The sequence below is a fragment of the Thunnus albacares genome, chromosome 16, assembly GCF_914725855.1.
Source record: "Thunnus albacares chromosome 16, fThuAlb1.1, whole genome shotgun sequence".
NCBI classification, from domain to species: Eukaryota; Metazoa; Chordata; class Actinopteri; order Scombriformes; family Scombridae; genus Thunnus; species Thunnus albacares.
In genome coordinates, this window is record NC_058121.1 from 8,924,146 (window position 1) to 9,068,324 (window position 144,179).

The 144,179-nt window shown below is 40.6% G+C and overlaps 7 protein-coding genes across 16 annotated transcripts; 4 read left to right on the top strand and 3 right to left on the bottom strand.

Moving 5' to 3' along the window:
* The first annotated feature begins 1,282 nt into the window (after positions 1 to 1,282).
* On the top strand, positions 1,283 to 21,517 carry syt14b (synaptotagmin XIVb). Of its 8 annotated transcripts, none has more exons than XM_044376935.1 (11): positions 4,784 to 4,913; positions 5,698 to 5,745; positions 9,954 to 10,021; positions 11,439 to 12,446; positions 12,693 to 12,830; positions 13,786 to 14,045; positions 14,955 to 15,392; positions 16,205 to 16,385; positions 16,768 to 16,824; positions 17,495 to 17,778; positions 17,931 to 21,517. In XM_044376935.1, exons 4-11 carry the CDS (start codon positions 11,495 to 11,497, stop codon positions 18,024 to 18,026), a joined length of 2,406 nt encoding a protein of 801 aa, XP_044232870.1. In that variant the 5' UTR covers positions 4,784 to 4,913; positions 5,698 to 5,745; positions 9,954 to 10,021; positions 11,439 to 11,494; the 3' UTR covers positions 18,027 to 21,517. The 8 variants fall into 8 exon arrangements, with proteins under 8 accessions (XP_044232877.1, XP_044232870.1, XP_044232875.1 ...); XM_044376934.1 differs by lacking the exon at positions 4,784 to 4,913 and adding an exon at positions 5,066 to 5,097; XM_044376936.1 differs by lacking the exon at positions 4,784 to 4,913 and adding an exon at positions 5,066 to 5,097 and having other exon boundaries at positions 18,619 to 21,517.
* extl3 (exostosin-like glycosyltransferase 3) lies at positions 19,551 to 49,684 on the bottom strand. 2 transcript variants are annotated; one of them, XM_044376932.1, is made up of 6 exons: positions 49,476 to 49,684; positions 25,587 to 28,229; positions 24,705 to 24,832; positions 23,292 to 23,436; positions 23,048 to 23,176; positions 19,551 to 22,331 (listed from the first exon to the last, which is right to left on the bottom strand). In XM_044376932.1, the coding sequence occupies exons 2-6, from the start codon at positions 27,723 to 27,725 to the stop codon at positions 22,122 to 22,124; spliced, it is 2,751 nt and encodes a 916-aa protein (XP_044232867.1). In that variant the 5' UTR covers positions 27,726 to 28,229; positions 49,476 to 49,684; the 3' UTR covers positions 19,551 to 22,121. The 2 variants fall into 2 exon arrangements, with proteins under 2 accessions (XP_044232867.1, XP_044232868.1); XM_044376933.1 differs by lacking the exon at positions 49,476 to 49,684 and adding an exon at positions 30,259 to 30,352.
* A 2,197-nt stretch (positions 49,685 to 51,881) lies between these two features.
* riox1 (ribosomal oxygenase 1) lies at positions 51,882 to 57,073 on the top strand. The gene is made up of 15 exons (XM_044377092.1): positions 51,882 to 52,028; positions 52,204 to 52,356; positions 52,525 to 52,673; positions 53,191 to 53,290; positions 53,420 to 53,533; positions 53,958 to 54,064; positions 54,160 to 54,267; positions 54,517 to 54,551; positions 54,734 to 54,912; positions 55,612 to 55,716; positions 55,827 to 55,968; positions 56,117 to 56,237; positions 56,424 to 56,523; positions 56,608 to 56,694; positions 56,817 to 57,073. The coding sequence occupies exons 1-15, from the start codon at positions 51,942 to 51,944 to the stop codon at positions 56,874 to 56,876; spliced, it is 1,647 nt and encodes a 548-aa protein (XP_044233027.1). The 5' UTR covers positions 51,882 to 51,941; the 3' UTR covers positions 56,877 to 57,073.
* Positions 57,074 to 57,121: 48 nt separating this feature from the next.
* On the bottom strand, positions 57,122 to 59,689 carry LOC122999822 (NADH dehydrogenase [ubiquinone] 1 beta subcomplex subunit 1-like). The gene is made up of 3 exons (XM_044377094.1): positions 59,602 to 59,689; positions 57,841 to 57,985; positions 57,122 to 57,301 (listed from the first exon to the last, which is right to left on the bottom strand). Exons 2-3 carry the CDS (start codon positions 57,978 to 57,980, stop codon positions 57,265 to 57,267), a joined length of 177 nt encoding a protein of 58 aa, XP_044233029.1. The 5' UTR covers positions 57,981 to 57,985; positions 59,602 to 59,689; the 3' UTR covers positions 57,122 to 57,264.
* Positions 59,690 to 59,866: 177 nt separating this feature from the next.
* On the top strand, positions 59,867 to 68,956 carry cpsf2 (cleavage and polyadenylation specific factor 2). The gene is made up of 15 exons (XM_044377091.1): positions 59,867 to 60,011; positions 60,437 to 60,602; positions 60,698 to 60,857; positions 61,779 to 61,884; positions 61,965 to 62,094; positions 62,189 to 62,304; positions 62,733 to 62,920; positions 63,069 to 63,359; positions 63,543 to 63,643; positions 63,980 to 64,183; positions 64,310 to 64,462; positions 65,316 to 65,538; positions 65,865 to 66,179; positions 66,858 to 66,992; positions 68,464 to 68,956. The coding sequence occupies exons 2-15, from the start codon at positions 60,454 to 60,456 to the stop codon at positions 68,554 to 68,556; spliced, it is 2,364 nt and encodes a 787-aa protein (XP_044233026.1). The 5' UTR covers positions 59,867 to 60,011; positions 60,437 to 60,453; the 3' UTR covers positions 68,557 to 68,956.
* Positions 68,957 to 79,875: 10,919 nt separating this feature from the next.
* Positions 79,876 to 115,987, top strand: slc24a4b (solute carrier family 24 member 4b). Of its 2 annotated transcripts, none has more exons than XM_044377296.1 (17): positions 79,876 to 81,301; positions 86,682 to 86,786; positions 97,970 to 98,046; positions 100,881 to 100,955; positions 101,050 to 101,134; positions 101,230 to 101,333; positions 101,654 to 101,728; positions 101,849 to 101,874; positions 102,481 to 102,534; positions 105,052 to 105,143; positions 107,995 to 108,164; positions 108,352 to 108,487; positions 109,793 to 109,959; positions 110,620 to 110,734; positions 111,250 to 111,362; positions 111,527 to 111,592; positions 112,511 to 115,987. In XM_044377296.1, exons 1-17 carry the CDS (start codon positions 81,145 to 81,147, stop codon positions 112,658 to 112,660), a joined length of 1,767 nt encoding a protein of 588 aa, XP_044233231.1. In that variant the 5' UTR covers positions 79,876 to 81,144; the 3' UTR covers positions 112,661 to 115,987. The 2 variants fall into 2 exon arrangements, with proteins under 2 accessions (XP_044233231.1, XP_044233229.1); XM_044377294.1 differs by having other exon boundaries at positions 79,881 to 81,301; positions 108,346 to 108,487.
* A 21,341-nt stretch (positions 115,988 to 137,328) lies between these two features.
* On the bottom strand, positions 137,329 to 140,615 carry tmem121ab (transmembrane protein 121Ab). The gene has a single exon (XM_044377455.1). It carries the CDS (start codon positions 139,428 to 139,430, stop codon positions 138,486 to 138,488), a length of 945 nt encoding a protein of 314 aa, XP_044233390.1. The 5' UTR covers positions 139,431 to 140,615; the 3' UTR covers positions 137,329 to 138,485.
* Positions 140,616 to 144,179: the final 3,564 nt, after the last annotated feature.

Below are 144,179 nucleotides of genomic sequence, written 5' to 3' on the forward strand. Positions count from 1 at the left end.
AAAAATATTTTGTCTCATGTCCAGACTTAATGATAACTGTTTTCTGATCACAAGAAAACAATGTTTGTAGTGAACACAACTCTGTTATGATCAGGTCTCTTTTACTGCACATATACTACACACTTTAGATGTTTTATGTTTTGTGTCCTATGTTTTATTCATTTATTTATTTATTTTTGTGACCTGGTCCTGTGAGGAGCGACATCTCATTCTGCCGTATGAGTAAATTTATATATATGTGGTTGGAATGACAATTAAATAAGCTTGAACTTGAATTAATTTGTACTTCTTCTCTGTAATCCTGCTCCAGGTTTGCTGTTTATCAGCTTGTTGATTAAACCCACATTTACAGTAGGAATATGCACCCTGTAAACATAATACTTACAGAAATAATAAATAAATTTAAAACTAGATTTTGACTCCAAGTCCTTCTTCAAGACAGGCCCTCCAGATTAGGTAAAAACAAAGGGTAACCCTTAGGCCTTCATCAGTGTAAAATGTGCTTTAGAAGTGCATATTTTCATAAAAACATTTAGCATTAAACTTGATAGGCTACCACAGACTTGCTACACAGTGAATTTGGGACCTTTGAGACCCCTAACGGTCTGGTGCCCTTGTCTGCAAATCCAGTTTTGGATCAGAGAGGTCACATTTAAGATTATATAGACATAAAACCCCATTCAAGTAAATCTTGGGAATAAAAGTGGGAATAAAAATTGATTTAGACATGAACTGTCATTCTGTAGAACAAACAGAATTGCCACCACATCTTTTTCAAATGTTCAGAAAGGCAGAATTGATCATATTTGATGCATCTTTGGAAAAAAGCATTAAACCGTCAGACCTGTGCACCCCACTAGATTTATGTAAAGCATAAAGTATCCACAAATCTGTCACAGTCCTTTCACAGTGTTTGTGTGCCTTTATCTCTTTCTCATCCATACGAATATCGCATAGAACTTATTGAAAATTTATATATAAGATATTGCATAATACATTCACAGATGAATGACATGATAAACAAAGACGTGTCTTTATTATTATGTTGCCTCAACTACCACGTGGGAATGAACTGTACACTTGTGCATTTTTATATAAATGTTTACTTTCATGATTTTAAAAATCGTCAGTATCTAATAGGTCTATAGTGCACACATAACAAATGCTTACACAATCACTTTTTTGTCTGTCTCTCTCTCTCTCTTTCTCTCTCTCTCTCTCTCTCTCTCTCTCTCACACACACACACACACACACACACACACACACACACACACACCGTCCACCGGCACATGAATGACCTCCCTCCTCCATCACACCCCCCCCAGAGTTGGTAGAGTCCGGGACGGAGCATCATGGCGATAGACGGTAAGTACTCGCTCTCAGGTGTCCTGCGGTGACTCGTGTGAAACTTTGCTCGGGACAGAATAAGAAACGCCGTTTAAAAGTCACATGTATATATTCAACGAGCATGTTATCGTTTTATCCGGTGTGTTTTTTTAAACCACACCGTGAGTACCGCAGTGCTCCGGGGCTGATGCTGGAGCGCGGACAGCCGCACTGATGCGGGAATGTTGTGATCCCTTCATGGGATGCGTGCGTGCTGAAGTGGTGCTGAAGTGGACAGCGACGTGGACAGTCCCGGTGCTTTTAATCGGCCGAGTCACTTTTGAAGACATTAGTAAAATAACTGTCTGAGACACACCTGTGACCATATGTACCGTAGCGATGGATATTTTTTCACTTTAACCGAAAATCACGCGCTTCTACTCGCGTATCACATGGCAACCACTTTGTTTTGCGACAGTTAAAGAACTACATTAGTTGGCGGATGAATATAGTGTCATATTATCAATCAACTGTTCAATTGTTTACTCCGTGGCTGCGTATAAAGAATATAACAGCCTACATGCCGATGGAGGAGTGTCTCTTTAAGGTTTTAGTGAAAGTGACCGGAACACATCACCGAGAGGCATGCTGGCAAGAGTCGGCGCGTGCATTGCCACCCTGTCCCGTAATGGACAAGAATCCTTACTGTGTCACGTGCAGCCATGCGTGCATACGGCTGATACACGGTGACACTTGAGAGGAAGCACGGTTTCATAAAGACATAGCAGCAGCGGTGCCTCGCGATAGGCACCGGTGGTACAGAGGATGAAAATGGAAATATCATGTTCGTAAAACTGAATTGTCTCCATACAATCTATCTTAAATGTGAACGCTGTCGACCTATTGGCTTGCCACAGCAATGTTGCACTTCATAAAGAGGGACTAAATATGATTTTATTGTTATCTTTCATTAAAGGGGCACTCCACCATTTTTTTTTTTTTTTTACATATAATGCCAGCTTTCTAAAGTCTGAGAAAGTAACTCTGATAATGTCATAAGGGTTATCTGGAGACTTCAAATATTTGAGAGCAAAACTTGATTTAATAACAGGCAGAGGAGGTATCTGAAGGGTGATTTTAAGTTGTGCAATGGGAATTGTAGGATCCAGCATTTTTGGAACTTGACCAAAACTACAGGGATCAAAAGTCAGGATATGTTAGCCTCTTCTGCTCCGATTTTGACTCTGTTTTCATCTTTTAATTTCTCTATTTATATTTAAATTACTGGATTACACCTTTAAATTTGTATTTCGACCAGTCAAAATGTAATGAGAGAATTTTTCAATGAAAGTTTTAACTAATTGTAAGTGCTTTGTGGATAGATGTGACTCCTGGTGACCTATTAAATGTCAAAAGGGCTTAATTTACTGTAATGGTGTTGCACTTTGTAATGGGACATAATCAAATTTGTTTTTTTTTTTATCATTGAATAAGTAGAAAGTAAATGACAAGATTCACATCAGGTCATGTCAGACTACATTTTCCTCTAAACCAATCTGTTATATGGCTTCTTCTTATAACTGACCTTTTTCACAGCAGACATTCTGACTTCTCATAGTAGGAAACGCACAGGTTGTACTAAAACATTAACAATGCCTCCGTTCTGTTCAACTGCCCCAGTGAGTCATTACAGTGAGCCAGCATACAGAACACCGAGACCCTGAAACTCAAGCAGCTAAATGGAATTTATTCAGCCATCGTTCTTTTTATTATTAACACCTGTGCTTTTCCTAATGCAATATGCCAAAATTGCTGCAGTTTTCCCTGAGCTGTGAACATGGGATGTTTTATCACATTTTTACGTATAAAATAAAAACAGAAAAAGTAAAACAAAACAGAAAAAAACATTAAGAAAAACAAACATACAGGAAAAAGGAAAGTATTTTCATATCTGATCATTATCATTTTACCATAACATTTTCCATTTGGAGTTTATCAAATCCACTGCCGTAACAACAACATAGCTATGTTTTTTGTATCGCATGAAAATATCTATATAAAATTGACTTGACTACTGTCCAAGGTTACCTGCAATTATAAGAAAAGGAGTGTTTAGTGTATTGCCGATTGTTACATTTTGGCAAGCTTTTTGTCTCTGCGTGAATGGCCAGAAGAGAGTTTCCCTATTAAGTGAATTGGTCCAGAGAGCGTCTGTCTGCCTGTCTGCCTGTCTGACAGAAGAAAAGTCAGCCTCAGTGTTTTCTCTTTGTTCTGGCTTTGAGTCATCGCCTCAGACCACTTCCAGCGTCCAATCCTTGATGCGAGGGCAGTGATACGATACTAGTCCATATAGAATCTGTTCATATTTTACTAGGAAAGTTCTGCAGGAGTGAAATATTCAGGATAAGTGGTACAGGTTTAAAAGATTCTGCCACCATCTTTCCCCCAAATTCTCCTACTTAGACTGGCACACAGCCAAGATCTGCTCCTGTCATGCTCTCAACTGGAGACACCTGAATTATTAATACCGAAGTGTTGAGCCAAGAGAGATAATGTGTAAGTGCGTAAGCCTGTGAGTGTGTGAATCTGTGTGAGAGTGATACAAGTGTCATTATACCTAATTACCTTAAGCCTCAGAGGGATTATAGAAACTGATGGTAATAACCACCAGGTAATGTAATGTCATATAATAAAATGTCACAGTAAATGAATGGAAAGAGTAAGACCTTAAACAAAAGATCACATTATTGATGATAATTGGGTGACATGTGCCTTTAACTGATGATACAATCATGTCAACAAGGTTGCCGCAGATACTAATAAGACACCTGTAACCAGGGCTGTGACTATGAATGAGGACACAGAATTTGGTGGTTTTAGCCACATGGACAGAATTCATATTCTTATATATTTAATACTTAACCATGGCGGGCGTTTCTAAAGTTTGATTTCACCATTTTCAGACTCTTTACAATACATTTGACTACTATTAGGCCAATAAATAATAAGTAGATAAAGGATTCAGTATTTTCTCACCAGAGTATCAGCTTGTATCACCTCAGTGTTTCAAAAATACTGACTGTAACAAATTTAGCTCTTATTTCAAAACTTATAAAAGATGCACTGAAGTAATAGGGTTAAGGTTAACCATAACCCTAACCCTAATCACTGCATTTTATATGTATAATTTATTATAGTAATGTACTTTAGTACTATTTTGACCTGTATAAAGAAAGATGTTTACATTTTTAAAAAAAAGTTTAATTGTAATGACAGTTACTGCTGCTATAGATATGGTTAAAGATGATCTACACAGTAAAGTTCGTCTTTATTGAAGGATACTTAAATGTCTGAATGTGCACAGTACTTTTAAGCAATAGTTGGACATTTTGGGAAATACACTTATCCACCTTTTTGCCAACAGTTAGATGTGAAGACTGATATCATATCTGGAGCCTGTTTCACCAAATTTGCAACATGCAAGCTGCAACTTGCAACATGAGATAATTTCTACCAGTGTTCATATTGACATGTTTAACTAATGCAAGAAGACTGTAGGACTCACAAATGTATCTGCAATTTGCAGGTAACAATCATTTGTGAAACAGGGCACTGGCATCATTTCCAACCTGTGTGCAAACAGTGCTCGTAAATCTCTTTTATGAAACGTGCCCCTGTCCGTTAAAGCTGGAGCCAGCAGCTGGTTAGCTTAGCTTAGTTTAGCTTAAAGACTGGTAATGGGGAACCAGCTAGCCTGGCTCTGTCCAAAGGTAAATATCTGCCTAGCACCAACAATAAAGCTCATTAATTAAAACGTCCAAATATTTTGGCTTGTAACCCCCATTAAAACAACAACTTGTGATTTTTATGCTTTGTTTTTCTACATATTAAACAAATGAGATATAACGTGTTAATTAATGAGCTCTACAGGTGCTGGTAGCTTGATTTTGTTACCTTTAGACGGATCCATGCTAGCTGTTTCCAGTCTTTATGCTATGCTAACCATCTCTTGGCTCCAGCTTTATATTTACCTTATAGACATGAATATTAACCTAACCTTCTCATCTGCAGTAACTCACGGCAACAAAGTGAATAAGCATATTTCTTGAAATATCAAAGTATTCCTTCAAGCCAGTCCCCTTGACCTTGTATTCACAGATATTCTACACACTCTGGTCCACTAATGTCAGTTTTTTAGTATTAACCATTTGATTTTTCTTTTGTTTGATCTAGTTCATCAGTTTCATGCATGCTGGCATGAACATCTGCCAGCTCTGCAAACCTGAAGCCTGAGCATATGTTTCTACAGTACATGGAATCATATTTTAACCCCTTGACTACCATCTTTTCATCTCTCTGTCTTTTCCCAGGAGGGGGGAGGAACTGTGGTGTTCATGAGCTCATCTGTGCCAGAAGAAGTAAGGCCATGTTAACAACCATGCATGTCTCTTCATTTCTCTGCATAAGCATAAGAGTGCATTTTTGAGTGTGTGTTTGTTTGTTTTCAGCTTGTTTGGCTGCATGTCTACTTTCTCCACCACATCATTTTAAAAGTACAAGGATTACTATCTCCAAATATTTAGCAGAAGCACTCCACCTGCATTTTTACCATGACATGTCTGCTGAAGTTTGGTTTATAGAGAGTGTCTCTATATAGACTACAGAAAACATAGTGTCTGTGTTTAAATTATGCATGGCATATCAAGTTTTAGTTCACTTCAGCAAAAGAAGGCAGCTGTGTGTTCATGATTTATTCATCGTGGAGGTTTTGTTTCGTATCAGAGGTCCATGTGTAAGCAACATTTCCAGATTGCCCACCTACTTTTTAAACAAGCGTGCCCTATAAACGACAGCAGAGTTAAGTATGCACTGGCCTAAAAACCTAAAAATGTGATAAGTCACCGCATGAATAAATGAATGAAGATGATAATTCTCAATGAGGAAGTTAATCTCCATCTGTGTCCCCGTTTAGTTGGAAACATGACAGAATCATTTGTTTCCCTTGTTTTTATTTGACAAAAAAATTTAGTTGAAATTAGCACATGTTTCTCTGAGGCTATTATTCATTTGTGGTTTTCACATTGAATGGTTGAAAGCGTCTTCATGTTTTTTGGAGTCATTACCTTAGGGGGAAAAAAAGCAGATTGAGTCCTTAGGCTCAGTTCAGAGTCCCGAGTTCAGCCTCAAGTCACATGCAGTAAAAAACAGATTTAATCAGAAATTTTTTCTTGTTTATTCTGTTCAGACACACAAGTTGTACATGCACACTCAGAGAGGGTGGGATAGGGTGAAAGAGGAGGGGAGTTATTAAGGCAGAGAAAGAGAGAAGGAAGAGACAGAAAAGGAAAAAAATCTACTTTAATCTGCTCTACTGTTAATAGAAATATCAGACTCTCCTGTGAATGATGGGTATAAAAAATAACTGATAGCCGGGTGAGCTGTTTCGAATGCTGGCTTGCCACCGCTCCACTTTCCAGTGTACATTGACGGAGGGATCAGGTTACCTCAGGTGTCTAAATTATTCAGCTGTTGTTGACATTTACAGAGCAGGGCCATGTATGAAGTGTCATCACAGGCCGGGGCACAGGGCCATAAGCTGTTCATTTCGACAGACGGCTGATGTGCCTGTGGCTGCAGAGGTCGTTCTGGCTCAATAAACAGAACTGTCAGCAGTTGGAGTTGATGCGTAACCCTGGCTGGTGCTGGACTGGACTAAGAGTAAAGGATTTATTACATGTCGGATTACTTCAGAGCAGGACAACTTTGTTTTTTCCTCTTCTTAGATCATTAACTATCTATAGCAGCAGAAGTACTGTTAGTGATTTTTGGGAACAGCTGGCTTTAAAGAGGATATTTATGTAGAGAAGGTAAGCCTCTGCCGCTACATATCTCTCTCCTGCTTCTCTTGCTATTCTTGGGAATTTAGCATTCATCATTTTGGCAGTCTGCAGCAGGCAGCAGCACTAGTTGTCAGCTGCAGTGGTCTCTGCCTGTTGCTATGGTGAAACAAGTCTGTCTATAGAAAGTTCAGTCTGTAGTCAGGAGGTTAGGGAAAGTATGCATCCATCTTTCTCTCTTCCTTATCTCATTTATATTCTCAGGGAGATATCACATTGTTAAGTAGCGGCTGCTGATGGTTGAAATGAGCACCTGCTACAAACCACATGCTACTACATTTGGGCTGTGTCTGCTTCATCAGACACATTTGCCTGTACTGCACCACCATGTAATTTATTTATTTCATTTATGTAACCGGAAAAGCTACACTGAGATTAAAAAATATTTTTCCAGACTGTTTTGGTCAAGATCAAAAGCTAAAACAACAGAATTAGACAAAAGTGCAATTATAAATTCATGAATAAATTGCCATGGTAATTGCCATGGTTATATCATAAAATATCACATCATTAAAAAGGGCCTAATGTCGCACTTTAAAGCTGCACTAATCAATATTTTTATATTAACAATGGATCAAATGAATATGTGTATAGTGACAGGGTCGCACATAGTCAGAGAATTATCACATGACTCTGTGTTCCCTTCAGCTCTACAGAGCATTTTAGCATCTTTCAGCTCATTGTCTTGATTTTACGGCATGTAATTTCAACTTAAGGTCTTCAGTGAGCGTCGGTCAGGGCTAAAGACTAAAAGTTTGAAAGTGAAAAAAGTTAGTTTGTGGAGTTAGAATGAAGTGAGGTTACCAGACTTATTTAGCTTGCTCCTCATATCTGCTTAAGGCAAGCGACTCGAGGCTACGTTAGCTGTTACATTAGCATAACACACCCAAATCTCTGACTGAACTGTTGGTGGTTGAGTTGCATTTTGGGTAATATAAGCACCAGAATTTTATTATGTCATAAAAAGATGATATTTCTGTCCATCGTGAGTCTGACAGTGTTATAGGAGTGCAATGCTAAATCAGTGAAGCACTCACTAATGTGCACACTCATGGTAAATTCACAGAGGTGATTTTAATTATTTTGGCCTATTAAACTTCCTCACCGGACTGTGTGGACGTGTACAGTATCTCCCAGACATTCCTGACGTCACATAATTACTATCATAGCTCCACACAGCTTCAACCTGAGCAGAGGTCTAATTAGTAAGAGTATGTGAAAACATCTGAGTGGTGCGCTTAAGGGTGTGTTCACGTCATGTCGTCCAAACCGTAATTACGAGCAGCCGAGTGGGAAAAGCTGTTCACGTCAACCTCCGACCTATAATTCTGACTTGGAGATATCAGGAATTTCTGTTGGCTATGATACGTGCATCTTGGCAGAAACACTTCTGGAAGTGTCAATAAAACAGATGTCAAAATGTCTCCAAAAGGACCATTATCAACAGTTCAAGTTCATTAATCCTGATATATACACAAGTACACAAACAGAATTGAAAATAGACTGAAATGGTTTAGACAGTGTTCACACCTGCTTTTTTAGTTCAACACAGCCAGAAAAATGGCTAAATGAGGCTACTTTGTCATTTAATAACTTAAGATTATTGGGTATGACACCTCACAGTGTGGGCAACGTAAACAAATCTGTAACCACACAATTTACACACTGATTGTATGTTGAGTGTATGTAACAGTCCTGACTAGTTACTATGGGAACAACTCTCATTCTTCCCATTCTGCTGACATGGCATGAACACTCGCAAGTTGTAAACATGGGAATCTTTCCCATCCATCCCATATGATGTGAACGCAACAAAAGCCTATAAGACTGGTGTCACTCATAAAAATACTAAGGGATTAATTTTTGAACGCACACACAGTTCTGGGATCAAAAACTTTTATGGGTGTATTATGTGCCTCGAGTACTTGAACTGAAAATGCAGTCATATCACCAAACCTCACTTACAGTATGCTTCATTTTACAAGCTGCCCTTTCCATTGAAGCAAAGGCCTCAGGGCAAAATACAGTTAATGCTTCGTTGTCCACAGACTTCCCCTTTTCTTCAGTTATTGTGGTGTGTGTGTTATAACCTATTAAGTGCAGACTCAGTGTGGTTTTGCTGAGTTTACTGAGTCTTCGTTCAGTTAGATACAGTCCCTTTGAGGCTCTCATAAAAATAGCACATCTGCAGCACTGGGCTGCATGGTTACATGCAGTACGGTTGGCCTACATACAGTGCTGTAGATTGTATCTGTTGTGCCTTTGAAGTGGAAAAACCACTGACTGTTTTTAAGTACAATAGCTAATGCTCCACTGACAAAGCAACATTTGAAGAGTTTCATTCCCAAAATAAGAAGCCTATCATCAAATGAAATTATTTGTGGTATCAAAGTAGGGTTGTTTACAGACTCAAAATCATTCAGTTGAAAATAGTGTGGACACATCTGGGTTTCATATTCATAGCCTTACAGACATTTTGTCAAATATTAAGCAATTTGGTTTTGAAATGAAGCTGTTACATACCATCATTATAAGTATTACTCATGTTCTTCTATGTTTTAATTTTGGTTTTCTCTTTCTCTGTTGTCTTTCTTTCCTTTTCCTTCCCCGTATCCCCTCTTCCCTCCTTTATTTCTGTTTTTCTCCCCAGTCTCTCCTGAGCTTCTGGGTGTCCTGTCTTCCATTGCAGCCTTCATGGCGTTGATGGCTCTGTTTTTTCTTTACCTCAGCAACAAACTGTCAGTGGAGAGTCCTGACGATCTGTCACATCTCAGTGGCTATAAGAACAGCCAGCCAGGTAAAAAAAAAACCACACACACACTCACAGTTTTATCACAGCAGCTGCATTTACATACAGTACAGACATTTGGATAATTGGATCTGTTGTGGTTTTACAATAACACTCTGGAACTATAAAAAAGTCAGACATCTGCCTTGATTGAAACCATCCTAAAAAGACAAAAACAAAAACAAAACAAAACTCATCTTACAGTTGCACCTTCTGTAAAAATGCTGGTCTTGTAGTCTTAAACAGATTAGCAGATTATTGGAGACATACTAACAAATAGGATAATACCACTTCAGTATCAAGATTCCACATCTTATAAGCACAAAATGACATAAGACTAAAGGCATAAGTATGCTTCCGACAAACTAGGTCGAACGACGTGTGGTCCAGTAACAGAAGGTCTAATTGCAAATGTGTTTATACCTTTTCTGATTGGCCGCACTCGAAAAAGTCTGTCGGTTTAGTGCCCCACTGCTCCCTCAAAAACTGTTAATGGATGAATTGGTGAATCACAATTAGTTATATGTACAAAAGGTAATATAAGTAGTTGTATGAAGAATATATAAAGAGAATTTTAAAGAGAGGTTCAAACACTGACTACTTTCACACCTCTGCACACCTGGTAAGTGAGTGGGGTTATAAGATTGTTTTGTACAAAAGTAAAACTGTGAAGCACTTTCTTTGAACCATACTGAGGCTTTAAATGATACGGCTGGCATTATCTTCCGTTTTTTCTCAATGTCAATATCACTTAAAAAAAACCAGCAGACTCTCTGACTTCCCCAGCCTGTCTGTGCCACTCAACTCGAGCTCATTTGTTCCTACTGAAGACATAAATCTTTATAAAGGGGTCCCAATCTTTAAAAAAGGTTCAGTGATTGCCTAAAACAGCTGAGCACTGTAGTCCTTAGGGAATGTTATATAAACAGGAGTAAATAGTTATTTGGTGAATTAATACACATTTGGTGCTCTAGTGAGTATTTACAGCAGCAGGACTGTGTATATGGGTTTCACTCAAAATAGACTTCAGTGCCCATGTTCACAGTAATGAATGCAACAGCGTGGCTCACTGATGTGTTTTTGACAGAGGAAGAGAAGGAATAAACTGTGTCAGGCTTTGGCTACGTAGACAATACTTGTTAATAGGGTCAATTCAACTTCTGGGATTAGTTGAGCATGAAAATATAGAATATCATCAGACTTATATGATCCATGTAACACCTTTAAAGCTATATAAAATTAATATTATGCATATAATCGTGGTCACTTTTTAAACCTGTATTTAAACCCGTGAGGGGGGAACCTTGTTACAAGACGTGTATTATAATCCTTATCATACCCATATTTGTGTGTATGTAAATTTTGGTCTCAGCACACACTGTGACGCTGGCACCACACCCTACTAACAACCACATGTCCGTGACAGTGCCTCTGATGAGCTAATCTAGTGGTCGGCGTGGTAACGGGATCCCCGGCTGAGAGATGGCCTTCTTCAAAAGCTTCCAGCAGAACCTACCATCTGTCAACATTTCCTCCCTCTTGGACACGGTCAGCAGCCGCGTGGATGACCTGGCCAATGCTGTCAGTGATGTCACTTATGCTGTCAGTGACCAGCTGACTGAGGGGGTCACCACTATCATCCATAAGGTTCAAGAGGAGGAAGATGGGGAGAACGCCAGCGGCCAGGAGTCCGGTCAGACTGCCACAGCGCACGAAGGGAAGGCCAGCAATAAAAGCATGTGGCAAATGACTAGAGACTCAGAAACAGGCAATACAGGCTCCAAAAACAACCAAACCAGTGATACAACAGAGGCAGAGTACAGTCAAAGTCAGCTGGAGTGGGAATGGAGGGACGGATGCTGGCGAGTTAAAAAGACAGAGGCTGAGATAGCAGAGGAAGAAAAGAGGAAGAAAGAGGAAAAAGAGATGCAGGAGAAGAGAGAGCTGAGGAGAAAAGAAAAGAGGGAGAAGCAGCTGGAGAAAGAAGCCAAGAAAAACAAAGAGGAATACCAAGAGGGAAAAGAAGAGACCAAAGAAGAAGAAACTGATATTTTAGAGAAAACTGACGACACAAGCTCAAAAGACAGAAAAGTAAGTGACAGTGGAGACCCATCCACTGGTCAGCAGAAAAGTAACGAATGCGATGAACCTCCTCAGTCACCTGGTACTGAAACTGAATTATTATCAAAACAGAAAAAGCAAAAGGATGAGGAAGGAGAAGAGGAAGAGAGGAAGAACAGCCTCGAGAGAGACGGAGATGATGAGGAAGAGATTGAGCTTTCTAGATCTACCTCAAAAAGAAAAAAGAAAAAGTCAGACAAGAAGAAGGAGAAAGGTGCAAAGGAAGGCTCAAAGAAATCCAAAAAAGCCTCGGATGTGGAGAAAAAGAAGGATAAAGGCAAGAAGAGCAAGAAGAAAAAGAAAGGCAACCAAGGTTAGAGGATGTGCTGCTTCCTTTTCACCACAACTCTTTAGATTTCTTCTGCTTGTCTCGTTTTTCAAACTCTTCGCTTCTCAGAAACTTTACATTCTTACCCTTAAATTCACCTTGCTGGAGTGTTGTGTGCAGGTTTCAGTGGCTTCTTGACTCTCGGGATCCTTGCTTTTCTTTTAAACACTTCACATATTATGGTTTAATGAGATAAATGTGTGAACTAGAGTGTTCGTGTGTTCTGTCCAGAGGGAGTTTTATCAGACAGCGAGGAGGACAGAGGCCCCGAGGCAGCGGCACAGCAGAACACAACCTCAGCGTGGAGCAGCAAACGCAAACAGTCCACTGAGCAGGGAGGATACAGCAGTGAGGCCTCCAGTGAACGGGGTGAGTGTGTCCACGCATTCTGTACTCATGTTTGGCTTTCAGTCATGTATTCACATCATTTACTTCAGTAATAATACTTAGTTACATCTAAAAGCTCTCCATACAAAATTTGATGTCACTAAATCTTACACACCGGTCCTTTAACTGTCTCAATTGAGCCCTCATATCACTTTATAGTCATTTTGTCTCCTGTTGGGAGTTTCTAGTGTGTTTGCTTTTATTTCAATCTCTAAAACACTTGATTTCCAGCCCCCCAAAATTTCCCTTTAAAGTAATAGTTTGACGTTTGGGGATTCAATTTCTTGGCGATAGTTAAATGAGTAGATTCATACCTTTCTCTTCTTTGAAAATACATATTAAGATGAATTAAATATGAAGCTACAACCAGCAGCTGGTTAGCTTAGCTCAGCACTAAGACTGGAAACAAGGGAAAACAGTTAGCTTTGGCTCTGTCCAAAAGTAACAACATTCACCCACCAGTACCTCTAAAACTCATTTATTAACAAATTATATCTTGTTTGTTTAATTTGTATAAAAACCAAATTGTAAGAATGACTAATTGTAGTTTTACAGTGGGTTACCTTGGTACAAGTAACCTTGTTTACTGTAAACTGAAATGAACAGTATCTGCTTGGAAAAATCATTTGGATGTATTGGCATGTAAAATATGGGTGAAAATGTGTTTAAGCTAATCTACTTCTTTGAAAAATCTACATATTTTATTGTGAAATACAGTAAAAAAAAAAAAAAAAAAGATAAGCTAAAAAAAACATGGGTGTGAAAAGATGGACTAATTTGTGGGTCCGTCACAGTTTGAGGTCAGCTTGACTCCATGGTAGACTGTATGTTGCATACCAAATGAGTATCTCTGCAAAGCACAGTATGTCTCCAGTAACACTCCCTCCATATCACATTACTGGTTCTTTATCTGTCTCTGTCCCTGCTGTGAAAGCAGCCAACAGCATCCAGAGGATAAAGAAGGAGTCTTCCCTCAATGAGCTCCAGCCTCCTCCGTACCAGGACGAGGGCTCAGCTGCATGCGCATCCTCTCGCTCTCGTTCGGAGCGTGGGGTTAGGAGGGGGTCGTCCCCACAGCGCTGCGACAGCCCCCACTGCTCCAGTGAGCCCAGTGTGGACCAAGACACTGAGAGCTACCTCAACAAGGGCTGTGAGGAGGACATACCCAGTGATAGCACTGCGGTGCTGGGACCAGAGGTGAGAGGAAAGTTACTGTGTGTTCCCCTTTTGTGTCTTCAAGCAGTATATAACAGAGTCAGCAGAATATTTTTATACTTTTTAGTTCACATTGTACATAATATAAAAAGTCAAACTCTTGACAGGATAATTATGACAACACAAACTTTGTATTAATATTACAGTGTTTTTAATCAGACATTCATATGAGATCACTACTGTAATTAGTTAACTGTAAAAATGTTACTTCAGTTACAGTGTCAGTTACAGTCACCTCACCTTAAGGAGACAGGACAGGGTGACCTGGTGGTTGTAATTTATTTAAGAGGAAAACAAATCTTCCACTGGTCCTGCAGATTTTCTTAATACTTAGGCTGACTCAGCTCCCAGAAATATAGTACATAAAATTATATTTGTTTATTTTTCAATAACAAACCTCAGAATTTACTTGTGACTATTTGAAATATTAGAAAACTGAAGAAAATCTGATGGAAAAAAACATGTATAAATACTATTTGCAGCTTGATGCTCTGTAGTTTAATAATTTATTATTTAAACAATTAATTTGAGGGATATTCAGCCACTTAGTTAGATTCTTCCCAGTTTTTTTTTTGTTTTCTACCACCACAAGCATTTTCTGGACTGACTGTGTCACTTGAGGACATTGTTTATTGTAAACTGCAGTGAACAGCCTACAGAAATACAAGATCATTTGGGTGCATTAGAATATTAAATAATATAAAATAAAATTTGTTTAAATTTACTTATCTTAAAAAAAAAGACAAGGTAAGACAGTTAAGTGTTAGAAAGTAAGTAAAGTAAGTGGTGTAGTTTAACTTAATACAAAGGCTGATAGCATCATTATTTACTGTATATTTATCTGATATTATGTGAATTATTATCTTGATATTTTCTTGTTTTTTCGCTCAGGATGGTTCTGGTCCTCACCTCCCTACAGCCTACGAGCCAGAGCCACTTGCCAAATACGGCACGTTGGATGTCGCCTTCGAGTACGACTCTGGTGAGCAGTGGTTGGCCGTCACGGTCACTGCAGCAACAGACATCCCCGCTCTCAAACAGACAGGGAACATCTCGTGGCAGGTCCACCTGGTCCTGCTGCCCACAAAGAAGCAACGGGCCAAGACCGGCGTCCAGAGGGGTCCGTGTCCTGTCTTCACGGAAACATTCAAGTTTTCCAGGGTGGAACAGGACGCCCTTGGAGACTACGCTGTTCGTTTCCGCCTGTACAGCATCAGGCGGATGAAAAAAGAGAAGGTCCTGGGAGAGAAGGTGTTCTACCTGACTAAGCTCAACCTGCAGGGCAAGATCGCTCTACCTGTCACCCTGGAGCCTGGCTCTGAACTTACAGTGAGAACACTTTGTGAATTTTTATCTCACACTGTGCACTATTTTGTCTGAAGCAATGGGATGTCGAATTGCAATGAACATATCATCTGTAGAATTGCAAATTAATAAGGGCTGTAACTAACTAATTATTTTGTTGATCTATAGATTGATTGTTGGTCTATAAAACATCAGAAAACAGAGAAAGAGTCCTAGAGTCCAAGGTGATGTCCAACCAACAGTCCAAAGCCCAACAATATTCAATTTACTATCATGTAAGACAAGAAAATGCTGCAAATTCTCATATTTGAGAAGCTGGAGCCAACAAATATTTGTCATTTTTACTTGAGAAATAGGTTAACAATCAATAAATTATTAAAATTGTTGCTGATTAAGTTATTTCATTGTTTTCCTGTAGGGAACAGGAACATCTCAACCCAATTTCATAACAATTCATCCAATAGTTGTAGATATATTTACTAAAAAACAAAAATGCCAATCTCATGGTAGCACTAGAGTGAAAGTCAGGGGATCACAAAAGTCATTAGGATTGATCCTCTGAGGACCATGAATGTCTGTCAAAAATTTCATGGCAATCTGTTCAATAGTTGTTGAGATATCTCAGTTTGGATCAAAGTGCTGGATCGACCAACAAAAAACATTTTTATGTCATTTGGTGGCCAAAAAATGCCTTGGAACACCTTCTCTTTAGGTTATGACTCTAAACCAAAGAAGATTTTCATCCAACATTTTCATACATGCTGTAAAAATCCTTCTGTTGCTTCTTTATTCTCTCTCATTTGAGTAACTCCCCCTTGTGTGTTTCATCTTTCCAGGGTTGCGGCTCTCTGGTAAGTGTGTCTCGCAGTGCAGGAGCTGTGTCCTATCGGTCTACCGAAGACTCGTCAACACCAGAGATCCTCCTGGGTCTCATATACAACTCTGCCACGGGACGATTATCTGCTGAGGTTATCCAGGGAAGCCACTTCAAAACCACAGCATCTGATAAACCCGTCAGTAAGTATAAAAAGCTGGCATGTTATGTTTCATTCTTGAGGTTTCATGCCAGAGGTGAGGTGCTGAGTGATGCTATAAATTATCTGTTCAGTGAAAAAAAGGTGCTGGTAGACCAAAAATTTGTTTTGGCAAAGCAGATGGGCAACACTCCCAGTGGCATGTAACAAAAACAAATTGTGCATCATTACATTTAAACGTTTCCTGGCAACAGGACCGACTTTTTAATCACTGATGTGATGAAAGGTATAATGCTGTTTGTTAGGTTTCCCATGAAAGCTGACCTGGTATGTATCACAGTCTCTCAATATTTTCTGACTGCTACCTCTCTTTCTTCTTTCCAACCTTGTGTGCTGTGGGGTGTGTGTGTGTGTGTGTGTCACAGATGGTCTGTTTTGTTGTATAAAACACTTTGTAGGGGGACAGCTTTATATCATGAGAGGTAAGACAGCAGCATATTACTTGTAATGTTTTGATTTGTATAATTGTGTTAGATATATTTTAATTATGTGTTTTGTTTTACTTTTGAAAGTCTTAGTCCAAAATATCTCATATATTGATAATTGGAGACGCTAGCTTAACTTAGCATAAAGACTGGAAACAGAGGGAAACAGCTAGCCTGGCTCTGTTCAAGTAAAAAAAAAAATCAGTGCCTCTAGTTAAAGTGCAATATCTTGTTATTTAATCTGTACAAATCAAAGTGTAAAATCTTCAGTAGAAAGTATTTCCAATGAAAACAGTGAGGGCTTTGCATTATCCTGAGTAACGAGGACACTAATTCTGGAAAGATCTATTTCTGTTGAATGTCATTTTTCATGTTGTAAGCATCACGAATGAATCAGGGAATGCAGAGAGACCGATATCTCAAAACATGGGCAAATAAAACAAAAATGTCATGGTTAGATAGAGAGATAGAGTTTCTTCATACTTTGATTTGGCTGCCTCGGTTTAAATTATTCTTTGATTAGCACACAAAAATGAAAATGTCTGAGGTGATGGGCCTTGAGTACACCTATTTAAAACCTCTAATGCACAGTATGTAACATTGGTCGCAATACTCATATCCTTCCACTTGATGGCACTCTCTCACCGCTCTCCCATCCCTCCTCCAGATACCTACGTGAAGCTGACCATGCTGGACTCCAAGGGGAAGGAGATGTCCAAGTGTAAGACAGCCGTGTGCCGCGGCCAGCCCAACCCCACCTACAAGGAGACCTTCGTGTTCCAGGTGGCGCTGTTCCAGCTGTCCGAGGTGTCACTGGTGGTGTCGGTGTTCTGCCGCCGGAGCAGCATGAGGCCCAGGGAGAAGCTGGGCTGGGTCTCCCTGGGCCTCAACAGCACCAGCGAAGAGCAGCAGGCCCACTGGACGGAGATGAAAGAGGCGGAGGGACAGCAGGTCTGCCACTGGCACACACTCACCGACACATAGGAGGAAGATTTAGAAAGACTTAGTTACCTACAGTTACATTCCCCGGACATTCAGAGTTTTAAGGGAGCAGGAGGGCCCCCTTGTGAGATGATGTATGTGTGTGTGTGTGTTGGATGCAGGTGTGGGTTCACTGCCATAGACTGCATGAATACCCTTTACTTGGTGGAGGTGCTAAAGCTCCGTCACTGACAGAGAAAAAGGCAACGGCAGGCTGAAAATAATGAAATTACAACAACTGAAGCAACCGAGAACAGAAGGAAACAGTTAGATTTGTTTTCCAGTGATTACGCCTACAGCAACACATGCATGTACAGTAACTGTTTACAATGTGAAGAGACTTCCATGTTGCATATTATGAAAGATTTTCTGTCTCTGAATCTTGGACCAAAGAGCTCGGTCCAGGACTAGCAGACTCCTCCTTGTTTCTTCTGGGCTTCCCTGGATTTCAGCTGCCACCAGCATACCAGACATTTCTCTATGCGTCATAGCCATTGACAAAAGAGAATGCAACGAAAAAGACTGTTAAAAAAAGGGCCTACAACATGCTGCAACTATGCTTACGAGCTATGCTTTGTACAGTTTGTTTACATGCACATAACATTATGCAAGTTCCATTCATCGGTGCCCCCTTTAATGTTTGTTTTTTTTTTGATTATCAGTCAAATGGTTTACCAGTTTTTTGGGTGTCTCTGTTACACAAAGAGAATCTTTTTTTTTTTTTTTTATTGTGGTGTTACATAACTCAGTACACTATGCATCTGACGCCACTTTAAACGAGAGGAATGAAACTGTTTTGTGCTCTTACAGAATTGGACACCGCTCTCTGCATGCCACTGGTATCAAAGAGCAGCTTCCTTTCCTGTGTAATACAGACTGAGCCTGTTTCACCATTCAGCCTTCTGACAACTCAGCCATGTTCATTCATGTAGAAACACGGTGCTTCCCGCTGAGGAGGAATATGCAAAAGCCTGCGCAGTCCAATAAACCCCGGCTGTTTCTCTGAGGCAGTGCCGACGCCAGCCTCGGCTGCGTTTGCTGTGAGGGGAGTTGGAGTGGCGAAATGAAATTGCAGGAAATAAAGGTCAAATCATATTTTCTCATTACAAGTGAATGGAAAGTATATTATTAAAGACTAAAATAAATAAAAGACATCCTCTGAGAAAACTGATTACACCTGCGCTGTCTTCATCTGGAACAAAGCCAATTTTTAAACCCCAATCAGAAAATCTAAGAGTCAAGAAAAATCCCCGATGAATACTGAAGACTTCACAGCCACACCCATGTTTCAGTAAACAGAAAGAAACTCTCTCCCCTCTCTCTTTCTGGCTGAAGAGAGACAACAAGGGGTGTGGGACACATTTTGTATTTCTCCTCTTCCCAGTGACGTCAGAGCTGAATCTCTCATCTGGGTTAGCTTCAGTTCTCCTGCATGTGATCCTGGGAACCAATTTCTTTTAAAGCAGAAACGTATTCATTAAAATGATTATTTCACAGGATGTAATGAAAACCAGATGTCTAGTGTTCCTGCCAGATAAGCAATTTGCTTTTGATTGCAGAAAAGGGAGTAACAGCCACTAGGAGTGCTTTCATTACAAGTTTGGCATGTTCTTTGTTATAACCAGCATTTATATATGTGGTGCTATGAATTGCAACCTGTACGTCAAAGTTATGTTTCATTGTTAATTTGAAAGTTTTGAAACAATGCTCTTAAAAAGGTAATGAAGACATGAGTCAGATAATGTTTTTAACAATGTTGAGAGTTTTTATTTCCATTCATCTGGCCTTCAATGGTATTGTCTGATGCTGTCATCAGTCAAGTACAGCGCAAGCAGCGTTGCAGGTGGCTGGAGCCTCGCCCACAGTTGAGGATCTGACCCGGGAGCGCATACTTTCACAACTCCTTTCACCTCACAGAAAAGACTGCAGCCTTCCAAAAATGTTCCTGTTCTGAGCCACGGAAAACCAGCTGTGCCACAGATCCTAGAGGGGGGTGGGGTGGGGGAAGGGGATGGGGGTGTGATCAGGGACTGGAGGAACGGGAGGTTTTTAACTTCCAAAATACCAGCTTACCCAATCTGTGCCCTGAGGACAGGCTTAGAGTCAGACAGGTAATTATGAGGCCCCTGGAGCTCCAATAAAAGTGTTGAGATGTAAGTGAGGGCTAAGGAGCCAGACTGGTGCAGAAACACCAAGTATAAATGTGGGATTTTTTTAAAACCCATGTTGCTATTTCACACCAGTGTAATTAGAAATCTGGCTCCCTCTTGAATGCACATGTCGATTTAAACATTTCTATACTTCACTGGAGAAGTGAGAACGCAGCAGCAGCAGCAGCCACCTGGAGCAGGTTGGGGTAAATGTTACAGAAGCTCAACTTATGACATTCTAGTTACAGGTTGACCTTTCTAATAACTAGGACATCTTGGTCGCTATAAAAACACATATGTCTGCCTCAGTGCTGCTCTCGGGTCAGTAAAATCCCCCTTCAAGCATTCAGTGGCACAAGCTAGTTTTCATGGAAATAAGCTGTCGGCTCCATCAGGTTGGGACCTCTTTGCAATCAGAGATAATAAACTACAATGTCCTGTCATTTTATTGCATGTGTCATCAGTTTAAAAAATCTTTTTTTAATAATATATTCAATAAATATACAGGAACCATGGACTTAATGAGAGTTTTTGTTTCATAAAAGCATCCTCATAGTTAAACATCATTTGGGAAAAATGTCCTAGCATTATCCTACTATCTTTTTTCAGGGGAACTTTTTTTGTTTCTTAGGTGGATCTTTTGTTCAGATTACAGGAATTAAGTTTAACAAGGTCAAATACAGGACTTTGGAATTATAATACATGATGAGTTGGGCTCCAATGGATTGACTCCTGGTAAAGTACCATGCAGAATGGATGTAACAGACTGCATCTCTTTAACAAGCCTTCGCATTGTTCACCCTGCAAATGATGCTGCAAAGCAGCAGACATCGTACCTATTTGGCAAACATTCATCAAGCAATGGTAAAAAAAAACAAAAAAAAACAAAGTGAAACCAATATGGCGACACTGTAAAGTGACGTTTCTGTTTGAGGTGGCAAAGTTCTGTACAGAAGGGTCACATGAACGTAGCGGGACATTATTTAATACTTATGCTCCAAAGCCAGAAGTGGCCATATATTAAACCTACATTTTTAACCAGAGTCCTAATAGTATGCTCAACTTTACTGGAGACTTTCTGCATGATTACAACCTCAATGAGACATCGAAACCCAATTTTTGTCATTTTTGGCAGCTTGTTGCACTTCAGTAAGGGACATTGTAACCATTGATTGGTAGATATTATTACACTTAAACATGACTACTTCGACTTCTGACCAATTTTACAAACATTAGTAAACACCCTATAGCATAAAAAACAGGCCTTTTTAAACACTCCAAGAGTGCTGCGCCTGTAAGCATAACAAAATGACACAATGGTGGCTGGTTTTCATGACAAATTTGAGGCATTATGGTGACTGTTGAAGTGAATTCCTTCTTGACCACGTAACTTAACATGATTGGGCCAACCTGTTTTACTCTTCAGTCGAGGTTCTGTCTTGTTCTCCGACTAAGTAGTCTGTGTCTGATCTCCCACAGGCAGAGGTTCTGAAAAATGTTCATCCCACATAGATTTACACATTTAAACGACATAATTAAAAAAAAAAAAAAAGATTGTTCAATAAAATATTTCTGACCATCAGTGCTTCTCTCACATACATGTACAAGAAGTACAGTTTGTAACTGTAAAACGGGGGGAAAAAAGCGCAGTAGCAACCATGTGCCACTTCTGCTCTCGCAGTTTGACATCAGTCTGTCAGTGAATCAGTAACTGATCGCTCCGTTGTCAGGTAGAGTTTATCCTGGGAGAGTTTCTGTACACTGTGTACAACCACCCTCTTTCCTCAGGAGGCCGTTAAAGAGGTGCAAATAACATCTGTAGTGGTTGATGATGGCGCATGATTAGAGAACATGAAAAAAGGGGGAAGTGACATCCACCAAAAAGGCTTATTTTGTTGGCAGTGGTCCCTTTTTAGCTCTTCAAACTTCCAGTAGAGTTGTGGATCAGACCACCAGCCACAAACAGCTTTTAAGGGTAACTTGTCTTTCCCCTCTGGGCAAAATCCTAACCCCCAAACTTTTCTTCTGTGCGTTTATCTGGCAGTCCATCCATCCATCCACCCATCTTCATCACTGCTCGCAGTGTTTTCTTTAAATACAGCCGGTCCTTCAAATCTACTCTGCTTTTGGCTCTGGGTCTTTGCTGGGTCACTCAGCCCGATGCTAGATGAACTTGAAGCACTTGGTCTTATCGTGGGGCAAACGAGTCTTAAACAGTACCGAGTCCACACGGAACTGTGTGTAGAGCAGTGGCATGTAACCATACACCTTGACGAAGAAGTTGATGCACTTGTGGCGCTCGTGGAAATGCGAGTCATCATGTGAAAGGGCCTGAGGGCAGCCGGGACAGCGGAAAGTCCAACGAGATGTTACCTAAGATAGAGATAGAGAGAGAAACAGAGAGAGAGAGAGAGAGAGATAGAGAGTCTGATATATACTTTGAAATAAAAATAGCACAATGCTCCAAAAGTTTGTTTCAAGAATGAAGAATTTCAGCTTACAGAAGTTTTAAAACAGAGTTTGAAAGCTGTCAATTCAGCGTCAGTGAAGCATGAAGCAATGCAATTTATTTTCCGTTTTATTTGTCTTATTTGGACAAAAAGAAAAATATAGTCTTTCATCATTTAGGACTCCACATTAAAAACTTGGCCCAAATTCATTATTCACAAGGTTTATTCCTAGCAGCGAATTGCTGTCATGCAACACACTCCATCAAAGCCGTCCTTAATTCCCCTCTGAAACACCCCTGAATATTAACACCCCACTAAATCAAAAAGAACTTAAACTGCGAGCTGCAATGACATTTCTGTTCTAACTGCTTCCCCGGCTTGATTGCTATAATTATTCGTCTAGCCATAAATATGCGCTCCGGTAATAAATGTCCTTCCAATAAAAATCCAGGAGAAAAATCGGGCATAACGCACCAATTCGATCTTGTGTTTTGATTTATCATTTGTGTGGAATATTGGATATGTCACTTTGAGTAATGGCAGGGCTAAGTGGGCAGAAATATAAATACACAGGGCCTGTGGGAGATACGAAGCTCACTGATGCTGAGCACAGCCGGACTGTGCGCTCCCCTCACTGACCTTGATGGGTGGTTTGCGGGTGATGTGAGAGACCAGGAAGTTCATGGCGATGTCCTCGCAGTTTATATACTCGTCCACCATGTCCCTGATGGCCTGGGGCATCACGTAGGAGTACAAGTAGGCGTAGTACTACAAGAACACACAAGGGGAGCGTGAGAATGAGGCAGCAAAAAGATGCATATGGCTGGTTGTGGTTGTTTTTTTCTTTTTTTTTTTTTTTTCTAAGAGGATTTCAGGGTCCGACCTTGTGGAAGAAAGCAGCTCCTGTCAGGACCATGGAGAGCTCACAGGAGTAGTTGGAGTTGTAGAGCCAGGACTGATGGTTGACGTCCCACGCATGATACCTCCCAGGGAAACCCACGATGCGATCTCTGGCCTCCCGCCACACTCTGTGAGACGACACCGAACAGAGAAAGTCAATTAATTCAGACTGACTAAACCAAATTGAAAAGTGGATTATAGATTGCTTTTTTAAAATTGTGGTTATTTGTTACTTTTTATGGTAATTAGTTTTGATTCCAAGTGTCTGTCTGTGCACACGCAACCAATTTGTGTCCAATCCACTGACCAATTTTCTCTTGGGACTAATTAGGCAAGTATTCTGTCATACTTAACTGTTTTTTAGACATTTAAAAAACAAAATCTGATATTAGGCGAAGGGTAGATACTCATATTTACACATACAGTTGTCTTGGCACTGCAAGAACATCTTGGAGGGGGGAATAAAAAAAAAGGTGTGAGATACCTGGAATTCTTACCACAGAAACAGAGGAGCCAAGAAATCTCAACCAGTAATCTAACCGCCTCAAATGAGCACATGTGACGAGACCACTTCACAGTCAGATGCTACATAATTTCCCTCTTAGGCGAGAGTGGAGGTGAGGAAACATTCCCAGGTAATTCGGGGTGGGGGGTGGGGGGGGGGCTGGGGGTTTGAAATAATTCGGGACAAATTGCCCCGTACACACACTCTCACTGCCAATTTTTTTGCCTGTCTGGACAAGCTGCTACAGCACTGGGTTGTAGACGTGTCTGGGGAAAAAAAGGGGGTGGGGGTGTACAATAATAATTTAACACTTATCATTTAATTGGTTTAAACATGGTCTTCAATTTGAACTTATTTAAGTATAGTGTGAGCAAATTAATCATAAATACAGGATGTTGACCACATGTTTGCCTTTTATTTCCTCTAGATCAGTATGTGGTGGTTGGTTCAGTTTCTCTGTCTGATTTCAGGAATGTGATGCTTCTGCATTTTTTCGGGACAATTTCATGTCTCATGGGAGACGAGGCTTTCCTTTAATTTCCTGCATTTTTGTGTTCAGCTTCACTTTCTTCACAGCTCTTCTGAGAAAAAAACAATTATAGGTTGCAACTTATCTTCATTATCAATGATCTATGCATTCTTTTCAATTAATGATTAAATTGCCTAGCCAGTACGATACAATATTTAGTCTTTGTCTGTTGATCAGTGAAAAAAGCCACATTAAATCCACTTTGATTTAATGTTGTAAGACAATAAAACCCTCCAAGGTAGGTACAAGCATTTCCTATCAAACAACATCTGAACACAAACAATTGCAACTATATTTAACAGTTTGTTTCTCTGGTAAATATGAATCCCCTGAGCCTCATGCATCCTGTCACTGCTACTGACCTGAACCCAAACATGATCTCGTCGTGGCGGAGATGGGCGTCATCATCGATCGAAAGTATGGCCTCGGTTTCAACTGCATCCCAAGGGAGGAAGCGGTTGTTGAGGCTGTTCTTCTCTGTGCGGACCACCTGCAGGGATGAGATTAGACTTTGCTTAGCAACAGCAATTCTGACTGGCATTTTGGGAATAGAAGAACTTTTGAAGAGGCATATAATTAGTAAAGGCAATTCTGGTTGTAATACTATATTTTTAGAGTGATTTAGAGTGATGCTTTGATCTCAGCAATTCTACTTCACGAATTTTGGAACCATCGCTACTCCTGAAACTGTATGACTGTACTTCATATACTGTATGTTTAATTGTTATACATTACCAAAGTGGCATACATACAAACTCCTACAATCTAATAACACCTATGACTCAGCTAGCAATGACAAAAACACAGAGTCCATTTCTTCAGTTCTTCTCACAGCTCACCACTCGTCCACAAAGTTTCTGTCACAAACTAATGGTGTGAATGAATATTTTATTTTTCCAGCCTAATTCAGAAGCACAAATTTTATTATTCATGGACGTCAGACTTCTATAAATCCTTTTAGTGGAGCTGCTGGTAATTTGTATGGAGTCCTGCAGAGTTTCAAAGAGAGCACTGATCCAAACAGCTCAATGTAATGTACTTAAGCAAACTTTGCGCCACCTCTCATACATTAGAAAAGTTACTTTACTGCATTTGAGAGAGAGACAGGATGAGATGATGAAGTATTCCTTATTCCTTATTGAACACATTAACTAAATGGATGTCTACATTTGTTGAATTAGAGGATTAATCTACTCTGATTCTCTTGGGTTCTCGTAAAATTAATTTTCTGCAGGAGCACTCACAACAATGGGCAGACCGATGTCTGGCCACAGCAGGTCATCTGAAGGTGGCTTGGGTGAATTCCACACCACCACTACCTTGTTGAGGTACGGCAGTCCATTTAACCTCTCAAGCGAGTTCATCAGCACTTCTTCCCTCTCATATGTCAGCATGACCACGGTGAACTGCTCTCTGGGCACGTTTCCTCCCAGAGCTGCCTGGAACTCCTTCCCTGAGCCTCCCGTACCTCCACCGATAGGCCTGAAACCAGTACCTGAACCAAGGAATTTGGCTTCAGAGGGCAGAACAGGGTCTAGAGGGGTGTGTGGAAACAGATGGAAAGGTCCTGGAGCACGGTTCCATGTTCTGTAGGTGTCTGCAGCTGTGTATGTAAAGTTGCGGAGAAAGCGTGGAGAGGCGTAGGGGGGCTCTGTCTCAACAGGACCCAAATCAAGATCGCCATTGTCCGCCAGGTTGGCGTCAGTTCCTGCTAGCTTCCCTGCTTTGTGAGGAATCTCTTGTGCGGGCTCTTCTTTGATGGGTGCAGCAGGAACCTGGATGCTGGTCCGGATGCTGGCCAGGATAGTATTAAGAACGTTCTCTGACGTGGAGAAGTACGTCTCCCATAGAAAGCGGCCCTGCCGCCTCATAGCTAACATGTCATTGTCTGATAGGCTGCGCAGCAAGAAGTGTAGCTCTGTCACACGAGGCTTGGGGACTATAATGGCAGCTTCACTCCATCGAATAAACTGGTGGTATGGTAGTCTGGAGTGGTCCCCTAGCACGACTGGGATGGCCCCTACCTCTAGGGCCTCAAAGAGCCTCATTCCACAGCCTGCTGAGGCCACCAGCTGCCCATCCCCTGGAGCAATCACCAAGGCAAAAGTAGAAGCCTTGAGCACCTCCAGCCTGTCCTCCCTTTCTCCACAAAGAGCCCACTCAGTCGGCAAACTAGGCTGCGGGTTCTTGCAGGTGAACTCCACCAGCACCTGATCCAAGTGGCTGTCCTGCACTGCCTTTAAGGTGCCAATAATGCGATCATCGTAGTCGGCTGGTGGATCTCCTTCCATCTCCTCCTCAAATGATTGAGGGGGGGTCTCCTGCAAGCTGCTCCTCAGTGACTCCACCCTCTCCCCCTGGAAGGTGAAGAGGTATTTCCTCTTCACAGGAACCTGAGGGGGCACTTCCAAAAAGTTGGGTTCAGAGAGGGCGTGGACCAGTGGGGACACCACCAAGTCAAAGCCTTCGCGGTACTGCTGCTCCAAGAAGGTGGACTGTGCGACTGCTGCTCGTCCTGTGCTCACATTATACAGGAAGTTCTGTGTCATAGACTTTCTAGAGAGATGCACGAGCGCATGGTTGTGTCCATCAGATCTCCAGTAAGGAAGAGCTTTTAGTTGCTTCTCCAGCTCTGAAGGAGATGGTGGTGGGGAGGAGGGGGACTCCTGTAGCTCCCCTACCAGTACCAGATACAGACAGGCAATGCTGGGGTTATCAGTTATATAAATGTTGCTCTTAACTGATGCTGCAAAAGCCTGCTTTACAAGTGGGTCAAGATATTCCCCCCACGGATAGGAGCCTGTGTCGTAGACATAAACAGGAAACCCAGAAGTAAGAGGACAGCGAGCATAGTCGAAGCAGGAGCGCAGGCGGCAGGAGCGCGCAGATTTGGGTGGTGGCAGGCCAGGGTCCTCCTTGTCTGGCAGCAACCTGACAGGCAAAGACAGCTTGGGCTGGTTCTGGGCCATCAGTTCTTTATAGGAATGCTCTGTCTGGCTGATAACATTCTTCAGCTGAAGCAGATCCTGCTTGGCACTGTCAATGCTACGCTTGCAGGCCTCGATGCGCAGGTTGAGTCGGGCGATCTCCCCGTTGAGCTCCTGCCTCTTGGCCTCCAGCTGCAGCAGCTCCTCGCTGACCGACTCACGGATACGGCACAGATCCTGCACATGTTTGGCCTCGCACAATTCGCCGCCGGGCCGCGGCCCAAAGATGCGCTTATCAGGACCCCCAGCTTCATCAATGGTAGTGAGGTAGTAGTGGGCAATGAGTGGGAAGAAGACCAGTATGAAGAAGAGCATGAAACTGAGCCACGTGAGACGCACACGCCGTAACACCCATGGCTGTCCACCGGCACCCACTCCACCACCGTTACGCTGCATTGTTGACTTTCTCAGTCTGCTCCTCGCCCCACCAAGGAACCGTTGCTATGGGGATCAGCAGCAGCCATGGTACGACCTTGTCAGCAAGGCAGAAGGGTGGATACTAAATCATCAAAGCTGGAGTGTAGCTCTGTCCTTCTGTAAAGGTCATCTGAGGCTGTTTATCTCCTCTTCAGGGTCCTGTGGGTATTGGCTCGGGATTCAGCCTCACCTGTATTCTAATATGTAATCTGATGCGTCATAGCCAACACAACCTAATGCCATTTCTATTGTGAGGTGCAGCGGTTCTTCTTCTCCAAATCTATGTCAGAAAACAGTCCCGCATCTGGGGAGGGGTGCCCCTCGACGGGTGATGAAGGGAGGGCATGGCTGCTCACAGATCAGTGAGATAGCTGGGTGGGCCAGTTTCTTCTATGTTGGATGTACCCATTTTCTGACCCCTCATAGGGAATTCCTCTAAAGATGGGGCCTCCGAAACCTCCTCCTCCTTCTCAATACAGTGACCTAGGAGAGAGGATAACAGAAAAAAAAGAATAGATGAGTGACAATGGTTAATTTGTAGAAAAATCTAAGTGAGAACTCTTTAACTAAAAGAAAACACGATTTACATAGTTTTTGGTCTTGGGATGGTCTTGTTTGTCATTACAGAGACACAATAGGTGAAGAGCTGCAGGGCCCCAAGGTAAGTAACGCATTAACTTATATTCATAAATTGTCTTCCCACTATCGGTCACTGCAAATGTTTCTTTTAAAGCAAGACTCTGCAGCTCATTTTTCACTCAGAAGCCTGCATTCTGTGCATGACTGCCTTCTCCAGGAAAAACAATCCTCGGTGTGCTTCAGAATACCAGGGGGGGTTTCTATTTCTTTCAATTTCCTCTCTTTCCAAGACACATTGGATGAGCACAAAACAGGGGAGAGCCATCACTAGTGAACGACACACAGTAGGCAAGCTAACGCCAACAGCACCCTCCAGCAAATATCATTAAAGTCCTTTTCCCGACCTCATCACTGACTCAAATTACTGAGCATCCCTGATAATGGTCCATCTCAGAAAATGATGTGGAATTATCTCCACTAGTCCAGAAGAGAAAAAGGGCGATGGAAACCAACTCTACTCATCAGTCTTATTTCAGTTTTCAACATGTTCCAGTGGTAGTGCGCTTTGAGAATATAATGGCTCATGTTTCTTCTTCTCATAAGCTTTAATCCACGTTTTTTCTCCCAGTATAAATTCAATACCTTAATTCAGGGTATCTGAAGTGATCTGATACCAGTGCTCTCCTTATCCCAAATTTCAAAGCTGTATACAACGCGGTGTAGGTTTCATTTGGGTCATCTTTATGTATGGTGCAGGAACATGAGGCCACACGTTACTGTGGTGCTAAAGAACTGACAGTAAATCATGACTCAGTGAAGGTAACTAATAGCAGAAACATTGAATTTTATAAAGAAATCAACAAAGAAACTGTATATATTGGGGATTGTCCTGTCTGTCTGGCAGACACCTGATCTGCTAAAATGATCAGCATCAGCACAGATACCTTTCCAGTGGATCAGATCGGTGCATTCCTACTTCAAATCCAAACAAATTCCTACTTTGATCAATGCAATTAGGCCTGCAACTAATGATTATTTTCATCAGCGACTAATCTGTCAATTATTTTCTTGATTATTTGATTAGTTGTTTGGTCTATAAAATGCTGATGTAACCTAAAATGTTGTTTTGGTTTGTTTACTATCATAGAAGACTAAAGAAACCAGAATATATTCACATTTAAGAAGCTGGGAGCAGAGAATTTGGGCATTTTTTCTTAAAAGATGACACTGATTAATTGTTGCAGCTCTAAAAGCAAGAAAAACCTAAAACACATCTTACTCTTCAGCTCACTTTCACCCTGTCAGGAACTGTAGTGTCAGCAAACACTAAGAATGTGATTATGTAGGACGTCAGGAGCTGTATTTTCAGTATGCAGATAGCTCTAAGCTAAAATCCACTGTAAAACTGGAGGTTACAGTACCTCCCCTTAAGCAGGTGTAAACATCTCTAAAGATTCTTACATCATGAGCATAATGTCACTTCGGTACAGATTGCTTTCTTTCCTCGAGCAACAGTTGGATTCCTGAGCTTTAGCTACATCACACTACAACACAAGGCCAGAGGATGTTCACAGATAGGCAAAGTACCAAACAGTTCTTATCAAATACATTACTGAACTCACAACAGCAAGAGCGAGCCTTGATAAAGCTGTTCAGTTCAGACTGACACAGTCGGTGAGACCAGAGGCGAGCTGGAATGCGGATTGTGTTTACCTTTTACCAACATAACATCTCCTTTTGATAAGCTAGAAATCCTCTGTCTTGATAAAGATGTTATTCCCCAGGCTACTGGTGAATTCAAACCTCTGTAGGTGTGTAGCTTTCATTACTATCTAGTTAGACTCCAGCCTTGAGAGATATCATCTTAAAAACAAACACAGGAGGGAAAAAAAGCCAGCTTTTCATTCTGTCTATATCGAGTAATCATTTCTACCTGCTGTCTCCATGTGACTGGCATTTCTGATATGTAGAGATTACTGCTCAGTCCCTAGAAGACCATCTTGTAATACGGCTGCTTTGTTTGTGTGCTGCCTGACAGGGAGAAGAATGAGGAAAGGCTGTAACAGCAGTCACATGACATGCACATGATTTCATCTTGCCTAAAACTACCAACATCCTGCTGGTTATTTTCAATTAATCGAGAAAATAACAACAGAATTTGAAAAATGCAAACATGTAATTTCCCCAGAGCCTGAGGACAAAACAAGGAACGCTACATTTCTTGTTTTGTCCAACCAACCCTCCAAAACCCAAAGGTAGTCCGTTTTACTATCACATGAAACAAAGAAAAGCAGAGAATTCTCACATTTTGAGGAGAAATCAGCGAATTAGAGCTGCCACTAACAATTACTTCCATTATCGATAAATCCGCTGATTCTTTTCTCGATTAATCGTTCTGAACAATGCCTGTTATAATTTCTTACAGCTCATGTTTCGTCCGATCAACAGTCAAAAATCCAAAGATATTCTGTTTACTGTCATGTTTGACACGGAAAAGTTTCACATCCTCAAATTTGAGAAGCTGAAAAGAAAAGAAAACTATCAATCGATTGTCAAAATAGTTGGCGATTAATTAACTGACGATTTACTTCACTAATTAATTGACTAATTGTTGCAGCTCTACAGCGAAGGCTTGACATTTCTGCTCCTAAAATGATTAATAATCAACTCTCAAAGCAGCTGGATGGACAGCAACTCCTTGTCCATCACCTGACTGATTAATCACTGCCACTCTAGTGTACAATATAAGATTGTCTTCAACATTATAGATCTGAATTTGACGTTAATATTGATCTGAATTTCAAAAGATTTGTTCCTACACAACATCTCATCTTTAAACATATTGCCTTCTGGTTTTCATCCTCGATCACAATAAGCCTTGTCTAATAGAACTGTATTATCCCGCAGCAGTAAGCACGAGGCCACCTGCCACCCTGATACTTCCATCTTTACAAATACTACAGCCACCTGGCTGATTTGAATGCATCATTATACAGTAATGGATGTGTATTATTGTCCACAAAAGGCTACTGCCTCCCTGAGTTCAGCTGCAGCCACAGTTAAATAAGGAAACAGAGCAACTCAGGTTAACTTTAGACACGATGCTCTGATCCTACATGATAACTTCAGGCCAGTGGTTTCTGTTGGAATGGAGGAAGGTACATGCACAGTAAAAACTCCCGGGACATATGACCCTGTGACTGCTGACCCCCATCCTGCTGCTCAGTGATGTGCCTGAGGTGCAGAGTGACCGAGAGGCAACTATCACAACAGTCTGATTAATTGCTGCATGACTGCAGTGTCACAGGGGTAATGGCAGACAGATGTTGGCAAACGCTGTCGGTCAGCCTAATCTGGAGCCAAAAAACATGCTGGTTTAAAGCTCTGCTCTTGGCTTCTTCTGGAAAACGTGCACAGATAGGAGCAAAATCTCAATCTCTTCAGTTGTAGCTCTCTAATCTGCAGAAGGTCTTCTCTTCGCTACAGCCGGTTTCATCGGGATGCTGTCTGCGTGGAAAACACAAAGGGAAACATTGATCGCTCTGGACTTACTTTGTGGGGATCGATGATAATGCTGTCATTACCTACCACTGAGCTGCGCGGCGGTTTGGTAATAAGCACCTATGAGACTGATGCTGTAGCCGTTTGCGCTTATATGCATTAGTCAGCCATGGCACAGGTGTAAGGGTATTTATTTGCACTCAGAGAGAGATGCCCGTCCTTGCCTTCACCTTATACAGTGTAGCCTGATGATACACTATTACATGAAGCCACTGAGCACTTGTCACTGCATGGCTGAAGGGACCAAGCATCATATTATAATTAATTTGATAGATTTTGCTATTATAAAACAAGCAGAAACAGAAATTCTTCTTCATATTCTGATGCAAGTTGATGGTACTGGGAATGATTCCTACTTATGAGCAATCTGTGTGCATTACAGAATAAATATTCCATTACTCACATTGAAAATCAATACAAATTTGATATAGAATCCAGCCCTATTTCAGACTGCAAAATCCTGCAACACTTTCAAATGAAGTGCTCTGTAGTCTTCTCAGAGGAGAGGAGAAGCTGGAGCACAGCCGCCTAGCTGATGACCCAGATAAAAAACCCTTTTGCTCCACATGGTGAGCACTGAGCTAACAATGACTTAGTCAGCAAATTACTGGTCAGGCCCTATGAATAACGCAGGCTGCATTAGTCTAGCAGTCTGTTTTTTGATTTAGGAGGTACATAAACTGACGAGCTGCGTCGAATTAAGATTTAGAACGCAGACTTCACTATCAATAAGGATCAAATTGGTAGTTTGGGCCAAGTCAAAAGTGTCAAAAGAATGTTTGTACTCGAGAGATGCATCCTGAAGTGATTAAAACCAAACAGGTCTGGGCATAATGTTTTCATCTGAAGTGAAAAGAATAACAGCAGCAGGTGCTGAGCTCTCAGAGCCTGAATGCAGAAATGGGGGCGCTGCTTCCAAGTTCCTTGTATAAATGTTTGAACAGTCTCTGTGCACACTGGCGGTGCTTTCTGAGACGATCCTGAAAATTCTTCTTATGAAAGAACAGGAAGCATTAACACAACTGAAATGTAACAGGTTTTAACTTGACCACAATAATGTTAACTCAAGGTTACCGTTTAATGGGGGTGGGGGGGGTGGGGGGGGTGATGGGGAAAGGCAGCAGGAGCAGCGAGTGAATGAGTGAACATTGTGGAGGAATGACATATCCTGCAACAAACTTGATTGTGAGGGTGTTTGGCATTTTTCTGCCTGCCTCTGAGGCGTCTGACTGAGCTTTTGACAGATATCAAGATGAACTGAGGGATTTGAGGGGCCAACAGAAAGATCACACAGCTTGTATTTTTAATAAGGCCCCGGGTAGCAAGGCTCCAAGAGGTAGCGACTGCAAGTCTGAAATATCAAGAAGACAGATCTTTGATTTTTCCTTTAATGTCTCAAGAAGAAAAAAAAAAAAAACAAAAAAAAAAAACAGCTAACTTCTTAAGATAAGAATGACATTGATTTTCCACCCTCTCTTCCACTGCTTTATGCATGACTCACAGCTAAAATCAATCTGAAAATAAATAATAAACAAACACTATAATCAAGGAATCTCTAATTTGTCAGACTCCGTGATCAATTTATCCGGTTTGTAGTTCTGGTCACAAGTGCAAAACACACAGTCTTCATTCTGCTTAAAAGGCAAATAACTATTTTCTTCATGTATCTGTTACACACAGACATAGCTGTGCCCTTTATCTGCCACAATGTACTGTATATTCAAACCACAAAAGGTCTGCAAGAAAACTGCCCAAGGACAAAAGAGGTGTTACATTAATACTCGAGTGTTTCTCTACTGTCAGCCACTTAGCGCTTCCACTGCAGCAGCGGGGAGGGTTTACATGTACCGCAGGGCTGGGACTACTTATCATAAACACGCTGAAATCAATAAAGATAAATAACTTACTGGGTTTTTTTCTCCTCATAAATAAATGTTCTGCATACATATTAAATGACAGTAGGTGCTGAGAGCATTGAGTTTTTTTTTACCTTTTCTTATGGATTTTCTTAGCTGGTCAGTTGATGTGAACTAGGAAACTAATTTTTTTTTAATCTGTCAGAAAAGCAATAAAGCCTTAGCGTAAACTGAAGTATGCTGTGTAAGTGGTGTAAAAGCAGCTTACTGCAGCAGAGAGCAAAGGCCTCTAGAGGTGATGCTGCTTCTGCACTTCAGAAAATCATCCCCGCCTGCCTGCTGGGACTCCCAAGTTCCTCTGATGCATTTCTCTCCTTAAGGGGCTTTGGCTCATTGTGCTCGCAGACTGCCCTTCCCATAATTAATTGTGATTTCATGGAAGAGATCGAGGTAGGGCATTCCCTGTGGAGGTGCGGGGTAAAAAAAAAAAAAAAAAAAAAAAAAAAAAAAGAAAGAAAGAAAAAGTTGGGGGCAGCTGCAGGGAGAGGGGAGCAGCTGTTGAAGCCATGCATCACAGCTCATCTGCAGACGGCTGACTGAGCCATCTCAAGGACCTTTTTCACGGCTAAACTACCGAATGGACTGTAGGGCTGTGTAAGTATGTAAGTAAGTAACTTTATTTATATGGCACCGTTCCAGAACGGAGACGTTACAACAAAGTGCATCGCAGAAGGAAATAAATCACAAACATGCCTACGGACAGAAAACACAATAAAAACATAATAAATAGAAAACAGACAAATTACATAAAGGCCGAGTCCAAACAAACGGGTCTGGAGCTGCTTTTAAAAGTTGTCCGCAGATCTTAAGACCGAAGAAGGACAGTTCCTAAATGTGTACTTCAAGAAATAAGCTGAGTGCTTCATGAAGCAAAACAACTCATGTGATATAATTAAGTGAGGAATCAATTAGTCAATAACTTGATCAGTCATTTGGCAGAAGATTTAATCAGAAAATGAATCAACAACAATTATCAAACTCACGTTATCAAATGTGAATTTCTACTTCAATTTTTTCTTTTAATGTAACTTTCTTTTGGGTTTTGTTGGGGTTCATTTACTGGTATTGATTATATATAGTTTCATGTTTTCATATTTTCGTTGCTATTTTCTGTCATTAAGTATTGAGCACATGGAGCTGCATACGGCTGAGATATAGTGTGATTAAAGCGTGTGTTTAAATCACTCGTCTGTATGTGATATTTGACCCTGATAAAAACCAATGTGCAGCTGATAAATGTTGATCTTGTTTTTAAATCATGGAGCCACTATAATAAAGGCTTTTTACATTTAATACCTTCATGAATCTGTGTGTCTTTTAGGTTTTTTTTTAACCTCTTGCTTGTGGACACAACAAATGTGTTATTGAGTTGGAAATAAACACTTTTCAAGAGGTCATCCTGGGTTCCAGTAAAGTTTAACAGGCATTTTTAAGTATTTCCTTATTTTGTAGCCAAAGTGAGTTAAGACGATGGTTTCAGAATCCTGGATAAGCCCTTGTCCCAGTTTTGAGAAACCTGAAGAGTTAAGAAGCTATTAAGTACTTAAACTGAAACCGGGATAGTGTGGCATGCAAACCCCTTATCCAAGTTTCTGATCATGTGCACAGGTGTGTCAACAAACCAGTTATGTACTAGTTAGTGAGTAAAATCGATAAAAAAAACAAAAAGATAGACGATGTAGTGATGAACAACACACTTGGATGACCAGTAATGCAGAAAATAAGCTGTATTGTGACTTTCGTCTTCCATTACTGGTGATCAGATGGAAAAGCCAAATCCAGCAGAGCATTAAATCCGACACAGTCCACACAGAAACCAAACTGGGTTCATCCTCGACTGCTGAGGTAAGTCAGTCGGTACAGAAATGACAGAGAGAGGAGAAAGACATGTTTGCGATGATACAGAAAACTGGAAATCTACTGAAATCTTACAAACATACTAACAGCTATGTTTCCAATGTTCCATGTAAACATCATGTCCCCAATAAGATCAAAACCAGGATACTAGTGTGCATATAAATATATTCAAAGATGACTTTTTAAAATAACTGTAATTGGCTGACAAATCAAGGTACTTAATCACATCGGTTTATGTCATCATATTGTCCAACCCTAATGTAGTTTATTGAAAATCAAGTACTTAACCATGTAAGCCTAATTAAAGAGGTTTTGTTAAGTCAGGTTTTAATGGCCGTATCATTTAAACACCAGCATGTATCAGCACTGAAAACTTTCCACCGATGCTCTCTGCTGCTCTCCTTTTATTACCTTATAACGCTGACGAGATGACAACGAGGCCGTTATGAACATCAGGAGTATCGGTGCGATGATGACCCAGCATGAGCAATCAAGATCACCCTCCATGTGGACCACCTCCCACTCAGTACAAAATATATGAGCGTGATGACCTTTATATCTGTGTGCGCATTAAAAAAAATGGAGAGACGATAGAGAGAGAGAGAGAGACGACAACAAGCGGAAGCAGACAGAAAACCCACCCTCGACTGTCTCGTCGTCTGTCAAGTAAACGTCACACGCGGCTCGTCTTAGTGATGCACATTTTGAAATTTGCTGGATACTGTTTTGGACAGGCAGAGAGAGAGAGAGAGAGAGAGAGAGATGCAGATAAACAGAGAGAGAGAGAGAGACAAAGAGAGATAACCGGGGTGGAGGGAGGGAGAGAGGGCGAGAGGAAGGAATGAGTTCATAATGACAGATGGGCCTGGGTGTCTTCCAACTTCCAAAGCTCCCGCAACGTGACAAAGATTACACAGGAGAGTAATTCAAAAATAAGGTGCTCACGTCCTTTAAAAGACAATCAAGTGTAAAACAAATCAAATGTATTCAAATAAGACTTGGGAGTATCTCAAAAAAAAAAAAAAAAACTTCACCGCATCTGTCGATCCAATCTGTCAACATCTGCGGTGAGAAGATGTGTTTGTGAAAGCTGGGAGAGTGATAAACAACAACAACAACAACAACAACAACATGCATCGCAGTGTGGCTTTGCAGCAGCTAGCGCTAATCTGTCAGTGAAGCCTCTGCTGTAAAACTGCTGTGGCACGAGCTTCCCCGTAGGGCTGAGGCGAGGAGAGACTTTCACTGTGTCGGTGAGAATTGAGAATGTGACAGCCAATTAGAGTCGGAGCAGACAAACAGACACGCAGGACTGCCCAATTTTTTTTTTTTTTTTTTTCGGCACACAACAGCTCGCACATTTTTTATAATGAGCTTCAACCTCCAAAAATCCTCTAAAGGGACACTTTGACATTTTTAATTTTTTAACTTGGCTTTTTCTTTGCCAGAAACTCACACAGCGGGAGAAAAAAAAAAAAAAATTAATTACTGTGTATATCCTTCGGTGTCCCCAAAAAATGGTGAGTTAGCATTGTTACTTTGCTGCTCTGTAAAAACAAAAAGGACAGAGCGAGATGAGACCTCGCAGCAGGTTTTGCATCGTTCTTTATATGACGGTTCCACTGCTATCAGTTTCCGAAGGTCAATATCTTTGATTTAGGACTGAATCTTTTTGCAATGATTTACTTCACAGTCAAAACTTCCTTCATGTAAAAACATCACATAAATCGAGTCTTTCTCTCAGAATCATAGGACTGAAATAGTTTCGGTTATCAACTGAATCTGCGTTGTTGAAATACAGATGAGATGAGTCATTCAGTGAGTGGACTCCAAATAAATGACTAATTGTTCTTGATGTGGTGAGAAAAGAAACATTTGGCCATTTTTCTTGTACATTTCTTCTGGAGCCGAGTCCTGAACAGGCCTGGTTATACATTAACTTGACTTATTTATGAGGTGGATTATTAATAGAGTTGTGAAGTGGGAGAAGCTATTTTTAAATCATCAGAACAAAAAGATAACAACTGCGTGTGAAAATATCTGGTTCTCTGAAGAAAAGTTGAAGGTACGAGACTGTGTTCATAAAGATTTTTTTTTTGGGGGGGGGGGGGGGTTAATTAAGACTCCCATGGTGCATTTCAGGCAAGAAAAAGCCAAGTTTCAAATTCAGTCATGTGCGCCGCTAACAGCTGGTGGAAGGTTAAGATTACAGTGTTGAGAAAAGTGATTTCATAATCTGCAGCGTGAGTCACTTTTGAGTGATTTTATCGGTTATGGCGTCGTGTTTTGTTTGGAACTTCAGTGATGAAGCGTTTTATCATTACAGCTCTGATTCATGCCTCTTCTCCATGGCAACGGCAGCGGAGGCTCATGGGTACTGTAATATTCTCGGCTGTTCGCCATGCCAAAATCATGGACAAAATGCAATTTCTCAGAAACAAAGTTGAAATGATTGAAACTGGTGGTTATAATCTATTCATACAGGATTGTGACATCATCAGAGAGAGTCATGACTTTCTATGTTTAGTTAAAAGAGAAGAAAATATTAACATGGTCCTTAGTCCAGACCTGCCAACCCTGGATGGATTTTTTGAGTAACACTCCCATGACCTAGATATATCAGATGCAAATGGTGTTCTTTTGAAATTTCCTGGAGTCGGCAAAGTTATAGACTACAGTGCCAACACACACACACACACACACACACACACGCATAGACACACCTAGCAGGCCACAGGCCCACTCTGTCTTTTATACACACACACACCCCCTGGTAACTCTCTAAGTAACGTTATTTCTGTGGCACATTAACTCACTTTTTTTCTTTCATGCCACTGCTCCTCTCATTACGGTTACGGGTTTGGCTGCAATAATTATTATGAATACACACTACGAACAGTCACGTTTTACAACCTGCGACATACGGACAAAATATCCTAATGTTACTTTGCCACCTTAAATGCCCGGTGAACAAGCAAGCTAGCCTGCAATTTTCATAACGTTAGGCTAACGTTATTAATGTTAAATATTTTCCCAAGATTGGTAGGTCTGCGTTAACTTCACTCAATTCACAATTTCAACTTTCCACATCCACCCTAGTCTGTTTACGTTTGCAAAGGAGTTAAAAGAACCGTCCTCACTTGAAATAGTCAGCCGGAGTGAAGAGGGGCAACGAGAGGGATAAAATCAGTGTCATGTTGCTGTCGATTTGCCGTCTCTTGAAATGACATTACGCATTTGTCAATCATGGATGTATAAAGAGAACTGGATACAGCGTCGGAGGCGGGGCCCCGTTCATTCCTATGAAAGTTGCTCAGTGGCGCATGAAGCCAAAAAAGTTCCGACTTCCGGGTATAAAATCCCGGATCTTCCGGGATCATTGGGCCCATAGAGCAAGCACACTAATGACTTTCAGTTTACTTCCGGTTTAGCCCTCTGGCTAACTTGAGGCTACAAGCTGCTGCCCCCTAGCTGTTAGACTTGAGTACTGCACATGGACGTATGAATTGAACACACAGGCGTCGCCAGCTTTTTGCGTAGTTTAGAGTGACATATCGTACCAGCGTACTTTGATGTCAAAATGCGTACCCGCTACGCAAAATGCATCCAGGTTGGCAGGTCTGTTAGTCCACTGACATGCAATATGAAACGTAACTCTCAAGAGCAGAGTGGAGGAAAAGAAGGGAGAAAATTAAATCTGGAGAAATAAGAGTCAAACTATAATTTGCACTTATCTAATTTGTGGTCACAAACATTATGCTGCCATCATATTTGCGTCTGCGCGTGTTGTTGACGTGTCGCAGTTTGCTTTCTGATACTGCAAATAAATTAGCCGAGCCAGCTTCCTTGATTAGTCTACAAAGTCGGTGCTGAGGAGCTTCCTGAATTAATCAGCCGTGCTGGAGCTGACACTGTTGATGGATCTGAGAAGAAACTACAATAACATGTAGCCACAGATTATAACACCGTTAAGAAAATATTGAGCAACATTTAGTTTTGGGATGGAGGAAAAAAATCACCTGGGAACCTACAGAAAAATGCTCCAGGACCATTTATGGTCACTTTGTACTGAGTCAAAGGTTCAAACTGCGGCTTGTCTTAACTAGACTTGTCCAGTCTTGTTTCTTTGCAGAGTGTAAAAACCTTTGAAATAGCAACTGGGTTAACAGCTGCTTTACACAGGGTGAAGAAAGCTCAATTTATACATTTTTTCAGACTGACGCATTCACAGCTTTTTTTAATAAAATCTGATCCTCAATCCTATCATATCACTGATGAGCAGCAATGTGCAAAACTAACACATTTCTGGAAACCAAAACGTGAAGGGTTTGGAAGTTCAAACAAGCTTCTCATCCACTAAGTAACATGTCCTGTGACACGTGTCGCATGGGACGCGCCGACTATATTGTCCTGTCCTGTTTTCAGAGGGAGTTTTTGTGCTTGAATGCCTGCAATTGGTATTTGACCCATTCATTACCAAAAATCTAATTATAGGCAGTCGCATGGTATTCATTTAACCGTTTGTGACTGCATAATTACTTTAGGCAGAGATGAAACAGGAGAAAAAGGAGTCTGAGGCTACGAGAAAGCTCAAAACATGCCTGTCATGCACCGTCCAACCTGAGGCAATCAAAACGGAAACAAAAGCAGCTTCATTTCACTGTTTCCATACAGTATATACACGACTTTACCTCCCCCCTTCACTTAAATGCCTTGTAAATCCTTTTAAATAACCCTTTCATATGTTCCATTGTTATATCTGATATTTCCAGGTTCTCCTCCACAGTGAAAACATTCTTTTACTCATTTTGTAGCCACTTTCTTCCATGATTCCCCCACTTGGGTCACTTGTTTCTTTACAATGTGAGAAATGTTGCGATGATAAGCCTCATTTTTCCTACCAGGTGCATGTCAGATAAGTCTTGCTGCAGCTACACAGAGTTAAATTTAAGTCCGTTCCTCCCATTAATCAAGAGCTTGGGACATTTGCGCCAAATGTCATGATTTTGAAGGGTAAGGCCAAACTTAATGAGTGGCCCGGGCTGTAATCATGCTTTATCTGGAGCAAAGTGAATCGAGCAGTCAAAACTGTGAGCACTTCCAACAGTTTGTCCGAGACAGGAAGAGGAACGGGGGCAGGAAAAGAATGAAGAGTCTTTTTGTATTACAGAGTGGACGCTTGCTTCAGTGATTTAATACATGTCAAGTTCCCCCGCGGCAGAGCCTCTCGTGTGTCAAAAGAAACCTCTTTTTTTTCTCTCTCTCTCTCTCTCACTGTAGTAACGTCAAAAGCTGAAGGCACAAGCGTCCACTAGACCCTGACTGTCTATATGTAGTATGTAGTATATGGAGAGTACATGTGAAGTGGAAAAAAAATCAAGGATGTCACAACTGAACATCAGCCAGAACTCGAAAACCACTTTCGCTACACGCATTAAATCCTCAGAGTTGTCCCACGGCCAAAACAATCCTTTTACGATAACCGCCGGGACATGAAGTTATTTAAAGCGCTGATTCTGAAATGCTTTCATGTCATGGACCCCCAACTATGAACACATTAGTCCACCGTGGACAGATAACTTTATTCCGGGGGAACCCCATGCGGTAGTGAACAACCGTCTCCGTATGAAAGACACTGGCGACGCTGGTGACGCTGAAGCCTTTGATGACAACAGCTGCTGTCACCTGTGATCACACACACACACACACACACTCGCGCTTTGTGTGATTTCTCATTAATAAAATGCCAAATGAAATAAATGTTTGGAGGCCTTTCTCACAGCAGACATTCCTGCTTGTCAAACACAGGTGTAAAGAGGTAATATTAATGATGTCCCACTTATGTGTAAGGGCCCCGGTATTGTGTATACTGGCTCACATGGATCATCAATAACGTTATAAGTTACACCTGTGCTTATGCTGGAATGCCTATTCAAACATCTACTGTGAAAAAAAGGCTTATTTTGTGCAGAAACCCACACGAGCACACCCGGCTGGTCTGCAGGTCCGGCTCCCCGACTCTCTCGACTACTCGAGTTTGAACATTTTCACGGTACAGTGTGACATCTACCTCTCACGGGAAGGATACTCCCCCCCCCCCCCCCAAAAAAAATAATAAATTATGTGTGCCTTTCTCCTCTGTCTGCCCTCAAAAAGCTGCAAACAGCTGTGCATTCAGAATAGTCCACAAACGCAATAAATATTTGCTTTGACGACTGAATCTAATTGTGAGGTCTCTGCCAATTCCCTCTCCCAGCATCAACAGCACTCTCTGCCAGCCCTGCAATATCAACATTTTGGCTAAATCCATAAATAGGACTAGTTTGTAAGCCATGATAATCACATAGAAAAATAGCCTATGTCTGGCTAAAACTCAAAAGTGATTCAAATCCACTGAGTACTGTCCTCGTTCCATTAAAAAAAAAAAAAAAAGACTAATTTAAACGTATAACCCTTTGATGCTGTTTGCATAAATATCTTAAAAGGCATTTCCATTCTAGATATGAAGCTGTTTGAAAAGACTGACTATGACAGTGAGTTTCAAACTAAAAATGACTGGCTCTATATAAACATGTAGTTAACACTCTGAGACTGTAAACACAGCTGTCATGTCAAGACAATAATGTCAGTTAAGTCAGTTTTGGTTCTTTTTTTTGGCATATTGCACTAAACAGTATTGTTTCTATCATTAATGGCTGCTACTAAATTATTGACATTATCTTATTCATTAACAGATTAGTTTTTCAATGAGTCTATTAATCGTTTAGTCTGTGAAATAGTGTGAAAATAGTTTTAAAAAAAAAACGCTCCCGGAGACAGAAGTTGACATCTTCAAATGTCTTGTGTTGTCTGTCTAATGTTCAGTGATTAAAACAGAGAGCAGCAGCGGAGCCTCACATGAGAATGTCGGGTGTTTTTACTTGATAAATAACTTCGACGGTTACGAAAAAGCTTAATAAGGATAGAGCTGCAACGATTGGTCGATCGACAGAAAATTAACTTGTTAACTATTTTGATAATCGATTAATCGTTTTGAGTAACTAATTGCTAAAATTCTCTCGTTCCTGCTTCTTAAATGTGAATATTTCCTGGTTTCTTGTGGACTGTTAGTTGGGACAAAACAAGACATTTTAGGTTTTATCTTGGGCTTTGAGGAACATCGATTGACATTTCTCATAATTTTTTGACATTTTAAAGACCAACTAATCGATTAACCAAGAAAATAATTGACCGATTAATCAATTATGAAAACAATCGTTAGTTGCAGCCCTAATTAGGAATCAGCTAAATTGTTGGCGACTAATTTTCTATTGATCAACAAATCGATTTATTGTTTTAGGTCTCCTTTCATTAAGTTGTATTAATAAAATCCTTCCTCCTTTTGCTTTCTCCGGCGAATATCTGAGGGAGGAGACAGTTAGTGGGTAACACAGTGAAATTAACACACAAGCCCTGAAATCCTGCCCTCCTAACAAATAAATCCTCTTGTTATCTTGCCATGGCAGTGGCAGCGGCGGCGCTTGCTGTGGCCTCCAGAGAGCTCTTCCTCTTCCCCCTCCTGCGCAGGCTGGCGTAGACCATAACAGATTGACTCAGCCTGACAACAGCTGCCAGAACCCTGAAGCCTCGTCCTCCAGACACTGATGGATTGTGGGAGGGGAGCCAGGGTGATTAGCCCCTTGACATGGGAGAATTATTGCTGTATACCACCCCAAAAGAGATTGCACCTGAGTGTCAATGTAGGCATTCATACTACCTTAACTCATGCTGTTAATGCCTATTGGACTTTACAAATGTACCGGCCTTTAACTCGGTATGTCAATAACTACAAGTGGCAGGATTGTGCGAGGGTATTGATCCATCTCTGCACTATCTAGAGGGAAAATTAAATCAGGAGCCGCACTCTTTTTTTTATATGCCACCATGTTCTGTTCTGCGATTTGTTGAACAGAAAGTCCTGACGATGAAATATTCACTCTTGCCTCGCAACAAAGAGTTTATTTTTAACCACTTTGGTCACACAAGGCACTTACCTTGAGCTTGACAGTGTCATTGACGAACTAAGGTGCACAGCTGGTCGAAGCAAACGGTGCTTCTGGATGAGGAAATACTTCTACATCTTGGAAAATGAATTAGCTGAGAGATCATACTGCTTGACTAGCAGTCATGGCTCAGAGAGCTGCTGTTTGCTTACTTTAACCAAAAGAAAAACTAGTCCTGCAATCTCTTTCTTTTCTCAGCGTTTCTCCTCTCACACAGCTACAAGCTGCTGCATCTGTTCTTGTCAGAATTTTTATTCATGCCATTTATCTCTGTAGCCTACTACAAAAAAAAAACCATTCTGCTCTTATTCAATAAACATACAGAACAAGCTGTCCTAGGTTAATGTAGCCTAACTTCTCCTGCCTCTTAAAGCAGATGTTCATTACAGTAGAGGAGCTCGCTGCATACCAGCCAACACTCAGCTATTCAAGGAGAGCTAAACCTCTGCGCTGACTCAGACGAGAGCGGGACAGTTTGACAGAATGCGAGTCGAGAGGCTGCGGCTCCATTTGGTGATTCACACAGACCCTCATTACAAGTAGATGGCAGGGTATTCCCTAACATTATAAAGACTTAGACGCAGCGCCTACGCGTTTATTCACAGCGCCTCAGCTGAATGAACAGAAAGATAACTATGCTGAGAGTCTCTCTGCCGCGTTTCGGTGTCATTTGTGGCGCTGCTTCTGTCCTCTGCTCTGTGTCCGGGTTTCACCGAGGGCGGGGCTCAGCTGTTCCACACACACACACACACACACACAAACACAAACACATACAGCGGTGGAGATAGTGAACCAGGTGAAGTGAAAGACAAAGTTTTACTTGAGGCGACGAAAACTCGGCCTGCGATAAAAGCTAATAAGAGTAATCTATCAAAACACCTGTTCAAACAGCAGAAACATGTAGAAAATGATATTTCCATCTGCTTTCTCCGCAGTTTCCCGGCATGTTTTACACAACTACAGCGCACCCGGCAAGAAAATTTGATGCTATTTGAGTGAAAACTATGCATTTTCACATATTTCTGGACTATTATCATTACAATATTTAGTTTAAGTGCTATAGCCTGAAGTAATCCTTTACATTTTTGTGAGTGATTGCACCGATAAGCGCCACATAACATCAGTAAGACAAGGCTTATAGTGAGGGGATTTGAACTATGATTTGCTCATCCTGCCAAGCCTCACTGTTCAACATCACAGCTAAACTCCCTCACTCACTCACTGCCTGTGACTTCTTTATCAGACTACAATCACAAATCATGGCTGCAATAAGGAAGTGTATTCCATTCCTGATATAAGCCCTTTTCCACTGTAGTGATTATGGAGCGCTGTCAAACCACATCCCAGCCACAAAACATCCCAGCCCGAAGGTTCAGCATAAAGCTCTTCAAACTGTCTGTTCTGCAGCAGAGCAGAGACCTACATGAGAAAGGAATTTTTGGGCGGAGCTAGTTGCTTTACAGCACCCCATTGGCCGACCAAGGTGCCCTGACTGTCCTTCACAATACAGCTGTTTTTTCTGACACATATTTACACTTACGTAATAAAACAAACTTGCACTACATTATTTTTAACAAGCAACAAAAACAGTCAGGTCGACTGTTAACCATACTGGGTTGACACTACTATTAAGTGGGCATATACTGGTGCCCTCCAACAGTTACCTTTGACAACAGATGGAACGAGTGTGTACTTTGATCATATTTAGCTTAAAAGTACATAAAGTTTCTGACCTTCAGTCGCGCTATGGAGCAGTTTTTTTGCAGGCAGACGAGGACACATGACGCCATAAACAGTTCCGCCAACGTTTTCACACTATAACACAGACCTACAGGTGGCTGTGATGCACCAATACATGCAGAGAAGAAGAAGAAGACTGCAAGCTAGTAAACAAACATGGATGTAAACAACGCAGGATTCAGAATACTAAAAAGAAAATCAGCTTTGCAAAATGTTTTATGAGGAAGGAAATCCGTTCAACAGGTCTGTTACACCTTTAGGCGAATAACACTTAATGAAAACATAACTTTTGTTTGTTTACAACAAAACTCCACAGAGGCCACCTTTAAAGTTCCACTGGCTATTCCCACAATAGACCTTTTTCACAGCAGACAATGTCACCGGCGTGAGTCACTGAGATAATCGAATGGAGAAGAGCATCATTAATTTTATTCGTAACCTGTGCCTTTCCTGCAACAAACAGTCGAGATGTCTTCAAAATGTAAGATTGTATTCTTCATGAGTTATAGGCCAAGCAGACATTTAGTGGCATTTTGTCAGATGACGGCTTAGACCTCGTGAACATATTAGACGGAGAACAGGTGAAACTAACAACATTAATAATGGCTGCACTTCATATAAGTGGCTCAGTAAGCCATGCCACTGAGACAGCGTGCACAATACCAGGTCTGTGGAATACAACCGTTATTAATGACATTACTTATGTCTGTCTTTTTCCTGCCATGATATGTCAAAATGTCATGTGAAAAGGGTTTTGTCATTGAGTCAGAAGAGTCTACAAACTTTAAGACAAATTCATATCACACGGGAGCAAGTAACAAGATGTAACATGAACTTCTGTCAGTGCAATGACTTTGTTCGCTGCCAGATCTTCAAACTGTGCACTCCTTGTTTTTTTTTGTGTTATGATTCCTGAAAAACTAGACCCCATCAATGGTTTATCAACTGTACTAACGACATACACTGTTAAATTTTCAGGTATGTGCAGATCACATGTTTTCATTTCAAATCAAACCTCTTTCAAAAAATTTGAATTCCCAATTATCAACATCTACGTCTGGCTAAAATATTCTAACCATATTAATTATGCCACTACAAGAGCCTCTACACATAAAAATTCAGCAAATTGCAGCATCAGGCAGGTGTCCAAGTGTTTAATAAGGGCACATTTGCAATTACAAAATCATCAAAAATGCTGATGTTGTCGTTATTCGGAATTGTGACAGCTGTTGATTGCTTTGAGACCACGAGAAAAAAAATCATTCAAAGACCGTGTGGCAATCACGACTTCATGAGAAAAAGATCAATATCCTCGTCCACAGAGGAATACACGCTGCCCCTCTCAGTCCATATTAATGCATGTTGTGGTCCAACACAAGCATAGCAGAGGGGGAGTTCAAATCATACAAACAGCTACTTGGTGTTTTCTTCTTATATTAACGAGATGGCTGAAGATAAAATCTATATCAGCATCTTAGTTTTATTGACCTCTATTGATATTTGTTCTAACAGAGTTTGTGTTTCATTATAACAAGCTTTTTACAAACAGAACAATCAAATTTTAATCTTGACTAGATGAGGGCGCTAGATGAAAAGTCAGGATAGTTATTGCATTTCATCTTCTGGAGAATGTCTGCAAGTACCAAATCTCACAGCAATCCATCCAATAGTTGTTGAGATATTTCAATGAGGAGCTAAAAAGTCAACCTGATGATGTTGCTAGAGGAAAAGTCAGAGAATCACCATCGTTTTTTGAATGTATCCCCTAAGTAACTTGAATACAGGTCATACATTTCATGGTTAATCCATAAAATAGATGTTGAGATATTTCAGTCTGGATCAAAGCGATGGACCAACCGACCGACTGACCGACCAACACAGCCACCCCTAAAGCCATGCTGGGAGTATTGCTTCAAAACAAACAGTCAGCTAGTAGTTTAGTAGAATTTTTTACATGCATTCAGAGACTGTGGGATTGACCAGGCACAGTGAAAGGCAACTGATCTACAAAAACTACCATCTACATCTCTGTCTGAGGTCAAATCAGCCCAACGTTTCCAGCAAACGCTCAGATAACTCACCATTTAATGACATATATAACTATTAATTGATGAATACTGGAAGAAACATACAAACCAGACCCCGGTATAAAAATCTAAATACTTTAACACTTGCACTTTTGCTGCCTATATCCTGTACATCATGTGAATATTCTGCATTCATACAACCAGGACACTGCATATGTACAGTTCATGCTCCGCAACATTGTCTTCCCATCAAACTGTGGTTTCAATGATCTTTGACATATCTTCAACTCGTTCACTAGGATTCGTAAAACCATCTTCCTGTCGAGTAAAAAATGTTAACAGAAGGGTTTTATTATTGTCTCAAAGGCATTCTCTAATGATGCATGCAAGCCCTTACAGCCACAAATGAACTGACCACACAGCTTTGAGCCAACAACTCTGGCACGGTAGCTATTACGTGATTAACGCTGGGCTTAGAAATCACAGTGAAAAGTGATTTACTGGTAACTGAAACATGTTTTAAAGAGCAATGCCCCTGGCAGTAACCTCAGCGTTCCCACAAACATCGTAGGCCCAGTTTTATTAGTGGATACTTGGGTATATTTCTAAAAACTACAAGGGAGCAGCTCCCCTCCTCCTCACATTCTCAGTGTAGAGGAGACTGCTAAGCTCCTCTGTCCCATCAGTCATTGGCTGTTTACCACATTGCAAATTACACAACATCTGCACTCAGTTGCCAGTTTATTAGGAACACCTACTGAAAACTAATGCAGTCTAATATAACGGCCCTGCAATCAATCCTGCCTCTGTGAAGGTTATAATGTTTAGTTACTGTTGAAACTGTTTTAGAAAGGTGTTGATTCACCTTACCATTATCCTGCAGGCTGTTTGTGCTGCAGTTGAATTACATTGCCTTGTACTGAGAGGCATTTCTAATATTTAATCTACCCTCCAACTGTATTATTGGGATTGCCAACAGAGTTTAATCGATGGTGAGTTTAGTCAAAAGAGACATAAAACCTGTAGCAACTTATTAGCATGACATTTTAAACAATATTAGAGGGAATCAATACAGGAAGGATACTGCAGGATGGAGTGAAACAGTCTCAGGAGTAAAATCAATGGTTCTTACCAACAATAACTGCTGATCTCCTCTGAATCTCATAGCAAAGAAATTATTTTATATTACTTTTAATGCCGTCATGCTCCATGGCAAAGGTACAGCATGACTGACAGAGCAAGACTGCAAACGTGTTATTCATTTATGAGAGGTAGTTAAGCCCTGAACCTTATCTGAACAAAACAAACAGAGCTTCATTTTCCAAATCTTTAGTTTTATTATCGGACCTCCATAGAAATATCAGCGATAACTGTTTAAATGCATTAAGGTGTATATGATGGCTAATGCGATGCAGAAACAATCGTCGGTGTATAAACAAGAAGATTATAATGGATTTGTTAATCAGCATGAATCATTCTTGTATGTATGCTGGCCAGTAAACAGGTCAGCACTAAATTGACAGTTTTTTAAATGGACTTTGGCGTGACATTACAGTCGCTCTAAAAAGAGCGGCACGTTTTGGGGGCTGTGAGTTTGATAATCAAACGGGGGCCCGAATATTAAAATATATTGATAACCACAACAGTTTTGGACAAGCTCTTGCAATATATGCAGACTACACCGGCTTGGTTGACGTGTGCCTCAGCGGACATCAAAGCAAAACAGACTCACGACTTGCAGCGGCTACAGAAAACGAGTCAAAGTCTTTACAAAAACTACCACCCTTTTACATTTGGATCAGGTAGAAACCCCGCAGAAAAGACACAATGCGAAAGAAAGGACATGTGGCTATTGTATTAAAGATGGACTAGCAGGGGGAAAGACACAAGGGGCCATATATCTCATCTGGCCAATTAGCTAGCCTGCTTAGCCAGCAGTGGCCACAACAAAATGAATTTGCTATCTACTCCACTGGCGGACCAATGTTAGCTTCAGCAGCTACTCACCCAGTGGAAAGAGTCCAGGATGTCCTGAAAAAAACGGAGTCACAGCCGCCTAGCAGGTTTGTCAAACCGTAAAAACCTCGTTGTGCAGAAATTTCACGACTACAGACTCCGGACAAGCCTGCGGTGTCGCTGCGTTTTCATTTCGCACCGCTCACGGTACCATTAAAAGCTGCATTGTTGGAGCGACAGGACGCTGCAAAGCATTGTGGGAAACAGTGTTGATTAACGGAGTTATTCGACAACGGGAAAGATTGGTGAAAAGCTCCGCCTAGTGGTCAGTATGGGTACTACAAAGTGACACATTTAAAGGACAGGTTCACTATTTTTTAAATCTGTCTTAAAATAACAGTCAGGTGCCCATATAAACACTGAAATAGGTTTCCTCGCTGTAATCATTCCTCCTATTCATACTGGCTATTAAAAGATCCAATTCAATCCACAGTGTGTCCACACAGTCATTTTGTGCAAAAATGCATTTAAAAGTTGATGTGAAACTTATATGAGGCTTCAGCAGTCTGAGTTGGTCATATTAAGTGGATATCTGCCACATTTACAGTCTTTTTAGCATCAAATTCCCTCTTTGTGTTTCCTCAGACAGTGTTTCCCTGTTGAGCTGTGGTGGAAGTATAGTAACAAAAAGAGGGACTTCGGCACTAAAAAGACTGTAATGTTGAAAGATATCTATTTGATTTGACTCATTCGGACGGCTGAAGCTTCATATTAGCTTCAGATAAACCTTTAAATACATTTTTGTGCAGAAGGAGGTTCCATCACTTACATTTTAAAAGAACAGGAGGAATGATTATGGCAAGAAAGAAGAAACAGAAGAAGTTTTCTTCCCTTTGAAGGTGATTTTACATGATTAGTTAGAAACTGAAATGTTTGATTCAGCTTAATTTAATGAGTTATTTTTAAATACTGTACTCAATGATGAAAATGTTGTTTGTTTGTTGTTGTTTTTTTGTTGCTGGGGAATTTTTTTTGAAAACATTTTTAAGACCAATTCCAAACTTCACAATCTTCCAGTGACAATTGGTTATTATTGTTATAATTATTATTATTATGTTGCTGCTGCTGCTGCTGCTGCTGCTGCTGCTGCTGTTGTTGTTTTTATTTATTTTTTGTAGTTTTGCATCATGTGAAAAGAAAAATTCAATAATGCTTATGGATGGCAAAGGACAAATTATTTCCAGTAACTCTGTATGTTTTGTGTTTTTATTTGTTTCATTTGTGCTCGCTGTTGTTATGTATTCATCACTGAATTACAAAACATATTTCTTTGCCTTCTTCTGAAATTAAAAAAAAGCAAATCACTACAACAAAGACCATAAACAAAGATGCTATAAATGGGAAACATGCATACCCAAATATTTTTGCAGAGATGCTTTGATGAAAAGCATGAAAAACAAATTAATTTTATCATTAGAGGTTGTGGAAAATAACATCAGAAGAACTCGAAGAAACAGCCTATTACATAACACAGTCAGCATGAAACTAGTGGACATTTTATTTAAAAAAGGTAGCCATGTTTATAATTCTGACACAAAATAAATATAAAAATAGTGAAATACAGCATCATACATATAGTGTAGATGCATAAATAAGAAAACTTATTACAAGCAAACTACACCTCTCTCCTGTTCTTAAAACACATACATCTATGATTAAAGTAAAATACTACATTTTTTTTATGGTTTGCTTTGTGTCTGCTTTCTTCTTTTTTTGTTTAAATCTTATATTTATTCATTACACTTTTATGTATACTGGAGAGATCATTGAGTGAATGATATCGAATCAACTACAAAAACAAAGAAAAAGGAAAACAACAACAACAATGAAATATACTAACAGAGAAAAGTCAATACCACAATTTACTCATAAAAAAGCCATTAATAATTTTGATAGATTAAGATAATTAAAAGGTAAAATAAAATACCGGTATTCATGTAAAACAATATATAGGCTGCCCCACTAGACACTGAATGTTGTAGACTGTGTTCTTGTGTTCATCTTATTCTGTATTTGAACTCTTGTAGTGCACATTGTGAAGTATAGTGATTCTCAAAGTGAGGCTCGGGACCTCCAGGGGTCCTTGAGGGGGTTCCAGGTGGTCCCCAGCAACAAGGGGAATAATTTGTTCTCACTATAGTTACATCCATAAGTAACACAATGACAGAGTGTATGACTATTTTGGTCATGGGTTTCATATACTTTCTGTAATAAAACATCTAAAAGCAAACATCTTATCAGATGGGGGATCCTGGTACAAAATCTTATCAAATGGGGGTCCATGGTCTGATTTGTGTCACTTCAGGGGTCCTTGACGTGAAAAAGTTTGAGCACCACTGTCATGGTGATGCACCTCTATAGGCGGCAGTAGTGAGTCGATTAGAGATCATTTGTACATAAATAGCTGTAGAAGAAGACGCTCTAGCAGGCGCAGGGTGATGACGTACCGACTGGAAAATGGAGAGAAAACACATGTCTGCGTTTGCTTTGTATCAAACGTTGTCAGTAGACTTGCCTCCTCCTGTTGAGAAGTCGTCCCTGCAGGTATACGGTGTTAAATACTGTGGTAGATACTGGCTCAGTGCCCGCTGCTGCAGGAGGAACAGTACTGACACCAGCACAGTCCTCCTGCTATCTTCAAACATCCTTCTCATTTCTTAAGTCTAAACATGTATGTTCACTGTGTTTGGCCACATGTTAACTTGTATATTTTTTCTAGGTGGCAGCCAAGAAGAAAAAGAAAAAGGAGAATGGGGTTGCAGCCACTAAGGTCAACACGGTTAAATCTCAAATGAAGGCTGACAGGAAGAAAATGAAAAAGAAGGCCCTAAAGTGTGTAAAAAAAGAGGAGAGCCTTAAGAGAGTTACAGAAGTAAGTGTGTACCTGCTGCAAACAAAATGTGTGTCCGCAGTCATTTAAACGCCACGGGGTGCAATGTTTCTGATCACATCCATGAAAATTACCATGCGACACCATCGTCTTAGACCCTGAAATGATTGTGCAGTTGCAGTTAAGGTTCACTGAGTCTATTTGTTTCAGCCACAGGAGGAAGAAGAGTGTGTAAATGGAGACGGTGAGGCACTAGACGCTTTACTGGTCCAATTGGCAGGAGTCAACAACAGCAGGGAGAGAGCGAGCCAACTTTTCCAGTGGCTCATCGCTCCGGTTCCTGCCAAGGTCTTCTTCAGGTACTGAACTGTGTGTTCACATTTACATTTTAGTCATTTGGCAGAAGCGTTTATCAGAAGCGACTTACAAGCGAGGAGAGACAATAAAGCGTTAGAGGACAGTGACTCAGAAAGAGCCGTGATTAAAAATTCTCAAGTAGCTGACAAGGTATAATTGCAATGAGAGAGAGCACTTTTAACTTTTTTTTTTGTTTTTTTTTCTATTAAAGTAAGGAACAACTGGAAGTAGATGAGTACATAATAAATAACATAAACAACAATAAAGTAGTGCAGCAATCAACATTGTGCCAAAAAGTTAAAGGGGCTCAAGTGTCAAGGTGTTGATGGAGGAGTGTGTTCACATTGTTCGATGCGTCTGGAACTCAAATCCACTCCACACAGTGCTTCTGATTAATAACAAACACTGGGTTCCTATATATAATCTCTATAGATTTTTAATCCAAAATGACATTTCAACATCATCACTTTTTTTTTCTTGAAACATTCACCAGCTGATATTTTTTCCTCCTTTTTTAAGGGAAACTTGGGAAAAGAAGCCCATTCTTGTTCAACGTAAAAATCCATATTACTACAAGGGACTGTTCTCCACAGCGGAGTTTGATCGCATTCTTAGACAGGTAATCATCTGAAACATGACCGATACACTCACCCATCTTATCCACCTGTGTTGTAATTATTTGGCATTTCATCACCAATAAGAAGAAGATCTGTCATGTTGAACTACATGTTTGTGGGGCTGATTTAAGGAGGATGTTCAGTATGGAGTCAACCTGGATGTCACAAGCTACACTAACGGCAAGAGGGAGACGCACAATCCTCCAGGGAGAGCTCTGCCCTTCACTGTATGGGACTTCTATGAGGTATGACCAAAACACAACCGTTTTGTATATTTTTTCCTGTTATTTTTATTAAACCAAGGACTGTGTGTTGTGTAGTATGCACTGTAAGCATTACACTACCAGGGAGGTCCATATGTGATTATTTCTAATGTGAAATTACCGTTTTATGGTCCTGATGATATTCTTAATAATTAGGCCCTTTGCCGCAAATTAGCTGCACCAGCTTTCAGCATGGGAGTCATTAATCAAGTTTCTTCTTACTAACTTCATTAAAATGCAGTTAGATGTATATGTTTATGTATTAAGCAGGATATTATCTTTTAATATTTTCTACGCTGCAAGCTAGTAGGCATTTTGTCTTGGGTGCATTAACCGCATCAGTGCACCACCTGCCCAGCACGCTCACTTTAGATTAGTAACTTTCATCGTTATCTCCATATCCCAGAGTGGCTGCTCCCTCCGCATGCTGAATCCTCAGGCTTTCTCCTCCACCGTGTGGAACGTGCTGTCCATCCTTCAAGAGCAGTTTGGCAGCATGGCTGGGGCCAATGTGTAAGTATTGGGGACACAAAAAAAAATCAACAAAACCTTGTGGTGTAATGTGTCAGTTATTGTTTCGATATTAAATGAATGTTTTATTCAATCAGATACCTGACACCTCCTGGAACACAGGGATTTGCTCCACATTATGACGACATTGAGGCATTTGTGGTTCAGTTGGAGGGAAAGAAACATTGGAGAGTGTACAACCCCAGGTGAGATACAGTGAGGAGCCTTTTTTTTTAAAAGAGCAGCACCAAGTTAAAACCACAGGATGAATCATGTACATGTAACAGATGTACTAGTGAGCTTTTTCTGTACTATATTTATCATATGTGGGTCATAATTCACCAAGCATTGTTTTCCATATGGTTTGATTTCATGTCTAATGCACACCAGTCTTAGTTTAAGAATATATTGATTCAAGAAGCACATTGTGATATTGTTTTGAAACTTTTTTTCAGGACAGAAGATGAAGTCTTGCCTGTGTTTTCAAGTCGTAAGTGAAGAAAATATTCATTCATTTTATAGCTTGCTTCTTACAGTGAGAACAATTTGTCTCAGTTATATTGGAAACAGGTTTATAGTTAATTATTTACGCTCTTGGCTTTAAACACACATACTCAGAGAAAGGTAACACGTTGCACAGATGTAGCTAACTGTTTTACATTTCCCCTCTAGCGAACTATGATCAGGCAGAGATCGGGAAGCCCATCCTGGAAGTGGTGCTGGAAGCAGGCGATCTCCTCTACTTTCCCAGAGGATTCATCCATCAGGGCGATTGCCTCCCAGACTGTCACTCCCTGCACATCACCATCTCCTCTTACCAGAAGAACAGCTGGGGAGATCTGCTACAGAAGGTAATACAGTCTGATCATTACAGTTGAAGGCAAAGGCTCTAATCAGAAACCGTTTGTGCTTAACAAAAGGCAGCATGAGGCCATGGGTACGTTAGTCATTTCTTATATCAGAAATGTACTGAATAAGCATTACAAGTAATAACCAGTTGTACAATCAGTTGTGATTAATATGAAGTAACAGTGATTTCATTAACAGCTGCTTTTTGACAGCTTTTACATTTGCTGATCTAAATGCATTCAGTTCTTCCTTGTAAAATACTTTGGTGCACATAAAATAATGTACTTTTACGTTTGCACCTGCTGCAACTGCAGTTTTTTAGGAATACAGAAGAAGAACTGAAGTTTTTTTACTGGTTGAGCAGTGGGAACACATGGTTTAACAATCAATGAAAATTTTAAGATTATCTAAGGGGAAAATGATTGAGTATCACTCCCACTGTGTTACTAATTAATAATCTGCGGGTTGTGTAATGTAAACAACCACAGCAATGAGATGTCTGCAAGTACAAGAACTTTAAATTTCAGTTTACTGATCATTATGTTGAAAGAATATGTACAATTGTAGGAACATAGTAGGTAGTTGAAATGAATACTGGTGTAAATTACGCAAGTGTGGATTCTAGAAAAAAAATAGTTCAACATATCAATAGCCAGGTTATGTTTTCCAGACATCTTCACGTTTTCATTTCCTCTTTTCAGGTGGTTCCAGCAGCACTGGAAATAGCAATGGAGGAGAATGTGGAGTTCAGACAGGGTTTACCTCTGGATTACCTGACATACATGGGCGTACAGAATTCTGACAAGGTAATTCATCCATAATTTTGTATTTACTTGCCACTTCCTGCCACCATTACCATCCTTGGCTTCTCACAATTTACTTAATTCATTTAATGATCAAACCCTCCATCGCGTAGGATGATCCACGCAGGACAAAGTTCTTCTCAAAAATTGAGAACCTAATGAAGAAGCTTACAAATTACGCCCCGATAGACGCTGCTGTGGATCAGAAAGCCAGAGACTTCCTCCATGACTGCCTGCCTCCAGTGCTCACTCCAGGTATATGATGATACATCAGGGTTGGGAATTACCACACTTTGAATTCATGTTATAATGAGACTGGTAAGCAGAATCTGAGTATGCACTGATCCCAGCTCTGAGATACAAAACACTTGTGCGTGTAACTTATTCATGCCATCCCCCACAGAGGAATTAGCCAGCAGCGTGCAAGGAGCACCTGCTAGGTGGGAGCGTGGGAAGATTATGGATGTAGGTGCACATATCACAAGCCAGACCCGAGTCAGACTCCTCCGCGCTGGTTGTGCCAGGTAACGCAGCTTTTTACTGCTTTTCACAGCACATTCACAACTAGGTTTTCAACATGCAGAGCACAATGTATTTGACTGTGTGTGGTGAATAACACTGGCTTTAATGATCCATAAAAACAGAAATGTAAAAAGATATCAGTTTTTGTTTTTTTTTTTTTTAACTCCATAAGCTGTTCTTTCTTTTAGGTTATGCAGTGATGGAGACACTGTTCATCTTTACTACACCACAGACAACTCCAGAGTTTTCCACAAAGAGGAGCTCAAGAGTTTCGAAATAAAGCCAGAGGTAGAGATGGGAGGATCTGCACACATCTTGTGTTCTGTACAGTGTCCTAATAATGTCACCACCTAATATTTGTTTTTCTTTCAGCATACAGATGCCATAGAGTTCCTTATCAATTCATATCCCAAATTTGTGAGTGTAGGAAGCTTTCCCTGTGATTTTTCAGAGGACAGGGTATGTTGTTTTTTTTTTTTTTTTTTATCTTAACATCCACACTTTCTTATTCTAAATGATTTAAATTAAAGACTGTGTGAAATTAGTGCTTTCCTCATATGCTGCCCTTTTTGTCCCCTCAGATCTCTTTGGCTGAGCTGCTTTTTGAGAGGGGGATTATCCACACTGCAACGCCTCTGTAGTGGACACGCACTCTTCAGTTGTCCTGACTGCATGAATGGATTCAAACTGTCTTTGTACAAAATAAGATCTTTCTGCTAAACACTTCTTGTCCCAAGTTGTCTTCATTAGCTGTACTGAAGTGATCATGCTGAATGAGTCATTTATGAATTTTCTTCCCATTCAGCATCAAAATAAACCTGTTTTTTAAAAAATGAAACTGATGTTTTTTGTTATGCAACCAAAATCACCGACAAGTACCAAATGATTTTGATGAGAAAGCGCATTTTAATTATTGAATTATACAACTCAAAAACAAGTAAAGGGAGTCTTCTTAAATATTCTAATTTGAGGGGCACCCATCAGTCATTCACACCACAGATGACAGGACAAATTCCAGGGCTGGTTTGTCTACTTCCAGGTCACCTCCTCACCAGGCTTCAGCTCCCTACAGAGAAGAGAAATCAGAAAGATTCATAACATTGTTTCCAGACCTCAGTTGTAATTAGATGACCTTTGTGTCATTCAGTTCAGGAATAAAACTTCTGCTTTATCTTAAGATATTGAAACGATTCTGATGTGAAAATGTCCTAGTCTAGTAAACAGAATGCTGCTTACTGACAATCAAATACACAAAAGTGTATAATGTATTCAGTTTTACATTTAAATTGCACTGAGTTCTGTTCTGTCTCAGACACATCAAAGGGACAAGTTAAAAACACCAGACTAGAAGCTGTATTCAACTTTTTGGTATTAATCTGAGAAATTAGTGTAATCTTAAATCATGTTTTGAATATTTGGTTGGGTTAGGGATAGAAGAGTAGGGTGACCGCATCTGCAACTATATGTATTCCCTGAGTCAATAAACTATCTGAAACACCCATACACTATATGCATGGTAATTTCAAGTGCAATCTGTGGGTATCTTCACATGACTTACTAGATCCTTCATTTATTGACTGACCTGTTTTTACTTTTGAGTCTTACCTGCTGTATAAAGCACTTTTGTTCCTGAAAGCTGTCAGCTTCTGGTCCTGTTGTTTGTCAAGGTACCATCCAATCACAAAACCCATGGGCACCAAAATGTTCACCCAATGCTCACGTGCAAATGATACGAAGTTGACCATGGTTCCTACAAATGTAAGCAGAAGACACATTGCAACATTAATTCTGAGGCGTTGATTATATTCTCTGGTCAAAAACAGTCACATTTAAAAAGGGACAGATGCTATCACATATCTATTTCCCACACTTAGAACGGATGGAATCACTACAGTTTCATCTACAAACGTCAACACACCAATTAGTGGCATTGCTGCAGTGCACATCTGGTTATCACAGCCATAACAAACCAGTGCAACTATTGCATGGTTAAGATAACTAAATACATGCATGAGCTTGCATATCATGAGGCCAAGAAAAGATTTATTTTACTGCTAATTTGCTGAAAAAGTGAGCCAGAGCTGGTTAAATGTCTGGATGATACATCAATCTATTTAAAGCGACTCTAATCCTTAGCAAAAGGTGCAGGACCCTTCCCCCATAGTTTTATGAATTGTATTCCTACAATAATCAATTCCACAATTATTCCACTTGACATAACTGTGAACTCAGGCCTCCTATCTGCCCAACATCTCAACTACAGTTTGGTTTAATTTACACAGGTTCAATGATATGGAACCCCATGCCAAGCTGTAAAAGGTTTGTTTTTTATCTCTGCAATGTTATTGTTATGGATTAAACTGCCCACAATTAATTAGTTGTTATAATTTTATTTTAACTACTTTGTGTACTTGTATTTTTTAATCTTTTCTAATTGAGTAAGGCGTGCACTGGAGAATGCCCTGATCAAGCCCCTTTGAGGATTTTTTTGCACCTCTCCATCATATTTTTCTGTTGTTTATGTGTATATTAATTTGTATCTTTTGCATATGTGTAAACAAATAAAAATCAAAAAGGTGTACTGTACTGGATCTGCATGAAACAATTTCTTGAAATGTCCACAAAAAGCCTCCTTTTCATTAACACTGCGGACTTAAACACTGTGCTATCAATTATTTTAGGACAGTCCATCTAAATTTACTATTGTGAGACAGAGCCTAAACAAACCTGGAGGCTGCTACACAAACAGAGCTGGTTCATTGTATTTATCGTTGGAAATTAACAGCATTAACCGTTACACACCTGACAAATCATGAGTGATGACTCACCTCATACCCTTATTTCTAGCATCGGGGCACCTTTTCGACCAACTTATATAATGCCAGAAAATAATCAATGGTAACGAGTTACACCTTAGACATTTCAATGTTGCTAACGTTTGTCATGCAGAGCTTTGAGCTAATTTGTGCAAGATGAGAGTCATTTCTAAACCTCAAGGTCCATTCATAACACATCTATGTCAATCAACAGCGACTGTGTCACAACGCTCACTTGAAAACTATAAATGCACTAGGTGTTATTTCATCATTTGCAATGTCCTGATATTCTAACTACCAAACAAGTGGAGCTAAAACCCTGAAAATATAGCTATCTTCCTTACTTTTCAGGCACCAAGTAATATCACCAGAGCCAGCAGCACCTGGCTGGCTAATCAATTAGCAAGCTAGAGTTAGCAATAAGTATCATTTGTCCTTTGGAAACTGTTTCTACGTATGAAAACGAACAGTGTGTTTACCATGGTAAACGCTTTATAGTATTTAATACAGCCAGTAAGCAGATACAACACTGGAATATGTAAAATATTACCTTTTGTTTACACCAAGCCGTGGCCTTCAGCTCTTCACTCGGCAGGCAGAGGACATTGGATTCTACCAACTGGGCAAAAATGACGTGGTCACTGGAACAATAAAAACACTATTATTAGTGTAACAGCCCCTTTAATAGGTTACAACCTAAATTAGAAAGTATTAAATTGTAATATTTAAGTAATATTATTAATTTCTGGTGAGATAAAATTAGAATTCGGTGATTGCACATAAAATTATTTTGTATTGTCACCGCCATACTTGGTACGCTCCTTTGCCCATGATGCAGCTCGTCAAGTGTGTGTTCATAAACGCTAGCCAAAATGTCTTAATGCTGGAAGTATAGAATATCTACGTTAATTGTGTTTCTATTCCCAACAAGCATACATTTATGCTATCTCATATTTATTGGTATGTTTGTGCGTTTGTTTGTCCTTTTGTCGATTCAAGCGGTTTAAATCCACAAGCTAAAATGTAGCTAGCATGCTAAATGGTCAGACTTTGCCGGGTGATTTTCTTGTTATTCGATTGTGCGACTTGGCAAAGAACTATGTTTACTTTTAATTTAATTTACTCACTGCTCGATTAGACAGCCTCATATTTCACAAGCTGGACGCTTGTTAAATTGTATTGCTGTATCGTACCAGTTTAAATGAACAAAAAGACCACAGTTTTCCCTTGTTTCTTTACCCGTAACATGTTTGAATGAGATATTTTTTGTGTTCGGTCGTCGCTTATATTGTTTTGTTTATTAGGATGGTTTCACGTTATAGTCAGTATAATCCAATGCTAACTAAATAGTACTTTTTTTTTAAAACTCTTAATTGTACTTGCAGCGTGACAACTGAAGACAATGACGTCCATTATCAAGCTGACAGCCGTGTCGGGGGTCCAGGAGGAGTCTGCCCTCTGTTACCTGCTGCAGGTGGATGAATTCCGCTTCCTCCTGGACTGTGGCTGGGATGAGAACTTCTCAATGGACATTATTGATGCTATGAAACGGTAATTATGGTATCCATCTGCTGATTACACCCCCTTCTGTTCTGTGAATTGAAAAAAATGAATGTGTGATGTTTCATTTGTCCCCCCTTCCTCAGATATGTTCATCAGGTTGATGCTGTGCTTCTCTCCCATCCTGACCCCATACACCTGGGAGCCCTGCCATACGCTGTGGGGAAAATGGGCTTAAACTGCACTATATATGCCACAATACCTGTCTACAAGATGGGGCAAATGTTCATGTATGATCTATATCAGGTAAGAAAGTGCTGTGTGGAGTTGTGCCAGTATATTGTTTTTACTATATACTGTGGTCAAACATCAATACTGCCAACCATTTCCATTACTCTGATTATCATAGTTTTCAAAGGACACCGTAAACACAGCAGAGGATCAGGCTTCTGTCTTTCCAGCTCTAGCTTGTCTGGGCATGGCTTTCTTTATTAACATTAGCCACGAACCTGCTGCAGTGTGGCCGGCTTACAGGTATTAGTCATAACGTTCAGTGAGAGAGAGCTGCATTTCAGCTGACTGACACTCTGTGCGTCAAAAGATTGCAGACATCACATTTTTCCTCTCAGATTAGCTTCACCTCTGCTGGCGTTTGTTAGTAGTGATGTAGAGAAGGCGTGTAGAGCGACAGTCAGCACTAGTGGCCTTTAAGAGCCCAGTTTAGCTGTTATTACGGTATATTAAAAATGATGTTAACTGTTAACACCCAGCAGATAACACTTACTACACAGTCCGTACACTCCAGAAATCAATCGATCAATTTCACTGGGAAAAATTCATGAGTAGTAGTATGAATGGGTGTGGAGAACCTAAGAGACACAGACACTGAGCTGCATTTAAAGTGATTTCCAGTCAACTGTCTTAAACTTTGAACAACTTGCTGTTGTTTACAGAGTTTAAACTGTTTTTGATGTTTTTTCTTATGCAGAGTCCAATAAAGCTACAATACACAGACAACTGTTCAGTGAATAAAATCCAGAAGTAATTTAACTATATTTTAGCGCTAATAGTCAGATTTATTATCATGATACTGTTTACTGTTATATGTTTACCTATGAAAATGGTGGCTTGGAAATTTGATACTGGCACATCCCTAATATGTTGCTGTATGCATGTACAGTCACTTACACTATTACACTATTTTCTTATGTTCTTTTTTTTGCATAGTCTCGAAACAACAGTGAAGATTTCACACTCTTCACCCTTGACGATGTGGATTGTGCATTTGACAAAATCCAGCAACTGAAATACTCTCAGATTGTCAATCTGAAAGGTGAGTTAGAGTCAGAAGTTTGCCTTGTTCATGTATCACAGGCACATCAGTGTTTTTATATCATGCTTTGTACCTCACAGGGAAAGGGCATGGTCTGTCAATCACACCGCTCCCCGCTGGTCACATGATTGGAGGGACTATTTGGAAAATTGTGAAGGACGGGGAGGAGGAGATCGTTTATGCTGTGGACTTCAACCACAAGAGAGAGATGTGAGAACAAAGAAAACTTGCATATCAAGTAGAATATTGGTTTTAGTTTGGCTGTGGGTTCATGCTCTGTTTTACTCTGCTTTTACAATTCTAGCCACTTGAACGGCTGCACGTTGGAGAGCATCAGTCGTCCTTCCTTGCTTATTACAGACTCCTTCAATGCTACATATGTACAACCACGTCGCAAACAAAGGGATGAGCAGCTCCTTAGTAAGTAATCTTCACAGGATTCTGTAGTAGTAATAATTAAATTGCATATTAAAGTATTCATTAAAATAAAAAAACAATCATTAGAAGAGACCAATGGTCTAAGACGTGTGCCTTGTAATTGTGATATTTCTGACTTGACTCCAACATCACAAATGAGAGTCAAAGGACCATATTCTCAGTTAAAGTCTTCTCTGTCACAAAGCGTTTTGTGTCTTGTTTTAAATTGTGTGACAAAAGCAAAATTGTAACTGGTACTTAAACCCTTTTTACCTCTGTTGGTCAAGAAATGAACTGTACTCATAGTTTATGACTCCTAATATTTTTTAAAAATTCCTCCCAGACCTCCTCCTATTTCTGTTAACTGAGAAATGTAATATAATGGATGAATAATACATCATATTCATATTCTTCTTTCTCTCTCCTCAAAGCCAATGTAATGGAGACCCTTCGTGGTGACGGTAATGTCCTTATTGCCGTGGATACGGCTGGGCGCGTGTTGGAGCTGGCTCAGCTCCTGGACCAGATTTGGAGGACAAAGGATGCTGGACTGGGAGCTTACCCACTCGCCCTGCTTAACAACGTCAGCTACAATGTGGTGGAGTTCTCCAAGTCCCAGGTATCAATCGCAGAGATTTACGCTTCGGAAGTGTTTGTATTGTTGCTTATGTGTCAATTTTCCATGATAAACGTGAAAGTAAATTATAATTTCATATTACATTTAAAGGATATCTTTACAAGTCATGGTTTTTGCCTGCTGTGTGTAGGTGGAGTGGATGAGTGACAAGCTCATGAGGTGTTTTGAGGACAAGAGAAACAACCCTTTCCAGTTCCGTCACTTGACCCTGTGCCACAGTCTGGCAGACCTGGCCCGGGTGCCCAGCCCCAAGGTGGTGCTGTGCAGCCAGCCAGACCTGGAATCTGGCTTTTCTAGAGAACTCTTTATCCAGTGGTGCCAAGACACCAAAAACTCCATCATCCTGACCTACCGTACTACACCTGGAACCCTGGCCCGCTACCTCATCGACAACCCCGGAGAGAAGATGCTGGATCTGGAGGTGACACCAGCAGTCATGATGTTGATTTGCTATGACAGAGGGGATAGATTAATCTCTTCATGCAGCGTTTTGCCCCAGGGGGAAGCTTCTGTCTCTCACATTCAGACCTAGCTGAGGAAACAACAAAATGTGTCATTCTGTCATTTGCGCCATATCCATCTTTCACTCTTCTCATTATGACAGGTGAGGAAAAGAGTGAAGCTCGAAGGCAAGGAGCTGGAAGAATACCTTGAAAATGATAAAATAAAGAAGGAAGCGGCTAAAAAACTTGAACAAGCAAAAGAGTAAGTCCACAAAGAGATAAACACGGGTCAACTGGGTGCTTAAGGGGTCCATGTCTCTTATTGCTGATGTTTATGTTTGCTTTATGCACTTGATTTATATCATTTTATAGTCTGTAAACAGCTAAAACAGCATGATTTGCCAACAAAAATGCAAATTGTGATCTAGATTGCACATCTAAAACAGTTTATTTAAATGAAAAGCTGTTAATGGAACCAGAGTCGTGACACGCCAAGTCTGCTTGCAGCAACATCAGTCTGAAACTGAGCAAAAATGTGTTTAAAAAAAAAGAAAGTTAAATATGTACACAGTTAATGCTTATTTTGATGCACTTGCAGGGTGGATGTGGACTCCAGTGACGAGAGCGATATGGACGATGACCTGGATCAACCAGCTACTGTGAAAACCAAACACCACGACTTGATGATGAAGGGCGAGGGGAGCCGTAAAGGCAGTTTCTTCAAACAAGCCAAAAAGTCTTACCCAATGTTCCCCACACACGAGGAGAGAATCAAATGGGACGAGTACGGAGAAATCATCAGGTACTGCAATATTGATCCATGTGAACATTGGGTCAAAGAGAGATGGATGTAGACATGGAAAACCTACACCTACCGTATGTGAATCAGCAGCCATTGTCAGTAAACTGTCATGATGTTTATTTACAGGCTAGAAGACTTTCTTGTTCCCGAACTGCAAGCCACAGAGGAGGAGAAAAGCAAATTGGAGTCTGGGTTGACCAACGGTGATGAGCCCATGGACCAGGACCTCTCTGTCGTCCCCACCAAATGCATCTCCAGTGTAGAAAATCTTGAAATTAGGTCAGTGATCATCTGGCTCGTAGTCAAGAGAATTTAGCTCATGGCTAGTACTCTGCAGGTTTAAATTCCCAAATATAAAATGTAGGGATGCACCGATCGGTCGGCCACCGATGGAAAATGGCCGGTTTTCAGCTGATCATCCATTACCGACGACTGGCCAATCAGTCTCATATATCTGATTTTTTTGCCGGTCAAATTTTTCACATACACAACGGCAGCTGTGGCACAGACAGTACAGACACACACGCACACATGTCGTTGGTGTGGAAGTTCTTCAGCATAACTGAAGAAGACACAAAGCTCAGAATTTGTTATACCTTTTTAAGTCCAAAATAAGCTGCAGAGGAACAACCTTGAAAGCATTTGGAACAATAAAAAAAAAACATCATCCCAGTGAACATGCCCAATTTCAAGAAGAAAAATGTAAGTTATTTAAATAGTACATAAACATACAATTAAATTTCAATATTCCATTAAAGAAAAGTTTCAAAAATGTTTGTGTATACTGTCAATTATAGTAATTAGAAAGAAAGCAATTGGCAGAAATTGGAATCAGCCTAGAAAATTGCAATCGGTGCATCTCTAATAAAATGCTCTCCTCTTCCTCATAAAATACCTGTTAGTGCTGATCAGTGGCCAACAGCACAGTGTTGCACTGTGCTGGATGGCCTCCAGGTATGAATGAGTGTAAATGTTTGAGTGTGTTGCTGAGAAAGGATGATGTCAAGTCAGCAAACTTCCCCCGGATGAATTACAACTCTGTCAAGAAATCCTGTCTCGGCCCGTGTTAAGTAATGCTCAACAAATCAGCAATATTCAAAGTCTTTATTCTGTCTTCATTCCCCCCCGACAGAGCCAGAGTAACATATATAGACTATGAAGGTCGCTCTGACGGCGACTCTATAAAGAAGATTATTAATCAGATGAAGCCCAGACAGCTGGTGATCGTTCATGGGCCGCCAGAAGCCAGCCTGGACCTGGCTGAGTCCTGCAAGGCTTTCAGCAAGGACATCAAAGTCTACACGCCCAAACTGCAGGAAACTATAGACGCCACCAGTGAGACACACATCTACCAGGTCAGCCAGCCCTGCTTGGTTTCCATTTGAATTCAGTACCTTCTTTTGTGATTGGCTGTACAGAATTGTTGGGTGAACAGCAAAATTTTACGTCTAATTTTGTAAATGTGTTTATTAGATTCATAAATACAACGTATTCTGCTTTGAAATGATAAAACCTTTATAAATCTGTCATTGTCAGGTCTTTGCATTTGCTATTTGGGTTTTAAAATCCCTGGTGAACTGCTACAAGGTTGATTTCTTTAGCAACACCCACGCTGAAGCATAAAAGCAACCTTCCATGACAGTCCAACGTCTTCACCCTATATTGTCTTCTCACGGTAAAGGTGCGGTTGAAAGACTCCTTGGTGAGCTCCCTGCAGTTCTGCAAGGCCAAAGACACGGAGCTGGCGTGGATCGACGGCGTGCTGGACATGCGCGTGGTGAAGGTGGACACGGGCGTGATGCTGGAGGAGGGTGTGAAAGAGGAGGCGGAGGACGGCGAGCTGGCCATGGACATCGCCCCCGATCTTGGCATAGACCACAGCACCACGGCGGCGGCGGCCCAGCGGGCCATGAAGAACCTGTTCGGAGAGGATGACAAGGAGCTGTCTGAGGAGAGTGATGTCATCCCCACGCTGGAGCCACTGCCTCCACATGAGGTGAGGGAACATATACTGACTATTCACAGTCCAGCAGAGATGTCGCGTCGACATACAAGTATTTCTTGATATGAGTTCGGGGAAACATGTGGAAAATAAATTTGTAGTCATTAAGCTTAAAACAATCACTTTAGAACAAGTTTAACACTCTGTTATCGCGCTGTTAAATACTCATGCTATTAACTGGGACATACTGTAAATCAGTTGTATCGAATTAGTGAAGTGTCCCACCTCTGACTGATGGGATCATAAAAAAAAAAGTGGGAAGAAAGCCAACGATGGTGCTTTGCTTTAATTGAGCCATGAGAGATTTCCAGTGGAAGCGTTGCAGACTTTTCCACTCATATTGGAAGGTAACTTCATTTCAAGGCTTTTTGCATTCATGCAAATTACTTCAGCTGGTGGAATAAACAGAAGTAGCAGAGGGCTTTTTGGAACCGGTGAACCAAAACTCTTATTTTCATGCCCTAAAAAGTGGCTCAGAGACAATTTGCCCAAGGTGAGTTACAGATAAGAGTTTATCCTAGAGCAGATAACCACAGGACTCACAACTGCAGGTGGTACAAACTTTTTCGGGATGGTTGTAATACGATTCTGGTAGTCTGTGTCCACAACAGCGTATGAGCAGCTCCGGCAGCCCTTTTTTTTTTGAGAAACTGTCTTCCATGCTCCCTCCAGATTCCAGGGCATCAGTCGGTGTTCATCAACGAGCCTCGCCTGTCTGACTTCAAGCAGGTCCTGCTGAGAGAGGGCATCCAGGCCGAGTTTGTGGGAGGAGTGCTGGTATGCAACAACATGGTGGCCGTCCGCAGGGTGAGTGTCCTTCCCACTGGCTCAGTGAGCGCACTATCCATCAGCTCCCCGCAACGCAAGGCAACACTCGCCCTCGACAAGGAAAGCGGCCAGCACAGAAGACATATGGCACTGGCTTGTTTTTTCGCCAGAAACACACAGATAAAATGTTGAGCTTTTGGTTTTATTCCATATTGATTCATATTTTGGCTTAGTGTTGCATAGTTTATAATTTACTGAGGATTGATACACTAGCCAATCAAGAATTATAAGAACTACACATCAGATACAAACCAGACAAATTCACACTAGTGGATTTAAAAACAATACATCCTTTCATATCTCCTGTTTATAGACTTAAGGCTCTTATATTGTTCCCTTCAAGGCATTAAAACCAACTTGCAGAGATTTCTTTAGGACAGTAATTTATCACCGCAACAACTAGACAAGAGTGAACACATTTCCACTGACACCAGTATTTATTGCCATAGAGTCTGTCGACTGTGAGCCATCAGAAGTAGCAATGCACAGCTGAAAATTGTCCCCATAAGACATACTAATATCGTTGTAAAGGAGTATGATATGTTCAGCTTCTCCCTTTGTTTGATGATGGATTGCGCATCTCGAGCAAGGCGTGCTTTTCAGTGCAGTGGGGAGGTTGTTTTCGATGCTGCAGGAAATACAGCAGCTTAGCCTGGAGTCTAGAGAAACACGGGCAAGAGCAGTCGGCTGTATATACTGTTTGTGTGTGTATATATATATATATATAAATGTCAGTCTGTGTGTGTTATCAGGTGATGGCAGTGAACCAAAGTCAGACAGTTGTGTCTGCAGAGATATGTTGTAGTTAAAAATATTAAAACCTTTTATTTTGACCAGCAAGATTACCCTTGATAGGTATTTACCAACAAAATCAGAGATGATATAATCTGAAAAGATATGATTTTGTTTTAGGGATGAAACGCAATTGGTCAGAATTTCACAAAACATTAAATAGTGTCTGAGTGTGGTTTGTGGTTTACACACTATTAAATAAAATACCAGCAATTAACACAATATGGAACATTAAACACAGAGAAACAAATACAGCCTGCCTAAGTAGGATAAACATTAAAGAGAGGAAAAAAAACGAAAGGCATTTGAAAAGATCTCACCTCAGAAAAAAGCTTTAAAAAAAGTCACAAGTAGAATTTAACAATTCAATTAAAGGGAAAAATAGGAGTGAGCCAGGATACCAACAACAAAATGCATAATTGACAAGAACTTAAAATAGATGTAACCCAGAAAATGAAATCAAAGAGAACTGAGACAGTGAAAGGAGCGTGTGTGTCTGTGTGTGTGTGCTATTTAACTGGGAAAACTTGATTCATTAGACACTTTAATCCCAAGTAAGAAGCAACGAATAGGAAACGTGACCATGTTGTACAAAGTGTTAACGAATATTACACCAGGACCTTGATGACCTGTGTGTCTTTGTGCTCTCTTTGTCCAGACGGAGGCCGGACGCATTGGCCTGGAAGGCTGCCTGTGTGACGACTACTATAAGATCCGGGAGCTTCTGTATCAGCAGTACGCCGTAGTATAACAGCAGCAGCAGTAAACGCTGCAACAGAGCACACCATGGCAATACAGAGACAATCCTTTATGAGGACTTTACCCAGAGGAGAAGAGCGTGACACGCTCAGACTACCTCTGCCCCATGGGCGGCTCCAGCTGTTTGACTGTAAACATCGTTGTACAGTTTCCCTTTTATATTTTTTTTCCAGATAACTTTTTTTTTTTTTTTTATTGTTAGTTTACCACTGCAATGTGAGAGGCAGATGCTTTACCCGGACTGACCTTTCTATGTGAATGGACTCTACAACTCTGAAGTTCTTATATTCCTAACCCCCCCCCTCCCTCTGTACAGTAACATCCCCATGCACTGGATGGACAAAAGGATGCTTCCCTCCTCTTATTCATTAAAAACAGTCATTTTTTTCAAATATGCGTTGCTGTGAAAGGTTTATCTCAGATGTTCATGCGATAGTTAGCACTGGGTGTTCAACCTCAATACTTTTAGAATACTGACAAGCACTCAAAGCCTGTCAAGTATTGATAGATGGCATTGAATGCTGTCCCATATTCTTAGTCTTGTTTTCATATGCTTTGATCAAATATTGTTTGATCAGAAAAATTTGCAAATTTTAGACAAAAGTTAATTCAGGCAATTTCTTGTGGCCACTTGTCTTAAAACAGCATTAAAGCAATTTATTATTGCACTTCCATAAAGATGGAGACTTGCAAGAGACAGACAAAAAAGAAATAATGGTCAAAATCGAATCTGTGGAGGCCGAGATATCCTGAACTTTACTCCTTTTGTATAAACAAAGTTTCACAGAAGCTGAATCCTACACTTCCCAAAATGCAACTTGATAGATTGATAGACTTTATAGACTTTCATTAGACTTTGCCTGGTAAATACTTCCAGCTAACATTTGTAATTACAAAAATTCTGTTATAGATTTGAAGTGGCAAGCCCAAACTGAAAATAACCCGATTACATCATCAGAGACATTTTCTCAAACTTGAAAAACCTCCTTCAGAGCCGCAGAGGACAACAGGTTGAGTAGTAGCACTCAAGACAAATAAAAAGATTTTCATCAGTATAATTAATTGAATTCACCTTTTAAACAATGATGTATTGAGAAGTTTGGCATATTTGCTATGTGAAAAAATGTTATTAGTATATTGCTCAATTTAAGATATTGGAAAAATATAATTTTGGTATCTGTAATGAAATTTGGGTATCATATTGGCATCATTATGGAAACATTTCAAACCACACCCAGGTCTTTCCACAGCTGATGTGGTGTATTTCATTTGCTATCTGTACTATAACAGCACATTACCGCCTACTAGGTCAACTAGTTACTGCAGTAACACCAGATGGAGACATTTTTCAGCTGTATCTAACCAGCCTCTGAATACCCATATCAAATCTGCCCATGCAGCAGGACCATCTGTAATGCAGTGGTGAGATGACATTGTCCCTGAAGTGATAACTGGGATTGAATATAACTCAACCTGCTACGTGGTGAGCTAGGATTAACGCTCTCTTTATATTTCAGGCAACTGTCTCTCGCAGTAAAAACTGTGTTTACTTCCTCGGCTGTTTGTGACGGGGTGAAAAAAAAATAATGAAATGGTCCAGCAGTTTGTTTTCTTATCTTTTTCAGGCACATGGATATACAGCCTCACCTCTGCTGTGCCCCAGTGAGGTGGAACCAGTGTATTAGAAAAGTTAGGCGATAAGGAGGGAGGAGGGAGTGTTGCTGGCGTGAGGATGGAGGGTGTCATTGCCAGAGCAGTGTGTTCCAGTGTGCCGTGGTGGCACATTGACTCGGTTGATTACATTTGCACCACTGTGTGAATCCCCGGGGTAGATCCTTAACACAGGCAGCTGCGGAATGCCACTTATATGGAGATACCAAAACAAAACAGCTCCCCCCTCCCCCCAGCCTCCACACTCCTTTTCATCACCCCCAACTCTTCCCATCTCACATGTGCCCAGAGCAGTGGAGACTCCTACACTGATAGCCTGTTAAGCAATCACAGGGGGGCACACACACACACACACACAAGTAGGACAGTGAAAGAGAGCAGTGTTAAGGAGTGTGTGTGTGTGTGGGTGAACATGCACATGGTTGGAGGAGTTAGACTTGAGCACGGATGGGTGGCTGTCGTGCAGGCCTGTTTTTATACAGTTGCATAACATACAGTTTTGCACTTTAGAAACATTAAAATTTAAATGCTCTTTTTTAATCCATGGCTCACACAGACACACACACACACACACACAAAAAAACTTCAGAAACGCACCAGTGATGCCTTTTATTTATTTCTTCCCCCCCCTCCACCCCGAACCTCGGTAACCTGTGACAGACTGAGGCTGAGTGAGAGATAGAGAGCTAGAGTGGAGATGATGGGGAGGAGAGAGAGAAGCTCTTCTGTGCCACAGAGCATGCCAGCCCTGGCCAGTCACTGCTTTTCATTTTGATAATTGACCGGCAACGCCAGAAATGTCCATCAGCTAATCCTCTTAGCTTTCATAATGCTGACTCTGTCACAGAAGCCCCTGTTTTAATGTAACGAGCAGCTAAGCCCAGAGCACAGGGCAGAGTCGCCCTGGGGCACCGAGGCCACTCTGCCCTCTGGAGGCCAGTGAGAGACCTGCTCTCAACTCAACAAGTGCCCCGCCGATCTGTCAGACGACGACAAATCACAGATCTATCACCTGGCTCCAGGGTGATCATCCCTCTGCTTTTCACACTGTACTCACTGGCACCATGTGGCAAAAGCTGCAACGAAAAAAAAAAGGAGCATCTTGGTTGTGTATATCCATTCATCTGTGTGGATTGGAGGATGAATGAATATAATCCCTTTTGAATTCCCGGTCTCCTCACTAAGCAGACCACTTAATGCCAATGACATCAATGTAATAATATGAAAGGGGACGCATTTCTATGAAACCGCACAATATTCAAACATAGCATAAGGCATACAAATCTCATGATACCCTGCTCTAAAAATGGAACTTGATCTTTTTACTCTGGCCAAATGGACATCACGCTAAATTTCTTGAGCATTTGCAAAGTAGTTCTTTGAGGTCAGAATAACAAAAATTGTGGAGTCAAGGCCTCTGTGCTTTTATCTCAACTTTCTCAACTGAGAAAATGCAAAATAATTAAATTATGAAGCCCAATTTTCAGAGATCTTGCAATATTTAAACACTCAAATTAACAGAGAATTACTTATTCAGGACTCCAATTTTGCAGATGGAAAGCTTAAAGAATTACGCCTTCTTTACACCTACCAACATGTTGTATCTAGTTTGTTTATCTCGTACACAAACTGAAATGTAAAAAAACATGTTGTAGTTTTATGGGGAGTTACATGCATGGATGTATTGAAAGAATTTCTTGAGGACCAAGGAGTCACTGCACTCGGCTGCTGGTCACCAAGAAATCATTACAGCTCCCTGTAAAACACAACTTACCATTATAAATTTTTTGTTAGTGTACGAATAAACAAACGAGATTTTAATTCTGAGCTTTAGAGGTGCTGGTAGGAGCATTTTTGATCTTTGAAGAGAGCCAGGCAAGCTGTTTCCCACCTGTTTTCCTGACTCGCTCCATGCTTAGCACACCATCTACCTCTCGGCAAGAAAGTGAGTGTATTTCCCAAAATGTTGAACTATTCCTTAAAAAAATTGGTTGCGTGGAGTCACCTTACAATATTTAGAACCTAGAAGCAGTTTTTAGGCTCTTGGCTACTCTTGAGAGTGAGTTAACTGTTCATCTTGTTTTCATTCTCTTCATTTTCTCCCCTTTCACTCTTCCCCACTCAACACTTGTTAATTCCCCTCTAGGCTCTTGCTTGCTTTTTTCCTCCATCTCTTCCCCAATTCCTCTCTCTATGGTTAATCCCCATGTGCCAGCGTCTTGCTGTGGTAATGGTCCTTTAGTAAAGGAACCACTTACGCACACCCACTCTTTAAGACACATAGAAAGACTGTGTTGAGCAGGAATCCTGAATTACACCATCATGGAGGTGATCCTCTTATGCAACCTGCTCTTCACACCCATCCACAAAGCAGGAATGCTCACGAGCACAAATCCACGAAAGGCACTTGCTGCCAGATTACCCACAGTCCACAATACTGCAGCTGCCATGTTGCCTTTTTGATGAAACAATGCATTTTGTTGGGTGAATTCATAGCCAGGACTGATCCTGGCTGGTTTATTGGCAGAGACATGTGGATGACTTAGCGATCATGTGTATGTGACTGGATATTTAGGACAGATCACATGAGATTGTTTTGCTTGGCTGAAGTACAAACAGCACATTCTTCTCCTCTCCGAGCAAAACAAACCTGACCAGCTGGTTGTCCGTAACTTGAGGCGATGCAGGCAATAGGATCAGGAAGCGCGTTCTTGGATGAGGGCAGTATCAGCCTCTTAGCAAACTGCATTCAGGCTGACATGTGGTTCCAGCCAGTCAGCAGAATGCAACCTGGCTGGCCTCCTCTTTCCGCTCAGCACATCAGAGGGGAACCGGCTCTATCTGATGTGACATGGCTGACATCACCTTGAGAGCTGTGAGGAGGACCCTGCCGATGATTAATTCAAGCTCAAAAAAAAAAAAAAAACATGAAGAGGGTTAGCTCTGTGTTTACCCCCGCAGATGTCTCTCCTAAACTCAGGACGACTCTCTGGCATGACACAGTGCCGTGTAAGAAGGCTGAATCATCTGCAGTGAACGACAGCGATGTGAAAACAAGCAGAGGCCAAACCGAGGAGTGTGAATCCAAAGAGGTGACTCAGCATTACAACCGTTTATCGTCGTGCAGTTCAGTTTAGATGCCACCGCTCTGAATGGTGGCCTGCAGACCTCGGTCAAACAATGTCCAAATTATTCTGCTTGGTTTAACTTTTGTAGTGCAACATAATTGAGGTTTTCCTGCATCAGAACAATTCTAGTTGTGCCACCCATGTGCCCAACCGCAGGACCAAATATAAAATTGCCCTTTCAGTGCTTTCAGTCACACATTCTTTTGTTTGTCATGCTGAAGACTCGATAAAAAAGAGTTTCCAGAGCTAAAGACTCAATTTAAGTCACGAAAATGGCAACTTGAAACTTAACCCAACCTGCTGTGAGATTTGAAAGCTAAGAACATTCAAGTATCAAGTTTTCACCTGATAAAATCTGGTACAAAACGCAACAAACCTTGAATTGTGATTATTAGGCCTTGTATTGAAAGGACTTGGTCTCAGATGTCAAAAAAAGAAGGGAAAAAAAGGCCTTGAAACCCAATTTATTAAATCAGCCTTTTACATTTAGCAATACTTGCCAAAATTGAAAAAAAGTTTTGGTTGTTTCACATTAGAGATTTCTCCCTGTGCTGTTTTGTCTGCGCTGATATGAAAAGGCAGGGTTCAGTTGAAAATCTAATGACAGTTCTGAGTGTTGCTGGCACTGTCAATAAAATCTGATCCAATCACACCTAAATATTCCAGATGAAGCAGATTAGTTATTGAGTATTTAAAAATTTTTGTTATATTGAAACTGTTTTTACAGGCTGAGCAGTGTTCTTGCCTTTTGCACCAGCTGCTCTTAAAGTCCCCCTCCAGTCCAAAAATATGCTTTTCTTCTTGTTCCTACAGTTGGATGTTTGAGCTTCACTGTGCAGAATGATGTATGTGTTTGACACTAGAAGGATGTTTTCACATTCATCTGCTAAAAATGGAAAGTTTCTCTGTGCACGTTGAAAATCTGATTTTAAGGGGCATGAGTGTGATGTGGAAACTTCAAGCCTGCAGTGCACAAACACTGAGAATGGACTGAAGTAGGAGACATTTATTTGCATATTCATAGATTCTGGATTTTTAATGAGGGAGAAGGAGTAGATGTCATTTTAAGGATTTTAACATAGTAACATAACATAACAACATCATAGTCTTTTTTAGATTCACTACAGCTCAGGATGCTACAGTGACTTCTTGTTCACACAGCTTCTTATTGGATGGTGCTACAGATGGGTTTTTTTTTAGCAACCAATTCACACATTACTAAAGTGTTTACTAGATAAGACATTTGTTTAAGTCTTAATGATGTAACTTGATTTAGTAAATCAATAAGCTGAAAATAGCTAGTAGTTATAGGAACTTAGGAGGGACTTAATGCACCAACTGATGGAATTACGATTTACAGACTCTCGATCTTCATGTGTAAAATTGATGGAGTGCCCCATTAAAAAAAAAAAAAAAAAAAAAACATTTCTGATAAGTTCTCCATCAAAAAGCACATTCCAGTCCTCGTGTCTGCTTATGAATAATAACAACATGACATTAACAACTCCTACTCCAGTGTGGAGGTGTGCAGGGTGTTGAAATCGCACAGCAGGGAAATCTACCAGTTCATTGACTTTAATGCACACCCTTCCACCCCCAGCTCCAAGTGAATGAAGTAAAAAGAGTTCATCCTCACTTGTCCTCTGCTTCAGAGTACTGCTGGTAGTATTAATACAGACCTTGTCTCTGCAACTATGGTGCTATCTTCCCAGAATGAATGGGCTGCATGCTTCCGCTGGTATAACCTCTGTGGTCAGTCTGAATGGGACTCTCCACTGTTCTTTGCAAGGGGAAAAGGTTGCTCTTTGCCTGCCTACCCTTCCTTTTCTGCTGTGCGGACAAAAGAATAATGAAGCTATTTGTGTGCAGCTCATTACAAAAGGCTAAGTCTTTCTCAGATATAGCCAACCTTTTTCCTTTAGCCACTGTCCATCGTTAGTCAGCATAGCACCCCAAACAGTGAGACCTTCATCCAATTTCACGCAGTCCTGATGCTCACTGTTCCTAAAACTGTTCCAAAAAGTTAAATTGATGTCTTGGGCCTAGGCGGTGAGGATGATGTTTTGATAGGTGAACTTCAGCTTCTATGAGGGAAGTAAGCAAAGAGAAAAATAAGAATGTTTAGTGGAACCAGAATAATAAGTAACAGCTTGAGGGAATAATTAACATAAAGGTAAATTAAAAACTGAAACGTTGATTAATTCATGAGATGATGTCTAGAGAAATGAAAGCACATTCGTTGATTTTTGGTCTACATGAAGATTAGTCATGTGCAGGAAGTGGACAAAATATCATGAACACCATACCATATAATGTACTCCAATGCAAGACCACAAACTATAGCCTTCACTTTAGCACGAAAGGTCACTCTTGACCTTGGAATTGGTCATTTAAACTTAAACTCCACCAATTTTACAAATTAAAGTCTATTATGCGAAATAACTTGTATAAAGCCTTTAGTGGCTCCAGAGGGAGCTGCACAAAATCTGATAAATTGCCTCAACTCATCTGACTTGAGTTAGCGTCAGTTGGTACTGAAGACTACAAGATAGAAAATGGGAGAAAAATCTGGAGATGTGTAGTTACAAAGAAGTGAGGTTACTTCTGTAAGCCTGCGCCTCATCTTTGCTTGAGGCTAGCAGCTCAAAGCTACATTAGTCACTACTATCATATGGGTAATGAAGGAGCCTGGGAAAAAAGCAAGGAATTAAAAGAAATCTGATTCTGCTGCATTGAATATCAATTCTTTTTTGAAAAACTGTCCATTGTGAGTCCAACAATGTTATATAAGTGCAATGCTAAATTGCTGGAGTTCTTTTTTTTAAGGGCCACTAACTAGCTATAGCTTTCACACACATCTCATGGTCTTCCTCAGCAGATACAACAACCTCAAACAGGACAGGTGAGTCAACACACTCTTTCACTCAGTTTAAAACGTTGACAAATTTGAAGCTATTGTACTGGATTGCATTATGTACACTACAAATGTCCATGACATTTTCTCCACCCCGCTGTTTCATTAATACACCAAACATTTAAGAGCAAGTTTTCCTTTCTAGTCAGAAGGCGCCTACTGTACATCACTCTGCCAATTTTTATATGTTATGCAACAGATTTGTTTGGAGAGATAAAGAAATGGATCATGCTCAGCCGGCATGAAACGCATATAAATGATCGAGCATATTACCCTGTATTTCACGCAGTTACAGTAGCAAGCACTGTATGAATCATAATGTTTGGTACTGATGTTGGCTGTCTTGGGTTGACTGAGTTGTCTTACATTGTCGACAGCTGTATGGGTGAGTTTTCATGTCCTGGAGATGAAGAGAGTGGTACAGGAGATGACTGCTGCCTCTAGAATACACAGATTAGACTCTCTGTTGCTCCTCTCTGCCCTGTTTATTCTTCACACCTGAGCGGGCATACAAATAAACCTGCGGTGCTGCCACAGAATGCTCAAAACTCATGATGAATATTTCATTTTTTTCTGCAGCTGACTGACGAGCTTTTTCAAGGAGTAAAATCAGAAGGTCTCCAGAGACTTTTCTTGTGTGTGTGTGTGTGCACATAGCAGCCTCTGGCTAAAGAGAGCTGTGCAATACTTGGCAGGTTGGGAAAAAAAAAGGGTTCAGAGCTGGAGATAATTCTCCCTCCACTGTCTTCTTGCTTCAGATAATTTGTGAAATATTAGTTACAATGCCAGCAGTGCATTAATGCATCCTTTTTTAGCTCAGTGTCACCTGGTCATCTCTCCACATCGCAAAAACACACCTCAGCAGAATCCACTCCACATGTACATGGGATATCCCAGCACAATGTTACCACTCTAAAAGGACATACTGTATTCCAACTGCCCTTTTCTCCCTTTGTATCTTGTAAACGCTGAAAGAGAGAGAATTTAAAGGCATACTCAGAGTTTTAATTACAAAGTTCTTGTGTATAATGTGTAGATAATATATTGTTTTTGATCTTAACTTATAAGACAAGACAAAAACAGGACTAGGACTTGAGAAAACAAGTCCTGGTTTTGATCATATCTCAAGATTTCCATCAACAGATGGAGACTGCACAGTTCTCAAGGAATTGTAGATGATCACATTTCTGCTCTGAGTCCTTAAAGTGCTCAGAGAAATGCAAATTTGAACATCTTGCGGCAGGTAATATGATTGAAAGCTCCAGAAGAAGCTACTAAATAGACTGTGTGGGGAGATTCTCAGCTGCTGTTTCCTCCTGTTTTATTTCAGTTCTCGTTCCCACAGCTTGCATAGTTCTCCCTTACTTTGCATAAGTAACCTGATATGACTTTTTGGGTAATTTCAGTCCGTGTTATGACTCTCTACCTCACCAGGCTGCAGTTATATGTCATCAGTAAAAACCAGCAGTTGATAATCATTCACTATTTTCTGACACAGACTGTATTTAGCTTCATTCTGTACATTACTACTGGATACACACCTCAGTCAACTATAGCAACTGGGACATACTGCTGGTACAATGAAAACAATATTTCCATAATTACAAAAACATTATGTAAACTCTGTCATGGTTCTGCTATACTGCCCTTAAAGGCTGAATCTTAATTACTGCATTAAACCAGTGAACAAACCGCATGAATCATCACAGCGATAATGGAGTTGGAAGCTGAAATGAGCAACTCTGAGTCAAACGGCAATTGTTGTGCAACACTCACATGCTTCATTGTTAACACCCTTGACATCAAGTCATTAGTGATCTGCAGTGCAAGGACGTGACACATGCTTGGCATTTATATCAAACAACACATTTACATTGCGCTGACTGCTCCTTTTGACTTCTGCCCACGTGAAAACGCTCCTACAAAGCCAATCTCCCCGTTGTCTCCCTAAAAACCACAGTTCACACACACGTTATTATCTTCGCTGCAGATCAGCGGGCCATTCACCAGGTCCTGGAGAAGGCAAACGAGGCCATGTGTGTATGTTTGACCAAGCCACGGAGTGTAAAGCAGTGGCTAAATCTCTGTAAGCAGGCCCTGGCATTGCTCCCCAATTGCCTGCCTGCTGTGTGGGCAGGGGCCTGGAGGGGACTAATCCCTTGGGATGGGTACGAGTCACACATGTTGATGTTTATGTGTGTGTTTATGTGCATGCAGAAGACCCAAGTTGCAGGATAAAGACGAGACCCTGTGACGGATTCAGAGAGCCCTCACTAATAACCCGTGATGCCTTCAATGCTTAACTAGCAGCCTTCACACAATGTCTTGGATGTTTCTTGGAGATGATGGGTGATGTTTTTGGAGGTTTGCCTCATACTGCACTGATCTGCATCTTACATAAGCTTGGTCTGCAGGAGATTGCGTCGGAGTGAGAGGCCTTTTGACCCCTTACATGCTGCTCGGTTTTTGCTAAAGTGGGCAGCGGCAGCGGTGGCGGTGAAAGTTGACATGCTGTTTCAGCCTTGTCAACCTGTGAGTGTGGATGGCTATGAGGGGCGAGACAGCTCTCCTGTCTGTTATCATGGCAGTTAAGGTGACCCGCATGCAGGCCTGGAGGCAGCGGGGGCAGCATCCGCTCTGCAGCTTCATAAGTCCTCCAACAAATTTGTAATTGCAAGACAACACAAGTGTAAAAGACACAGTTTGACATTTTTGGGGGAGATACACTGCCAGCTGTATTCATAGACTACTCCTGGAATAATTAAGTCAGTCCCATTCAATAACAAATTGATACCACTTACAAAAGCTTTAAAGGAATAGTTCTTTGTGAAATATGGTTACCGCTTTCTTGCCAAGAGTTGGATGAGAAGATTGATACCACTCTTAAACGTAAGAGTGGTATCAAGCTTCTCATCTAACTCTAAAGAAAGCAAATAAGTGTATCTTCAAAAATCTCAAACTATTCCTTTTACGTTTCTGTAGGTGGAATCATTGTCAGCTTACCGACACTGCTGCAAAATTTCAAATATCTTTAACTGAGATTTTCAAACAAACAACCTTGAATCTTACTCTTCTTTGTTTTATGGAGAAAACAGTTCCAGAAAAAAAATGGATAAAAGAGAAATTTTCTTGGTTAAAGGTGTATTTTCCCTTCCCCCTACATTACACTCAATTCAGATGTCATACTATATAAGCTACTGATATCAAAGTACAACATCTTCTCTCACATATTGATCTTTTTGTACATTTTCAAGTCCAGGGAATGAGTCCACAAAGTGACAGCTCCAGGTGACAACAGCTAACACCAAATAATAGGTGTGCAATGACACTTGAACTTCACCAATCACCAGCAGAGCAGGCTGCAAGTCCAACACTAATAAGGGGTGTAGCTGAGACTAAATCCATGTCAGCTGAGCATTTTAAGCTGACATATACATTTGTGGAAAATTCATACTATACATAAAAGTGATGTGAATAACCAAAACAGCATATTAACCTAATGCTTTCCTGAATATACAGTGTATTTTTTTTTCTTATAATAGTAATTATTTTCTTTATAATGATCCCTGACTGCAGGACATATTTTACCCACATCTAATTTACTGCTGTCACACTGACAAAAAGGTCCCTTTTACATGATTCATTTCTAGTATGTACAGGTCTGTTTGTGTGAAGCAATTTTCTCAAGAGCAAAACGTACAAGCCATTGTAATCTTGGCACAAAAAAACCTTTAGGCAACGAGAAATTATTTCATGGTTGTAGATTTGAGGATGGGTGCCCGTGAGCTGGAAGATCTATAACCTCAATTATTCAGCATGATATCAAAATGAGGATAGCAGGTAACTTGTAGGCCGGTTATTAAAGGGGCTGTGCTCGGGACCCAGAAAGATATTGGATTTGGTTTCATAACACAGCATTGGGATACGGGTGGTTTGTGTTGGGCTTGTTGTGAGTGGCATGATAGGGCTTGCCTCGGCGCACAAATCCTGTACGTTTGGTCACACGGCGACGCGCAAATAACGTGAAAGATTTCCGGACTCCAGGGTCCAGAGTGATCGATGAGCAGCTGTCTTGTGGGTGTTTCAAGGTGGGCAGTCGAAGCAGGAGCGACATGATCTTTTTACAGGCTGTTTGCACATGCAGTCCTCGGGAAAGTTAAAGGAGCCCGGTCTCATTGAGGGAGGATGAAGGGCGCAGAGTAGGAGAGCAGCTGGAAGCAAAAGGGAGCTGATGGTCCTCTCTCATCAGCGCGGCTTTTCTGCACTGAGGAGGAATTCATGCGGAGGGGGAGGCGCCCGAGCGAGGCGAGCAGCACGACTGCTGCCCGAATTTAACAATTAACCTTGATGAACACAGATTGGTTTCACTTAACAGGCGCAGGTGCGTGGAGTTTGCGATACGGCGCAGCTGAGCCACTCCACGTTTATGACTGGACACTGACGCATTTTATGCCAAACACAGAAACTACAGGGATAGAAGGATATTGCAGCTGATGTTTTTTTTTTCTCACGGGACAGGATGCAGGTTGCAGCGGGAGCCCGTCCGACACTCATCATCTTGCAAAATCCGAATTCTGGAGCATTGTTAAATTGATTTGGAGACCTATATCGGAATTTGACCGCCGTGTCATTGCTTAGTCTACCAGTCCCAGCGGCTAAAAAGGCATCTTCTCAACGGCGGAGACGAGAAGGAGAGAGAGAGAAAAAAAACCTGTCCGCCTCACTACTCTCCATCTGCGCCCTGGACGGCTTGAAATGAGGACCACATCCCGACTCTGTTCCGTGTGAAGAGGCAAGCGGGGCGGCAGTTTCTTCGGCTCTCAAGGACGCAAAAAAAAAAAAGTGGCCGCCGGCCGAGCTGAGAAGCATGGAGCGGGACGACACCGTGAGCGTGTCCAAAAAGACAATAATTGCGAAGATATTTAAAGTTCGCAAGAGGAGGGAGATGCTTTTCGTACAGGTGTGCTTTATCTGCAGTGTCCTCTTCGTGGCGTGGAGCATGTCGGCGCTGTTGACCAAGACAGGTGAGTGGGGGGAGAGACTGCTGAGATACATCGGGGGCACAGAGAGCTGAGGAGGGAGCGAAACGGCTCAGAAATCTGCAGTATAATCATACACCCGCAATATGGGTCCCACATGCACATCAATTAATTGTAATTATAGAGCTACCTCCAATCGATTACAGAGACAAATGAGCTGTAATGTCAAGGGCATGGGATCAGAACATAGTAGCCTATGTGTCTGTATTTTCAAAAAGGAGCAGGTCCGTCTTCCTGTCCAAAAAAAAAAAAAAAAAAAAAAAAACACATGCGATGCCTCTGATTGTGGATTTCCCCCAATTTAGGTGAAGTGTGCAGGTTGCATTAAAATGCAGTGAATAGTCTAGGATGTGTTTGGTGTTTATGGCCCATCACACTCAGTATAAAAAGTCAGCTGCACATGTTATTGTCAGTTTTTTTTTTTTTTTTTTATTTCAATGTTGGGGTATACATGCGTCTGTTTGTCCGTATATGCCGCAGTGTGCGCGCTGTGGCAGCGGCACGTTTTTAATTTGAGAGGCAGGCTCATAATCACAGCACACGCACACCTCATGGTTCACACGCACATAATGATCGTAACCGAGCCCATAACGCTGTTTGGTTCTGGTTTGTTTGCGCTTCGCCTTTTTTTTTTCTTCCCAAATTGTGCTTTTTTTTTTTTTTTTTTTTTTTTTTTTTTTTTGGCGCCAGGCGCATCGTCGGTCACACTACACCGGAGCTCAGGCTCGTGGTTAATGCTGGCATCATCGCGTGTGCCCCGGAGCTTCACACACACACACACACACACACACACACACACACACACCATTGAACACACTGGATCACCTCAATCACTCCCGAGCATCATCACGCGTCCAGGTTCCGCATGGCGATCGAGGGATGCCGATTTTACGCAGAGGCCATTGATCCTCATTGAAAGAGGGGAGGGAGGAGGAAGAGGAGGAGGAGGAAGGGGGGGCGTAAACACGGGGATGCTTTTTTGCTCTGCTGTATGTTGCAATATTCATAGTTGATGTCCGAGGTGTGCGCTGAACAAACGACTCAGATGACTGGTCATGCGTGATGCGTGTGATGCCCCATGCAGGCACGCGCACACACACACTTCAAACAACATGCTCCCCTATGCACACGTCAAAACTCTTACCTCAGGCCCGTGCAAACACTGACACGCAGAGCATCCCACACGCCTCACACAAGGTTATGTAATCTAACGGCCAACCTTGACATTTTGCTGGTGAAGAATGATATCTGCCACACCACTGGGATCAGAGGTTAACTAGTCAAAACACACCCCAAGGACAGCACTCTTAATAGACGGGGAACATTAACACCATGCTCTTGCTTCCAACATGAATTTTGCAGTGTTTAGTTGAGCCACAGTGCAGGAGGAGACTTGCTGCTGCATTTAAATCATGAATTTTTTTGCATGTGTGCATGAAAGAGAAGAGTGGCTGGCTTGTTTGTTCCCCCCCGCCCCCCCCCTCAAAGTGCTTCTAACCTTAAGCCCATCCCCAGACCCTCGTGCTATCTGTCCATCTGCAACCACTTAGGCCCCAGGGCTGGAAGCGGCTGTAAATTCACCACAACTGCCTGAATGTAGATCTCTAACGGATGTATCAGGAGTTTTATTAATTACATTAAAAACAACAAGAGGCTTAAAAGATTATTCTGGAATGATATCATACAGGCGAGTGCAAATCTCTTATCTCCAAAGGCAGGCTCTGGAAGCCAAAGTATGTCTCTCCCCCCCACCACCATCACCAACCCACCCCGTCCCCCTCACCAGTCACTAATGGCTTGCCTTTATTCATTTAATCAAGTTCGTATGACCCTCACAATGATTGTCATGTAGGGGTATGTGACAGAAGGCGTTTCTCATGAATTCCAGCTGTGGTTGACCAGCAGCAGCAACAGCAGGGGTGGTGGGATTCTCAAGGTGACACGCATGAGAGGTGTTTTGATGTGAGAGAAACAGAAATTCCCTCTGAACCCGTGAGACCCAAAGCTCACCATAATCAGATCTGTCTAATTGAATAGCTGCGGCCCCGCTCATCTTTCAGCCATCACAACAAGCATTTGTCATGTCACGGTAAAACCTGTGCCCTGTGTTTGCCACCCATTTGATTGATAGTAGTGTGGGGGGGGAGTGTTGATGTGCTGAATGGTCCAGATGGATGGGATTTGATGTACTACTCCAGGGTTACATCTCCATAAAGAGGGGTGGGGCGCAACATGCTGTTGTGCATGACGATCCGGCTGTGTGTGTGTGTGTGTATGTGTGACGGAGCTCTGCATGGGGGAAGGGGGGGAGAACAGGTGTTTTTGAGAGGCAGGGCTCAGCTCTGACAGGTAGGTGCAGCGGGCTGACGGTGATAGCTGAAGGGGGGAGAGCACAGCAGGGGCAGCAGGGGGCTCGACAGGAGGCGGATACTCCATATAAGGGAGCATGCTCATAGCACAGGAAGATTGATGGATAGCTGTCCTTGGTCCATCTCCCTCCTGAGCTGATTGAACAGAGCTGGAGGATGACATTACCACGGGGCTATTGTCACCCACTCTTGCTCCCCTCTGCTTCTCACTACAGTGTGTTGGATATGCAGGAATCTGCCTTTTTTTTATCCAATTTTAGTTAATTTTGTTTTGTTTCTGCTCAAAAATAGCCAAGTAGCTTTCCTGTCTCCTTCTTATGTTGTGTTAATACGCTGCATTTATCAGAATTTCAGGTTGGCATTGTGTATACAAGGCAATGTAACACATTCTTACAGATGCACCAATCTATAGAGCATCTTGAGGACACACACAGAACGTAAACCTCCACCAAAGCTGAGCAGTTCTAAACCTTGTGTTTACACCTTTATCAGACCCTGAAGATGAGTTCATCTCTTGACCCCATACAGAGAAATTTTAATCAAATGTTAATTTTCTATTGGATCTGCACTAATGACTTTCATCGTCAATTAATCTATTTTTTAACTGTTTAGCCTATAGAATGTCAGAAAAATGTGAAAAATAACATATGTCAAAGTTTCATTGACATTAAACAGAAAAAAATCATCAAATCCTCAAATTTCCTTGACAAACTGGAACCAGAGAATGTTTGCCATTTTTGCTTGATAAATGACAAACAATTGACAGATTTTTCCTGTCAATCAACTAATCGATTTGATATACCGATTGTTTCAGCACTAGGCTTGTTGATTATTTGAGATCTTAGATCTAAGAATCGCATCACCACAGTCATTTCGTTTGACCTGCGGTGATCTGATTCTTGGCTCAAAGTCCCTGTCCACCAAATTCCACTGAAAATTTACAATGTGTTTGAGATTTCCTGCTGACAAATGAACAGCGGTTAATCAGGGAACCTTCAAGTTCTTTATGACACCAAAACTCTGATAAATCATCTTATTCTTCATGTATGCTGACCAAAATGAGTCAACTGGGGGAAGAAAGCGGCAAAAGTAGCATTATCCAGCAACATCATGCCTGTAACAGCCCTTATTTTACCCCAGTCTGCCTAGAAATACTGACAGAATTGCGTCTCCGTTATTTTTTTCTTTCAGATGCTGGGCAGGGAGAGCACAGTACACTGAATGGCACGCACACACACACGCACACATGCACACACACATGCTTCCAGGAAACATAATAGAATCTGTGTTTGTTTTTATAGTTGTGGTCAAATGATTCCACACATAACTGCCAGGAGAAATTGCATTTAGATGGAGTGTAATGCACAATTTTCCAAATAATTAAAATGATCCACTATGTTCAAAGCTGTTGCGTAAATGTGAGCGTTCACAGCCTGTACCTTACATATAATTCTGTAATTGTTAGGTATGATAAAAGTGATTAAAAAGCCATCATTTGGCACAAAGTGTCCATATGTTTTTAATGGCCCTGACATTATTCTTCCTCTTAGCCCCATTTCTAAAAACCATCTTTAAGAGTAACATGATCTTAGCCCAGAGACTTAGAATTTGACAGAGATGATCTTAGCTTTCAGATGCTTTTGGGAAACGCTGCACTGGTTAGTGAGGAGGAACAGGTTTGAGCGATGACTGGAGGGTTCGGTCTTTTGGATTGGAAAGCTGTGGGAAGCAGCTGCAGTCGCCTTGTGTACAATCTGTTTGTCCAGTGCCTGCTGATCTTCAGGCTGTCTAACCATATATTGGATTGAAAGCCATTTAATGAAGACATTTCTGTGTCAGTACATTGAAGGAAAAAATAAGTGACGTTGTCTAGAAAATGAGGAATTTAATCCTGGATGTGGAAATGCACTTGGGGTTGATGTTGAAATTCACAAAAATTGATCTTATATTTGCCTGTTACAGCTGGTTTTAGTGAAATAGCTCTGATAACATCTACTATACAATACAACATGTTGCTAGAGGTCTATACGCTGTCTAAAAATGGCTTTTTAGGTCAGTATGCTTCAATGTATTACCCTTTAAAGTAATGGTTGTTTAAACCATTACTTCCTGAAAGAAGGGGAAAGTACCCTGCAGAGTCAGAGTGATCACACGGAAACGTTCACATGGTTGGAGACATTTACAAACACTGACATCATGTGAGTCTGCTGCTAAATAGGCTGTCTTTCACAACCATTGTGCAACCTACAACTAAAAGCCAGACAGATGTGGTCTGTTATAGATCAACTTGTATATGAATTAAACACAGGCTATCTCTCCTCAGAGTATTCCCTAGTGATTGACTCATAATTGTGTATACAGTAATAGTTTTTTAACTTCCTGCAATAAAGTTACTGCTTTGTCGACTCCAAATTGCGTCTGTATGGCGACATTTTATGACAATTACAAGTTTAAAACGCTGCTCGGCTGGTTGGTGTGTTTTTACATAATAGATTTGGGATTGCAGTCTTTTATGTCCTCATTACAGAGGCTTAAGAGCAGTTTAATGAAAAATGAAACTTGTACGCTCCTCCTCCCCACTCTCACCCCAAAACAGAAATGGCACAGCAGCTGCATTTTGATGTGTTATTGCCGCCGTCTGATGAAAATGGCATATCTAAACTTTTTAAGGGATTAGGAAAAGCAACCTTGTTTGGATTAATGACCGTGATCATGATCATAGATTTTTTTGGGTCATGAAACATGCTCTGTAGCAGCGGCCATGATAGTTTTGGTTGCAGTGTTGTTGTTTTTTTGTTGTTGTTGTTTTTTTTTGTTTTTTTTAAATGTGCAAAATGGAGTTACTCGAAAAAAATAAAGACTTTCAGATTTGTCCCAAAACATCTTTAATGTTAACCTCTTAATATGTTGTGTACTGTAGACTTGCATATTTGGCTACAAGCTTAGATACTATATGTATGTGAATGTATGATAAGCTGTTTGTGTTGTGTTTGCAGGCCATGGGATGATAGTGGAGGGCCATCCAAGCCATGAACACTGGGGAAGACGGCTAATGGCTTCAGCAATGGACAATGAAACGGAGAAGAACTGTTCAGAGCCAGGTACGCTGTTCTGTGAAATTAAAGCTGCACTAATCAGTATTTTTATATTAACAATGAATTAAATGTGTAATATGAAAGAGGTTCTTGTAGCAATGAATGCTCAGCCCTATACAGTGTTTTAGTGTCTTTCAGCTCATTGTTTTGGTTTTGCAGCCCACAACTTTACTGTTTTGGTTCACTCTCACCGCTCTTACGTTTGTCATGTGACCTGAAACATGACTCCAAATGAATGCTAATGTTGCTCCGTGTCTGCTGGATGTGTAAATATGCATTTTCTAACACATTAGTCATAGCAACCTAACATGAAAATAGTGTGTGTACAGCTTGTTCCACTGTTCCCAAGGGGCCAAAAAAATCAATGAGTACTTTTTAAATGAGACATTTCGTGCTGAGCATACAGTCAAGATGTCCTTACTGAGTCAAAAAACACAAGACCAAGTCAAGCCCAAAACAAATTTTCGGACTCATTAAGCCATGAAAATTCTTTTTAAATGTAAAAATGTAGATTCTCAAGATATTTCATGCTCTTTGTGCAATAGCTTAGAATTGTTCAATTAATGCACAGGGCATGACTAATGAAAACCTTTAAATACGCATGTATCTATAAGTCAGCTCTATTTAAGGGGATGTAGTGTTCAGGAAATGTATCAATAAAATGGTTGGAAAAACTCGAACATCCAATACTTATGGAGTTTGTGTTTATATGCTGCCTTATTTCACCTCCTCGTTGGGTTTATATTGCTCTGACTTTTTTAGATCACTTCCGCTGCAATAAACACTGAAAGGGCTATTAAAGGGGTCGGGTATTGATTATGTTACAGAATCTTTGGTACATTTAAAGGAAGCAGCATTCTCTATAATTAGTTATACTGGATTGTATGCTGACACTTCCACTGACACTGCTGACATCTGCATCAGGCCATTAAAACCTGAAAGCTAAGTTGTTGTTTTTTTTATGAAATTATTGATCGAAGTGTAATTTGTTTGTCATTTCCATCTGATTTGAATTGACTCAGTCTGTGTTTTGTCTGGCATGGCATTAATGTTGCTAAGGTTAAAGGTTTAGTCCCATTTGGTCATTTTTGTGATAAATGTATGTAGCTCTGGTCATGTGATATTAAGGAGGATTTTTAAGCTCCATGAATAATTATCTTACTAAATAGGATGCAGCTCAGTTTTGAGGCTTGTTTTACTGTTTGTATTTGACTAGCATACAGAGGATGACACCAGGGCACAGACAATTTGGAGGTAATTTGAAGTGTTAAATTTCCTGTTGACTGTGGCATCACAGTGGGCACTAACTGGCTATTACTTCATTACTGGTCACAGCGGGCAGAATCCCTCAGGGATTAGTGAACTCACTGGTGCTGAAACCAGCTATTTTATATATAAACAAGCAAAGCAAATACTATTTGTGCACCCCTGACATTGAATGTAAACTTTTTTTCCAGAGTCACAGCAGGGTCCTATTGAAATGAGTGCCAAATGACAAGATTATGTGCTGGAAGTTTTCCTCCTAATCCTCAAGGATTACCTTTTTTTCACCCCCCTTTTCAAATGTCTTCTGCACTGGAGGCACCAGACTGTACTTACATTCCACACATTTCTCATCGGCTCTAGTCCTCCTCCCTTTTATCCCACCACTGTTCTGCCTTGTCAGTGTGAGCTGATCATATGACTGTTGTTGCGTCTTGATCTTGTGAATAATCCTTCCATAGACGCACACTTCAGGCACATTAGCTGGTTGCTCTGTTCTGACCAGTATGAGTGGTTCTGATTATTACAGTGCATGACTATTATATATATGCAAAATATTTTTTTTACTACTTTGGTATTGCCTTTACAATATATTACACTGCAAAACCAGCATTTTGAACAAGTCATTAAGGCATTTAATATGTATTTGTTCCTGTGGCTATAATCAACATTTTCACATGACTATGTATGTGTGACTCGTGGTGACAAACCCAGAAACAATTATCACCTGACTCTACAATTCCCCTCAGCTCTATGGAGTGTTTTTTAGCATCTTTGAGCTCCTTGCTTTGGTTTCCTGACCAGCAACTTTGTTTGCAGGAAACTGTTTTCAGTGGAAAAAGCACTAAAATTCACTGTACGCTACTGTCCAGCACCAAACAGCAGACCAAAAAAGTTGGCCACTAGCTTGCGAATGTAGTGGAGAGCCAGATATTTCCCTCAGCAGTTAACAACCAAAAACAGAGCTAAAGGTAGTGTGAATATTGGTCTTATATTTGCCAGGTGGAAAAAAAAAAAACACAACTCCAAATGAATGTTAATGTTGCTCTCTCTCTGTTGGATGTGTTACAGTAACACACAACTGAACAAGCTACTATACTAACTTAACAGTTAATAGGTCAGTGTTGTGTTTACAGCTTCATGTGCCCCAAGTGACCAGAAAAAGATCAGGTTTAAGGAATTTTCTGTAGAAATGAGTCTTAGTATAATAAACCAAGAAGAGGGAATAAATCAAATCAGTGCACAAGTATCAAGAAAATCACTCATAATTCTTGAAAAGTCTCCAGCTCATTTTGTTTTCTGTGTAATAAAATTACGCAGCTGGTGTTTTACACTTGTTTCAGAAAAGATGAATAAAATGAACTGTTACAGTGACAATATTTTAGTGGTATACATGACTGTGAGCTAACATAAACAGAGAAACCCAATTAAACAACTAGCCTTGTCTGAAACTAGTCTTTTATGTAAAGGTGGTTGAGAGCAGGGAAGCATTGAATGACTGCATATTGCACTTGTCAGGGGGAATTTTTGCTATTGAAACAAAATTCCATCAGGGAGACAAGGAAGTACAAATACGACTGTCTCTGAAAGAATCAAAAATACTACTCTCAGTGAGGTGCACGTATGTATCACAGATCTGTGTGTTTCAGAGTCTCTGTGCAGTTGTTTGTTCAGAGCTGATGATCCAGCAGTGGACCAGTGATACCATTGGACTGCACCCCTCCAGGGAAAAGCACTAACCGTGGATGAACCCAGGCTAGATTGAATGAGAATTTATTATTGGAGGCTTATTGGAGGAGTGTGTGCAACATCTGAAGCTCAGTTTTAATTAGGCTGCTGTTTGTGGGCTGCATAGATTATACTCAGCCAGCTTTGGTCTCTCTTCCTCCTCTTCATCATTATTTCTGTGATCAGTGAGGGAGTCTTTCTGGGTTCATGGCTTGGTAATGTTGTTTTCCTTGTCCTGAAACTAAGGCTAAGCCATTCATCATAAGTGTCTCTTTTATTGGCCATTCAGCAGTGGTGGAAAGGAATTAAGTACATTTACTCAAGTACTGTACTTGAATACAGTTTTTAGGTACTTGAACTTGGGTATTTCCATTTGATGCTACTTTGTACTTCTGCTCCACTACTTTTCAGAGGGATATATTGTACTTTCTACTCCACTACATTTATTTGACAGCTTTAGTTACTTTCCAGATGAAGATTTGACACAATGGATAATATAACAAGCTTTTAAAATACAACACATTGTTTAAGATGAAACCTCCAACCTTTCCAACCTTTTTGGCTTTTGACGTCTTACAAAAAGCAGTGTTCAGATGTCTGAGTTGTTAACAGCTTCACCAAATAGTGATTTTTTTCCCCTCTAAACTTCTCACATGGTTTCATTTCAATAAATGTTCAAATGATCCAATATTTCACCAAAAATCAAAGATTAGAGAAAAAGTCCAAAAACTGAAAAACAGATTTGTGTGTCATAACTTTGTTTTTTCTTCTTTCCTCTCCCAGTAATCATCTCACGACCTCTCAGATTTATCTGGTGACCCTTTGGAGGGACCCGACCCCTAGGTTGGGAACCACTGGACTAAACTAGCTAACTGTATATAAAGTAGTTGAAACTAGCTCCACCTCCAGCAGCTACAACAGTAACATGCTGCTCTAACACTGATGCTTCAGTATTAATAATATAATGATGTCATATATAATAATAATATCAGTCAGAGGGACCAAACCACTACTTTTTACTGCAATACTTAAATTACATCAAGCTGATAATACTTATGTACTTTTACTGAAGTAGGATTTTTTATGCTTTTTTACATTGCTGTAATGGTACTTTTAGTTGAGTAAAGGATCTGAATACTTCTTCCACTGTTGCCATTTAGTAATAACACCTGGAAAACACAAGATGCTGTCCAGACTGTTTGGTGCACTCCTGCTCGATAACAATGCATGCTTGTAATCTACAAAGAACTAAACCACACTGCACTGCAAGAGGCCGATAGAGCCTCTGAATACTCTTTATTTAAGCATCACATGCTGACCTTAAGTCATGCCACCCCTTGAGGTGCATTTCCCCCTGCATCAATCCCATGGTGAAAGGAACTAATGCACTTGCACTTTTTCCACCTACATTTGGCAAGTTGCAATAACTCTGGAGCAAAAACAATGGCTGTTTTATTTCAGAATTAAAATGTTTCATGTGCTATCCCAGGCTGTGTGAGGAGGGATCTGTTTGCTGAGGAAAGATGACATGAAGTTCGCTCAGGGACACAGAATATAACACAGAATACTGTGGAGCATACAAAATCGGAGAGTGGGCAGAGCGCTGTGCTTAATATTCTGTAGGAGGAATAATTTGCCTTTAATAAAGGTGCTGCTAATACCATATATTGAAAACTTCCCCTTGAGTGGCATAATTGGGCTTGTAAAAGTAGAGTGCAGTGCAAAAAGTTGAAGTGAACAACAAAGTTAGTATGGCTATGAATTAATCTCACAAGATTCAATTGTGTTTTTAGATATTTAACACTAATCTGCTCCATAAACGGGGGTATGAGATGTAGTGTGGGTGAGGAGGAACTGTGTTACTCTGGCCTGCAGGTACTGCAGTGTGTTGATTCGGTATAAATGTTTGTCAGTGAGTAGAGTGTGAGTTCAACGGTTGGCTAGAACAAAAAAGCAGGATTTTAGGCAAACAAGGGGATGGACGATACTGAGTGTTTTTTCAAGGGGAACAGGCAGGAAACTTGGCGGCGACATGAGGGCAAAGCTGCCAGCGAGTAGCGGCCAGTCCATGTTGGAATGCAGGTTCGTCAACTCCAGGGAAACACCAGAAGGAGGCTTTTTAAAAGGGAATTACACAAGCGGGGATTATGCTGCTGTGCATAATGGAAACTGACCTCGCTTTTGCTTCTCGCTCGCATGCCAGTGGTGGAACAATGCAGCGGAGAGAGGGGAGCGCAGGCACGAGCACCTGCACAGAGCACTTTCCGCGCTGTGCAGTTCAAACACGCCTGACCTCTTTCTGTATTTATTCATTCACATTCTGTTCTGCTTCAGATTTGCTGGCTTTTTGTTATTCATACATTTTCATTCTGATCTGCTTTCGGCTAGCATGGAGTACTTTTTAATTAACACTGAGACTAGGAAGCACATTTCACCCGGTTTAAAGGCAGTTCTGTTGTGCCTTTTGTTGTGGATCCATACCTCGGCCTGAGGGAGTTGTTTACCTAGTTCTCCTGTGCACAATAAATACATACGTTTCACAGTGGTGTCCCCTTTAGGTTATTGAACCTTCTGGTCCATCAACTTAGCCTCTTTCAACCACTCACTCTCATACACATAAATGCATAAATGCTGAAGGGAATTCATGCTAAAAGTAGAAGTGTAATAGGTATGCGAGTGTGTTCATGCAGGTAACATTGCATGTGTTTAAGTGCTTACATGACCATGTGAGAGCAGCTGTACATGTGATGTTTGAGCATGTGAAAGTATTGACCTAACAAGAGGATAATGGTGTGTGGGTTGGGTGGGTGTGTGTGTGTGTGTGTGTGTGTTTTGGGTGAACCAAGCTCCACAATATTCATAACGTATGGTTTGTTTTTGACCTAGAGATTTTCCCATAAGGCGAGTCGTGATGTTGTCGTCATGTTTACAAGAATGGCTGCTGTCAGTCACAAGCGAGTGATGCTACACACTGATGTCTGCTGGAGTAAGCCAATTATCTAATGCACTAATAATGACAGAGTTATCAGTATCCTCTGAAGAATCTCTTGAATATTGTACTGAAGTGTCAATTGTGTTCTGTTAATGACTTGGCTGGTCTGTTGGTCGATGAGCGGGCTGGGCTGTGACAGAAGGTAGCACCGGGCACTCTGCCAAAACATCTTGCTCACATCATAATATTTTTATTCAGCTGTATAATATGTGACAGCACAGTGTTTTGCCCAATCAAAATGATCTATTTTAAGATTCCTCAGTTGTAGGCCACAAAATTGCAAAAAAAAAACAACAAAAAAAAACCATATACCTTCACATGGCTCTATCCCAGTAATATTTGGATGTTTTGCCCAGGCCACCGCAGTAGTGTTGTTGAAGACTGGCCTGCAATGTGCACTGTCCTGCCAGTCGTCCCCTCTCTGGGACAACAGACGGCACCCGATACTGAGCTCCATTATGTAACAGCACCATAATAACTGGAATATTACCAGATTATGGAATAATAATTGCACAAATGTAAAGGATGGCTGGCATGCTCTGGCTTTAATACGTCAATAAATTAAGGCTATCTGAGAGGATTTTTGCATATTAAACAAGACTTAAAGAGGTTAGACTAGGGATAGTTTGACATTATGGGAAATATGCTTTTTTTTGCTTTCTTATTGAGAGTTTAATAAGAATTATACTACTCATGTCTGTATGGTAAATATTAAATTACAACCAGCAGCCGGTTAGCTTAGCACAAGGACTGGAAACGGGAGAACCAGCTAGCCTGGCTCTGTCCAAAGGTAACAAAATCCACCTACCAGCAGCTCTAAATTTCACTAATTAACACGCTATAACTCATTTGTTTATCCATACAAAAAAGTGTCACTGAGAGCCAGGCTAGCGCTTTCCAGTGTTTTTGCTAAGTTAAGCTAACCAGCTACTGGCTGTAGCTTCATATTTACCGTACAGGCAATGAGTGTGTTATCAAGCTTCATGTTTAAAGGTGCAGTGTGTAGAATTTAGTGGCATCTAGCAGAATGGACTTGGCAGAAATGGAATATAATATTCATAAGTATGTTTTAATTAGTGTATAATCCCATGAAAATAAGAATTGTTGTGTTTTCGTTAGATTAGAATGAGCCCTTTATATCTACATAGAGAGTGGGTCCTCTTCCATGGAGCCGGCCATGTTGCACCACCATGTTTCTAAAGTAGCTCAGAGTGGTCAAACCAAACACTGACTCTAGAGAGGGCCTTTTGCATTCTTTCACAGCCACTATAGGTTCCCCTTCACACGTGGAAGTGGAAGGAGCAGAGTTTTCTGTTGTTTGCAATCTGCAACCTCACTGCTAGATGCCACTAAGTATTATATACTGGTCCTTGAGCTCTTGGGAAGAAGGCAAATCAGTTTATTTCGCAAAATGGTGAACCATTCCTTGCCTGTGTAGAGACAATATTTTAAAATGACTGAATTGATTTTAATTTTGTGAATTGTGTAACAGTGCAACAACAAATCAAAGAAACTAATAGTGCACCCTTGTTTGTGCCACATAGAATAAAAGCAGGAGTTTGAAGAAACTAGGTCTAACTGACCATGGTTTAGTCAATAATGGCCTTCGTAGCATTAATGTGGACTGTGGCAGCACTGCGTCTCATAAAATCCTCTTCTTGTGAGGACTCTGTGTGGACTTGTAATTACTTCTGGGGTTGATAAGATGAGGGAATGGGTGTTGGACAGACACATGAACAAAAGTGTTGCCAGTAATTTCTTGCATAAGCGGCACAGTCAGGTGTCCAAACAGAGAATCCAGGGTTTATTTATAGATTTGTAGCTTAGCTTCTGGAGAGGACTTGTATTTTTTTTGCCTCCTGCCTTCCGTGCCAGTCCAGACGTTCCTCTTTCACGCTCTCCCTCCCTCGTTCCCTCCAAAAAGGACAGCAGTCACATGCAAACACAAGAACAGCAGGATACATGCAAGTTTGTTTTTTCAGACTTTTACAGTCACCAAATCTTTGCCCAGCAGAATAGATTTGTTATGGAAGAAGCTTGCTTGGCGCCATTCATGTTACACATACTTACATGAAGATTTAGAATTTCTGGCCAGACTGTTAATAAACTGGCTCACATCATTTGATTCAAGATGCCAAATATTTATGTACCAATTATAACTCCTAGTTATTTTCTAATATTTTTACTAATTATTTCCATTATAGATGATTCTATTCATTGTTTTGAAATAAGTGATATTGTAATTATCAATCATGTATTGTATAAAGTCTCATGATGACTGATCATGTAACAAAAAATTAAGTATTCAAGCAGACTCCTCAAATTCATGAAGCTCTAATCAACAAATGGTTGGCCATTTGTGCTCACTAAACTTTAAAGATTAAATTTGCAAATCATTTTCTGTCAGTTAATTATTTCGCAGGGTAGAATGAGGTGCCTTCTCCAATTTATTTCTCCCATTTCTGTCAAAATTACATTTCCCTGCTTCCATGAAGATACATATTATTTATGATTCTCATCATTTGAGATGCATTGCTTAAGCAATCTGTCTGTTGTCCTCCCGTGTGTACATATCGTCCTGTCCTTGTGTGGGAAATGGCTGTGGAAGCATGTTCATGTCTGGTTTGACCTCCGCAGTGAAGAGACGCAGACGAACCCTGCAGACGCTGTCTAGTTGAATGTTTACAGGGACTGGGAGGTGACCCCTGCTTGCCTGTCATCTCTGCCTTCCCAGTGCTGGTGTCCTTTAAACACCTTTGTGATCACCAACTTTTAACAAACTCTCAGTCAGAGCTGATTGTACACAGTGGTAAGGAGGCTAAACAAGTAACTAGATTGCTATGCCATTTTAATTATTGGTCAGTGACAGACCTGCAGGTTTGGTGGCTGAACATGGAAGCAAGATGTGTATGGTCTTGGACAGCAAGAAAATTTAAACTTGCTTTACTGAGACACTTTTGTATGGTCTTATGTTTTTCAGGACAGACAACTTTCTGCAGCTTGAATAATGTATGTGTGTGAGGTTGTTTGTCCATGAGGTATCAGTAGGAGTTCAGCCTTCTGTACTGGCATCAGTTTGTTTTCAGTCACCTCTGAGGCCACAGCTGACAAATCCTGTAATTGATTGTGCCTTTGCTTGAGGCAGTCGGCTTTGCGACACGTTTCATTCAGCACATAAACCTGTCAGAAATGAAATGAGCTAAAGCCGCCTGCCACAGTCAACGTTGCTATAAGATTCCAATGTCAGCCAGGTGTTTTCCAGCCTCTCGTTTTATATTAAGGTCATAATCTATGTTACTCATATATTCAAGTTTTTATTATTGTGTCCTCTAATCTTATCAGTTGCATTTACTGTCATGAAGTCAGTCAGAACACTGCAGTGTTGGCAGTGAGATACCAGAAGTCTTACAAATCAAGGTCGGATTAATTTGTGCCCTACAGCTAGAAATGGTACTGTAGTGTATATGTGTGTGTGTGTGTGTGTGTCTCATTACTCTTTGTTCAGTTGCAAATGTAATGTGTTAAATGATACATGGACTTAACAGAGATATAAAAAGGTTCTACATTTCCATATGTGATGTAATTGAATGAAATCCAGGAGGCATGCAGATGATCAAGACTATATCCTGAGGATATTTGGTTTGCCTGTGCAGTGTTCCAAATGCTGCGCTTATTCAGACATGTGTGCACACCATCAAATATTATAAAAACAGACAACAGTGAGGGTTGGGACAGATGCAGTGAGAAGTCTCAGGTGAGCACTGTTCCACTTCACGAGTCCATATGTGACAAAGGCCCAAGTCTTCCTTTATTTTCCTGTTACTGCATTGTTCTTCTATGCAGTAGTACAGCAGCGAAGCAGTCCCATCTATTTGAATTTTTTTCTTTTTAGCCATGATAGCGGCATGGTTCCAGGCATTGTAAGGTCAGTCGGTCCCACACATTCATCCAGAGGGAAATATCTCAACGACTGAATGGATTGCCATGCAAATTTGTAAAGACCTTCACGGTCTCCAGAGGATGACGCCTACTTTGATTATCACCTGCACCACCAGCAGGTCAAAGTTGTGGTTTGGAGTGAAATGTTTCAACAACTTTTCTATAAGATTTGGTACAGATATTTATGACCCCCACAGATTAAATGTCAATAAAATTGAATTACATACATTTTAGTAAACATGTATGCTTACTATCTTAGAATTGTCCTTCTATGTTGGTATAACATTTCGCTCACAGAGCTGCTAGCATGGCTCTAAACTCTTAGTCTTGTTTTTTTTCAGCTGGATAGTTTATCCTGCCTGCAGTATAAGGCTAACTAGATCTTATTGATAGCTGTAGCTTGTGTAAGCAATATGCTAGTAATGTTGCAGGCTTCATACAAGGCAAGACGAGATGAGAGCCTGCAGTCCAGGTCCAACAGGAACAGGTCAGACAGAGGCTGTTCCCCACAGATGCTGGGTCCCGTCAGGGAGACGGCCAGCTTCTGTCTCCAGCCAGGTGCACTGCGGAGTGTCTGTGCTCCCAGAGATCTGAGCCGTATGGTAGTACCATGATCACACTGTGTTCCAGCTGGAGCTCTGGATGATGGATGATGAGTCCTCAGCATGGGAGGTTTTTCTGCCTGCTTGCTTTAATCCTGTATGACTTCAGGCTCTTAATATAGCCCAAGCTTTTACATTTGTTTTTGAGATGTGATGGTTGACTGTTCTTGTTCTTTTTTTAATTTTTTTTTTTTTCCCCACCACCAACTTGGGCATAAATAAGTATGAAGTCATTGATTACTGGGTGGTGTGACATACTGCGGGCTGAAGATGATTTTCAAAGTGTTTTGAGCCATTTCAGTCCTTTTGAAAATTCAAAGCCCTTGATGTTTTCTTCCAGCTTTTTTTGGATGATGATCACAGGCTGCTATTTAATTTGCATTTAACCCTTCCTGGCTGTGTTGGCCTGTTTTTAGGTAAACAAGATAATTTTGCTGTATTAGATAATCCAGTGGAATGAGATGTAAGAACAAGAGAAGGAATAGCACTCACATATGTGCTGCAATGAGTTCAGTGTAAGCGTGCTGAACCAAAAGGGCATCCCAGGACTGTTCCTCTGAGACCAACATCCATTGTGAAGTCATACAGTCCTCTCGGGGCGGGGATATGCACCTTGCTGTCATGCTGCTGATATGTGGTGACCGTTACATTTCCTCTCTCCTCAGCAATACACGAGTTCCCCGAAGACTTTTTCACCAACAATGAACGGAAGAGTGGGGCCATTCTGCTGCACATTACGGCGGTAAGAGGAGTTTCACTCTCTCTCTCTCTCTCTCCCTTTTTTTTTTTTTTTTTTTTTTTTTTAAAGAGGCTGCACCTCCAACTCCCTTCACCTTGGTCCCCAGTCAACATTCACTCAGTGGAGCTTAGCTTGTCGTAGGTGGACTTGGAAGCTTTTCATATAAGTGAACTTTTCCAGCTCATAAAGCCTGGATGTTAAGGTGGGGTTGCAGTAGTAGGTTTTGCTGAGCTAGACTTTGAAGATGCCACAGAGGATGTTTTCCTCGCTCAAATGATGATACACTGATGGTACACTCATTGTCATTAAAATGAACAAGCACCAATATTTGTACAAAAACTCAGACACAGATCATGTATTTAGTCAGGAAGGTATACTGGAGGGAAAAAGAAAAGAGGTGTAAAGCAATTCAGTGGTACTGAAAGAAATCTTGCTGCTACATTTGGGATTGAAACCATGAGAGCAGACAAATGGAAGTGTCAAAACATCTTACTAAATTATTTAAGTCAAGGCGCATCTGCATCTAACTTGTAATGTAGTAAACAAACAAACACAAAATCTAAGCTTACTGGTTAAGAAATACAAAATGCAGAACTTCATTAAAATCAACCTATATAAGCCATTAAACAAGTGTAATTTGTGTAATTGTACATACTATGTAGCCTTTTTTTGGATGTATGGAATGCACATTGTTACAACTTACAAAACATCATTAATTTAATTTTATAGTTCCGAGTGTTGTAAAATGATGTCTCTCTATGGAGAACTTCTACTCCTTTGAGTGTCTGTAAAAAGCTTCATAAATATGGTAGTACTTCTCTGAGGTTGAGGTATTTTTAGTCTTAGTTCAAATGTGAGCATGATTCATAAGAATGCTTGAAATATACAGGCACGGGTCAGGAGTTAAGGACAGGCAAATGTCTTTTTCTTTCTTTTTTTTTGTGTGTTGGTATAAGCTGCTTCTCCACGTTAGAAACCATTACTGTCTACATTCAGTCCACTGACTTGACATAAAACCAGCAGTGGATTTCAATGGAGAACCCAGTTAATCATATTGTTCATTTTAGTGCACTGGTGAATGAACTCTTCATGCTGGATTGAACTGGCTTTAAAAAGTTTCTCTTTATCAAATACACCCAGGGCTGCAACCAGGATTATAGAAACACTGAGGGCCTTAGTCCCCTCAAACACACTTCCCGCTCCGCTTACAACATTTTGACCAGAGACCAAAAAATAAAAGGAATAGTTTGACACTGAACCCCCTGTAAATGGCGAATTGCCATTTTTTACTCTTTGGTTTTGTACAGATTAAACAAACAGGATATAATTTGTTAATTTATGAGCTTTAGAGGAGTGGGTAGGTGGATTTTGTTACCTTCAGGCAGAGCAAGGCTAGCCGTCCCCCCCACCCCCACCCCCACCCCCCCGTCTCCAGTCTTTGTGCTAAGAAAAGCCAACTGTCTGGAGGCTAGTTTCAAATTTACCACACATACATCAGAGTGCTATCAATCTTCTCATCTAACTCTCCACCAGAAAGTAGATAAGAATATTTCCCAAAATGTTAAACTACTCCTTTAAATGCAAATTAAATTTTATTTCCCAGCATGAGGGTTTAAATGTTTTATCAAAGCGGTCTCTTCACTGTCAGGAATTAAATTGTGGGGGAGAAATGCTGAAGCTTTTTAATAATGTATTGTTTTGATGGCTTAAAAGGCGTCACATGTAAGATTCATTGAGTTAAACAATATCAGGAGCAGCTAATAAATATGCTTTTTAATTGTAGAGACTCCCCCTGGGTTGCTTAAACCCTCGAATTCACAAAAGAGAAAGGAAAATAAGGACATGACCTCACTGTCATCAGTGGTAGGGAATGTCCTGAGCACACAGTCTTGTTACACACTGAGAGCCTGTTTGAGCCAAGGTGTAGATGTAAGAACTATGTTACCTTGCCTTCCCTGCATGGTTGAGCACTGATTTGCAGAAGCAGGGGAGTAACCTCCCTTCTCAACTCAGTGAACGCATGCCCTCATCTCCTGCTAAATTGACCGCAACCGTGATGCTGAAATAAACCAACATTAACTACAATATCAGTGATCCCTGTTTGGGTTTGTGTTTGGTTTACCTTGAAAAATTATGAAAATTTCCCCTCAGTAACACACAGAGGAGTGTTCATGATCAGGATATGACCAAAACTGACATTTGAGCTTCAATCCAATATACTAAACTTACTTTTTGTTAACTGTTCCCATCTCTACTGTATGTTTGATGCTAAATTACGACTTAATATTGTCCTGGATTCAATACTAATGAGGATAAATGTGTTGGAGTCTTATCATATTGCAGTCCTGCACTGCCCCCTGTGGATAGCATAGAGCAGAGCACGACTGTCAGAGCTGCCGGGCCATGATGTCACACCTGATCTATAATTTATAGATCTCGCCTCAGCTACTGAAATAGGCTGCCTCCCCCTCCTCTCTCACAGCGGCACGAGTATGCAGATCCCGTAGATTTTTCACATTGTAAGGAAAACGGCTCGTCACTGAATTGACATTTGAAATGAATGCAAGCCCTGTTTTAATTGGGTGCTGTGCTTTGAGATTCTCCTTCACCCGTCCTTTAGCAGCAGAATATCTTTGCTCTGCCAAGGCTCTATTAACTCATCTAATTTCTGCTGATTAAGGATGTGGCTATGCAAGCATGCACTGCCACACACACACAGTTGTATTCTCACTTTTTGCCCTTGTCTCTCACACACATACACACACACACACACACACACACACACACACACACACACACACACTCTTCAAACTTAACTCTACTGCTTTTGTCCATAGGCGCTCTACATGTTTCTGGCCCTCGCCATAACATGTGACGAGTACTTTGTGACATCGCTGGAGAAGATCTGTGAGGTACTTAAAGGAGTTGTAGCCTTTATCTTTAAGAGTTAGTTACAGAGTGTGGGTTTGTTTATTTAAACCAGCCATCTTTGCTTTATTTATGCAGAAACTCGATCTGAGTGAAGATGTTGCCGGAGCCACCTTCATGGCAGCTGGCAGCTCTGCACCGGAGCTGTTTGCATCTGTTATTGGTAGAGAGCCACACACACACACATTCATACTCAAAGGCATTCCCAGATGGTTGGTGTTATGGCTGATTCTGATTGGCTATTTCCCCTCTGTGCAGGTGTCTTCATCACCCATGGTGATGTGGGGGTGGGGACCATCGTGGGTTCAGCGGTCTTCAACATCCTTTGCATCATTGGAGTCTGTGGGATCTTCGCTGGACAGGTGTGTGTGTGTGTGTGTGTGTGTGTGAGGCAGTGACTTACTGCCACTGCTGCATCTTCTGTTTATTTATAGACTGCAGAACAGCACATGTGTGGTAGAAGTTCTTTACTGAGGGGAAACAAAGAAGTTTTCACAGAACTGGTTTTATTGGAAATGGAGAAGTAAACTCTGAAGGCATACACAGATCAGAAGTCTGTGTTTCTTCTCTTATGCTCTTCTTCAATTTACACATTAAGTGCTTTTGATAATTCCATATGTATTGACCAAATACTCCATAAAATATTTCAAATATGACTGCACTCTTCTCTGTGGATTCTTAGGTGGTGGTGCTGACCTGGTGGGCGGTTTTCAGAGACTCCTTCTACTACATCTTGGCTGTTGTGGCTCTTATTGCAGTAAGTTGGACAAGAAAACCTGCTCGTTACATGCATTTATAAATGAAGACCAGCGGTGATTTACTGCTTTCATTCTTCTTTTTAAATGTTTTAAAAGAAAAATGTTTCTTTATTTTCCAGTTCATCTATGATGAGAAGATAGTGTGGTGAGTTATTCATCCAGTTGATTTTTATTTTTAAAATTCCAGGTTTACATTTACTAGAGTTTGAGGTTTGAAAGAACCTTGAGAGTATCTTGGTTAGGGCGTTAACTACTGATTTTTTTTTTTTTTTTTTTTTTTTTTTTTTCCCTGATGGTAAAAAAAAAAAAAAAAGCACAACACAGGTTCCTAGTGTGCATGTTTAGGTATTTAAATGAACTTTTGTCTGACCATCTGTCTAAATCCCCAATTTATCCAGTTCACTATCATTAAAAAACAAAAATGAGCAGCAAATCCTTACACTTGAGATGCTGGAATAGATAAATGTTTGGCATCTTTACTTAAACAACGATGAATCGGTTATATTTTGTTAATCATCTTATTGTAGCTTTTAATCTCAGTTTGTTTAATGTCAATCTCAGATTCTGCCCCCTGCTAGCAGATCTAACTCAGTTTTTGAAGCCCTTACTCTGGTCATTATCCTAAATAATGGTTGTATTAGGCAGATATAAAATCAGGAGACATTCATATAAGCTATAAGCTAAAGTGTGTAAATTGTGTGTGTCAAAGTGTGTCATTTTAACCCTCATCCTTTTTCTTCTTCGTTTTTAGGTGGGAGAGTTTAGTGCTGGTTGTAATGTATGCGGGCTACATCCTCGTCATGAAGTGAGTTCTGCACATTCTTCACATCTCTTCTACACTTTGTTTCTTTTTTTTTTTAACCAAGCAAGTTGGTCGATGACAGATTCCCACTTCAACAGCCTGAGTGTATGCATGGGGAGAGATGCTTCCACTCTTGCACACTAATACCTGTGAGCTGTTGAATATATCCAATTGTGCGCTCAGCAGTTTCACAAGAGAAGAGTGGGCTTCCAGCTGAAGGGGAGTGTCTCATTCACGTCCGCTGCCCAGATGTTGGCAGCAGACTCTGCTCAGGAGCCCTCTGCTGAAAACTATGCACCTTTTTAATGAATTAAGCTACAGCAAAAGCAACTTCCATTATGCATTTTATTCAGTTAGGACACAGTTTTATAGCTTATCATAGCAGCACATTGACTTATTTGACAATTATACCAGGTATCAAGATTAGAAATCTAAAAAAATACTGCACATAGCATCTGCCAGTTGACAATTTTCTATTTTTAGTGGCTTGTTTTGAACAGTTAATTTACCTCTAAATCCTCATTTCAGATGTAACACATCTGCTGTCCCATGAAATTTACATGAATCTATTGTATTTCAGTATTGTAGCTATTTAAGAAAAGCATCAGAGTAGGGATGTTTTAGTAGTCAGCTACCCGGCTACTCTTGTCTGTTTACAGTATCTGTCAACTTTTAGCTTGTATGAGCAAATTGAGCATAAAATGCAGATTCAATCTATTATGCCATGGCTGTGTCTTTATAGTCCAAACAGCATAATGCCACCACGTCGTCTGTGCTGCTGTTTCTGTCCAGCTGATAATCTGTGTTACATTCAGCAGCAGCCTGCTCTCTCCCTGCCATAAGAGTTTAATCTTTCTCCCTCTGCAGTGGCTAAGAGCACAGGCTTAACCGGATCACTCCTCTCCTTTCTCATTTGGAGGAAAGAAGTGCTTACTGTAGGATATGCTGTCATATGTCTCTCCTCTCCCAAAATATCCACTGACCATTTTGGGCTGTTCCAGTCAAAATGGAGTAGAGTGGGTTTTATATAGCGCGATCAGTGCTCTGAGGTGACCTTCCAGGGCTGGACAGTGGTATATTTTTTTCCTTCTCAAATAGCATGTGTGCTGCAAATTGAAAAAACAATACCAGCATAGAGGAAAAGGTAATGGTGCAAATGTTATAATAAGTAAAAAAAAAAAAAAAACAACAAAAAAAAAACTCTTATTGTATCTCAGATCAGGAGCAGTTGTTTTTGGATGTGATTAGTCGAATATACTTGTATAGGCTTTAATGTATGGAGGCCCAAAACTGACTAAATGAGCTGTACAAAATATAATTAATATGAATGTCTTCTGGATGGAAATAAGTCTTGGACTTTATTATTTCATCCTTTCTCATGACAATTTGTAGATATACTGTATGCAATTAAATGCGATTTCATTTCTATTTTCTCATAACTTCAAAAAAACCCCAAACTTCTAAGTAGGGTTAGCTAGGTAACTTTGTTAGTGTTTTTGACTGCTAAAATGCGTCAGCTACTCCTACAAAAGTTTTTTGCAGTGATGCAGCAGTACACAGTACTATACATCGATGATTAACATTATGTGCGCTGTCTAGTTGTTTTATGATGAAAGTTAGCTTCAGCTAGCTAGCTATCTTGCTGAAAAGCTGGTGTTCGGTGTGTTTTCAGTTAAGCTTTCTTTAATCACACATTGGATGTTGAAGGAAAAGTACAAAGCTTTAATTTTTTTTACACTTAATTTTAATTATTTAGCTGAAAGTATTTATTGGTGTAATTTATTGTAGCCTATTTTTGACTCATCTGATAATCTGCTGTCAGTTTTAGGCTCGATACTTTACAATCTGTACAAAACAAGCAAAACTTCTGTTCTCAAACCCTCAAAAATCTCACAAAGTAACATAAAATCTGGAATTGAAATGCAAGTACTGCATCCTGTGCACCTTCTGTGAGAATCTCAGACATTTTGAGTTTGAAGGTAAGATCAAACTTTACTGATAATGTTGGCCTCTGAAGGTGTAGAAGCTCTCACAGGGATAGAGCATCTCTTCTGATGTTGCCAGTATTACCTCTGCACATATTATGTTCAAAGGCAGCAACAGTGTGTTCAGAATTTGTGAAGCATATTTAAGTAATGGCCCTCATATGGTCCTGCAGCGGATGAAAGCCCTGTGATTGGCTCTTGGAAACATTTCCTTGACTTTCTCTTTCTTCTCTATTCTAATGCCAAAAGTAAATTTCAGATATTTTTTGGGCAGTGTAATGCTGGTTCTGTTTTTTAGAAAGTAGGCCATCTTGCTGTAAACTCACTGTATAGAAGTATGCAGCATAAACAGGTTATTTTAGCTAATTAATACATATTTCAAACAAGTTGGAGCCTTTCATCTAGCTGGTAAACCCTATTTGCAAATATGAATCTTGACACTGTATCTCCTATCTTGTTTATTTTTTTCCCTTTTAGGACTCTGGACTGATCTATTTCAGTATAATTTAGGGATTATGTTTCATCTTTTTACTAGATTCAACTCCAGCATGCAGAGATTTTTCATGGGGAAGTCCAAGAAGAACGTGGCCAATGGTAACGCTGTGGCCAGCAATGAGATGGAGGACGGTAATGCTAGTTATGACTATGTTTGGGATGACGACCCGTCATCGCCATTACTCTCAGCAGGTAAGGTTAATCAGACAGGCTGGATCCTAAAGACTACTCTTGTTGAAATAAAAAAAAGACTTTGGAAGGCTGTGGTTGATATCTCCTGCTAGAGGCTCTGTGGCTTTAACCTTTCCTCCTTTCTGCTGAACTAACTTGAATTGCTTTAGCTGATAGTCATTCTGCTGAAAAAAGATTAAATACAATATGATTCTGCTAAATTTTTCAAATATCAAGAAAACTTCAATCCCATGACCTCAATGAACTGCACTACCTCAAGAGACAGTTTGGCAAATTTTCTCCTTACTTTTTCCCTTCTTCTTTTGGTAATTTAAAAAGTTATACATGTCCTTCCATTAAATTTTCCTCTCGGCCTGCTTAGTCCTTTTTAGGATGATAAGCAACTGAGGCTTATCTGAGCATACAGGGGGCACAAAATGAAATGTGTTTTTAAAATGGGAAGATATTAATCTTCTTTTCTGTAATGCAGTTTAATGTCAAGGGACTTTGTTGTCTTGAGTCTTAAACTTAAAAGAAAAATTTCAAGAAAAATCAGCCTTTTCTAAATAATATCTTTAATGTTATGTTGGGGTGAAAGTTTCCTTTTAGCCACAGTTCTCCACTTCTTTTCCTGCCTTTGACCTTTCTAGAAGCTTCTAATCAGCGACCTTTAACCCCACTTTGACTGCATTAGTGTTAACATGCCTGTCTGTTTAGCCTTACTAAACTTATTCTTGCTTATTGTCAACAGTGTTGTGTTGCTGTGTGCCAGTTCTTTCTGCTTGCATACTACTTTTCTTCTTCTGGTCTCTGGGGCGTAGACCCACTCCCTCCTGAAGTGGTAATGAATTTCACAAGAGGAATGTTTATACCGGCTCTGTTTACATAGTTAATTTATGTGCATTCTTGCATGCATAATAAGTCAAATTAAGGCTGAGTTAAACTAATAAGTGCACTGTAGAACTTTTTTTTTATTCCCCATACAGCACATCTTATAGCCAACTGTGAGCAAAGAGCGAATGAGGAATTATAGGATACCAAATAAAACATTTCTTATTGTCAGAGTATCACAAAAAGTCTGAAGAGGTCCCCACATGTGTTTAAAACGTCCGCCACCTGCGTTACAGTTTGAGATTCAGCTCTAAGATGCCAGAGGTTACATCTCCAATGTCACAGATTTTGAAATCAATCTTGGTTGTGCCATAAATATTCACAACTAGTAGGCAAACTTCAAAGCTACAAGATGCAATTTGGGGAAGCTATTTGAAGTTCGGTGCTCGGAAATGATGTGATGTGTCGATAACTGCACACAAACACGCTCATTTCAACCGACCCAGCCGGTGTGTGACGTTTTTATACCAAAGGCATGTGAGGGGCAAAAGATTCAACGCTGGTGAGTCCAGGGAATGAATCCTAAAGTTTCGACACCCCTTTTTTTATCCGTGACTATTCCTTGTTTACCAGCAAGTGACTCAGCGGACGAAAGAAGACTGTTATGCAACTGCATGTAAACTAGATAATTGATTGACGTCGTCACATCATTACTGATTTTGCTCAAGCCCAATAGAAGTGTCACAGCCACTCAAGGTTTTTCTGCACATATGTGAGTGTCACATTTGTATTTACATGCATACACCTGCTACATCTTGCACATACATGCAGGTTTATGGAATCTTAAAATGTTCTCGTAAGTGAATCTTTTTCCACATTGTCGTCGTCCAGGGACAACAGTGTATCTACAAATTTGATTCTGAATTTTTAAGATAAACTAAAGGAGTAGGTGAAATTCCCTTACTACTTAAAATAATTAGACCACTTGGATTATCTGAAAAATGCATTGTAATGATGCTAAGAAAAAACGTTTTTCCTTTACAGATGTCTTTTTTTTTCTGGATAGCGACAACATGTTAAATGTTCTCAGACATTGGCAATAAATTTGAGTGGACACACTATTTTGTAAGACATTAGAATTAAAATAGGCCAGACCTACATACAGTATGATGATCCCTTACAGTACAACCTGTTTCCTGGAAAGAAAACGCGTGTGTGTGTGTGTGTGTGTGTGTGTGTGTGTGTGTGTTTCCTCAAACTATACTACCAAGAATCACTTCCCTCACCTCTGAGACAACAAGCAACATAAAGGCACAACATCAATTTCCAGGCCATAGATGGAAAAAAAAGAGGAGAGTGTAATATTCGGAGCTTTACCACACTAAGTTGTCAGACCAGATCATTCACACTGTTAAAGAGACGTTTTTGCACTTTCATTTGATTTGTGTAGGCATTGAAACTGTCACATCCAGGCCATGGTGTGAGTTAAGGTGATAGGGATGGTGTACATTGACATAAAAACTTGCCTGCTGCAGCTTTAACGTTGACATAGGAATATTAATGGATGCACTGAACCAGAGACATTTTGTCACTAAGAAACTTGGCTCTGTAGCACTTGAAGATAAAAAAAAGAAAAATGACACCATAAATGTTTAAAGGACACTACATTGGTTTTATAGCTTTTTAAAGATTATCTGTTTAGTTTTAATACTGGAAATAATTTGCACTTTAGGATGTTCCAATCAAGTGTAATTGATTAATAATGAACTTTATATGTATATGACTTTTCCAACACATGACAAAACACTTCAATGTCAGGAAGGTATCAAGTATAAGCAATTAAAATGATAATTGAAACTGCAAATACGATCTACAGGAATGAAAATACATGTGTGGTAGACTTACATGTTGAGTGAACACAATCTGTTAACTCATTTAAGATCATTACTCATCTTTGTATCGTATCCCTCCACGACTTCAGTCAAGCCCAGCAAGGCTTACAGCCGTGGCTCTGTGGTGATGGTGGACGAGATCATAAACGCCAGCCCTTCAAAGTTCAGGTTTCCAGAAGCCGGCCTGCGTGTCATGGTCACCAGCCACTTTGGACCCAAGACCCGTCTGCGCATGGCCAGTCGCCTCATCATAACAGAGGTACAGATGGGAGTTGTTGTCTCCAATGTGTTAATGTCACTGCTGTTGCTATCTTCAGTTTCTTTTGATTATAGACTATTTTCAGCTTTGTGTCAAAAAGGTTTCCTTATCTCACACACACAGTGAAAGTAGCAGCGTGTCTGCTCATGTGCCCTTTGACTTAGTGTTTTTTTTCTGAAAGCGCCAGAAGTTGGTCCAAGCTGCCAATGGTGTGGAGACACAAGTGATCGACGGGAAGGTTGAGATTGAGAACGGAAACGTGCCAGAGGACAAACCCACCGAGGCGGAGGAGAACGACACCATCTCCCCATTTCATATTCCAAGTACGTGATTCATGTATTTACTTGATGAATGTGTGTAATTTGGCATGCATGGATGGATACTTCGGGTGCAGGATGAAAAGATGTAGGAATAAAATCATCTTGACATTTCAGTCATGTTTACAAATCTATTTTATTTCGACTATGTGCTTATTTTAAGAACTTGAGGTCTCATTCAGTTGAAAGAAGTTTTTAGTTTGACAGCTCTGCTTGATCTGCTTCAGAATTTCTTGCTGCTTCCGAAATGATTGACGTCCTCACTCTAATTAGTCAGAGGCTTCATAATATACTGACTAATGATCATCCTCTTTGACAGCTCTGAGCATGGCTGCCCTTTTTATCAGTCAGTGGCTGCTGATGTGAAAAGAATCCGAGTTTGGTTAATCTGATTTACCACGAAACAGACAAATTCATCTGCGTGTATGGAAGTGTTGCATTATATTGGTTTAAAAGGCTTTGAAAAGAAGAGGAAGGGTGGGGGGTGAAGTTTTGGTGTATACAGTCATTTTAACATCAGTATTTACCACATTGATCTGACCTCAAAATTAAAATCACTGAGAGGGATCAGCAGACTTGAGCAGCCATTAAGGTTGGATTTCATGGAATATAAAATATGCTGAAGTCATCTCATGTCACTAAATAGGAAGAGGGCGCTCGACAGCATAAAAGCTTTTGCAAAAAAGCTTTGTGTTGTGGAAATGGCAGATGGAGGGACGTGTTTATCCATTTCACTTAAGCCAAAGAGGACAGAAAGGCAGACGGGACATGGTTTGGGTACAAACAGAGGCATCCTGCAACCTGATGCGAGAATATTATTCATTCATTTATTACATTTCAACTAAACAATATTAACAGAGCAAAAGCAGAGAAAAGAAGAAAAGAAATTGGGTGACTCTGTAGGTGTAACATAAAGCCTATTCATACATGTAATGACTAAATTAGCCCAAAGTATAGACCCTTTTATATCATAAATATATTGGTGCAGGAGTAGACTGCAAACGATTTGGGGATTAAGGCAAAAAATAAATGACAAACAATATCCTAAAGCAAAAATAATACATAAGAAATGTGTATGCCTCTGGCTCCTAAAATTGAAAGATGTAAATATGTCTGCTTAATGATGACATTAGCAATCAAGCTGCTAGAATGATAGATTCTCCACATAATGATGGGAACCAGGTTCTATATCTGAGAGGCTACCGTCATCATAATACGGTATTTAATACTTCTCATACAGAGCATAAACTTAAAGTGTATTTCTGATCATAAACCCAAAGATCTTATTGCTAATGTGTGTTTCTGCTGCAGGAGGTATCGGCAGCAAGGTGAAGTGGCTAATATCGTGGCCTCTCCTCCTGTTGTTGTTTTTTACCGTCCCGAACTGTGCCAAGCCTCGCTGGGAGAAATACTTCATGTTGTCCTTCATCCTGTCTACTGTCTGGATCGCTGTCTTCTCCTACGTTATGGTCTGGATGGTGAGTGTAATATTTATGGTGGAATGCAAAAACTTAATGAGAAATGCTACTCTTCAGGGTGAGGCGTTCAAATATTTTCAGCCCCCTGATCCACCAGGAAACTTGAGTGTTTACTTGAGTGCTGAAATAATTAGTTGATTAATTGATACGTGGAGGAACAGGGTATTAATTGACGACAATTTTGATAACTGATTTATCTTTCAGTCATTCGTCAGGCAAAAATGACAAACACATTCCATGTTCTCAAATGTGAGGATTTGCTGCTTTTCTGTTTTTATACAATTGTTAATTGAATATGTTTTGGATTTTGTGACAGTTTATTGACTAAGCAGTCAATCTGGGAAAATATCAATTTTAAGATAGTGTTTGTTGGAGACTTACTTAATCTTGCATTGCTTGCCTCATATTAACTTTACAACTACAAACAAAATGGAGATCTTTTAGAATTAGCAGTAGAAGTTTACTCTGTAAGTCTGTGCTTGGTTAATTGTGTGTTAATCTAATCTAGTAGATCCTTAAGATCTTAAACAATGTTCAGATATTTCCCACTAAGTAAGGCAACATTAAAGTTGAATATTTGATATGAAGGTTGATGTGCACTTTCCCGATACAGACGGAGAATTCCATTTGTGAGCTCTGACAGTCTCTGTGCACTTTCAGGTGACTATAATTGGCTACACCCTGGGAATCCCTGATGTCATCATGGGGATCACTTTCCTGGCAGCAGGCACCAGTGTCCCAGACTGCATAGCCAGTCTCATTGTGGCTCGGCAAGGTACGGTATACCTTTCCCTCTGAGATGTGTTTAAATCTTTGGTTATAAAAAAACTCTCGTGATCCCTGCAAGGTCTTTGTTGGCGAGTCATTAAAATAAACTTACTAAGAATAACACCAGAAATACTGTATAGATATAATGTCTACATGGTTTTCATCAAATGTGCATACTGGATCCAGATATGTAAAGATTTGCACTTGTGAAAAATTTAGTGAAACATACCTGTGTGTCCAGAAATCTCTATTGTCTCCTGCACAGAACCCAGTTATTCAAGCAGGGATGTACAAATTGGCACAGAGCTCTTGAACAAAAGGGAATAGTGCAGTACTGTTTATAGATATGACAGTACAGTCATGCGCCACCACCTTCCCAGCTCAATACCACCAGGGCCCTTGTGAATATCAAAGTACAGAATAGTAAAATGGCCATCTTCAGTTGTATCTGGAGGAAAAACTTATTGCGTAACATGAACGTTTCTTGTTTAATAACTTGAGCTGGTCTTTGTTCTAATTTAGGTTTGGGAGACATGGCGGTGTCAAACACTATCGGCAGTAATGTGTTTGATATCCTCGTGGGACTTGGGGTTCCTTGGGCCATACAGACCATGTGTGTCAGCTATGGATCAGAGGTAACGGACTGGTTTGCTTTACAAGCGTTCAGACTTTGTCATCTCTGCATGGCCCTGTGTGTGTGAGGAGAAAATGAATCCAGCGAATCCTCCTCTCTGATGTTGCATAATGAGTTTGAAGAGCTGCTGATGATTTACTGATCTCACCGTCTCGTCTGTTGCAGGTGATGATTAACAGTCGGGGGCTGGTGTACTCAGTGGTGCTTCTGCTGGGCTCTGTGGCCCTCACGGTGAGCAGTCATTAATAATGTTTATTTACACTAAGCTGGTGCCACAGTGACATGTTGACTGTTTCTAGGAATATTTCTGGTTTACTACTGTCGTGTACTATACGTGTCTAAAGTAAAACATCAAAGCTATTTTTATTTAGATACATCTCCATCTCATCACCTTCTGATGCACTGTTACATAATACTGCCTAAACCAAGTTATGTACTCTAGTTAGCTGATTTAAATCTTTACATTTGGCATCCTGAACCTAAAGCTCTTTCCCCTGAAAATGCATAAAAAAATTATAATCACAACACAGAGTATTTATACTTCAATAAACCATCATTTGGAATGTGAAACATCCTACTAAGAAAATAAAACGACTCTTTTAATTCAGAGTTCCTAGTTGGTCTAGACAGTTGGACATATTTTCTTTCCTGCTTCATGATGTGAAATTGCATTCTTTAAAAAACACTTTTTGATTATATACTGTATATCCAGTAATACTGTCCACATTTTCCCACCATGGCAGCTGAAACACACCCAGATCAGTAATAGCACATTTCCCGCAGCATTAGCATGAGCAGCAGTAGTCACAGTGGTTCAACAAAGAGAGTCAGCTACAGAAACTCTAACTTCATCAACAGAAAATTGGACATGCTGCTGAGATGTAATAATCAACCAAAGATGGATATCAAAAAATGCTTCCTGTGGATTACCGTGTTAAATATATTGGCTGAACAGTTAAGTTTTAATTTGATTTTCACACAACCTTTTTCAAAGAGACAATTTTCCGAGAAAAACTGAAGTCAATATATCAACGCGGGCAGCCTTAAATTTTGCTGTTTCTCGGTACATTTTTATCACTCCATTTTAATTTAGACCAGTTCAGTGCCTGAGCCTGCATAAGCACCTCTGATGTGTTTGTATGTGTGCAGGTGTTGGGGATTCACTTCAATAAGTGGAGGCTGGACGTGAAGCTGGGCGTGTACGTCCTCGTCCTGTACGCCATCTTCCTCTGCTTCTCCGTCATGATCGAGTACAATGTCTTCACCTTCGTCAACCTGCCCATGTGCATGGAGGAGTAGAGCACAGCAGCATGCCTCGGATACCAAAACCTCAACACTCCCATTGCAACCCAAAACTCTTTCTTTTTTTTTTTTTTCTTTTTTTTTCTCTCTCAATAATACTGGACCTATCTGCAGACTTTTTCTCCTCCCCCACGCTCTCTCCCTTGTAATCCTTTTAGTCCCAAATATGGATTTAATTTTCCCATGAGGCAGTACGCTGTAAGAGTCTATGTCTCTGATTTGTCCTCTTGTCACACAGTGCCGGTTCTTAATGCTCATGTTTTGGGCATTTGCCTGTTACTGCAGTAAAGGCTTTAGTTCCTCTGTGCACCTGTTAACTTTCTACCCATCTAGCATGCCTTTTTAGATGTCGGGGACCTCCAGAATCATAAGTGCCCCTGTTGATTGTTGGTGTGTGTTTTCAGTGTTCACATTGTAGATTTCCACACACCATTCTAAAGCCTTTCCACAAACCAAACCACAGTCTATGTAGAAAAAAAAAAATCCTATCACAAATTCCAACCAAAACTCCCACTTAGAGATAATTCTCCTTGAAGTCATTCCTAAAAGATTTACCAAGTTACTCCAGCACCCAAAGAGAAAAGTACACTCCTTTTGTCCCTCTTGACCCCTGGAGGAGGGCCTTGTCCTTGGCAGCTCCCCTCCTCCAGCCTGGACCTGACTCACCTGGCATGGCCTTTTGGCATCAGGGAGCAGACACTGTTAGCGCTTCACTCACTCTCTGCAACCTTCTTCAACCCTCATCTGCTTGATCAAATCTGCTTTGTTTTCTTAAAAAAAAAAAAAAAAAAGACATTTTGTCAGGACACAAGATATATCACAGTCCAAATCAGTTGACTGTGAGAGTGTTATGCATATGCAGCACTGCACAATGTAAACTTGTAAACACTTTTTTTGGTTTTTTGTATTTATTATTTTCAAAACAAGGTTTTGTCCAGTATGACATACAGAGGAGAGCTTGTTGCAAATATAGGACATTGCCTGTTTTTCACTGAAACAAATTGCACATGGAAACGCTTTTCTCGCTTTGTGCTGTAAGGAGATTTGACCACTCAAGAGGGGGTTTCTGGCTGGTGGTGGCGACGACTCCACTCCAGCGTTATTTTCATTCAGCAATGGGTTGTTCCACTTTTCCCACTGCACAACTTCAGAAGAAAAAACTGGCTCCAGGTCTGTGGGATGCTTCTGATTTTTGTCATCAGGTGACTTGTTCTCATCTTGAGACAGCAGCAGCATGGAGGTAGTCAATTTAAAAAAAAAAAAAAAAGTAAAAAAATAAATAAAAATGCAAAGAAACCAGACGGTTCTCAACACTGACTGTCTGCTATAACACCTTCTGGCCAGTGGGGGGTGCTGCAACCCCTCCACCCAGGGTGCCAACCACAGCCGTCAGTTATCAGGGAAACTCGGAGATGGACAGCTCCAGGAGGTGGTGATGGTCTTGATTTTGAGTTACATGTAGATATTGCACTTTAACAGCCATCCTCTCATTCTGAATCAACTAGTGCTTCCTTCTGTGTGTGTGTATTTTCAGTGTATGTGTCTGTGTGTGTGTGTGTGTGTGTGAGAGAGAGAATATTGTATGTATGTATGTATGTGTGTGTGTGTGTGTGTATGTGCGCGTGTGCTCAGTGCGGGCCCATGCTAGGTTTCTCACACCGGGCTCTCGACTCTTGAACACACCGGAACCTCGTTAACGCCATGAGCACACCCGCCTCTGTCTGCAGTGCATGCTGGGACATTAAACGCAGCTCCTCCACAGCACAGCGAAAAAGGCTGAGGGCTTCTGGGCATCTCCATGGAAATCGCCCGACCCATTTTACAAAAATCGGCAGCTACGAGCTACACTGCAATCCAGACATTTTGACATCATGCAAAAATGCCTGTGAGGAGTCCACAAGTGAGGCGCAGAGACTTAAACACTAAAAAGCGTGCGGGGTGGGAAAGTGGGGTGTTAAGTGTTGAAAATATTCCTCTGCTGCCGTTTGGCAGCAGGCACTTGTATATGCAATCTCAATGTAAAGAATTCTATGTGACACAAGGCCCCTGCAAGGTTGCCACAATGATGGGGGATCCTGTGGAGATGTGACGTCGGTTTGTCTAGTAGTACTTGATGTGTGAGCTCACAGGTGTGTGTCTTGTGACAGCCGAGGAACTCAGCCAAAGGTGGACATTTCTGGAACAGTGGCTTTTTGGGAAGTCTGATTTTTTTTTTTTTTTTTTTTTTTTTTACCGTACGATACCACACTCCCTTTTCCTCAATTTCCAATCCCTCTTGCACAAGGGCATTAATTCTCCACCGACCCGAGCTGAGGGGCAGCAGGGAACACATGGATGGATGGCTTTCCTCCACCGCTCTCGGGACTTTTGTCACTTTTTCAAAGGACCTGGATGAGAGCACTTTAGAGGAAAAAATAAATTGGACCCCCTTAAGCTGCTCCTCTATCGGCTGTGTTTACTGGACGGAAGTGACCACACAGGGCCTACAGACTCCTCCACACACACACACACACACACACACACACACACACACACACACACACACCCCCACTGACACCCTTGTACACGCACCCTCCCCTCCACACACTTTACAACCTTTTCAGTGGGTCTTCTGTACATACAGGACCTTTTTTTTAAAAAACTTTGATGCTTTCTGTGTGGAAGGGATGTCTGTACTGTACTTGTGTTGATTCAGAATGTGCAGTGTTGAGGGCTTTTTTTGTGTGTTTATTTATATTTTTGTTTACTCTGCTCTGTGTGGTCATGTCCCAGTTGCCAGGTTCCAGTGTGATACCACCACAGCAGGGGGGGAAAAAAAACACTGTTCCTCTTTTTGTCCTCATCTGACGCACAGCGTACATCGTCACCAGTTGTCTGACTCGCATCTTTGTTACCAAGTCACTTTTTTTGGAAGAGGAGGAAAAAAAAAAAGAAGTAGAATTCAAATGCCATAATTGTCGTAGCTCAGCATAAAACCAGATTGTATGGAAAATCCTGTGTACAAAATAAGCGCACACTTTAGAACACACACACACACGATAGAAATGGCAATTGAACACAAGAGAGGACCGGTATGTATTTCTTGATTGAATGCGACCTGATGCACTGTGAGCTCAATGTGATGTGGGAGTTGTTTGTCAAGAATAATAAATGATTAAAAAATATATTTAATGTAAAGTTAGTTACTATAAAACATTACTGAGGACATCTGTATAACTTATATGAATGTATTGTCTTGCTATACTGGACATATCCAACCAATGCATTTTACTGTAAAGCAATAATGTGAAGAAAAAAAAATAAAATGGCAAACTAATTCCTGTACATTTGTCTCATAAGTTCTTGGATTGTTTGTGAAATACATAAATTAAATGAAGCCATTTGTTCATGTATCCGTTGCTTGTTCTATTTTGTTTCTCCCTGCATGTACTGATATGTTGTAAAAGATTAAAAGGGCATTGTGTCTCTTTTCTTTACGTCCTATGTTGGATAAAATCAGCTGTGGAAAGTAAATGAGTACATTCACTCAAGTGCTGCACTTAAGTACAATTTTGTGCTACTTTTCCATTTTATCACACTTTGTACTTCTACTCCGCCACTACAATTATTTCACAGCAATAATTACTTCTCTGGTTGAGATGTTAGATGAAAACACAGGATAAGTTTATAAAATACAATGTATGTTTTTATGATTAAAGCAGTGGTAAAGCAGAGCGTCTAGTTGGGGCTTCTTGTCACGTTTGAGGTCTAAAGAGGAAAATCTGTCAGATAAAGTAGTTAAAACTAGCTCCACCTCCACTAACTAAAAAATAAAAATGCTCATTACACATTGATTAACAACTATCTAATAAGGTAATATGTGATTTACAAAGGCCAATTTTCTACAGAACCGGTACTTTTACTTTTGATACTTAAGTATCATAAGTACATTTTGCTGATTGATACCTTTACTGGTAGTCCAGTGATTTTAGTATTGCAATTCAATAAAGTTAGTTGCCCTGAGAGAAATAAATACATAAAAATTAATCAATAAAAGTGATGCAGCAGATATCCTAACTTTTAGTCTCAAGTATGAGGCACAGCCCAAAAACTCAGGATCCCACATGACCCATAATGCAACTTTGCAACCTCAGACTTCACAAGCTGTATTCAGTAAATGTAACTTCATGTGTAAAAAAAATGGTGCATTTTTACATTGTAGTATTGGTACTTAATCTAATCTGAGTATTTCTTCCACCACTGGATAAAACTGATCGTTCCTCTCACTAATTTCTACATATTTGTTTAAATCAGTGCTTAACAGAACAACTGATTAAATCAAATGCTGTATCTCTCAGCTATATCTTAGATTAGATTAGATGTTCTTTATTGTCCACAAGGGAAATTAATTTTGTTCAGGTCGGTATCACGTTAAACGACAAGAAAATAAATAGATAAAATAAGTAAATGACATCACAGTAAATATCAGGAGGTATGTGTGTGTGTGCCTGCATGGGGGGGTGTTAGCACAACAGAGCCAGTTCTTCCAAGTGGAGGAGACAAGGAGGTTCCAGGGGGTTATGTTTGTTAAGAAGTATAATGGCAGAGGGGATGACGCTGGCCCTGTTTGTTTTGAATACAGGGGCTGCATATCTCTGACCAGAGTGCAGATCTGAAAGCAGATGCTTAAGTTATGAGTTGAGTCCCTTGGGATCTTATTTGCGTTTGTCACTGTCTTCTGGTCATTCAGCCACTGGAGATGGTATTGGAGATGCTAATACATGCTTTTATCTCTTCACGTCTAGACTACAGTAATTCTCTTTTTACCTTCCTTAATAAATCTTCCTTGGACCGCTTACAAACTGTCCAAAATGCTGCCGCTAAGCTTTTAACACAATCCAACAGATGGTCACTCATTAGACCTATTTTAACCTTTCTACATTGGCTTCTTGTTAATTTTAGAATTCATTTTAAAATCTTGGTGCTCACTTATAGAGCCTTACATGGCAAGGCTCCAAATTATATCATGGACCTTCTGCACCCCCACACCACGAGCCAAGTTCTTAGGTCCTCTAACTAGGGTCTTCTTAGTGTCTCTTGGACATGTTTTAAGACTCGGGGAGATTTTGCATTCCAGTTGGCAGCAGCTAAGCTTTGGAATAGTCTCCCTAAAAGTCTGAGGTCTCTGGACTCTGTGGACTCATTTAAAAAGCAGTTAAAAATCCATCTGTTCAGACAGGCATTTAGGTAGCATGTGGTATTTTATGTTTGTGTTTTATGCCTGAATTTTTTCTCCAGTGTGTTTTATCTGTTGTTTATCTTTGATTTATATATTTAAAGTCTTTTGTGTGCCTGTGAAGCACTTTGTGACTGGTATCTATGAAGAGGCGCCATATAATTAAACTTTAGTACTTACTGGAGGGTTGAACACTGCTTCCCACAGAGCTTGGACCCCAAGGTGATCACCCTCCGCAGTTTGGCCTTGTTGGTCTCTGAGAACCCCTCATACCAAACCAGAAAAGAAGAAGTGAGGAGACTCTCTATATGCAGGATGTTAAAGCTGCGGAGGATGGGAGGGGCTACATCCAGATGACTCAGCCTCCGTAGGAGGTACATCCGCTGCTGGCACTTTTTGAAGATGGATTGTGTGCTGTCATTGAAGGTCAGCCCGCTGCTGATGGTGGTCCCGAGGTACTTGTAGTTGCTAACCCTCTCCACGACCTCTCCACTGAGTGTCAGTTGTTGGACAGGGTCAGCCTTCCTCTGGAAGTCTATGAGGAGCTCCTTTGTCTTCCTCATGTTTATCCAGAGAAAGTGCTCCTCACTGGTGTAGCTTCTTCTTCGCTTCTTCCTCAAAATGTGCAGGGCTGTTGGAGGTGTCAACTAATGCAGTGTCATCTGCAAACTTCACAGCCATGCTCACACTATCTGAGCCTCTCAGGTCATTGGTATATAATGAAAACAGGACTGGGGAAATCACTGTCCCCTGGGGGACACCAGTGGATGTAATCATGACAGGAGCGGTGGAGCTGACCCTGACAAACTACTCCCTTTTGAGGAGGAAATCCAGTATCCAGGGGGTCATGTCGGGATCCACCTGGAGCTCTTGGAGGTTGACGCCGAGGATGTGGGGCTGTGTGCAGTTAAAGGAGAAATCCACAAACAGGATCCTGACATATGCGCTCAACTTTTCTAAATGACTGTAGGTGGTATATAATACAGTCATCACTGTGTCCTCCACTGAGTGGTTTTGCCTGTAGGCAAACTGCAGTGGATTGAGGGTGGGGCTTACTTGTGAGAGGAGGTGGGGTAACGTTAGTCTCTCCAGGCACTTTACCAATGTGAGGGCCAAAGATCAGTAGTTGTTCAGCTCTACAGGATGGTTGGTCTTGGGGATAGATCTTATCTCGGAAAGCTTCCACAGTTTAGGGATGGTCTCGTACCGAAACTGGCCTTTTATGTAATTGATTCTAATTCATTACTGTAAAATTTAATTAAGAGAAAGGGGACAACACTGGAGGACAACTTCAGACCTGCTGACTTAATTTTTTTTCTTCCTTAAACCAGAGGCCAAATGAAATGGTGCAGCTCAGAGTTTTGAGAAGTATATACTAAATCTTTCCTGGTGAAATGACCCCTAAGGTAAAGTTAATGAGTTTAGGTAGTCCTAATGGCTACTTTGTTGCACCAGCAGTGATTAAAGCTTTTTTATGAACTAATTTATGAACCCTCAAAAACTCTTTAATATATTCTGGCCATATCACGATGGCTTGACGATGTCACTTCATTTTTTCATTCTGCCGGCTGTGCTTTTCTTCAATACAAAATTCACTGATTTTTAATTAAAGTTGTTGGATAAATTCATACTCAGCCAACATTCAAAGTAATGCCTTGCAACAATACTTTTAATTTTGGGATATGTGTGAGATTAGATGGCAAATTAATCATCTGCTATTTGGTTGAAGCATCCCTGAGAAGAATATCTAAATGAATGAATTCCACTTATGATTTAGATGTTGCTGCAATAGCCTGTATTTCACCCTGAATGAAGGATAAATAATGATTTATTGGTCCTTACTGGAAACTTGTCTTGTGCAATAATCAAGCTGAAGAGTGCTGTACTTAGCCAGATAGGATGATTGCAAACAATTTGTTATTTATGGTGACGCCTGGCAACATGTGAGGAGTCCATGGAGGGGCAAGTGATGAGAAAATTCATGTCTGACTGCATCTTGCCTCCATCAATCTGGATTTCCAGTCATTAGCACCAGTAGGGGGCAATGTTGCAACAGGATTCATTTCCCAGTGTCACAGACAAACTTTGTTAAAGCTTAGAGTGAAATAAAATTGGAGCTCCTTTGCCCAAGTGAATAAAACTCTGGCACTCTATGATATAAAGTTTCAAATATCAACTGTGACAAAGCCAAACCATGACTGAAATCAATGGTTTCTATATGATTTCCTGTAGAAAAAATGCACTGCACATAATTTGCTAATGATGGATGTCCATCCTTCATCAGCCAGACAGGCAGCCATCTGGTGAGACCAGCATGGCCTGTGCAGGCTACTGGTGCTTCCCCCTAATGAGCCACCCTCTTGGCTACCGTGCTGCTGTTAACAAGCTTCTCTGTCAGCCGTGATCTTGTGCACTGATGAGTTCCCTCTCTGCCCCCTAACAAGCCCGTTTGGGCAGCTACTGCATCTCCCGTTAATGCCGGCTTAGCTCCCTTCCACCATTTGTTGTGCCACATTAAGACACAAGGCCCACGCATCCTGGCCTCGACACATACAGCAATGTAATCTGACTTTGAAAAGTTGTTTATCTGTTCACCCACAACCCCCGCAGTTACAGTTTGGGGACATTTTCTTTCCTTGTTTGTGCCTTGTCAGTATTTTTGACACCACTTTACTGTTTGGGTAAATTGCTGTGCTGCAGTGATGGATGGTGAACAAACTAGGTTGTTGCTGCCTGCTGCAGTCCCTCATAAAGCACATAAGGGCATTCTGCTGCATAGGAACACAAGGTGTTGTGGGTCACCCCTGTGTCCTTAACCACTGGTTTGGTTTAGCTTTAACTACAGTATAGCCTACTGACACTGCCTGGTGAACTTTCACTCTGTGTATTTATTGGTTATAGGATTGGTTCACCCAAATTATAAAAAAAACATTCTCACTCACATTTAGAGGTCCAGGTTTTGAGATATTCACTCAATAAAATGGTGGTGCATGGAGTTTTGCTTCTCTTAGTGTTGAAAGATTTAACGCTATAACATTTAAAGAATTCAGCAGCAATGTCTCTTCCTGCTGTGCCAGTAATGTGCCAGTAATAAGATAATCCACAGACCTCACTGTGAACAGTTTTAAACACTAAAATTGTTAAAGCAAGTTCTTTGGATTATCCAGAATAGCTTATCTCTGTTGTCTAAAATAAAGATGGTTTACAATGTTCAGCCCTCCCTCTCCTGTCTCCTGTTGTAGGCATCATGATGCAATGGCTGCCACTTGATTGACTTCAGCCTACAAAGCTGGTGACATTTAACCCAAGACATTTTGGGGTTTGTGAGAAATGTTCGTTAAAGTCTGTTGAATGCAGAAAATTCTAGTAACATTATTCAATTGTTTTTTTTAAAGGGGACTGATTTTAGACATCAAGTTACTCTTCATGGGGAGTACAACTCAGCCAGTGAAAACAGTGTTTTCTGTGATTTTGGAGGGAGATGTCTGAAATCTAAAAAAGCAACCCTGATGACATCATCAGGGGCATTACAAAATGCAGAATTTAGTGTTTTTGAAGTTTGAAAGTAGACAAAACTTTTTTTTTTTAATTTAGTGTTGGAAGTATCTATATAAAGCAGCGAATCTCTGCCTGTCTGTCTGTATGTATGTATGTATGTATGTATGTACCTCCCATATCTCAAGAACCGTTTATCTGATCTACTTCACACTTGGCAGGTGTATTGCCAGGGACTCAAGAAAGTGCACTGTCGAGTGTGAAGTTGTTTGGATGAGCGGTTCTCAAGAAATATATAAAAAATACCTCATAAACAACGTTTTTGCTTCTTCTTTTTCTTCTGCCTATGGAGTCAACGAGCGGAAATGCGGACAGCACTACTCTGCCATTGCAACCCACATTGTGGTCGGAGGTGGGATTACATCTGTAGTGATAATGACTTTAAAAAGTTTAAGACTGTTTTAACTGTTCATCCGATCAACTTCACACTTGGCGGACCCAAGGACGTGTGAAATGGGGTGGGACTTATAGGCTCTGATTTGCTGAGTGGGACAAAAGCACACACCCCACTCACTTAAACTGCCCAAGAGAGAAGGATGAGCACACACAGACGAAAAAAACAGAGGCGGAGGCAGTAAAACTAGCCAATAGGAGCACAGACATGTTTGATTGACAGCAGAATCAACCAACGGAAGGCCATAAACTGCTTCTACAGTTCAACCTCAGTTTAGTCTCACTGGTGAAATTTCTGTCTGTAGCTATACCATTTAGTTTATTAATTCATTATTGTTTTAATTTATACATTTGTCAACTGACACATACATATTCGGTTCTCGAGAAATAATTATCAATCAGCCCATTCCAAACAGTCACGTTTGGGGCACTGTATTAGTGATACTAAAACAGAGTACCCCTTAAAGATTTACAATCCCTGCCTAGATAAATGGAGTGAATCACACATTTTGTTAAGCAAGATGATATTGTAGGTCTGAGGTCACTTAATAAAGATGTGTTGTTTCCTGACACATTTAATGTGTAAATGGCAAAATAACACATTTTGTGTCAGTTTCAGCAAATAATGTGTTGCATGCTGTATCCTCTTCAGCACACCCAAATGTGTTACATTGATAACCCCATCACATTGCGTATCCACCGTCTGTTTGTTTTTCCTTGGCTGCACCTCATGTAGAGACTTTTTGGACTACCACCGATGCAAGAGGACATGAGCAGCAGAGCTGAAGGACATATAAAATTGATGTTATTGTGTATTTAATGCAATTCATTCACAGCCATGTGATGATGGAACTAAGGCAATGCAGAATCAACCAAGAATCAGCCTGACTAATGTTTGCTCGCTCACCTCAAGGTTTGATGGCTGTAGTGACTGCTGTCTGACAGGTGATATATACTTACTGGAAAAAACTGAACATCCGACTCCTTAGAGGGTCTTTTAGTACAACCAAACAATGAACAAGACTTTTTTAGGTGACCAAAATGTTACAATTAACTTCACAAACTGAAAAGCTATTACTACTACAGCTACGCCTTTACTCTGTGAATCTGGGGTTATGCCATTGGTAACGTTACCTAACCAACCTTGTCACTGTGGTAACGACTTGCGGGTGATGGCACCCACCTGTCACTCAAAGCGGCCACGCCTTTAATAATGCATAATTTTAAGCCTTGATAAAATTTAAATGGGTGAGTTACATAAAAATTCACCCCCTGTACAGTTGTCATAAATCGGGAAATTAACTATAGAGACCAAAACCATTTTTTGTATCAAGCTGTAAACATCATGCTGTAAAGTTGGGCATTTTAACATGGGGGTCTATGGGGATTGACTCGCTTTTGGAGCCAGCCTCAAGTGGCCATTCTAGGCTGACTTCATATTAAGTAACAACTAGCTTAGCCTATGACAAAATCACCATAAAAAATTGAAGCCTATTGTGATTATTATTGACCTATCTGCATCTTTGAGCCAAGTTGGGTAACATTAACATAATTCATTTTGTCAAAGTATTGATATTGAAATGGCCAGTGCAGTGCCATGCCATTCTGGTTTTGGCCATTTTGGCCAGCTCTCTTAACATGCACCATGGCGTCATTTTGTGGCGTACTCTTCTAATGCAATAATGAATTATTTTCAGTATGTAACATCACTAGAATGACTTTCCATGTTATTGGATATGATTATTACCATGTGAAATATATTTAAATGAGCCAGATGAAATATTTAATGGGGAATGGGAAAATTTGCCAGTGCTTTTGACCATGTGACATCGTCATAATTGTAACCCTCATGCGCCCACCTTGTGTTCATTAACATCAGCCCAATTCAGGACTGCCATCATTGGCAAGGCTTGAGATCTCAATATGCCACATAACCCAGCTTTATAAGAATACAGTACTACTAGACAACTAGGCTAGTGGGCTTGCTAGCATTAGTATTATTATAATACATATAATACATTTTATTTTTTATTTTGGGACAGTTTAAGTAACAATCAAAATTGAGAGACCTGTTGTAAACTCCACTGAAGTTGGATCTTTGAGAAATTTAAACATGGTCTCCCAATATGGCAGTTTTGAGCTTCACAGAAGTACTGACTTGAATAGCATATCTTATTCACTTATTCATTTTGATGTGTCATCACAGCACCAGGTGTAATAAATAACATCATGGTCCTGTTCTATGTAGGTGTGCCGGGGCCAGGACCCTGGTATTGGGCATGCTGTCTCACTGGAATAGCTATAACACACCTAAATGTAATGACCATAGTTATTGTTTACATCTGTGTTTACTCTGCAATGACATCTCAAAATGGCCACCATGAAAAGGGCCTATGCCCTGTATGCTATGAATGACATTATTTTCCCAATGTCTAATCAGTTTTCATGTGGAGAGGGGTGACTTTTACTATGAAGTTTGTCCTTACATTTTGTACTGAAACTTTTTCCTTTTTCCTCGGCAGTAGCCTAAATGGAGCTGTCTGAAAATGACCGTCATCCACTACCAGACCCTGGACCACTGGCCAGGACAGTGCTTGTATCCATCTATAAAGATGGCTGACTGACATTGACTGAAATGTGCAAAGAACTTTTTAGTGTTAACAATGCCACACAGCCTTTTCAGGCCTGTCACTCAGAGTTTTCACATCCAATGCAATTAGAAAGGTTTCTTCAGTATAACAATGACTTCAAAAACTACATCAGCTGTGACAACTGTGTGAGTTTGTGGAGTTTCAGGCTCCATATGTTGAAAATGAAAAGGTGACCACTTTGAAGGATTCCATACTGTATAGGCTGTATTATTTTTTTTACACTCACAAATTTTAGCTGACTTATTCCACTTGTGAAGAAATTGATGTTTTGGATTTTGATATAGAAGTGTATGCACCCTGTTCCAGGTCACTGAGGGGTTTGTTTATTATTGTATTTTGTAGAAGGACCTAGCTATACAGCTGAAATCTCTTCTGGAAAAGAAGGCACCAGACAATGCTGACTGAACATCAGCAGACAGGCACACTGTCCAACAGCAGCAGAAAGAAGCTTGTCAAAGTGTCAGTGACCTTGTAAAGAAATATGGATTGTAAGTTGTTCTTTTGATATAAATTCTAGATTAAGTTTCCTATTTTTGTTCAGTGATTCAGGTCTGAGCACAAGTGGATTTAAAAACTCCATAGGATGATCTCCTGACTGTACATGAGTTGTCATATTAACACAACATGCTTTCCGGCTTGGGAGTTTTGAGGGAGCTCTAAAGTCTGTCATCTGAAATGCAGTTTCGGGACGTTTTGGAGGTTTGCACCATACACCAGCACCAGCCACTCTCGCCTCGTTTTGCACCAGCCACCAGCACTGATACCACACTTTGCCTTGCCTTGTGATTCCTTTTATTTTTGGACAGTGCAAACCTCTAAAATATCCTGAAGCTGCATTTCAAATGGCAGACGTCGGCAACATGTCTATCCGTCCTGCAGTGTGGCTGGTGTGTGGTGGTGCGGCTCTTCAGTGCAGCAGCACTCCCAGGAAAAGAGATCTGACATGGAAGAAAGAAAAATTCAGTGCCCCATATCGCTATTTTCCAAGCTACACATAATACAGCTTCTATACTGACTCAAAGTCCTTCAGAATTAACGTTTCCCATCACTCAACACCAGACAACCACTGAACATACAGTTAGGAAATAGCAGGCTAGCTATGCAAACATAGATATCTGGCCAATTCTAGCGCTTGAATGCTACACAGGACGTGTCTTGCCAAGATAAGCAGTGGGATCCATAATAACATGTCAGAGCAACGTGAGTGAGGCTAGCTGGCTAGCTTTAGCTTATTTACGTACCCTTCGGTAAACTCAACCAGGGTCCATATCCGACAACTACCAGTTTATTGTGTTAAAAAAATGCTTCACATTTTGGTTCAGCACTGATTAAGCAGGTGAATATCTGTGAAAGACGGAGGAGAGACACTGAATATGTAGAGGTGACAGCTCGGCTTAGCTTTGTTAGACAGTAATCTGGTGTTAGCTGGTTTATATAGCATGCTAGCTGCTAGCCTAGTTGTAACACTATTTAATGGTAACTTTTATGTACAAACAAGCTATAGTATATATCAGCGGAGGCTGGTCCATGGAGGCAGAGGAGGTTGCCCCTCCTCTATTTTTTGAGAAGCAAGAGGGAGATCAAAATATAAAAAAGAATATTTGGTTGAAATAAACCATTACCAAATCTCAGTATTATTTATAAAAAAAATTTCTCTCTTCCTTGAAAAAAATCCATTATTGACATTCTTATTAAAATGCTTCAACAGTGACACCTGCAGGGCAAGAGGAGAAAGAGCAGTCTGTTTGAAGTGGTGGTGGGGACAGCTCTCCTCCACAGGGCGAGATCTCTTACATCAATTGAATGTACTTCATTTTTTTTTCATGCTAATCTATGATTGGCCAAGACATGTAAAATGACGCTCCAAGGGACAACGTCCTCCCTAACCAATCAACAACCAGAATACAATATTGACATTGCGTTGGTCCAATGATAGTTTCCAGATTTCATCTTCAATTCTCTCCACTGTAGCGTACGTGAGTGTGATGAACCAGTAAGAGAAGAAGACTGGTAAAATATAGATAAATTAAGTTTCACTTCTTTTATTGAGCGGTAGATAGCTGCTTCCGTTAGCCAATGCAACAGTTGGCTTGTTGTAACAGCCCTGAAGGACTGTTAAGGATTGTTGTTAAGCTCACCGGAGAATGGATTTGGACTGGGGGGCGCAGCAGTAGCAGGACGCTACCAGGGAGCAGCTGGAGGGAGAAGCAACCGGAGAAACAACCAGGAGAGTTGGCTTGTTTGTCATTGTTGCTAACATAGACTGTACATAAAGATGGACATCATGACAGCTCCCCAAAAGTGAAGCCAAAACATCTCGATCGCCCCTTGGTGGCTGGCTGCAGTATATGTCATAAATCCCACCCTGTCCCTGTTAGTGGATGGGACATGTGCCAAACTAAAAAATCAAAGTACACATCAAATAAATTTTTCTCAAAGATGGTTTCTGTCATTTCAGATAGTTCTTATCATGTTGATGTTTGTTCAAGTGCTCATTTTTCTCGTAAGTTTGTTTTTAATTAGTTATTTGACGATATAGAAAGGGGGTCTGACGTCATGATTGACAGCTGTGACAGCCGCTCTCAAACCTCCGTCAGGCAGCGGGACGGCTGAGGGGGCGTGTTCCGCGGGCCGTCATCCCGCCGCCCGACTCTACTGCGCAGAGTCTGGCTCCAAATGACGTCACACAAGCAAGATGGCAGCTCCCGGAAAGGAGATATTTTGGCTTCACTTTTGCATAGTGGTAGGAAATGCCGACGCGTCGTCCATATTTATATACAGTCTATGGTTGCTAAGGATATCAGACTGGTTAACCAGCAGCCACAAAGTTCTGTTAACTAACAAACAAGATGACCAATAGCCACAAATGGACATTATGATGTGGATACTTCATCTCCATGAAAGAAAGAAGGAGACATCAGATAACGTGAGTCAGATACAGATTCTCTCTCTCTGTCTCTTTGGTTGCTAATTTCATCTCTGATGGTTAATTGTTTCTCTGTGTGACTGTTGTGTGAATTTATCTCCTTAACAAGAATGCAGCAGAGATCATATAATATGCTGTAGGTAGTTTGCTTGTTGAAGTTATAGTGAGCTATTTGGAATTGATCCAGTTTTTAATTGAGTGGTTGTTCAGTCACCTGTTGATGTTGTGTGATTAGTGAATGAGTGTGCAGGAGGTCTGGCTGCTTGCTTGTGACAGTTTCTTCAGTTCGTTTTTAAGCTGAGTCCTATATTGAGTAATAAGCTTAAAGTAATTAGAATAACAAGTGTTAACATGTCAGCTTTGTAGACTATATTTTTTATGTGGTGCACATAGATAAGAGTGTGTAAGTCATGTATTTGATACATGCATTAATACTTTTTGTGAACCTACACTTTAGATCTGTGAATGTTTTTAGTGTTCAATCGTTCTAGTATTCAGCACTGATCTGTACCTGTATCACATTATAAGCTTTGTGGTACTTTATATATTTCAGTATACTAAGAAAATACAGGAAACATGTGTAAATCATATGATATATTGTCTGTTTTTGATGAGAACATAAATCTTGTTGTCACGTTAGAACAATACTATAAATTTGAATTTAACTTTGTTGATAAAATGACACATTCTGCGATTTCATTGGGTGGGGGACAATGATATAGTATGATGTAGTTTGTGGTAAGATTCCATGTTGGTTTTCCTCCTGTCCTCCCCAATTTTTTGAGTCACCAGCCGCCATATATATATATATATGTATATATATATATATATATATATATATATATATATATATATAAAAGGAACAAATACAGTACTTGAATATTCATATTGAACCACCAAATCCAATTTCACTGACAAAATTCTGAGTCAAGTACAACCCTACTACCTTTGCCTGTTTTGCCTGAAACAGTTAAATGAAAGAACAGTTGGCTTTGATTATGGGTATTCAAATGAGAAAAACAAACCCAGTGTCATCCTCAATTTGAGGACATCAGAGACTGCTATTAGACAGACTGCAGCACAAATGTGGTGTCCCATACAAACCTTACCTTTCCTTCTTGGAGACTTGGTGAATCCAGAGAACCTACACTGGCAATAATTTCTATTGCTACGTAAAATATGCAGCATCATTTTTGCACCTGTGGTAATCACAGGGCTTTCTGTGTATTTGAAACTGCTCATCATAGACTGTTCAAAGAACTAAACACTTATGATGCATTATTCCACCATAATGGTCTTATCTGGACCACTGTCCAAACTATGGTGTGTGAGGACAAGCACATGATGTTGTGTGCAACTTCAAGAATATATCAAAGACACTGGCATACAAAAACCATGTTCTTTAAGTGCATTGTTGGAGTTTTGGTCAACCATGGGTAACAAAATGTGTGTTCCAAATGTATTTCTGGTTATTCTTGGATCCCCAGACAAAGGCGAACAGTCGATTGATAACCTCAGGTCAACCCTTGAACGGGACATTGCAGAAACAATGTGTGTTTCTTACACGGTGACTTTGTGTGGACATGCGGAGCGGGACTGTTGTTACGATAACAGCAGACAGGCTACTAAAAATGAACCAGTCTTTGGAGAAATAATTCATCTTCTCCCACAGATAGACAAGGGCACTGCTCTATCTTTTGTACGGGTTGTGAATGTCAACTGTTTTGATGACTTCTTTTATGTTTATGCAGTGGAAAGAGCTGATGAGTTCAGACTTGTACAGATTCCTGGTGATTTGTCTGCTTTTAGACCACTTGACTTTGATAAATGTTTCAAGGGAAACCAGATCTGTATCAACCCTAGATATAATGTTTTGTAAAGAACTTTTTAATTTCATGAGTTAAACATAAATTGTGAACTAAATGTCTCTTTGAGATTATAATAATAGATATTTTCACAAAATAATTCCAAGTGGCATTTTCCGTTTTATTCATCGTATTCAACCATTTGTGTAGAGCAACACATGCTTGTGTTGAGTGAAGTGAGATTTCTGATCACAATGTGTAATTTAGAGCAACACATGAATGTGTTAATATTTACACATTATTATAGCTGTGTTAGCATTTACACCTCATTACACATCTGTGTTAATCTATCTGACAGTCAGTGTTAATACCCTTGACACACTTAATGTGTCGCAATTAACATATGTTGTCCCGAATTCAACTCATTGATGTGTAGGAATTTAACACACGTCAGGCTGATACTGATACATCCTTGGTAAGAATGTAATGTGCGTTATTATAAATGTCAATATGATTCTGAATGAGTTATTACAGCTGGGACAGGCCGTGGAGGTTCTTTCGCTCTCCATACCACTTGCTGAGTATAGTACTAAGTGAGTATTCAAACTGAGACATTTGAACCCACGAACCACAACATCATATACATAGACATTTTAAAGGCAATTTTGCAAGCTGCTCTCCCAACACTGGTCGTGTCACGTTGTTTCCTTTTATTGGTTTTCTTGGCATCGTCGCCCAAGAGCTGTTTTCACACGCGATTTGCTACCACTGCATATATGCAGATTGCAAATAGAAGCAACATCATGTTTCACAAGTTATTGTAAAATATTATACTTGAGTCCTTGGCTCACTTATCCTCCTGTTCAGCAGCTACAACAGTAAAATTTCACTGACTGGCTGCGTTTAAGATCCCTTACCTGACAGTCCACAATCCTGAAGTGACACATTGCTTTTGTAGTCTATTACCACCTTGTGACCTTTACTTGGTATTTAAAACATCTGAAAACTTTATAACTAGATAAAATTAAAATAAACGGAATGATGATGAGGACAGTGACATTATCAGAGCTGTAACCTGGAGTCACTGGCTGTTGTGGGTTTTTTTTTTGTGAGAGTAACCCAGACGACAATGAAGGCCCTTTATAGATAACATAGAAATCAAGCCATAAACTCAGAGGACAGTCAGCTGTTTTAACAACTAACAGTGGGACTCTCTACCACAATGCACGCTCAGCTTTCATTTATGCTTATCTGTTTATGACAGCTACCATCGTCTGTTCCCCTGTGCATTGTGGCTCAGTGATTAATCCATTCTGCACACGCCGTACAGTTCATGAAGGTAACACAATACCTTATCTATGTATGTATGAATATTAAGTAGTCAGCCCTGGTGAAGCTAGCAGTGTGCAATGGAGACTGACAGTTCTAATAAGACCATCTGCAAAAATCAACTAATGGTGAGTCATTCACTGGGCCCTTTAATCAAGGTTAGAGTCAGGATGTGTAATGTGCCATAGATTACTGAGTGCTGCTGTGGACTTGTATTAGGCTATTCCACTGACATCCATCATTACAGCAACACAGTGTTGGGTAGAGTCCAAGGTTCGCATTTATTGTAGCCTGTAATATAGATTCACACTCATAATTACATCTAATTTTGAATTAAAACAGTAAAGCTGACTCGCATACTTTGCTTGCTTTTCAGTAGAAAGCATAGTCATAATTCAGTGTATTGTTATCTGTAATTAAAATGGGATACTTCCTCCTTTGTTGGTGAATATATGTTTTTGTTAAGTTTGGTAAATGATAAATGATTGCTATAATCCGTATGTGTGTGAGTGTAATAAATCTGCTTCTGGAGCAACAAAGATTTTTCTTTCTTTCTTGACATTAAAGTTGTTGATGGCATTTAGATGTTTTGTGGCAGCTATTGGACTATTTCTGTGTGGCAAAATATTTGTTTTTCTGTCTTCTTTGTGCAACTTTTTATTCTAACTTCTATTTGTTAGATGTTTGTTATTGTTACATTTCTTTGACATTTTTTAAGCATCTACTGTATGTCTAGGTTGATTTATTACCATTTCCTTTTAAATTTATTCTATGCCCTATTTCAAAGGCAGTGTTTGACTTAATTGTTTGCACCTGATTGTACCGTCTTGTTTGAATCTGTATTTGTTTTTTTTGTTTTTTTTTTTACCAACTGACAGCTGCAGAACAAGCTGAAAACACAACAACAAAATATTATCACCCAATAATGTTGATACGGATGTTTTTGGTCTCCTCCAACTCCTAAGGGAAATATCTCTTGTTAGCTGCTAAATGCTCCACTGTGTTCACAAGCTAGTAGCTAACTTTGTGTGTCATTTGGTACTGGACAAGTACACAGTAGGTTTATCAGAGCTTATTTGCTTTTTTGACAAACTATGATTCAAAATCGACTAAGAAGCTCTGTAGAGCAGATGGAGACTGAAGAGTTGGATGGAAATTCTTTCTCTCGGATTCTGTCGATACAAGTGACACCTTTCACATTACATTCAGGCATTTGATCGACTGTTTTTATAAAAAGTATTGATTAATGTGGTTTTAAAGGATTCATTTGACACTCACGGTCAATATGGTTATTCACTTTGTTACTGAGAGTTGGATGAGAGGATCGATACCACTCGCATGTGTGGAGTATAGAGCTAATGCCGGGAGGTGACTAGCTTAGCTTAGTATAAAGACTGGAAACGGGGGAAACAACAGGCCTGGCTCTGTCAAAAGTTCAAAAATGCGTCTATCAACACCTCTAAAACTCATTGTATCTCATTACTTTAATCTGTACACAAACAATTTTAAAAACAATTTCAAGGTTTTAGGGGGAGTTGCATGCTGTAATTCTTGGCGAGCTCCTTGCAAACCCACACAGGTGTCTCCAATTACTTTTGCTAATTAGACCTCTGCTCAAGTTAAAGATGGGTGAAGCCACACAGGCATTTACATGATGTTACTAAATACCATGCACTGCACACTGAGGAGCGCATTAGCCAAAAGGTTTGTGCTTGTTATCTTTCTGAAATGTAAGTGGATACACCAATTATTGGTAATTCTATGAGATTTGAAAACACTTAATTTTGAGAGTGAACTAATTTGCCTTTATTTAGGACTAAAGTACAAATGATGTGTGATTAATAATGTTAGACACACTTAATGCATAATATAATCTTTAGTCTAGAGTGTGACTTCAGTAACTGTCATGGAGAGTAGTGAATATTTGGCTAAGTACTGCTGAAACGTCAGTATCTTAAACACATTTTGTCTCATTAACTTTTAGCATCATTGTTTTGGATTGAATTTCTTGTTGACAGAGCCCCCAGTGGACAGCACTTGCGTTGCAGTTACTGTGCACTGCAGCTTGTACAGTTGAAGGTTTGCGTAGCCAGCAAAGTGATTACGGTGTGAAAACAGACATTTACTAAAAAGTATGATGTCAGCAAATACAAAAGTGGTCAAGGGGACAGTCTGTAATATTGGCAACACCTTCATCCAACTTAATTTTGCTGATATTAAGTGATTCAGGAAGTCATAGATACACAGTAAATCACAGTCGGAGAGAAAAAGTGCTTTTTACCAACTTATTACATATGGAGAGAGTACAATTATATTCCTGATGCGCAGTCCTGGTGATTTATGGATGAATCCCTTGCTCAGAGGGTCTCAGAAAGGTGATCTGTTGCAGATACAGCCACAGGTAATTTATTCTATTCCCAAGTTTGCCATTTACTTTCCCCCCTTCAACCACTTGCGCTGACAAGATTTATTCAAACAATAGCGGCATTATACTGTAAGCCTAACAATGAGCTGTGATCCAGACCACAGCAAAGATTTTCATCTCAGATTCGGTCTCAGTCGCAGACATACAGGTTCTAAATGGTAACAAGGACCAGTTCTGCGGCTCTTATTCATACAGGGGGACATTTTTAATTAAAGTTTGGACCTGGTTCTCAATTCCCTTTCTTTGAAAAAAAAAATGCTGAGTCTACTGTTCAGACAGCATAAGAGAGATTTAATAATGTGAGTTGCCACAGAGAGCCAACTGGGCCATCAGCTGCCAGCGTAGGCTCCAAATTCTCCTACATTTTATCACCTCACATGCTGCATCTATGGGCCTGTTATAGTTACAAGATAATAACTGTGTCATTTCCACATTTAAAGTTATAGCCTATTTAACAAATCATTTTGCAGTGCAGGAGGTGTGTAATTAGATTTTTTAATCTACTTGTTTATGTTGCAAAGTGTCAAACCTAGATTAACTGCCGTCACAGCTAGGATGCTCTAAATACAGAGACCTAGATGTGACAATAAAGTGTAAGGTGACAAGATTTTGATGGATTATTTATTGGGGTAGAGTTATTTGTCTCATTCTAGATGATTGACTGTAAACAGTTATGCAATGTGGACATTAATATAAAAACAGTCAACTTGGGTATCATGAACAGATCAACAGAAACTGATGGCAGACTCAGGGTGTCTGCATGGGCAAAAAAATATAAAGGGCACCTGATACATTCAAAGGGGCCCCATCAGCAGAGAACAATGATTAACACCCTATAAGATTAACATCTTTTAGCGTGATTCAAAATATAAGGAAAACAATACCTGTGTATTAAAAAGAATTTAATTAAAAAAACCCCACTTATTATTATAACATCTGTAATTAAATTCAGGGAATGGGTAACATTTTAAATATTTATTTCTCGAACACATCTGTAGTAAAAACATGGAACTATTAACATTTTGAGAATTAGCTATTTTGAGCAATCTTGTCAGAGAAGCAAGAAGCAAGCCTGGTCGAATTAAAAGAGAATTCTTTTGGCATGAATTTGTAAATGTTAATGACCTAGTCATGGTCAATTGGGATGTCCCTCTCAATGGACAACAGCAGAAGATCTGAGAGCCTTCCTTCTCCACATCTGTTTCTAAGCTGGGTCTTGATCAGCTTCAGTTTGGAGTATGATCGCTCAGCTGATGCAGTTGACATTGTTAGCTTAGGCTAGAGTGAACCAAAGACAAAAGAACAATCTAAAGGGGGAATGGCTGAGCAAACTAGTGGAATAATGTCAGCTACAACAACTACAAAATGTTTTTAAGGATGCTTTATTTCCCTAATGCTCAGCCTACATGAAGGATAGATTCATTTCTACCATAATGGCCAGTTTACTCCATCGTAAGGACATCAAAGTATCTCATGTTCTTCACTGGAAGGGCACTTTAGGCACCCTATAGGGCACTTCATGCTTCCGGATCTACAGTGCACCTTATAGAGCACTTCATCATGTTTTGCAGCTCTACTGTGCACCCTATAGAGCACTTGACCATGTATTTTGTTCATTGAAAGGACACTAATCATGGCATCATGTTTTCTAACCCCTGGGGGCACCCAAGAGGGCACTTTTTCCATTTTTTTTTTTCATTAGAAGGGCATCCATGCAGAACCTCCAGCTCACCCTATTACAACGGCAACTCATAAGGCACTGCAATACATCTCGTGGGGATACTTTTACAGGGCACTATCACATTTTCCTCCACTGGAAGGGCAACTATGAGGGCGCTTCATTCCCGATTGTCACATATAGAGGCACTCTATAGGGCCCTTCATCCTGATTTACCTATAACTAAGACAGTGATTACAGAACGTTGGTATGTTTTCTCCTTTGTGTGTTCACCTCAGAGGGCATTTTATAATGTTTGCTCTACTATGACTCCCCGCTGAGTCTGCCAGTGCCTACAGCATATCATGTAATGATGCCACAGTGGTGTCCTGGGTTCGAATCTGACCTGAACAACCTTTGTCACTTTTTAAAGATAATTCCTGTTCATTACAGCTTTGTTCTTATATTTTGTTTATCTTTTCTATCAGCCATGATAACATTGTACTCACGGAAGTAACTGCTTAAATATGGCAACAATGCGACGCCTACAATAAACCCACATTATTATAAGCTGAAGTGAGAAACAGAAGCATACAGAAGATCCGTCAGGCTGGACACATGCCACCAGATTATCTAAATCAGTTGACAGTTTGGGTAAAAAAACCCATTTTTTTCTGGAAATTATGTTTGAAGAAGTGGGTCGCGTATTATATTCAAGGACTAGACATCTATTTACGTATTCAACAATTACACTACAAAGTGTTGCATTATGTTCAAGTCTGTTTATAGTGTGTCTTTTAGAGTTATTCAGACCTAAAACTGTTTAGCTAGCTCAGTCTAACCTGTGGTAGTTTCTAATGAATTGTGTGATCTGTTTTGCTGCCATGGAAGAAATAAATTCCTGATGAGTGAATATGAGTCGGAAGCATCTCCTAATGTCTTTACTGCATCAGTGGACTGGGGACCAGATCATCTGCCATGCAGCTAAGAATTACGAGTGTCATAAAACGTCATGACAAGGAGCTCAGAAAGACAGAGGACATTATTCTGACTGCTTCCAAAAGCTTTACAGGAAAGTGTGAGTATATGACAGATATACAGAATGAAGAATTATCTACAACTGAAAATAACTAAGACACGCTACACACACAACACGCTCGTCTTGTAGCCTTTTCAGGCCCATATAATAATTTCACTGTTTTTCTCCATTTTCAGTGTCAGTTACTAGGCCTTATACTTATATAATTTATTAGGCCTTCTACTAGAATAAGACAAGAGCTGAACTGAAAACAGACAACTAGAATTAACTGGATGTGCCCGGAGAGATACGCCTCAGAAATATTTAATACTCCACCAGCAAGCACAATCAATATGTTTCTACAGTGAAGATTCCAATAGAAGAGACTGACAGTTTGTTCAGATACTGTAAGCCCCAAACTGATCCTGCTCACTCACAGTTAAACAAGCAGTTGTTTGATGAGCTTGAAGCAACAGTGTTCAGGGGGAATGAAATCAGCACTTCCAAGTGAAACTTTAGTTTCTTGCGGTGACATAAGTTCCTGCACAGGGTTTTGAGTTTGCCTCATTGTGTATTTTGCATTTTTTTTTACAAAAATCTTCCTTGTGAGCAAGCAAAGATAAGTCAGGTCTTCATGCAATTTGCTGACCAAGCAGAATTTCACCTGAATATAAATAAATATATAAGCTATTACAATGGCGGTCTTTGCTTGCCATAAGGATATTTGGAAATATACAGAGCAAACCTACTTACCTACTCCTGGAGTTGATTACAAAGCAAATTAATATTAGCTTACAGTAAATGCCAGAGGCTGAATTAAGTTAAATATACCTTTGTAAATTATAAGTTTGTTCAAGTCTTTGCAGTCCAGTCAGTCTGATTTAGCTTCAGTAGTTTAAATAGAAACAGCTCTGCAGAGGAGCATTTTCAGAACCATGAAATAAACCAATATGATCTTTTTAAACATGTCTTACATGATGGTTATGCCAAGTGAAGGGAAACATTACTCCGCTGCTAGTCATCCAGTCCCTTTGTCACTCTACAGCCGACAGTTATTGTTTAAGGAGTGGGGCCCTTCAGGGTCTGAGCACGTCTCCGTGAGCTGAGATCAGCAGCTAACCTTAGTTAACCTGCTGCCAGTAAAGTGACTTTCCTCATGTGGCTGACCTCTCCACCTCCATCCACGACACTTGGTTCAGTTAATACATTTCTCTGTAGAAACACAAATAACACAAAAATTCCATTTGATAACTGATATGGGGTCAGCGCAGAGAGAGATTAGTGTTAACAGAACGAAAGGGAAGCGGGGGAAGGTGATAATGAGAACTGGGAGGGAAAAAGGAGAAACAATTTGAGAAAAGGTTCATACATTTTTATCGCGTTTTAAGGACAAATCCATTGCTTGCTTTCCCCAAATGTATAGCCCGAGGGGTAGAACATTAATGCCAAGGAGTCCATGAGGAGGTTTCTTCCATGCAAAACATGAAGACAGAAATGGCTTTTCAGTGATGTGGCTGTTATGTTGTTATATTGCAGTTGCTTTGAAGTACAAGCAAGAGCACCAAATACTCTGTGAAAGTCATTTAGCAAAAAATTTTGTTTTATTTAATCTTAATCAACAATATGAAAAAACAAACAAAGCTCTCATTATTAGTCTTTTATTTATACTTTTATTAAAACATCATCGGCCTCCAACAAGTAAAGAATGTACATAATAATAATAATGATAATAAACTGAATTACATCCGAAAAAAAGTATTTTCTGTTTGTATATTATTGTATTTATGTTTTTTCTTTTGTCAATTCTTCAATGAGGCGTTCTCTGGACTCTGATCTCTGCATTCTCTGACTTCAAGGCTTGAGCTAGTTTTAGAGGAATGTACAGTACAGGAAACAAAAAGCATCTTCTTCCCATCTTGTTTTTTTTTCCTGACATCACTACATAATATGTCTCATTTGCAATTCATCACACACATCAACCACCGGCATCTGTTCCAAAACAATCTGAAATAACCTAAACCTCCTGTGACGAACGCGCACACTTTTGGATGCAGGCATACGTTCTTTATATACTAGTGTGCGTGCACATACACATGCACACACACGCACACACACACACACACACACACACACAGTAAAACACACGCTTGGATGCCTGCAGTGGATGGTATATAGTGCTGAGCTCCGGTGCTTTAATCAGACCTTTGGTCGTAAAGCGTAACACTGACCGAGGCAGCAGCTTCCCGACAGCCTCTTTCTCAGCAGAAGACAAACAGAACCAAAAGCATTCGTCTGCCGCCAACCTCGCTCTAGCACAGCACAGATAGCCCCTCATGACTGACCCTTGTCATTCTCTGCTCCTCCTCTCCGTCAGAAGCGCATCACGCTGAGTGGGATGTCCTTTGGTGCTGGAATTCAAAGGAAATGCCACGGATGCACTGTCGAAAAAAGTGACCTTTTAAAATATATAAGATACTCACTGAGGGGGGACCAACTGTCCATTTTACACAACATAATGTCACTGGGCTGCAGAGTACGGAGATTGTCTCTTATTACAGTTTAAACCTTTAAAACATCTTTAACAATTAAAAACACAATAGCACGATAAAAACCTTTGTTTTGACTTTAAAGTCTGCACACTGCACTCAGAGTCAAGTGAAGGTTTACAGTATGTTCTGACAGGCAGGTGATGCTGAAAATCTCTTTTATGGTTTCACAGCAGTTCATGTGAGCTTGACAAGAGCAGAATATCATCCTGTCATGCAGTTGATTTCTCTATCTACCTCCACTCCAGCAGCTTTCATAAAAAGCAGTCAGTTTCTAATGGTGCTGAGTCCAGCGCTGGCGGTCATGTGTCAATGGCGTCTTGCGCTGGTGAAGGTTCATGGGGCAAACTGGTGGCATTGGGCAGCGGCTGAGTGTGGCTGACAGAGTTCTGTTGCAGCTCTAGCGCCATGGCGTTTTGCGGATGTGGGAACTCCTTCACCTGCCTGCGGTACTCCAGGAAGGTGGACGCCTTGGTAGCAATAGCCACAACATTCTTGCCGACAAAGATGGTAGAAACACGGCTGTCCTGAAACAACACCATGTTTACACCTCGTATGAGGATGGTGACCACGTTTATGGTGACCAGGCTCAGGACTGGGTACAGCATCATCTTCTGGGGCGACATGTGCTCCCCCTGCATGCTGATTTCACTGAGCGACACGCAGGGCAGAATGAGCAGCAGGATGTAGCAGTAGAAGAACATCAGGCCCTCGGCCCAGATGGGCAGGCCTGTCCGCTGGGGCTCCCACAAGTTGGCCTGGATATCCAGCAGGTCCAGTAGGTCCAGAGCTACCCAGAACAGACGGCTCCTCATGTCCTCCTTCTTCCGGAAAGTTCTCACATATTCCATACTATCCAAAGCCACTAGAACCAAGTATAAACCTGGCACACACACAGATAATAATAACGTCAAAGCCTTCCGGGCCACCGTCTCCAGACTCTTCCTGTCAGCTTTGCAATTCTGAAAGACAAAGTAGAGCTTGATCTCCAGCACAAAGATGTACAGAAACCAGAGGATCATGGCGTATCCTCGTCGGGCGGTGCGCACCTCGGCGCCGACCCACACTGCCACATATCGCAGCACTATGAGGAAGCATACATCCCCTACCAGCACTATGATACACACACCGATCTTCCTGGGACCCTGGTTCTGCTCCACCAGGTAGGCGTCCATGAAGGCCATGCTGGTCATGATGACAATAGTGGTCAGGCACACGTGGCGTTTGTCTGGAGGCGGCAACACCATGGCGAGGGCACCTGCTGGCTCTCACTCTCAGTCCACGGCTTTCAATATAAAATAAATTCCAGAAGGTACACACGGTACTGTGTCTGCTCCAAACCTTTAAGGTTGGAGAATAAAACTGTTTAAGGTGTCGTGACAGCTCTGGTGTGCACAGGAGCAAATGTCCAGCTACAGTGTGTCCAACATTAAAATAACGCTGTAAGTCACTGCACTAATAGTCCATTGAAGAGGACGTTATTGCAACGTAGAAGCAGAGCAGTCTGTGGAGTCAGCGCAGAGATGCTGGCTGCTGATTGCTCTCAGACCATGTGAAAACAGGAACATCACCTCGTTACTCAGCGGACCTCCATTGATTTGGCTCTGCCCCTGAGCAGCAGCTACACCGAGGGCTCAGCTGACACACCATGACTGAATGTAATCCACAAACAGTCAAATGGAGAATACTCTGAGAGCAAGCTCAGTCTAATAGACATGTGATGGGATTGCGGGACACAGTGCTGCAGTGCAGAAATGTTTATGGAGGTGTTTATTTTTATATGAGACACTGTGCAAAGCGGTGATCCAGCATGTGGATGTATGCGTGTGCGCACCCGTGCTGCAGCTCAGCATGTGCGAGGAATTCCTCTTTGGATACTCCTGCAGATGGTGGTGCAGTGTGTGTGGTTCCTCGCAGTCCTGCAGTGTGTGTGAAGGGAAACGGAGGAGAGAGAGGAGAGGAGTCTGCAGTGGCCAGAGGCCCCCAGCCGCCATAAATCACAGAGACAGCAGGTCAACGGCCCATGAGGCCTTGCGTCCGACGCCGGCTTCCCCGGGGGGAGGCTCTTACACTGGGCTGAAGATCCATCCTTCCCCCCTCCTCTCGCCACGTGCCAGCCTCTCCACAGCCTAGAGGAGGGAGAAATAAAGAGGAGAAGAGAGAGAGAGGGTGGAGGAGAAGGAGAAAGAAACCTGTCAGCACTACTGGGCCATATAACACAGTTTTCATTTGCCAACGGCCTGCCACATATGAGGAGCCAAGTAATGTGTCAACTTGGCTCATATACAGCCTGTTTCACTATTGATAGGACAGAACATATTGCACATGTTACAGTAAGATTGCTTCAGAGTGCCATTACCTCTCTATTATATGTGTGTGTCACAAGACATCTGGGTACATGGCTTAATATGCTCCAGTGTTACTATATTCAGCATATTTGGGGCCTTAATACCCAGTGGTTTAATTTTGGGAATAACATTAATTAAGGATTTATTTCAAGAAATTGTAGAAACCAAATTAAAGTCTCATATAGTAACTAACTGCTCGACACAAATTTTTCTTCTTAGGCGAGGGTCATTTCCTGCACATATTTTGTGTCAGTCCGGGGTAGTTTCCAAGGATTGTGAGGCAGTTTCATTGTGGTGCATCTTCAGGAAGAGTCAGAAATCCATAGCACAGGAAACAAAACCACGTTGTAAACTATCAAATGTCTCCTTGGTGCGTGCTCACTGGTAAAAATGTGTCAGACTGCACATTGATAACGACAGCATTGTCCACGTTTAATTTTACCTTCAGCTCAAGCTCCATTTATAGTCTCCAATTACAGTCTATTTTTGTTGAATGATGTTTCAAGGTGTTTCTGTTTTGACCTGTTTAGTATTTCAACTGATGTGTGTGTTGAGGCACGTGACGGACTGGAGGGAGGAGGGGAGGGGAGGGGGGGGCCATCATCACCTCATCACCAGTCCAGTTGAAAGTTTAGAGCACTCTCTTAAAAAAAAAAAAAAAAAAATCTACAGCTGCAGAGTGCTTAACTCGCCAGCAGGAGCCCACCTTGCGTGCTGGCCTCATCCATAAATAACCCAGCGTGTCTAAATATTAGCATGGAGAGATAACAGGGCTGCATGAAAGGAAGTGAAATGTGTTAATTGAGCAGAAACGTCTCCTTTGGTTCAAGTTTGGTGAGCTTCAGCAGAAACTAGAATTTATCTGTCACTCTGTTCTGTTTGTTTCATCCTGCTCCTCCTGTCACTGGATCCTTCAGGCAGAACAATAAATCACATTAGCGTGTCTGTCAGTGGAGGTATGTTCCAAATCAAGATATAACTGTATCATTCAGAGAGAACTGGCACTGCTCCTATAAGCAAAGTTGTTTGGCTAACGCACCAAACGACTTTTCAAGCGATTCCACCGACGCAGGCGAATTTCCAACGTCGGAATAAAATCGTGACAGTTTCGCTTGAGTTGCGGCGCCCTCCTGTCATCTCCATCGTTTTGTGCTTGTTTGCTGCTGTTCTTATAGCATTTCAACAAAAGCCCCACCTCCACCTGTAGGCTCTGAGTCTATCTTTCTCTAGGGGGGAAGTCAGTATTGTAGCTCCTCACTCCCTGCTGTGTGAGATCAATGTTTCCTTGTGAGGAGCGATGAGATCAGAGCCTACATGTCAAACACTAATCCTGTACATACTCAACATTTAAATAACATCTACCCACATAAGTTGGCTGACTGAACTACAAATGTGAACTTCATGGTGACTCTAGAGGATAAGCCCGGCTTAACAAATCCCATTGGCTGGTATCCATCCTATCTTTTGTCAACAATGCAGCTATAAATGTTGATAATCAATTAACAGATGTTCTAACTTTCTAAGAAGCCATGAAGTTTGCAGTTATAAACATTAATAATTCATTCATTTATATAAAAAAGTGATCAAATAGTCTAACAAGGGACAAACAAAGAGGTTTTTCATAATCTAGCAATTAATGGCTTTTTGCTGATCTATAAAGCATACATACAAAGCATGTATTAACCATCAACTGTGGCTCAGGAGGTAGAGCGGGTCATCCACTAATCAGAAAGTCGGTGGTTCGATCCCCGACTCCTCCTGTCCACATGTGGAAGTGTTCTTGGGCAGGATACTGAACCCATTGGTTGTGCCAGCACTCTGTGTGGTAGCTTGCTGCCATTGGTGTGAGAGTGTGTGTGCGAATTAGTGATTGAGCAGCAGAAACACTGGAAGGACTTATATAAAATTGCTAAATAAATGCAGCCATTTACCATTAATAAAGTCATTAGTTATAACTTATAACCCCCTCATAAAGGGCTCTTAGGTTTTTATTGTTTTTTTTGTTGTTGTTTTAATGTCTCCTATTTCCTATCAAATACCTGTATTTTTGTTTTTAATACCTTTTCTCGTAAAGCTCTTTGAGCTGCATTTTATGTTATGAACAGTGCTATATAAATAAAGTTTATTATTATTATTATTATTCATAAAGGGTGCTTTATGAATAAAATGGTATTAAAATTAGAAAATATTACCATTATTAAAACAAAAAATGTCACAAAAAGTGCTTCAAACAAAAAAAAAAACATTTTCGCTAACCTTTGAGTGAAATTGCTTTCAGAAATGCATTCCATATTGCTCAAGCGCTATGTTTACGTTTCTAAATCAAAGACTGCCATTTCGCTCCCATTTTGACTAACTGAGGTCTTGATGTGAGAGATTTAAGTACGTGATAAATAAACATGAGTTTGTTTCCCGCCGCTCTGTGTGAAATCACCAAAGCAAAATAGGCTTTTGAGCTTTTTTTTTGAACGAGATCCAAAGAGTGAGTAGAGGTTATTTCTCATCATAAAAGCACCGCCCTCAAAGAACGTGAACTGTATCGCACCCCCATAAAGGATAAACAGAAACATACAGAGCTTTAATGTCTCCTTGCGGGAATTTAAATGTGACATAACGCATATTTGCGCGTCGAGGAAGAAAAACAACACGTTACATCGAATGACATCCCGAAGCCTATCAATGGAAGACCAGTTTAAGATGAGCATGGCACCAGAATGAGCCTCATTTGTAATCCAAGCATGGATTTGAATGTTTAAAACCCATTATGTAGAACAGAGCCTAAGTAAGAGATTAAATTCATAAGATGGTGATTAATTGACTGATTAGCAGAATGCTGTGGATCATTAACATGCTATAAGGAAGACTGCTCCCACATATACACTACATCACATCATCATTTAAATGCCATTAATTACCCAAAAAAAAAAAGACTTTGAGATTGTTTCCCTAATGAACAGATTAAATAATATGAGAGTGCTAAATTGGATGGTTTGAACCTCACAGGAATTATGACTTCAGCAGTGAAACATGGATCCCGAGATGTCATCTGCGTGATTCGGAGCTTCGAAACAGGAAGCTTATGAACTTTGACAGTAATAGATGATTAATAATCCTCTCTGTCATATACTGTAGAAAAGTTCCTTTGTCTGTGTGAAATGATGACACGATGATGATCTTTTTTTTTTTTTTTTTTTGCATATAATTTCTGTTCAGCATTTATAATGTATAACCCGAGGCTTAAGATTAGCCCAGGGTTGTCACTGAAGAATTAGAGGAAAAAAAAAAAGGGGAAGAAATGTCCTTCGATATGAGATCAGATGGCTGTGACGACAATCATTTCTTTGCTTGGCTTTTTTTTTTTTTCTTTCTCTTCCCCCCCCTGTAAGAGCACAGTCCCGCTGTGTACCGCACGCTGTATGTTTCAGCTTTCCTTATGTGCTTCAATTACAGCGTATTAATTATGGTGTACTATAAATAGGCGACATGGAGGGCTGTGAACTGGCAGTACAACATCTCTTCTCAGAGGGAGACTGTTATTGTGTCTGTGGTTCAGGCCATTATCTCTCTAAACAGCCAGAGCTTCCTTGTCAGGCATTTTTATTAACGGCTATCCTGCCTAACTGGCCGCAAGACTTCCGCATGGATCAC

Coding starts and splice junctions, on each gene's coding strand:
- syt14b (XM_044376935.1), top strand. CDS start 11,495: ATGGCCTTCTTCAAAAGCTTCCAGCAGAACCTACCATCTGTCAACATT. Junction 15,393..16,204: donor AGCCTGGCTCTGAACTTACA/GTGAGAACACTT, acceptor TCATCTTTCCAG/GGTTGCGGCTCTCTGGTAAG. Junction 16,825..17,494: donor ACAGCTTTATATCATGAGAG/GTAAGACAGCAG, acceptor TCCCTCCTCCAG/ATACCTACGTGAAGCTGACC.
- extl3 (XM_044376932.1), bottom strand. CDS start 27,725: ATGCAGCGTAACGGTGGTGGAGTGGGTGCCGGTGGACAGCCATGGGTG. Junction 23,437..24,704: donor GAGATCATGTTTGGGTTCAG/GTCAGTAGCAGT, acceptor GTCGTCTCACAG/AGTGTGGCGGGAGGCCAGAG. Junction 22,332..23,047: donor CCCGCAAACCACCCATCAAG/GTCAGTGAGGGG, acceptor TCTCTATCTTAG/GTAACATCTCGTTGGACTTT.
- riox1 (XM_044377092.1), top strand. CDS start 51,942: ATGGAGAGAAAACACATGTCTGCGTTTGCTTTGTATCAAACGTTGTCA. Junction 54,552..54,733: donor CTTGCCTGTGTTTTCAAGTC/GTAAGTGAAGAA, acceptor TTTCCCCTCTAG/CGAACTATGATCAGGCAGAG. Junction 55,969..56,116: donor GCCTCCAGTGCTCACTCCAG/GTATATGATGAT, acceptor CATCCCCCACAG/AGGAATTAGCCAGCAGCGTG.
- LOC122999822 (XM_044377094.1), bottom strand. CDS start 57,980: ATGGTCAACTTCGTATCATTTGCACGTGAGCATTGGGTGAACATTTTG. Junction 57,302..57,840: donor AAAAGTGCTTTATACAGCAG/GTAAGACTCAAA, acceptor TCTTCTCTGTAG/GGAGCTGAAGCCTGGTGAGG.
- cpsf2 (XM_044377091.1), top strand. CDS start 60,454: ATGACGTCCATTATCAAGCTGACAGCCGTGTCGGGGGTCCAGGAGGAG. Junction 62,095..62,188: donor TTCAACCACAAGAGAGAGAT/GTGAGAACAAAG, acceptor TTACAATTCTAG/CCACTTGAACGGCTGCACGT. Junction 64,184..64,309: donor GAGTACGGAGAAATCATCAG/GTACTGCAATAT, acceptor GTTTATTTACAG/GCTAGAAGACTTTCTTGTTC.
- slc24a4b (XM_044377294.1), top strand. CDS start 81,145: ATGGAGCGGGACGACACCGTGAGCGTGTCCAAAAAGACAATAATTGCG. Junction 102,535..105,051: donor GGCTACATCCTCGTCATGAA/GTGAGTTCTGCA, acceptor TCTTTTTACTAG/ATTCAACTCCAGCATGCAGA. Junction 108,165..108,345: donor GTCGCCTCATCATAACAGAG/GTACAGATGGGA, acceptor TTTTTCTGAAAG/CGCCAGAAGTTGGTCCAAGC.
- tmem121ab (XM_044377455.1), bottom strand. CDS start 139,430: ATGGTGTTGCCGCCTCCAGACAAACGCCACGTGTGCCTGACCACTATT.